Below are 144,179 nucleotides of genomic sequence, written 5' to 3' on the forward strand. Positions count from 1 at the left end.
TGGAGTTTACACTTGAGTCACTGCATATTTGGGCTGAATTATCAAAGAAATTAAATGATTCTCTGGCCTAATTTTTTATCCTTTTATGGATGTTTGGTACATACTCTAATGTTTATTTGAGACCCTCTGTCTTTTGGGAGAGCAATAAAATAATTCCTCTATGCAAGTTGGAGTTTTGTTGGGTGAGTTGTTGGATAGAGGATGGAGTGGGACAACAGTTAGAGAGGCCCTTCTCCAGGGTCACATCCTTAGAGATAGTCTAGGAGGAAAGGGCTGGTCTTTTGCAATCTTTAAGAGTGATTAGTTAATTTATCTGTACAATCATTCCCGATATTATCTTTCATGTGGAGCAACACTTGGGTTGCCCCATCACTCCCAGGTTCTCAGGAAGCTAACCACCCCCCCCCCCCCAGATGAAGGTACTTTGAGGGTTGGCATCATCTCAAAACTAAGTTCAGGACCTTCCATATTGGATTTTATTTTTACAAGATGAGAGGACACGTTAGTGTACAGAAGAAGATATTTTTTCAAGTAGCCTAGAAAAGATTAAAAATTAAAGAGAATAAAGGATTACCACATATATGCCTGGTGTGCCTTCTCATTAACATTATAATGTCACCAGTTGGGGAGAGGATGCCTATAGAGAACCTGTGTGATTAGAGACTACACTTAGAGGGAACAAAACATAGGGCACAGAGAAGGCTAGTCTCCATGTATGACGAGACTCCCCCCCTTCCCTCTAAATACTTTGACAAGGTATATTAATGGAAGCCACACATGTAGGGAGGGAGACCTATGTCTATGCTGTGTGTGTGTCCAGGATGTAACCAATGTATCTGGGTCTGCTGAGTTTCTCATGTCCTTTGGTGATGTTGAAGGATTGCTCTCTTCTGGACATCATGTCTTCTGGGTGTAATAGTTTTTGCAGCGTTTGCTTAACTTCTTTCATCTACAAGGTTTCCCAGACTTAGACTCTTCAGGACCATTTGTTGGTCTCTGCTTCCATCTCTGGGAGTTTAGTGTTAGCTTTTTCCTGACAATTGAGGGCTAAGGCCCTGTTGGTACTGACAGCCCCCATCTCTCCACAGCAGATTCTTCAGGTGAAGTTAAACATATTCTTTCTACTGTTCTTCTGACTCACACTCAAAATCCCTGGTGTTAGTCAATTTCTCTGACTGTAGAAAATAACTTTTAATTCTTGTCAAATCCTTAATTCTCAGTTTGTCTCCTCAAAACCATTTCAGACACACCCTCTACCCAACAAAAACAAACAGGTGCTTTCTGGTATCTTGGGCAATGAGACTTCCCTCAATACCCATGATGCTCCATGATTGACATGAAGATTTAACAAAGTAGAAAGAAAAGGGCTAAGTGAAGCTAGGAGCTCCTGGATCTCCTATATTGTCTATAAGAAACACAATGTCTCTCCTTTATGCGTTTTCCCATCCAGCTCTATTGTCATTGGTCTCTTTATACCACTCACCTCACAGAGCTGGTAGAGATCCATTTAGAGAATAAATAAAATTTCTGGACAAACTGTCGAAATGTCAGTCTTTATTGTAATTGAATGAAAGTTGTTTTAAAAATGAGTATATCCATGAATTGTCCAACTGTATGAATGCTTGTCTCTCAAGGAGGAATGACTAGATTTGATCTGATGTCTGGGCCAAAGCCTGAGGAGTGGAAAGGAGGCAACCCAATAGCTGAGGGGAGGGTTAGGTAAGCACTAGAGCCCCTGGAGAGGATGGGCTGTTAGTGCTCTTTTCTTGAAGCTCTATGTGGGGTGCGAGACTAGTATTACATCTATCCACCTTACATGATATTTCTGGCACAGGGGGACAATAGGTGCAGAACCAAAAGCTGCTTCCTTTGTCAATATTCATTATTGGAGGCAGATTTTCCCAAGCGTATACCTCTAGGCTTAGCTTTCCTCATTGTATGGTAGACATAAAAAAGACCTTCAGATACCAAATAGTGAGGAAACCCACTTATTCAAGTGAAGCACACAGGAATCGGAGAAGTTATATAGATCAGAATATCCAAGAAAAATCCACAGAATTCCGTAGATGCAAGTGAGCTGTATATTTGCTTAACCCAAGTGAGGCCCTAATCTTTCTATCAGGAACATTTTTTGAGTTGTTTAATAAGGTAAAATGTTAATTATGTATACGTTGAGGATTTGGCTTCCTCTCTGCGACTGCAGTTCTAAAGTCTGTCTCTCTCTTTTCATATGGCTGGAGTTGGAGCTGAAGAGCATTTAAAAGTTCATGCTTAGAAAAATAAGCATGCCTCTCAAGTTCTCATACGAAGAACTCTTCTCATTCAGCATTCTAAAAATATTCTCTCTACTAATACTCTCTACTAAGGAGAACTCTATGCTAAATGCTCTCAGCTTGGCCAGAGTCCAATTTGCAGAAATGTGCTGATTATGAAGTAATTGGAAGCCTCCCTTTATTTCTGATGCTTTCTCCTTTTCTTTGGATTGGTAGAAAGGATGTTTTCTTAACTGAATGATTTTACAGTGATAGAAGTGGAGTTCCAGAAACCCTCTGGCAATGCCTCATTGTGGCCCAGATGTGACCTTGACTTCTGGAATGCTCTGCCAAGGGCAGCAGGAACACATACAGATTTTCCCTCTCAAGAAAGACTTTCAGTGTGTTTTTGGTTGAGTTTCCTTTCAGAGAACTAGTCTGTCTCTCTATAGAGAGGCTTCTCACCAGTGGCTGGTCCCTTGGTCATGAATTATTTGATCCTGCCTCAGAAAATGGTCCTTTGTTCCTTTTGCTTCTGCAGTGGTGATGGTACAAAGATGGAAGAGGATGTATGTGCAGAATGCTATGACTCACATAGATGAAAAGACTGCCTATAAAATTTAACTGTGCTGTTGTTACTTACACTTTCAAATCCTTGTCTTATTCTCACGTTCCTGGCAGCTTCTTGTGAAATGGAATCATCCATTTCATGTGGTCAAATGGAAAGGCGTGGATTTCCATTCAGAAGACTTGGCATAGGATCTCGCCTCTCTAATGAGTTACTTCATGACTTTGGGCAAATCGCTTAGCTTCTCTTGGCTTACTAATTTATCTATACAATAACAGTGTTGTTCTAGGTGTTCTCTCAGTGACCTTCCAACCTGAAATCTAAGATCTGTGGCATTCTTTGTATAAATCAAAGCATAAGGAAAGAGGAAGTTTCATTTAAATGGAAGGATTTCCCATGGATTTTCCTTACAAATGAAATAGTTGGCAAAGTTCATCAAGGCTGGAAGCTTTTCCTCCTAGAACAGATGCTGTTCTTTGAGGTTGGTTATCTTGGGGACAGACATTAGTATTCCTTGGAAATGACTGTGTTTGACTTGGGGGGACAGATCTCTAGGATAATTTACCATTCTAAAGGAGATTCTAGGGTAAGAACTGCTACTCCACTTAATAGAGGAGAATACAGTGGCTCAAGGAAAGAAAGACTCTGTCATGACAGTGAATTTGTAAGAGAATCCAGATTCCTAGTTAAGGAGTTCTGACTCCTAAACCTGCACCTACCCTACCCGTAGGGTTTTTTTTGACCCTTTATTTTTTTTAATTTTTAATTTTTTAGTTTCTAAACATTATTTCATTTGGTAATTTTCATACATTATTCATTGGAAACAAAGATCATTTTTTTCCCTCCCTGATGGTTTTAGATATATACTGTTTATTATTTTTAGGAAAGGCCCTTCTATTCCTATACTTTCTAGTGTTTTAAATAGGAATGGGTGTTGTATTTTATCAAAGGCTTTTTCTGCATCTATTGAGATAATCATGTGATTTTGTTGGTTTGCTTGTTAATATCATCAATTATGTGGATGGTTTTTCTAATATTGAACCATCCTTGCATTACTGGTATGAATCCTACCTGATCATAGTAGATAACCCTTGTAATGACTTGCTGGAGTCTTTTTGCTAGTATCCTTAAGATTTTTTGCATCTATATTCATTAGGGAGATTGGCCTATAGTTTTCTTTCTCTGTTTTTAACCTGCCTGGCTTTGGAATCAGTACCATGTTTGTGTCGTAAAAAGAATTTGGTAGAACCCCTTCTTGGCTTATTCTGTCAAATAGTTTGTATAATATTGGGATTAGTTGTTCTTTGAATGTTTGATAGAATTCATTTGTGAATCCATCAGGTCCTGTGGTTTTTTCTTAGGGAATTCTTTGGTGATTTGTTCAATTTCTTTTTCTGATATGGGGTTGTTTAGGTAATTTATTTCTTCTTCTTTTAGTCTAGGCAATTTATATTTTTGCAAGTATTCATCCATATCACCTAGATTGCCATATTTGTTGCCATATAATTGGGCATAGTAGTTTTTCATGATTGCCTTAATTTCCTCTTCATTAGAGGTGAGGTCCCCCTTTTCATCTTGGATACTGTCAATTTGGTTTTTTCTTTCCTTTTTTAAAATTAAACTGACTAGTCCTTTGTTTATTTTATTTGTTTTTTCAAAGTACCAGCTTCTAGTCTTATTTATTAAATCAATAGTTCTTTGACTTTCAATTTTATTGATTTCTCCTTTGATTTTTAGGATCTCTAATTTAGTCTTCATCTGAGGATTTTTAATTTGTTCAGTTTCTAGGTTTTTAATTTGCATGCCCAATTCACTGACCTCTGCCCTTCTTAATTCGTTTATATATGAACTCAAGAATATAAATTTCCCCCTGAGGACTGCTTTGGTTGCATCCCATAGGTTTTGAAAGGATGTCTCACCATTGTCATTTTCTTCAATGAAGTTATTAATTGTTTCTACTATTTGTTCTTTAACCGGTTTTGGAGAATCATATTGTTTAATTTCCATTTAATTTTTGATTTATCTCTCCATGTACCCTTACTAATCATTATTTTCATTGCATTGTGGTCTGAGAAGGTTGCATTTATAATTTCTGCCCTTTTGCACTTGTTTGCAATGTTTTTGTGCCCTAATACATTGTCAATTTTTGTGAAGGTACTATGTGCTGCTGAAAAGAAGGTGTATTCCTTTTTGTCTCTATTTATTTTTCTCCACATGTCTACTAACTCTAATTTTTCTAAGATTTCATTCACTTCTCTCACCTCTTTCTTATTTATTTTTTGGTTTGATTTATCTAGTTTGGATAGAGGAAGGCTCATATCTCCCACTAGTATAGTTTTTCTATCTAGTTCATCCTTGAGCTCCTCTAGTTTCTCTTTTAGAAATTTGGATGCTCTGACATTTGGTGCATACATGTTGAGTACAGATATTTCCTCGTTGTCTATACTGCCTTTTATCAGGATGTAATTACCTTCCCTATCTCTTTTAACTAGATTTATTTTTACTTTGGCTTTGTCAGATATCATGATTGCTATTCCTGCCTTCTTTTTATCAGTCGATGCCCAATAGATTTGGCTCTATCCTCATACTTTCACCCTATGCATATCTACCTTCCTCATGTGTGTTTCTTGCAGACAGCATATGGTAGGGTTTTGGATCCTAATACACTCTGTTATTCGCTTGCATTTTATGGGTGAGTTCATTCCATTCACATTCAGAGTTATGATTACTAGCTGTGTATTTCCCAGTATTTTGATTTCTACTCCTGGTCCTGGCTTTTCTTCTTTTGCTATTTCCTTCTACACCAATGTTTGTTTACAATCAGTCCCCCTATTACCACCCTTATTTTACTTCCCTTTCAACCCCCCTCCTTTCTTATCCCCCCCCCTTGTTTCTCCTGTAGTCTTTTTAAAATCCCCCCCTTCCCTATACCTCCATTGTACTGCTTCCCTCCCCACCAGTCTGTTTTTTACCCTTCTACTCCCCTATAGGGTGCAAATATATTCTCTTCCCCAATGGATTGGATTGTTCTTCCCTCTTTGGGTCAGTTTCAAAACACATTAAGAGTTGAGTATTTTCTATCTCCAACCTCTTTACCCTTCTAGTGTATTGATGTTCTCCCCCCTTGAACCATGAGCTTCTTTGTGACATATAAATTTACCCCCATTTGTTTCTTTTCCCATTTCTTTTAGGATTAACCTCTTTTTTTTTAGCTCTGGTTGTATATGTATATATATACACATATATACATATATATACATATGTATATATATATACACACACACGCATATGTATTTATGCATGTATATATCTATATACCTATTTATGTCTTATCCTTTCATCCTATACAGTTTGTCACTGTTCCCTCTAAGTGTAATTCTTCTAGCTGCCCAGGTGATAGCAACAGTTTTTAGGAGTTACCAATGACCTCTTTTCTTATAGAGATACATATCATTTTAACTTATTGAGTCTCTTAAAAAATTATTTTGTTGTTGTTTTGTTTTGTTTTTCTTTTTCCCCTCTTTTTAAATTACCTTTTGATGATTCTCTTGAGTTCTGTGCTTGAACATCACATTTTCTGTTCAGGTCCGGTCTTTTCTTTACGAATGCTTGGAATTCTTCTATTGTGTTGAATGACCATACTTTCCCCTGTAAAAATGTAGTCAGTTTTGATGGGTATTTGATTTTTGGTTGTAGACCTAGTTCCCTTACTTTCTGGAATATCATATTCCATGCCTTTTGGTCCTTCAGTGTGGATGCAGCCAGATCCTGTGTTATCCTCACTGTGTTTCTGTGGTATTTGACTGGCTTCTTCTTGGCAGCTTGTAATATCTTTTCTTTGGTCTGATAGTTTTACAAATCTTCCCCCCTCTTGATCTCAGCCACATTGCACAGCCCATCAAAGAAATGAGGGATTGGCTTAGGTGATTTCAATGTTCCCTTGGAATTCTAGGGTCTGTGGTCCTCTGGGCTCCAGCAGGGCTAGAGCAATGGTGTTTGTGTCCTGGGCTCTGGGGGAGCTCGAGATGAGGAGACCCAGCTGGGAGCAGAGCTTCGGGGGGGAGGGTTTGGGGGGACTCACATCACAGAAGCTCTTACGCCCTTGGCCTTGGCCGGCGCACAGCATCGCATCTCCGATGGGCTCCGGATCGTAGAGGACGCGGCATGTCTGTGTGTCCACGATGCGCACGTCTACCTCTTGCAGCGGGTAGGACCGAGGCAGGGGCACTGTGGGCAAGGGCAGGAGATGGGGCGCTCGGCCTCCTGCTGCAAAGGGCCTCCGTGGGCACCATGGAGGAGCGGGTGGCTGCGGCTCATGCTGGCGTGGGCGGCAGAGCCAGATCACGAGCGGGGAGGGATACCTTGAGCTTCCCCAGACCTTAGTTCTCTTCTGGCTCTTGATCCCAGAGCACCCAAGTTTCACTGCTATCCCTCACCCTTTCCCTCTGGTGTTGCTGGGGGGCTGATGAGCCCATGCCAGGGTACCGATGATGGATGCTGTTAGACCAAGTCCTTCTTCTCAGGAAGTTTATACTTAAAGAGAAGAGCTTGGAGAGGGGATGCTTAGCCTAAAGTACAGAAGTTAGTGATGGAGTTTTAGCCAGATCTAGAAGGAAGAGATCTTCTTTGGGGGATGCAAAGGGGTCCCCTGAACCTGTGTGGTTCAAGGAAACCTTTTCTGGTGCTGCTCCCATCAAATGCCATGTGCCTGTATATGGGGTGGGGTAGGGTGCCCAGGGCAAAAATGGGTCACCCCAATCCCACTTCCCTCTATCTCACCATTTTTCCTGATATCCCCCCAGCCAGTCACCCAGCATAGGGTCTTCTGGGGGACCTGAGTCCCAGGTGGAGCCAGAGTGATGGGCTGGATGAAGTTGGAGAAAGGTACAGGTCTTGTGATCTTCAGCAATGCCATGTCTTTTCCATGAAGGGCATCCCCGTCATAATGGGGGTGCAACACTATGTGACGCACAGGAATTAAGATGGAGTAACGGGGCTTGGTATAGAGGATCTGTTCCCCCAGTTGGATCTGCAGGTCCCGGGGATTCAGGGAGCTGTCAAAGGCAGAAACAGGGGTCGGGAGGCCAACAAACCCAACAAACCCAAACTGGTTTGCAATCACAAGCTCTGAGGTCGTCCTGATATCTCCTTGCTATGTGACTGAAGGCAAGTAAGTCCTTTGTCCCTTCTGAACCTTAAATTCTATAACCTGTAAAACAGGGATAAATAACACTTGGGTTACCCTCCAGGTTGCCAAGGAGACACTTTGAGTGCCTTCAAAGGCTCTGGACAATGCGAGCGATTATAATTATAATGATGGTCTAAGGAACAGAGCATAGACTTAACCTCCTAAAGGAGGAGTGACCCCTTGCCAGGAGGCACCATGGGAAGCTACAATACTGCTCACTCCGGATAAAAAACCCAAAGCTCTTACTTTCTGTCCTAGCAACAACTCTAGGACAGAAGGACAAGGGCTAGGCAAACAGAGGTAAGTGACTTGCTTGGGGTCCCACAGCTAGGAAAGGTCTGAGCCAGATTTGAACCCAAGTTCTCCTGACCCCAGGCCTGGCACCTAGCTGCCCCTCACTTGGGACATTTTCAAGGAAAAGAGAATCTCAAGGCCAGAAGGCACTTAAGAGATCATTAGATCCCACCCACCCACTTTACAGACGAGGAGACTGAGACCCAGCTAGGGACAACGACTTGCTCAAGGATGTGCAGTGGGTCACTGGCAGAACCGGGTCAAGAATCCAGATGTCCTGACTCCTAGGCCAGAACTCCATCTGGTACGACCCAGAACTTCATGCCCAAAGGGACCTCTTGGATTTGTAAGTTTTGCTGTGCTTGTGAGCCTGTTCCAGTAATGGGAAGAGTATTGGACTTGGAGTCAGATTCCAGCTGGGATTCTTGCTACTTGTATGGCCTTGGGCAAGTCACTTCCCTTTTCTGGTTCTCCGTTTTTGTTGCGATATATAAACGAGAGTGCGAGCCGAGGTGATGGCGAGGGAGCCCTTTTAGTTCTGACCTTGACTGTGCCTGGCTCCTGGTAACTCTAGTAGACGATGTTTATGTCTATAACGGAGAACAGAATGTGCTCTTTTCTGTTTTTGTTAAGGCAAGAAAAGATGTATTAGAATGCTGATAGGGATGTGTGATCTTGAGGAAGTCACTGACCTTTGGTGGTCCTCAAGTTCCCCTGATGTTTAAAATAGAGGAATTGGATTTGATGATCCCCAAAGTCCATTTCAGGCCCGACATGTCATCTTTCTCCAATGCCATCCCCACCTTCCTGTTCAGTGGTAACTTCCTCAGGGGAGGGGTCATTCCTGTGTCCCCCTCCCCCTCCCTTGCCCACTCTGCCCGGTACAGAGGTGACTCACCTGGGCACACAGTGGGCCGCAGTCAGTACCCATTGACGGCTGATGAGGGAGCCCCCACACACATGCTGGCCACGCTCCCGGAGGCTCACCTGCCACGGCCACTGCCCCCTCTGGGCAGCCCCGCCCCCCACAATTCGAGATTCCCAGGAAGTGCCCTTTGCTGCCAACAGACGGGAACAGCCATGAGAGCAGCTCCTGGAGAGGCCAGCTACGCCCCCAGTCGGTCTCCCGTCCTGGCTGCCCTTTGCACCGGAGGCCCCACCCACAGGAACCCGACAGGGTTCTAGACTGACTCTGCCATTGATGCCCAGCCAGGTCCCCGCTCTGTAACTCAAGTTTTAGTCTCCGAATAGGCCGGGCCTAGTTCACAGACGAGGCAGTGGAAGGGCACTATTCGAGTCCCCCGTTTTACTCAAGGACGCTGAGCCCACAGAGGGAAGGACTGGGTTCGGGGTCACACAGCCAGCTGGCGGCGAATCCAGGACCCAAACCGAGTCTTCCTATTAGGCAGGCAGAACTCGGAGGGGCAGAAAAGCGGTGCGAGTGAGAATCACGTGCTCTCTCCGCGTTCTCCCTCTCTCCTCCCTCCCTTCCTGGATTCTGGGCTCTCCCTGGGGCTGCCTCTCCCTTTCCACTCCCCGCAGCCCCCAGCGTCCCGGGGAAATGCAGGCTCCGGAGAAGGAGAGTATCTGGGACATTTCCTGGGGCTGGGCCGGGCTCAGATGGGAGCTGGGGGCAGGCAGAGCTAGGTGAGATGGGGACGGATGAGGGAGGCTGCCTTGGTTCCAGACGTTCCACTCCTAGGAACAGGAGAGCTCCAGCCCATCCCCCTTCTCTGCCCTCCGCACAGAGCCCTGGGACGTCCTACGTACCCTTTTCCCCCAGGAGCAGAAGGCCCGAGAGCAGTAAAGACAGCAGCGCCTGGAGGCGGAGAGAGCAGAGGAGAACGGGTCAGCCTCTGCTGAGGCACCCTCTGAGGCAGACAGGTGGTCGGGGAAGTGCCCCTCTCGGTGCTGCGGGGTGTTCAGAAGCCCAGGCCTGCAGAGAGGGCACCCCCGGCTTGTTCCTACTAGCAAGCCGCTGGACAGCACCCCGAGGCCCCTTCTCCAAAGCCCCCACCAACTCATGCAGGTTCCTCAGAGTTTCTGGGGAAGAGGCAGGAGAAGACTGGTTGAAAGCGGCTGGTTCGGGTTTGAGGCTCCTTCCCGTATAGAGAACAGCAGGCAGACGCCACATTGAACACCATTGGGACCCAGTCTGACTGGAGCCTTTGGAAAGCCCTGGGAATCCAGCCATTGGGACCCAGTCCGACTGGAGCCTTTGGAAAGCCCTGGGGATCCAGCCTTTGGTACCCAGTCCGACTGGAGCCTTTGGAAAGCCCTGGGAATCCAGCCTTTGGTATCCAGTCTTACTGGAGCCTTTGGAAAGCCCTGGGAATCCAGCCTTTGGTATCCAGTCCGACTGGAGCCTTTGGAAAGCCCTGGGAATCCAGCTGGCTTCTTCAGCCACCCTCCCCTGGCCTCGCCATCAGAACCTCCCCTCGTTCAACTCCCTTTACCTGTCCTGGGAAAAGCCCTTTTCTAGTAGTCATGTCCAAGAGCAGCTGTGGCCACCAGATCTCTCAGGTCCTATTCGGCATTCACTGTTAACAGTCCAGGTTCATTTGGCAAGCCTGGGATCTTAACTTCCCCTTCCCATTCCAGCTCTGTTATTGTTGGAAGCTGTCACCCCTCCTTCCTCTGCCTATTCCCTACAACCTCTTCCCTGCCTTGAGCAAAGGAGACCCAAAGAGGAAGAGTCACAGTTCCGAGGGGGACTGGAGGGTTGAGGCTGGATTGGGATGTGCTAAGTTCTGAGGGTCCTTAGGGAAGTGGGGAGGATTTTGAGTGAGCCTTCCCTGCCCTGGAGTTCTAAGGACACAGAAGATGAAGGCTAGACTGGAAGCTACCTGAGGGCAGGAACAGGTCCCTTGTTCATTGCCCAACTTGGTAGTGCTTCTCACAGATGGGGTGATTAATGAAAGTTTATAGAATCGAACTGGCCCCATTTTTTTGTTCAAGGTTTTGCCTCTAGGCTCAAAGCCAAGATAGATTCTGCAGTGTTTCATGCTTGCCACCAGTCACAACTATTGCCCTTATCTCCCAATTGGTTGCCACAAAAGGTGGGGACCCAAGTTAGTGGCTTGGAGAAGCTAACCCTGACAAAGTTGAGGGATCCATAGTCAGGAGTGTGCCAGGGCCAGCCTGAACTGGCTCACTAGCATGTTTAGTGTGAGCTTTTACACTGGAAATCAGCAAATGCTGCAAATCAAAGCATGATTCATTGTTGTGTGGATTGGTTAAACTTAAGAAAGCAGGTTAAACTTAAATAAGATGCTGTTTCTCCTTTTTTTTTCAGAAGCTAGTTGTTAAAAATATTCTTTGGGGTAGCTAGACAGCACAGTGGGTAGACCTGGTGTCAGGAGGAATTGGATTCAAAACTGTTCTTAGACACTTCCTAGCTGAGTGGTCCTGGGCAAGTCACTTAACCTTGTTTGCCTACTCTTTGCCCTTCAGTCTTAGAGTTGTTACTAAGACAGAAAGTAAAGATTAAACAAACAAACAAACAACAACCTGTCTGTTATCCAGATAGTACAATGTGTAAGAGAACCCAATTGAGGCATAATGAAATCTCTTTCCCTATCCTTACCTTCTCCTCTAGGACTTGGTCCCTAGACTCAATCCAGTCACTACCCCAAGTTATCCCACCTATCTACCTCTGTGAGCAGACCCCATACTCAGTGTCATCAGGATCCAGCCAGATTGGAGCTTCAGGGAGGCTATGGGAATCTGACATTGTCATGGGCAAAGTCCACCCTTGCCTGAGACTCCAGGGTATCCTGACTGGTGGCTAACAATCAGTCAACAAAAATAACAAATGGAAGACAGCTTACTCATAACAGCCATGGGATTGCTTTGCATCTGACAGCTGCTTCACTTTCCCAATGTCTGATCTTTATTTTTATACCAATTCTCTTGGCACACATATACACAAAATCAAAGAGAGATAATTGGAAGAGTGATACATAAACGTTTAGCAAATCACTTGATTAACATTCTATATTTTTGTATTGTTATTACAGACAATAAAGGTTGCACACAAGATAAATGATTTTTGTTGCAGGTGGCTTAATTTTCTCATTACCCTGTGAGAAGTTTTGAGCTTATCAACAATCAAGGGAAATTATGTATTGCTTTTAATAAAATGGAATAATTAATCAGCAGTTCTTAGAAGACAGTTCAACAATCATATCATGGAGGCTGAGGGGTCTGGGAACACAATTCAAATTTAGACTGGTGGCTTGTAGGGAGTTACTGATTTGTGTGATCGAGTCACTGAGGCATACTGATGTACTTGTACTTATCGCTTGGGTCTCTATGATTGATTTGTGTGCTGACTTCATGAGAATAGACTTCTGTATGTGGGAAAGTATTTGGCTTGGCCTGTAGCTGTGGTTTTGCTGGGAATTATGTACCTAAGTAAAAGTTAACCCATGATAGTCTTTTTGGGATTGGGTTTGAGGGTCTGGTCTTTTGGTGGTGTTTTGGAGAATTAGGGTTCAGGTGCTTTGCTCTTGCATTATTTCTTTTGAGACTAGGGGGAATAATAATCATGTCAATTCATAGGTAAAGGGCATTGATGAAAGAAGTCATGCAAGGAGAGAGGCGGAGCCAAGATGGCAGCCTAGAAGGAGCAGAAGTTCAGACCTCTGAAAACCCTTCCTTACCGATCACAAAGTGCATGCTCCTAGGGGACTGAAAACCAAACTTAAGACAGAGCCAAGGAACCCTCCTGCTGGACTTAATTCAAAAGGTACGCCCCCCAAAAAGCTGGAATTGGAGGACATTTGGGTTTAAGGGGAAGATAGAAGGAAGGTCGCAGGACCCATCCTCCCTCCCACCCAGAGCGCTGAGATTCCAGCAGCAGTGGGAACTTCTGGGTGGGTAAAGGTGCTGGTCTGAAGGGCAAAGCTTGAGAGCAGGACTGGACAAATTCAGAGCGTCCAACACATGGTGGGGAAGGAGCTAGAGAGGGAGCATAGACCTGGCAGCCTGGCCAGAGCTTTAGAGACCCTCCATATTTGTTCCAGCCTTCCAGGAAGTTAGGACTCATAGCACACCCAGCCCAACTAAGTTGACCTTAATCCCATCAAAAGTCTCCAGAACTCAGGGAAGCCCAGGTTCCCCACCCATCCTCATTGACTGCTGGACTTTAAGCCAATCAAAAGCCTCCAGAGGATAGGGAAGCTCAAACCCCAACAAACCTCCACCAGAGACTACACCATGAGATCTTCTCTTAAAGCTCCAAGAGGGGAGACTGATAGAAGCTCCCCCAAAACAAAAAAAATGAGAGGAACAAGAGCACAGAAAAATATGGGGAGTAAAGAAGGGGTGAATTTGAGCAAACAACAGAAAAAGAAGAAAGAAACTACAATAGACAGCTTCTACTCAGCAAATGGAATGGAGAGGGAGAGATCAGCAAACAATATATTAGAAACCCCAGAGAATTGGATACAGGCTGTGGAAGAACTCAAAACACAACTGAGAGGCTGAAGACAATTGGGAAAAGAACTTAAAAATTAAGATAAGTCACCTGGAAACACAGGCACTTGAACACAGGCACTTGAACTAAAATGAGAAAATAGTGTCTTGAAAGTAAAAATCAACCAGCTGGAAAATGAGGCAAAGGAGATGAAAGATGAGACAAAGGAGATAAAAGATGAGGTAAAGAGGATGAAAGATGATCTTCAAAGAAAATCAGACCAGATGGAAAAGGATGACCAAAAAGACAGAGATGAAATCCAATCTTTAAGAACCAGAATACAACAACTGGAATTAAGTGACCTCACAAGGCAGCAGGACACTATAAAACAAAACAAAAAGAATGAAAAAGTTGAGGAAAATGTGAAGCATCTCATTCATAAAACAGGCAATTTAGAAAATTGTTCAAGAAGAGACAATTTAAGAATAATTGGACTACCAGAAGACCATGACAAAAGAAAAATCCTGGACATAACACTACAGGAAATTATTCAGGAAAACTGTCCTGATATCCTAGAACAATAGGGGAAAGTGGAGATCAAAAGAATCCACAGATCATCCCCTGTATTTAATCCCCAACTGACAACACCAAGAAATGTTATAGCCAAATTCAAAAACTATCAGACCAAAGAAAAGATATTACAAGCTGCCAAGAAGAAGCCATTCAGATATCAGGGAAACATGGTGAGGATAACATAGGATCTGGCTGCATCCACACTGAAGAACAAAAAGGCATGGAATATAATATTCCAGAAAGCAAGGGAACTAGGTCTACAACCAAGAATCAAATACCCATCAAAACTGACTATATTCTTACACAATAGAAGAATTCCAAGCATTCATAAAGAAAAGACCAGACCTGAACAGAAAATTTGATGTCCAAACACAGAACTCAAGAGAATCATCAAAAGGTAATTAAAAAAGAGGTAAAAACAAAAATTTTTAAAGAGACTCAATAAGTTAAAATGATATGTATCCCTATAAGAAAAGAGGTCATTGGTAACTCTTAAAAACTGTTGCTATCACCTGGGCAGCTAGAAGAATTACACTTAGAGGGAACAGTGACAAACTGTATAGGATGAAAGGACAAGACATAAATAGGTATATAGATATATGCATGCATAAATACATATACATATGTGTGTGTGTGTATATATACACAACCAGAGCTAAAAAAAAGAGGTTAAAAAAGAAATGGGAAAAGAAACAAATGGGGGTAAATTTATATGCCACAAAGAAGCTCATGGCAGGAGGGGGGAGAACATCGATACACTGGAAGGGTAAAGAGGTTGGAGATAGGAAATACTCAACTCTTACATGCTTTGAAACTGAAAGAGGGAAGAACAATCCAATCCATTGGGGCAGAGAATAGATTTGCACCCTATAGGGGAGTAGAAGGGTAAAAAATGGACTGGTGGGGAGGGAAGCAGTACAAGGGAGAGAGAGGGTGGGGGGGAATTTTAAAAAGACTACAGGGGAAAATTAGGGAGGGAATAAGAAGGGAGGGGGTAGAAAGGGAAGTAAAATAAGGGGGGGGAACTAGAGGGACTGACTATAAACAAACATTGGTGTAGAAGGAAATAGCAAAAGAAAAGCCAGGACCAGGAGTAGAAATCAAAATACTGGGTAATACACAGCTGGTAATCATAACTCTGAATGTGAATGGAATGAACTCACCCATAAAACACAAGCAAATAGCAGAGTGGATTAGGATCCAAAACCCTACCATATGCTGTCTGCAAGAAACACACATGAGGAAGGTAGATATGCATAGGGTGAAAGTAAGAGGATAGAGCCAAATATATTGGGCATCAACTGATAAAAAGAAGGCAGGAGTAGCAATCATGATATCTGACAAAACCAAAGTAAAAATAAATCTAGCTAAAAGAGATAGGGAAGGTAATTACATCTTGATAAAAGGCAGTATAGACAACGAGGAAATATCTGTACTCAATATGCATGCACCAAATGGCATAGCATCCAAATTTCTAAAGGAGAAACTAGAGGAACTGAAGGATGAAATAGAAAAACTATACTAGTGGGAGATCTGAACCTTCCTCTATCTGAACTAGATAAATCAAACCAAAAAATAAATAAGAAAGAGGTGAGAGAAGCAAATGAAATCTTAGAAAAATTAGAGTTAGTAGACATGTGGAGAAAAATAAATAGGGACAAAAAGGAATACACCTTCTTTTCAGCAGCACATGGTACATTCACAAAAATTGACCATGTATTAGGGCACAAAAACATTGCAAACAAGTGCAAAAGGGCAGAAATTATAAATGCAACCTTCTCAGACCACAATGCAATAAAAATAATAATTAGTAAGGGTACATGGTGAGGTAAATCAAAAATTAATTGGAAATTAAACAATATGATTCTCCAAAACCGGCTAGTCAAAGAACAAATCATAGAAACAATTAACAACTTCATTGAAGAAAATTACAATGGTGATTTCAAAACCTATGGGATGCAGCCAAAGCAGTACTGGGGAGGGGGGGAAATTTATATCCTTGAATTCATATAAAAACAAATTAAGAAGGGCAGAGGTCAATGAAATGGGCATGCAAATGAAAAAACTAGAAAGTGAACAAATTAAAAATCCTCAGATGAAGACTAAATTAGAAATCCTAAAAATCAAAGGAGAAATTAATAATATTGAAAGTCAAAGAACTATTGATTTAATAAATAAGACTAGAAGCTGGTACTTTGAAAAAACAAATAAAATAGACAAAGTACTAGTCAGTGTAATTAAAAAAAGGAAAGAAAAAAACCAAATTGACAGTATCCAAGATGAAAAGGGAGACCTCACCTCTAATGAAGAGGAAATCAAGGCAATCATTAAAAACTACTATGCTCAATTATATGGCAACAGATATGGCAATCTAAGTGATATGGATGAATACTTACAAAAATATAAATTGCCAACTCCATATCAGAAAAAAGAATTGAACAAGCCATCAAAGAACTCCCTAAGAAAAAATCCCCAGGTCCAGATGGATTCACAAGTGAATTCTATCAAACATTCAAAGAATAGTTAATCCCAATATTATACAAACTATTTGACAGAATAAGCCAAGAAGGGGTTCTACCAAATTCTTTTTACGACACAAACATGGTACTGATCCCAAAGCCAGGCAGGTTAAAAACAGAGAAAGAAAACTATAGGCCAATCTCCCTAATGAATATAGGTGCAAAAATCTTAAATAGGATACTAGCAAAAAGGCTCCAGCAAGTCATCACAAGGGTTATCCACTATGATCAGGTAGGATTCATACCAGGAATGCAAGGATGGTTCAATATTAGGAAAACCATTCACATAATTGACCATATAAACAAGCAAACTGACAAAAATCACACGATTATCTCAATAGATGCTGAAAAAGCCTTTGACAAAATACAACACCCATTTCTATTGAAAACACTAGAAAGTATAGGAATAGAAGGGCCTTTCCTAAAAATAATAAACAGTATATATCTAAAACCATCAGCAAACATCATCTGCAATGGGGATAAACTCGAAGCCTTCCAAATAAGATCAGGAGTCAAAGATGCCCATTATCACCTTTATTATTTAATATTGTACTAGAAACACTAGCAGTAGCAATTAGAGAAGAAAAAGAAATTAAAGGTATTAAAATTGGCAATGAGGAGACCAAGCTGTCACTCTTTGCAGATGATATGATGATTTACTTAAAGAATCCTAGGGAATCAAAGAAAAAGCTAATTGAAATAATCAACAACTTTAGCAAAGTTGCAGGATACAAATAAACCCACATAAGTCATCAGAATTTCTATATATCTCCAACCCAGTTCAGCAGCAAGAATTAGAAAGAGAAATTCCATTGTCACCCTAGACAATATAAAATACTTAGGAATCTATCTGCCAAGACAAACACAGGAACTATATGAACACAACTACAAAACACTCTCCACATAATTAAAACTAGATCTAAACAATTGGAAAAACATTGATTGCTCATGGGTGGAATGAGCTAACATAATAAAAATGACCATCCTACCCAAACTTATCTATCCATTTAGTGCCATACCCATTGAACTACCAAAAACCTTTTTTACTGAATTAGAGAAAACCATAACAAAGCTCATTTGGAAGAACAAAGGATCAAGGGTATCCAGGGAAATAATGAAAAAAAGTACAAAGGAAGGTGGCCTTGCAGTCCCAGATCTCAAACTATATTACAAAGCAGTGGTCATCAAAACAATTTGGTACTGGCTAAGAGACAGAAAGGAGGATCAGTGGAATAGACTTGGGGTAAATGACCTTAGCAAGACAGTCTATGACAAACCCAAAGACCCCAGCTTTTGGGACAAAAATGGACTATTTGATAAAAACTGTTGGGAAAATTGGAATACAGTGTGGGAGAGATTAGGTTTGGATCAACACCTCACACCCTACACCAAGATAAACTCAGAATGGGTGAATGACTTGAATATAAGGAAGGAAACTATAAGTAAATTAGGTGAACACAGAATAGTATACATGTCAGACCTTTGGGAAGGGAAAGACTTTAAAACCAAGCAAGACTTAGAAAGAGTCACAAAATGTAAAATAAATAATTTCGACTACATCAAATTAAAAAGGTTTTGTACAAACAAAACCAATGTAACTAAAATTAGAAGGGAAACAACAAAAATTGGGAAACAATCTTCATAACAAAAACCTCTGACAAAGGTCTAATTACTCAAATTTATAAAGAGCTAAACCAGTTGTACAAAAAATCAAGCCATTTGAGTTTCCAATTGAAAAATGGGCAAGGGAAATGAATAGGCAATTTTCAGTTAAAGAAATCAAAACTATTAATAAGCACATGAAAAAGTGTTCTAAATCTTTCATAATCAGAGAGATGCAAATCAAAACAACTCTGAGGTATCACCTCACACCTAGCAGATTGGCCAACATGACAGCTAAGGAAAGTAATGAATACTGGAGGGGATGTGGCAAAGTAGGGACATTAATTCATTGCTGGTGGCCTTGTGAATTGATCCAACCATTCTGGAAGGCAATTTGGAACTATGCCCAAAGGGCCCTTTGATCCAGCCATAGCACTGCTGGGTTTATACCCCAAAGAGATAATAAGGAAAAAGACTTGCACAAGAATATTCATAACTGAGCTCTTTGTGGTGGCCAAAAATTGGAAAATGAGGGGATGCCCTTCAATTGGGGAATGGCTGAACAAATTGTGGTATATGTTGGTGATGGAATACTATTTTGCTAAAAAGAATAATAAAGTGGAGGAATTCCATGGAGACTGGAACAACCTCCAGGAAGTGATACAGAGTGAGAGGAGCAGAACCATGAGAACATTGTACACAGAGACTGATACAGTGTGGTTCAATCAATTGTAATGGACTTCTCCATTAATGGCATTACTATTTCCCTGAACAATCTGCAGGGATCTATGAGAAAAAAAAAAAAACCATCCTCAAGCAGAGGACAATCTGAGACAGTAAAAACACCGAGGAAAAGCAACTGCTTGACTACAGAGGTTGAGGGGACATGATCAAGGAGAGATGCTAAATGAGCACCCTAATGCAAATACCAACAACAAGGAAATGGGTTCAGAACAAGGACGCATGTGATAGCCAGTGGAATTGCACATTGGCTAGGGAAGGGGTGGCGGGGGAGGGGGTAAGGAAAAGAAAATGATCTCTGTTTCCAATGAATAATGTATGAAAATGACCAAATAAAATAATGTTTTAAAAACTTAAAAAAAAAAAGTCATGCAAGGGGGATAGAGTGGGCAGTCACATCTCGCCAAGGACCACTCTGTGGTCTCCCCAGCTACCACGCATGACTCTGTCAAGGTGTGGTGGACTGATGGCCCCTAACACATCCCCCTTTCTTATTATTTTTGATCTGAAGAGACTTCAGTTCAATTTGAACTTGCAGAATGGTGGACCTTAGGTATTGGATGAGGACTGAAAAGCAAAGAAGAATGAGAAAAAATAAGAGAAGAGCAAATCCACAAGCAATAAAGGTGTGGGTCAAATCACTGTTGGAGATAAGGGAAGAGATGGTATCATAAAATGAATTAGAAATGGATGAGGCTGAATAAAGAGAAGTACCAGAGTGACTGATATCCATGATTTGTCTATGTAATGTTTTGAGATTAACTGAAAACTCTGAATGGTTCCAAATGCCAAAAATATGTTGTTTTATGTTTTTCCAAGGAACATCTGATTGATTATAAGGGAGGGGGGAGACGCAGCTCCATTTGAATTCTGCATGACATTTTGATTTGAATCTCACTTTTATGTTTTGTAGCTGATTTCCAATGTATAGAATAGCTTCTTTTCTAAGCCTTTATGTGTTCCTGTGTTAAGAGGGCAAGGGAAACATTCTTGGAAAGACTATCTACATGTTGTTCAATGTGGACTGTCTGAATGACAGCTGTGGTTGATGCTGTTAATGATACTATAATAGATATTAAAGCAGTGATACTTAGGATGAGGGATGCAACAAAGGGTTTGGGGCGGGTTAGGTGATTGGATATTAATTGTAAGGCATAGATGTCTGGGTCTTCATACCATGTGGTCATGTTGACGGGGATCATGATAAATGGTGGCTGTTTTACAATATACAGACTAGAAGCGGGGATGACAGGGTTAAGACAATTTGTTAAAATACATCCTGAACAAGTAATTTTATAAGTTGTGGGGGATACATGCTGTATAGAAGAGGAGCCTTTATGTAGCTATGATTAATGCAAAAGGTGCACTAACGCAGGCTTGGATAGGTCTGAATTCTTTCTTGCCATTGGGGCGTAACAACATTTCTGTATGGAGAGAGGCAATCAGTTTCCATAGTGAGAAGTGAATAGTGGGGACTGAAGGGTTTTCAAAAAAGACTAAGAGGGGGTGATGGCCAGCCAGGGTTGAACCATTGATAAATTGGTTTGTCAGTTGGGAAAATTTTGTTGATATAGGTCCAATTAAGGTCTGGAAGGGCCATTGAGAACCCTTGGAGTTCTCTGGAATCATAACCTGGGCTATAGAGGAACCAATCAAAAACAAAGGATGAATCATTAATAATAGGGTATCAGACTCCCCTTCTAGGGAACCCACAGTCCCTCCAGGGAGGGAATCCATGATCTTCATCAATTTGATTCCAAAGTTTACCAGATAGATATTTACATTCTGGAATCTCTTTTGGTAGGAGGATGGGAGTGTTTTAAACAGGAAACTTGTTTAAGGAGAATGCAGGTGACATCGTTTGAAGTGATCATATATTTCTCATGTTGCCTTTTCCTGGAGAGTCAGTAAGGTATGAGCGAATGTCTGTCAGAAGACAACCTGGAGAGGGATTTGGGCCTACCATGAACCATAAAGGGGGCAAGTTGGACAAGCCAAAATAAGTAAAATTAGGAACAGATGTGTAAGATATAAGCATTTGTTGGGCCTCCCAGAAAACCAGAATCATTGGTATAAACCTGAAAATCATTAACCCAAGTAGCAGGATGAAGCTCTGGGAAGTATGCCCAGTGGGCAGTTGCTGAGATTGATGTTACCTGACAAGCGAGTACAACAAGCATAGCGACAAAAAGTAGATCTGGGGTTATTTCTTTGCCCTGATGTCTCACTATATCACAGGCCTGTTGTGAGAGAGCCTTGAGTTGACCCCAGGTTGGTGGACTCGCAGTAGGAGTTGAAGCCGTCAGGTGGGTTGGGGTCAATATCTGATGCCGATGGAGCGGGGGTGCGGAGGGTTGATGGAGAGAGAGACGTTGAACGGGTTCCACCAGATTGTGCACAGGATCAAGAGGAGGTGGCGGCCTTGTAGAGGAGGATGAAGCGCTACTGGGGAGGGGTGCAGGGTGGGGGGACAGTTGCCTCTGCTGGTGCCTGGACATATGGACGGAGGTGGCAGTCGGGGATCCAGATGGGTTAGTCCGAATCCTGTGGGAAAATACAAGCAACACCTCGTCCCGATGTTAGTAGTGGGTCGGGACCTTTCCAGATGCCGGATAACACATCTTTCCATCTTACGAGGGGTTTAGGGAAAGCGTTATCCGGGTTCCAGTGTCTTTCCATTGGTGAATGGTCATTGCTGTTAAGATTCAAATGGTTAAGTACAAACATAGCCTGAGTTAAGATGTGATGGGGGGAAGAGTGGGAGAAATCACCATCCTGTAGTTTTTTGATTTGTGCTTTGAAGGTCTGGTGGGCTCCCTCGATAATTGCTTGCCCCTGAGGGTTATGGGGGATTCCCGTGCTATGGGAGATTTGAAAGGTGGCACAGAGTTTTGCAAAAGCTTTAGAAGTATATGCTGGTCCATGACCTGTTTTTAGTGCTTTTGGCATTCCTATATAAGAGAAGCATGTGAACAGGGGTTGTGAGACATCTTTGAAGGCCTCCCCTGTGTGTGCTGTGGCCACGATGACATGGGAGAAAGTATCCATGGAGACGTGCACATAAGAGAGACGGCCCAATGAGGGGACGTGGTCAGGCCTGAGGGGGCTGGGAATGCGAGGGGCAGTGTGGGCAGTGACGGACAATGTAGCCGCCTCACGGGGATGCGATATTGCTGTCTAAGTGAAGAGGGACTTTGGTGGTGAATTTTGTGGCTTTCCTCAGCGTTTTGGACTGCTGTGAGGAACGCCCCGGTTAAGCTGTCTGCGAGCTGATTCCCTTCGGGGATTGGGCCTGGCAGTGATGAGTGGGCCCTGACATATCCTATGTGGGACGGAGTGTCACGGGCCTGAATGGGTTTTTGGAGTTCTAGTAGGAGGGAGAGGATGGAACTTTTAGAGGAGGGCAGGCTGGCAGTTTCAATATGAGGAAAAAGTCTGACTACATATTGGGAATCCGAGAACAAATTGAAGGGCACATCAACCAATTTGTTAAAGGCATAAATGACTGCAAGAATTCCTCTACGCTGTGTGGAACATTCTCACGTTTCTTGTATAAATGGCTCATTATTGATCACTGTCACTGCTTTCCCATTCGATGACCCGTCTGTAAAAACCATGGCGGCGAGCGGGGGTGGGGAAGGGTCTGGGTAAACCGGGAGGGAAAAATGACTGCCTGTGTCTTTAAGAACTGCAGCAAAGGACTTTGAGGAAGGATGGTAGAGGATTTCTCCAGAGTAGTTGCCAATCAGTCGAATGGCAGTACCGATTGTCAACTTGCATTGCGTTTAGAGGGGTGATAATGAAAGGGGGGTCCTCGCCAAGGAGTTCCCTACTTCTCCTAGGACCTTTGACGATCAATTCTGTGATTAACATGACATTTGAGGAGATAACCTTCCGAGTAGAGTTGGGCAGGTGTAGCCATTCAAGCGGCAAATCTTGCCACAGGCACCCAGTTGGATTGGACTCAGTGGGAGTATTATAAAGGACCAAGGCTGACTAGAGTCTAAGCGGGACAATTTCTGATTGTTAATTGATCGATTTACGAGAGTCCAGGCCTTGCTCCCTCCCTCTGTAAGAGTAGGGGGTGAGGTAGGGGAAGGGTCTCCTCTTAGGGTCTCAAATAGAGGCTTAAGTTCTGCAGTGGTGATTTCTAAGAATGGGCGGATCCAATGGACAGTTTTTGAAAATCATTTAGAGTATTAAGATGATCCACTCTCAGTGGTAAGTTCTGATGGGAGATCAGATTTTCAGTCCCAATGGTATGTCCTAAGTACCGGATAGGGAGTTCAGTCTGGATTTTATCGGGTGTGATTTTTAACCCGTTTTCTGCCAGAGCCTGAACAGTGCTGGACATAATCTCTTGCAATTTGGCTGGGTCAGGGTGGGCCAGCAGGATAGCATCCATATAGTGGGCATCTGGGAATTGTATTCTTATAGGATTTAGGGCAAGATCAGCACATTTCTGACAAAGGGCGGGGCCTGTCTTGCTGCCCCGGGGCAGACTTTTCCAGTGGAAGCCTCCAGAGGGTCTTTTCAAATTTACTGAGGGCCCGCTAAAGTCTTAGCGAACCTGGCTCTATCTTGGGGGGATAAAGGGATGGTAAAGAAACAATCTTGTAGATCAATTGCTATTATCTCATACCCCTTGGGAATGGCTACTGGGGAGGGAAGTCCTGGTTGCAAGCTCCCCATAGCTTCCATGATATTATTTATTGCTCTTAAATCTTGTAAGAACCTCCACTTGCCTGATTTTTTCTTTATGACAAATACAGGCGTGTTCCATGGGCTGTTACTTGGCTCTATGTGTCCCAAATGTAATTGCTCCTGTACTGGTTCTTGTAAAGCCTGTAATTTCTCATCTGTTAGGGGCCATTGCTCGATCCAGATTGGTTTATTGGACTTCCACGTTATCGGATCAGCTGTTATCTCAGCAATGGCCCCCCAAATCGGGGATTCATCATTGGGGGGCGTTTGGGCATCTTCCTCTGGTGTAACAAAAGTGACCTTCATTTGTGATAGTATATCTCGTCCCCATATAGTGACAGGGAGAGAAGGGACCATGTGTGGACAGAACTGTCCTGACAGGTTCCCGTCTGACCATGTTAAAATGTGAGAACTTTGGGCTGCATTAGTGATCTTTCCAATACCTATGAGGTTAGAGGGGCTGATTTTGGTGGGCCACGTAGGCGGCCAGTGTTTCCCTGCTATACAACTACTGTCTGCACCCGTATCCAGTAATCCTTCTATATTCTTTCCACTTATATTAAGAGTTTTCATGGGTCTTGAATTTTTTATTTCTTGGACCCACAATGCCCAATTAGAGGATCCAAATCCTCCTTGACCTCGATATGTTTTGAGGATTGGATTATCTGTTTGTACATAAGGGAGAATGAGCAGTTGGGCGATTCTCTGTCCCTTCATTATTGTCACAGCTTTAGTTGGAGGTTGTACTATTATTTGTAATTCCCCTGTGAAATCTGAGTCTCTTACTCCTGGGGTTACAACTATTCCCGGAGGGAGACAGAGCTCCTTCCTATAATGAGGCCCATTGTCCCCTCGGGCAGGGGACCCTTCTCCCCTGTAGGGATGAGTGCAGGGGGAGAATCAGGGGTCAATATGAGACCAGAGGCTGCACAGAGGTCCAATCCTGCGCTTCCTGGGGTTGCTCAATGCAAGGAGCGGATTGTTGGGGAAGGAATGGGATTTTCTGACTGAGCCGTACAGTTGTTGCCCCATTGTTTTGAGGGGCCCCGTTTGAAGTTTCCCTGCTGCATGTTTTGAGGAGGCCTAGCAGGTTATAAGTGCCCATTAAGGTGGTATCTTGATTGACAGTATTTGGGCAAATGGTAACCTTTTCCACATCTGTTACAGGGACCCGGTCCATAGTTGAATGTGGGTGGTGGGGTTTTGGTGGGTCTAATGGCACCCTGTGGGCATTCTCTCGGATAGTGCCCTATTCCCCCACATCTGAAGCACTCTTTTCTAGCTTCTGGATTTCTAATCACCTGAGGATAAGTCTTTCCCTGGAGGGCTGCTGCTATGGCCACTCCTTGGACAAAGGAGGGAGTGAAATCCTCACAAGCCTTTACAAAGTCACTGATGTTTCCTGTCCTTTTTACCTTTTGGAGCCTCCCCTGGCAGCTCTTATGGGCATTTTCGTACACAAGGTGACGGATTACAATGTCAGCCGCATCCTCATGGGGGATGGTTCTCTTGATTTGCTGGATCAATCTATCCAAAAAGTCTGCCTACTTTTCCTCGGTTGGCCAGCCCTGAAGTTAGCCCTTTTGTTACTGGGATCTTTTTCCGGGCTTCTAAAGCACAGGTGGTACATTGGCACAGAGCTTTCGTGGGCAGGTTAATTTGCTCTGCACAGTTTGGCCAATCATCCTCACCCAGCAACATGTCTTTAGTGATCCTATTTCCCTTTCTTTTGTTGTTAGCTGCTTCTCTCTTAGCGGCTTCTTCGCATCCCGCTTTCCAAAGGAGGAAATCTCCTCCTGTCAGACATGCTTTGGCAGTCTGATGCCAATCATAAGGGGTCATCCAGTTCCCCGTGAGGGTCTCTACTAAGGTTAAAGTGAACGGCCAAGTGGGGCCATATGAGGCACGTGCTGTTTTGGTTTCTTTAATCATTTTGTAGGGGAGAGGTTCCCACCTGGGCTCCTCTTCATCATCGGAGTCTCCTCCCAATCTCCATCTCTTTGTGCATTCTGTATTGTCCCCTGAAAACCTACAGTGCGGGGGTGGGGGGGTGGGGGCGGAGTTTGACTCTGCTCTCCTTTCTCCTTCCTTTCCCCCTAGGTATGTAGGGGGGCTGGGGGGCGGAGCCTAACCGGAAAGTCCCAGCCGGTGTTATATTTTGCTGCCTCTCTGGAGGGGAGTTTCTCGTCATTGTCCTCCTCCTCTTCAGACTCCTGGTCAGAGACTGAGACCCTGAAGCTTTCAGCCCTGGAATTTTGCCTAGATAATAGGGGTGTATTTTCAGTTGCAGACAAGTTTGAGGAAGTCTGCGCAAGGCGAGGGGCCTCCTGAGTTGGATCTAGTGCTTCCCCAAAGAGGGACCAGAATGACAATGCTTCTGTGGGGCCATGCTCTGGGCCATGCTCGGCATAATAAGATGTTAGATCAAAGCCAATCTTTTCCCAAGTGTTTAAATCTATTGTCCCTTCCTCAGGGAACCAAGGGCTGCAAATCTGGATAAAATCCAAGAATTTGGTTAATTGAGTCTTGCTGACTTTGACTCCTCTTTTCTGTAAAGTATGCTTAATAATTCCAGTGAATAGCTTTCTTTCTTTACATTGACTGTGTCCCATGGCAGCCCCTTTCTTTTCTTGACTCAACCTGTTCTGAAACCGCTCCTCTTATATTGGGAGCCATGGATTACTCCCCCCCAAACCCTACTCTATCCACAGGGGGGCCCAGGACCTCTTGGGGGGGGGAGAATCTGATCCGTTCGAAACTTTTAGGGCTAGGGGAAGGGGACTTACCTAGCCGGGAATGGTCCTGTTCTGGTGCCAGATAATGTCATGGGCAAAGTCCACCCTTGCCCGAGACTCCAGGGTATTCCAACTGGTGGCGAATGATCAGTCAACAAAAATAACAAACGGAAGACAGCTTACTCATAACAGCCATGGGATTGCTTTTCATCTGACAGCTGCTCCACTTTCCCGATGTCTGATCTTTATTTTTATACCCATTCTCTTGGCACGCATATACACAAAATCAAAGAGAGATAATTGGAAGAGTGATACATAAACGTTTAGCAAATCACTTGATTAACATTCTATATTCTTGTATTGTGATTACAGACAGAATAAAGGTTGCACACAAGATAAATGATTTTTGTCACAGGTGGCTTAATTTTCTCATTACCCTGTGAGAAGTTTTGAGCTTATCAACAATCAAGGGAAATTATGTATTGCTTTTAATAAAATGGAATAATTAATCAGCAGTTCTTAGAAGACAGTTCAACAATCATATCATGAAGGCTGAGGGGTCTGGGAACACAATTCAAATTTAGACTGGTGGCTTGTAGGGAGTTACTGATTTGTGTGATTGAGTCACTGAGGCATACTGAAGCTTGATGTACTTGTACTTATCGCTTGGGTCTCTATGATTGATTTGTGTGCTGACTTCATGAGAATAGACTTCTGTATGTGGGAAAGTATTTGGCTTGGCCTGTAGCTGTGGTTTTGCTGGGAATTATGTACCTAAGTAAAAGTTAACCCATGATAGTCTTTTTGGGATTGGGTTTGAGGGTCTGATCTTTTGGTAATGTTTTGAAGAATTAGGGTTCAGGTGTTTTGCTCTTGCATTATTTCTTTTGAGACTAGGGGGAATAATAATCATGTCAATTCATAGGTAAGGGGCATTGATGAAAGAAGTCATGCAAGGGGGATAAAGTGGGCAGTCACATCTTGCCAAGGACCACTCTGTGCTCTCCTCAGCTACCACGAATGACTCTGTCAAGGCATTGTTGACTGATGGCCCCCAGCATAACATGATAGCCTACCCCTCCACCAGCCTCAGTTGACCTGGCTCCATGTCCTTTCCTGACCCCAAGTCGAACCGCTCATCCAAGCCCCAATGTTTTGGGCAGTCATGGCTTGAGACCAATCTATACTCCTCTCACTCCATCTAAGATCTGAAAAGATCTTGGAAAAGAAGCTTCTGAGGACCCTGCTTTGGGGACTAAGCATTGGAAAGCATTCATTCTAAAGCATAGTCCCAGTCTGGGAGTGAGCGGAGCCGGGTTCACATCCCAACTCCATCCTCCATTTTCTGTGTGATTTGAGCTAGGATATGGCATTTGTCTGGGCCCAGATCACAAGTAATTGAGGAGGATTAAAGAAAATCTGGGAGTTTCTGAACAGAATCCAAACCATTTTTTCATTAATTCTGGCAAGCTCTGAGAGTTGGAGGGAAGCCAGGAGTTGAAAAGATTTGCTGGCCTGTTGGGAGAAGGAGAAAAGAGAGGAGAGGGCAAGAGAGGACAGAAACGGAGAGGAGAAAAGAAGAGAAGAGAGGAGAAACAGAGAAGAGAAGGTATGGAGAGGAGAGGAAAGAGAAGATGAGAGAAGAGATGAGGAAAAAGAAGAGGAAAGGTTGATATAGAGATACACCCTGGACAGATTGCATCAGAGAAGCTTACACAGAGGATATCACACAGGAACTAGGAGATCTGGTCTGCTAAGTCCTCCCCTATCTGACTTAAGAGATAAAGTTAGAGACCACCTGGGCTTCTATCTAACAGTTAGAGCATTGAGTAAGTCAGAAGTGAAAACATTTCAACCCAAGAAAAATTGAAGTTCGTATAAACAGGAAAGGCAGGATATATGCAGTGTACCAAGTTTGGGGTCCCTTACCCTCTTGTATATTCCCCTTCCTCTCCTTTTCCATTTACCCCCACCCGGATCCAAATTGTCACTCATTTATGCCTGGACTATTGCAATTGGCTTCTGGTTGGTCTTCCTGACTCAGATCTTTCTCCATTCCTATCCATTCCCCAAACAGCTGTCAAATTCTTCCTAAAGTGTAAGTCTGACCATGTCACCTTCCCTTCCCCTCTTCTTTCCCCATTCAACAAATTATAATGAAACATCAAGGACACCAGTGTCAGAGGATCATAGACTAAGTGGAGAGGAGGAAGGTATGGACAGATTGGAGAGGTAGGAAAAGGTTGGGTTGTGAAGGGCTTTAAAAGCCTAACAAAGGATTTTAAATTTGATTTTGGCAGCAATAGTTACTCGAATTTAGTGACATTTGGTCACTGAGCTCCAAAGGGCAGAAACGTGCTCCAACACAGACCCCGGTGTCTGGGCAAATAGTCACCAATATCAGAGACACTATGCTGTGGGCCTTTGCTAGCTCCTGAAAGAGCCTGGTGTCACTTCCCCAACCTTAGAGCCAGTTGCAGGGCTACACTATCTCATCCATCCTTCCCAAACGAGCCTACCCTTTCTCTTGTAGCTGCCAGGAGGCAGCTACAAGATCCATGCTAGATCAGAATCACTTCAAAAGGACCTATTCCCCCACATGCATGGGAATCATGCTGGCCGACTCTGATTAGACTCTCATTGGGTAACTAGCCCAGCAAAGCAGAAGACCCATGAACCTCTCACGTCCCTTCCAACTCTTTATTATTCAGTCATCTCAGTTGTGCCCAACTCTTCATGACCCCATTTAGGGTTTTCTTGGCAAGGATACTGGAGTGGTTTGCCATTTCCTTCTCCAACTCAATTTATAGATGAGGAAACTGAGGCAAATAGAGTTAAGTGACTTGCCCAGGGTCACATAGCCAGCCATGCATTCAGTCCTTATTAAGTCCCTATTGTGAGTAGGGCACTGTACTGGGCACTAGAGAATACAAAATGCTTAGATAAGACACGGGCCTTGCCCTTTAGGAGCTCAAAGTAGAAGTAAGGGGCGAACACAAACACATACATCTTTTTTTGATTTTTGGAAGGGAGGAAGATTGAATCTGTGACTTCATGGATGTAGAACTGTGTATAGAGTGTGCCAACTCCTTCCACTGATACAGACTGGCACCTGCTCTACAATGTGTGGACTTGGGAAGTTTCCTGGAGCGTTGCATTGAGAAGCTGCCTGGGGTCACACAGTGATATTGGCCAAAGGTTGGTTTTGAACATTAGTCTTTCTGATTTAAGGCCAGTTCTCTAACCACTATGCTATACATCTCATGGATAAATATATCACACAAAATAGAAGAATGCAAAACAAGATGCTTGATGAGATCTGAGCAGGACTTAGAGGATTCCCTAAATACCTTTGACCCTATCCTCGTGGGTCCCAGAGATTGGGTCTTGAAATTCCCAGGGAAATGGGGGTGAGGGTCAAGGGAGCAGGAGGGGGATGGGGATTGAATAGGAGAGGAAGGAAACAGAGATCTGGGTAGACAGTAACTTGGCCTCTCAGCAGGTATACCAGATCCACTTGCTTGTCTTCTCTCATGCCTCTGACTTGGAGGAGGGTTCAGCATTCCTTGCACTCACCTCTATTCCTCCCTTCTGGTCCTGGGTGTTTAAATAGGGTACTATTGAGGGGAAGGACTAAACTGGAGAATCTGGTCATGGTAAGGATCTTGCTCCCCTTCTAAACCTTGACAATCAGGTCAAAAGAGCCCAGGATTCAGCTCCTTACAGCAGAGGGAGTGCTTTGGCTGCTCTGTCCCAGGTCCTGGAACCCAGGGTACCCCTGCTGTTGATTTGATCCCTCTCTTCTTTCTGTCCCTCCAGATGTTTTGCCTGTTGCTTTTGACCCTTCCCCTCCTGGGAAACTCAGACCTGTTTTTAAGGTGAGTTATGCCTGTGTTCAACCCCCAGGGTTCCCAGTGTCCTACCCTGGGGTGGCTCCATGGGAATTATCTTCTAGGATCCAGGGGAGAAGGGTTCAGCTCTTCCCTAAGGATGAGGTAGTTGGCTTAGGGTAGAGCTAGTTGGGAGGGGACCCAAGGTTTCTTCCTGTGAACTCAATGAATGTTGTGAGAATTTCATTCTTTTTTTCCTAAAAAAATCAAACAAACCCTTGCCTTCTGTCTTAGAATCAATACTGTCTCTTGGTTCCAAGGTAGAAGAGTGGTAAGAGCTAGGCACTGGGGATTAAGTGACTTGACCAGGGCCACACAGCTAGGAAGTGGCAGAGGCCAAATTTGAACTCAGGACCTCTTGCCTCTTGGCTTGGCTCTCAGTCCACCGAGTCATCTAGCTGCCCTCAGGATAGTGCCTATCACATAATAGGTGTTTAATAAATACTCCTTGATTGGTTGACAGAAAAATATAATGGAAAGAATGTTGAATTTGGGGTCAAGAAAGATCTAACTTTAAATCCTATCTCTGATACTGAGTGGTCCTATCCTTGAGTCTCAATCTGTAAAATAATGACATCTGTATTGCTTATGTAGTACTGTAGTACCTCTCTCTATAGGGTTGTTTCAAGTATCAAATGAGATAGTTATGGACATAATTTATAAAAATGGATTTGCAAGGCTCAAAGTGCTCAAGGAATGCCAGCTGGCACCATTTTGATTACCTCAGCTACCAATCAGCCTATGGCAGAGAATCTCAGGGCCAGGAATGATCACTAGAGACATGAAGTCCTGACAGGAGAGCTTGATGCCAGGATTCACAACAATGCTGAGTCTTTTTTCAAAACTACCCATTTTTCTAACCAGACAGGGTTGTGGCTACCATTGTTGGGGATGATGAAGCTCAGGAAGGGGAATAGCCATGGCAGGTCAGTCTGAGGAGGAGAGCTTGGGATAATTCTTGGGAACACCTCTGTGGGGGCTCTCTCATCCACCCCAGCTGGATTCTGACTGCTGGACACTGTTTTTTTTTGGGTGAGCTACCTTTCTTCATCTCCAGAATATTGGGGTGAATTAATTGGGGGCGGGATAGAGAGCCTAAAGGCTCAGAGCAAGGAGAACTGGATTTTAGTTTAGACTGTGCCATATACTAACTCACTCTATGCCCCTGGACAAGCTTCTTCCTCTCCCTAGACCTCAGTTTCTTCCTCCATAAAATGGGGATACTTTTTCCAACTTTGACTTCTTCATTTGACTGTTGGAAGTAAAAATTCTTTCTCATCTGCAAAGTGCCTAATATGTGTAGGATGCTTACCATTTTAGATGGGAAGTCCAAAGGCAAGAAAAGGAGAGTTGGCATGAAAACTAGAGAACTTCCTTTTATTGTGGTGGTGGAAGGCTATGGGAGTTCTAGGACATTTCAAACTCTGAGTTCCATGGTTGGGAGCTAGAGGGGACAGGAGGGAACTGTTGAGTCTCCAGACTTTGGACCGGGCCATGTGGCCAAGATCCAGTCTACCCTAAGGAACATTATTCTTTCTCTTCCTCCAGGGCTTAAAATACCTCAAATTTCATGGTCCAATTGAGGCAACAGAATCTATATGAAAAGGACAACCTGCTTCCCCTGGCTCAGGTCATTGTTCATTCCAACAATAGTGATGTTCACCTGCTAAAGCTGCAGTCTCCTGTACAGCTGACTGAGCATCCAACCCATTATATTCCCTTCATCTTCACAGACCTTCACCTCAGACATGGAATGCTGGGTGACTGGCTGGAGGAACACTGATTCTGGAGGTGAGCACTGAGGGGCTCGGGGTGGAGGATGAGGCTCTGGGATTTTCCCAGGGCTGGCATAGGTCTAGGGACAAGGTTAAGATCAGACGTTCTTGGATTGTGATGAGAACTGCAGAAAAGATTGTAGAGATAACATTTCCCTTTCTTTATTAATGAAATATATTTTGACTATTCTGGGTTCTCTACATGGAGCAAAGATGCCATTGTCCTAGATTCCTTGCCTCCTGCTCCCAGATTCCTGTGGCATGATGTTCAGACCTATGGGCAGAGGCAGTAGGTTTGGTTTGTTGTTGTTTTGACAGAGATTCATAATCTTGTGGAAAGAGCACTGGATTTGGAATCAGAAGCTCTAATCCAAACTTGGCTGCTTATTACTTGGGTGACCATAGTAAAATCATTTCTCCTCTTTGAACCTCAGTTTCCCCCTCTGTCAAGTGAAAGGTGATTGCTAAAACATCTCTCAGCTCTAAATGACTATTTTATTCTAAGTAACAGTCTGACTATACTCCCCTGTGGATTTGGTATCCAGGCATGAGACTCCTCCAGAGAACAAAGGTTAGCCATAGACCACTATTCCTAAATCCTGGTTTATCGGTCCCTCGTCCCTCAGGTTAGAGATACTCGCTGTGCCCACATCCATTCTGCTCTCTTCTTTCAGCCAATTGAAACCATCTCATCCCTCTACAGTGCCCCTGCCCCGCCCCCCCTTATACCTTGAGGAAGGTGAAGGTGCCCATGATGGATGCCTTAACCTGTGACCAGGAATACCACATAATTCTACCACTTCCCCATCTGAAAGGAGAATCTTTGATAAAATGATATGTGCTGGTGCAACTGGCAAGGATTCCTCCTCTATGTATCTTCTACTTGTGGTCTCTTCTCTGACTTCTAGATTGAATATAGGAGTCTTGTGCAATCTCTGTCTGTTGGGTCATGCTAACAGACTTTGTTCTCTTCTAGGGTGGCTCTGGGGGACCCTTGGCCTATACAGGGCTCCTGACTCCAGGCTGGAATGGTAAGTCGGGGAGAAGGCTGTAGTGCTTCCCATAGGCCTGAAATCTACATTCGTGTCTCAGCCTTTGTGGATTGGATCAATCAATACATCTATTGATCTCCTTTTCTTCCTTCATCACATCATCACCTCCAGCCATAATTCCAGCTTCCATATCTGCTGGGAAACCAATCAAACTCTTTTCCTTATTCCTCCCCATCACAGTGGACTTATATTGTCTTTTCCTCCAAATACCTCTTTCCCTTAGGTATCTTTCCTTCTCTGCCATCCTCAGTGCCCTGGATTTTGTTGCAAAGAAGTTGCAAAGTTGCAAAGAGCCCTGGACTAGGCATTAGGGCCCTTAGCTTCTCTCTTCTGCCTCTGATTGACTGTGTGATCTTGGCAAGTCCCGTCCTCTCTGTGAGTTTGTTTCCCCTTCTATAGAATGCATAATGAGGATGTAATTCTTCTGACTCACACTATTCCATGGTTCCGTTTGGATTATTTCAAGGAATGATGAGTGGGGCAAAGAAGAAAAGAGGGAAAGAGGCTGGTTTACATTGCTTGTATCTTATTAAACTGTTTATATTTTCTAGTCTGGAATGAGAGTGTTTTCTTTGGGTTTTCTCTGTTCAAGGTAGTGAATATTACATGGAATGAGTACAAAGTGATGAGGACTTTTGGAAGGAAGATAGGAATTTAGGTTCATTTGGAAAAAATATTTTCTAATATTTGGAGCTTTCCATCAGTGGCATGGATTACTTCATGAGGTGATGATTTCTGTTCCCCCCTCCGATCGCGGGGGTACCTTCCAGCAGAGACTGAATGATCACTTTTCCTGGGTGCCATAGAAGCGATCATTGCTCCAAGTAGAGGTTGGACTAGATATCTTGTGGGGTTCCTTCTACCTTTGGAATTTTATGATTCTAAGGTTTCTTTTTCTTTTTAAAAGTTTCACAGAAATTTATTAGAATATGAAAAAAATATTTCACTTTGTACACAGGAAGGTAGAGGTATGTGGGGATATGCTCATTTAGCCAATTCATTGCTAAGATATTTCTGCTAGGCACAGCGTGCTTACCCAGGGAAGGGATGGTGCTATTAAGGGACATCCTCACCCAAGGAGGGTATGTACAGAGGGATATTCAGTCATGGTTGTGGGGGATGATGTATGTGTACTATGGGGGATAGAAGGGAGACCTCACAACATCCTTTCCTTGGGGCTTAGTGAGTAGCCCCTGACCTCCTGATTGCTTCCGAGATCACAGACAGTGAGCGAGAAAGCAGGTCCAGTCTATGGTGTCTTTTTCTTAATATGAAAAATGGCCTCAGGAGAGAAGGCATGCTACATGGTAGCAGGAACTCCTATCTGGCTGCCCAAGGCTTTGAACTAATGAAAAGAGCTCCAAAGAGGAGGTCAGAAGTCTTGGATTCTAGTCTTGGCTTTGCTGGTTGGTTGTTCTGTTGGTTTTTGTCCTTCATCCTCAAAGAGGACCAAAATGGCATCACTAGTGATGTCTTTTGAGTTGTGCAAAAATTAGATTTAAGTTAGATAGAATTGCACAAAGTCACCAGTCTCATTCTTTCAGAGCCATCAAAGTACAGTGACAAGACAAAAGTCAGGGTGACTGGTGATGGTTCTGCTACTAGCTACATGTCCCCCTGGTCATTACCTCTCCTCCTCTGAGTTCTAGTTTCTTATTTGTACAGTGAAATATTAGTAATACGGGGTCTCTAGGTGACTTTTTGCCTTTAACCATCGGAGACCATGACTTTAGGTAGAACTTGCCAGAAGCCAACCCAGAGAATTCAGAAAGGTAGAAATTTGGTTCCATTTTCTTACCTTAGCTTAGTGGATGGTCAAAGAGTGATCTCAAGTTAAAGTGAGGAGATTTAAGGCAGAGTCCTGACTATGAGCCTTACTTGTTATACAACTTCTTAAATTCATTCCTGTCTCCACGGTGCTGCCTTTTTACTCACAGTTGTGTTGCATGCAGTAGCTTCTGATTCTTTATTCAGCTCTTTCTAGGGATGGTCATTGACTGAGCTGTTACAGAACTCTCCCTTCTCCAGAGTCCTCTTTTCAGCTTGTAATGGCTAGTGAAGAATGGCAAGGTACTCAAGGACAGCCAAATGCAAATTGAGATTGTTTTTGATCCATCATCATCTTGCCCTCTCCATTCCTCGTGTTCTTCAACTTCCCTATCTTGTCATCTCCAGTTCAAAATGGTTTTTGGTGCCTTCTAATTAGCAACAATATTTTAAGATACTGAAAGTGTTTTCTTCACCTCCCTGTAAGGTTGATGATACAAATATTATTATGGATCTTGATTTTATATATGAAGAAACCAAGGTTCAAGGAAGTCAGCATGATTTTCTTTCTTTTTAAACCCTTAAATTCCATCTTAGAATCAATAGCGTGTATTGGTTCGTTCCATGGCAGAAGAGTGGTAAGGGCTAGGCAATGGAGGTTAAGTGAGTTTCCCAGAGTCACACAATTGGGAAGTATCTGAGGCCAGATTTGAAAACCAGGACCTCCCGTCTCTGGCTCTGGCTCTTAATCCACTGAGCCACCTACCTGCTCCCTAATGATTTTCCTAGGATTGCATAACTAGTAAGAGAACAGAGACTTGACTCCAGTTTTTTTTTTTACACTAAGGCTACTTTTCCCCCTAGGCATGTGAACTGCCTTGCTTATTCTCCTGTCTTTCCTGTCTTTCCACATTCACTCCAACATTTACCATTTTTATTTTTTGCCATCTTTGTCAACGTGATGGATATGAGGTGCTACTTCAGACATGTTTTAATTTTTATTTCTCTCACCATTAGTTATTTGGTGCAGTCTTAGGTTGCGTTCATTTCTTCTTTTGAAAACTGCCTGTACATATTGTCTGACCACTTACCCATTGGTCAATAGCTCTTGTTTATAGGGAATTTATGTAAAGCCTTTATGTAGCTTGGATATTAGACTTTTCTCAGACACAACAAAACTATTTTTTCTTAATTATCTACTCTTCACTGCATTGTCATTTTTCATGAAAAAACTTTTCAAATTTGCATAATTAAAATGTTCATTTTATCTTTTATGGTGATCTTTCTTCTTTATTTACTGAATATCTTTCTCTCCACCCATAGGTGTTTAAGGTACTTTCTTCTATTCTCTTCTAATTGTTTTTAGGTTGTCTGCACTGGAAGTAGAAAAGAACAAAGAGATGTCAGAAATTTTGAGAAGATAACTTTGGTGGGAGTTGGCAGTTGAATGTGTTCATGAGGTGGTAAGGAGGGAAATGTCAAAGATAACTACTAGTCCTTTTTGTGGAAGAGTTCTCAAATAAGAAAACAAGAAAGAAAATGAAATATAGTATGTTTTAGTTTGCATTCAGTCTCCACATTTTTCCCTCAGAGAGAAGATGGCATTTTTCATCATGAGTCTCTGGGATTGCCTTAGATCACTGAATTTCTGAGAATAATTAGATCATGCATAGTTGTTCATCAAGAAATATTGCCATCACTGTGTTCAGTGTTTTTCTGGTTCTGCTTATGTTACTTTGCAGCATCTTATTTAAGTCTTTTCGGTTTTCCAAAACCATCCTGCTTGTCATTTCTTATAGCATAATAATATTCCATTACTATCATATACCACAATTTGATCAGTCATTCCTGAAATGATGGACAACCCTTCAATTTCCAATTCTTTGCTACCACAAAAAGCTGTAATAAATATTTTTGTACAAATAGGTCCCCCCTCACCCTTTTTTAACCTCTTTGGGATACAGATATAGTAACGGTATTGATGGATCAAAGGGTATGCACAGAGTCCTTTGAACATAGTTCCAAACTACTCTTCAGAATGGTTGTATCTGATTACAACTTCATTAATAGTGTATTGGTGTCCCAATTTTCTTTTACCCCCCCCCAACATTTATCATTTTCATTTTCTGTCATATTAATCAATCTAACAGGTGTGAGGCGGAACCTCAGAATTGTTTTAATTTGCATTTCTCTGACAGAAATATTGGAAATTTTTTCATATGGCTGTCAGTGGCTTTGATTTCTTCATGTGAAAATTTTTTGTTCATATTTTCCTCCAGAGATCTGCCAGGTAAACTATTCTGTGTTCCTCTAATTTACTTATGGTATCACTCTTTATATCTAAGTCATATACCCATTATGACCTTATCTTGGTATGCGGAGTGAGATATTGATCAATACCTAGTTTCTGTCATACTGCTTTCCAATTTTCCCTACCATTTTGGTTAAATATGGAGTTCTTATCCCAAAAGTTGGGGTCTTTGGGTTTATCAAACACTAGTTTGCTAAGGTCATTTACCCTTATATATCGTCTAACCCAGTATATCTAGACAACTTCAGACCATGCTTCCTATCCTTTTCCTACCAGAATATCTTGCTATTTGCCTTGCTACCATGTAGGTATCCCTTTCCATATCTCATCCTGCCTATTTCTTATCTTTTATTGTCAGAACATTGATCAAATAATATTTCTGGAATAAATAATATATAATTCAAATAAATTCTGGAAAGGACCTCTAACCAATTGCCTTCTGGCTTATGATCTCTGTGACTCCCCAGAAAAAAATCCTTTCCTTGCTCACCACTTCCATATGTGTATTGCTCCCCTCACTGGAATGTAAAATTATTTAATTTCTGGATTTATATCCTTAGAGCCTAGCTTTTTTATTCAGTCATTTATTCATTTGCTCATTTGTTCATTCACTCACTCATTCATAATGGGAAATAGAATAAAGGTGAGAAGTACACACCTTTCTGAGAAATTTTCATGAAGATATCCAACTTATTCCCTTATGAAGAGAATCTCCTCTTCCTCTGTGTCTCCTCCCCTCTGCTCTTGAGCAACTTCTTCTTTGGACCTTTGTCCTGCTGCCCTAAGGCTCTCTAGGCAAGTTCTCTAAGCTCTAGGTGAAGGAGTGAAGGCACCAGGCAGTCAATTGGTGTGAGGAACCAATCAGTTGTATCTAATTCCTTGGGCATAAATAAGTGCCTAGATCTCCAATGAGAAATCTCTGCCCTTCCATTGACCTGGCCTTTTGACATTAACCATTTAGTTCTCTTTCAAGAAGCTCTAAAGCTGGAAAAGGGCAAAAATTACCCAAGGAATTCTGCCCTAAAGAGGAAGGTAGTTACAGGTAATAGGATGGATCCCAGGGCAAATGATTTGGGGTCAGAAGGTCATTGTTCACATCATACCATCCTGGCATCTATATGTTCCTCACATGAGTAAAGCTGGCCCAGGAGGCAGAGCCAAGATGGTGGAGTAGAGGGACAAAAGTCCAAGTCTCTCTGAAAATCCTCTCCAATCAATCTTAAAACTTCAAAAGGAATACTAGAGTGGTAGAACCAACAAAGGAGGGAGTGAGGCAATTTTCCTGCAGAAGACAATTTGGAAGGTAGGGAGAGGAGGCTTTTTTCACTGGGGTGATTAGAGAGTAAGTCCCACAGCTGGGCTTTACCAGTGCTGGCCAACAGTAAGGGATTCCCCTTCCCTACTGCTTGAGGTTTTCACCTGGGCCCAGGCCAGCAGCCAGACCTTGAGACCCTGCCTAAACCAGCAGCAGAGCACCTCTAGGCCCACCCCACAAAGTATTCCAAGAAAATATCTGAACTGTAGCATAAACCCTCAGTGAGATCTGAACCCACAGTGCAAGCCTAGGGTGAGGCCTTGAGCTCTAACAGAGCACCTGGTTGTGCAAGGCAATAGTAGGCCCCCAGGGAAACTAAATGAGCTATTGGAGACAACTTCCAGAGCTCTCAGCTCACAGGTCATCATACCACTTTGGAAGAACTGAAACTTGCAGTCACCCAGAACCAGAATGTGGCAATCAGAAAATACTAAAGTTTAAGAGAATGCCCTGTCTTTTACAGAAACAGAGCTCACCTTTAAGATAAAAATGAACATATGTATAAAAGTATAAAAATAACATGGAGCTAAATTACACAGGACTTAGCAGCTTCTAAATTGAAGTATTGGAGGCCTTGGAATATAATATTACAGAGGGCAAAGGGTTAGGTTTACATTCAAGCATCACCTACCTAGAAAAATTCTTTCAAAGAGGAAAATAGTCATTTAATGAAATAGGGGATTTCCAAGCATTCTTGGTAAAAAACCAGACTTGAACACCTTATGTTCAAATATAAGAATACAGAATATAGAAATACAAAAAATCTGATGTTCAAATACAAGACTCAATAGAAGCATAAAAAGGTAAACAGGAAAGAGAAAACTTTTAAGGAACTCAATGAAGTCAAACTATTTACATAGCCTTAAGGGAAGATGATACAAGATGACTCAAGAATTTTATTATTAGAGCACTAAGAAGTATACATAGAAATAGGGTGCAGTAATAAGTTGACTATGATATATTCCCTCCCTCCCCACCCCCCAAAAATCAAGGGGGTAACGAAGAGGATTGCACTGAGAGAAGAGGAGAAGGAGAGGAAGAAAAGGGCAAATCATCTCATCTTAAAAGGTAGGAAAAAAATATTACAGTGGAGAGGAGGTTGAGGATGAGGACAAGAAGGACTTAAATATTACTGTCATTGGAATTGGTTTAGAGGGGGAATAACATCCATACTCAGTTGAGTATAGAAATATATCTTAGCTGGGGGAAACTGGATGGCTCAGGGGATAAAGAATCAGGTCTAGGTACATGAAGTTCTTGGTTCAAATCCGGTCTCAAATATTTCCTAGTGTGTGATCCTGGACAAGTCACTTAACCCCCATTACTTAGCTCTTGCCACTCTTCTGCCTTAGAACTAACACATTGTATTGATTCTAAGAGAGAAGATACGGGTTTTAAATGAAAAAAAAAAAGGAATCTATCTTACCCTATAGAGAAATAGGAAGAAAATAAGAAAAGTGGGAGACTAATAGAAGGGAAGATATTTTGGTGAGGTAATGTTAGAAGCAAAACACTTGTTTTTTTTTTTTTATAGTATTTTATTTGATCATTTCCATGCATTTTTCATTAAAGACAAAGATCATTTTCTTTTCCTCCCTCCCACCCCCCGTGGCCGACGTGTGATTCCACTGGTATCATATGTGTTCTTGACTTGAACCCATTGCCATGTTGTTAGTATTTGCATCAGAGTGTTCGCTCCGAGTCTTTCCTCTGTCATGTCCCCTCAACCATTGTAGTCAGGCAGTTGCTTTTCCTTGGTGTTTCTATTCCCTCAGTTTGTCCTCTGCTTTTGGATAGTGTTTTTTTCTCCTTGATCCCTGCAGATTGTGCAGGGACATTACACCACCACTAATGGAGAAGTCCATTATGTTCGATGATACCACAGTGTGTTTGTCTCTGTGTACAATGTTCTCCTGGTTCTGCTCCTCTCGCTCTGCATCACTTCCTGGAGGTTGTTCCAGTTCACATGGAAATCCTCCACTTTATTATTCCTTTGGGCACAATAGTATTCCATCACCAACATATACCACAATTTGTTCAGCCATTCCCCAATTGATGGGCATCCCTTCATTTTCCAATTTTTGGCCACCACAAAGAGCGCAGCTATGAATATTTTTGTACAAGTCTTTTTGTCCATTATCTCTTTGGGGTACAAACCCAGCAGTGCTAGAAGCAAAACACTTGTGAGAAGGAATAGAATAAAAGAAGAGAAAAAGAGCAGGATCAAAAAGGAAAGATAGGATGGTGGGGAATGTGCAGTTAGGAATCATAACTATGAATGTGAATGGGACGAATTCACTCATAAAATGGAAGCAGATAGCAGAGTGGATTAAAAGCCAGAATACTACTATATGTTGTTTACAAGGAACACATTTGAAGCAGGGAGACACACATAATAAAGGTAAGGGTCTAGAACAGAGGGAATTAATGAAAAAAATGTGAAGGATGATGGCCTACTGATACCAGACCTCAAATTGTAGTATAAGATAGTAGTCATCTAAACAATCTGGGATTGGTTAAGATATAGAATGGCAGATCAATGGAATAGATTAGATATCCAATATTCAATTCTAAAAGACCATATCCATGTAATGTTTGAGAAGCCCAAAGATCTCAATTTCAGAACAAGAACTTACTATTTGACAAAGACTGCTGAGAAAACTGAAAAACAATATAAGGCAGTAACTAGGTACAGAACAACATCTCACACCCTATTCCAAGATAAGGTCAAAATGGAATTTATGAGTAAACAAGAGATAGAGAGCATTATGAGGTATAAACTGAATAATTTTGATTACACTAAATAAATAAAAAAAAACCCTTTACCTTCCCTCTTGGAATCAATACCATATATTGGTTCTAAGGTGGAAGAATGGGAAGGGCTAGGCATTTGAGGTTAAGTGAGTCACCTGTAGTCACACAGCTGGGAAGTGTCTGAGACCAGACTTGAACCCAGGACCTCCTTGTCTCTAGGCTTGGATCTCAATTCACTGAGCCATCTAGCTGCTCCCTTGATTATATAAATTAAAAAAGCATTCGTAAATACAAAACCAAATGAAACCAAGATTAAGAAGGAAGCAACAAAGTGGGAAAATTTTTTGTAGAAAATTTCTTTGACAAAGGTCCTATTTTTCTAATATACCGAGAATGGAATTAAATTTATAAAAATTCAAGTCATTCCTTAATTCACAATGGTCAAAGAATGTGAACAGACAGTTTTCAGATGAAGAAATCAAAGCTATCTATAATATGAACAAATATTCTAAATCACTATTGATGAGAGAAATTAAACTCAAAACAGCTCTTTCTGTATAACAGTGGCAAGTGTCTTCCTTTTTATTCTATAAACTGAGGGCATCAGATTAGATGATTTCACGTGTTTCTCCCTCTCCCTTGTTCTGTCTCCAGTGATCTTGTTTACACTAAGGAGAGATCATAATCTATTGCAAAATCCTTCCATCGGTATTCACTGAGGAACCCAGAGTTTCAATAAATACTTTGACTTCTTCGCTCTTAAGGGCAAGCTGAAATGTGTCTGGGCTGATTTTGGACATTGGGCTACTCTCTATCTCTTCTCTGGGGCTAGATAGCCCTGGAGGATAGGGACCCAATCTACACTAGATGTAGTATACTACTCTCTAAACTCTGCTACTGAGGAGACCAAGTCTGGGGAAATCACTTAAGTTTGGCAGTTCAGTTTAAAGTAAATATAATCCATTTTTCACTTTTCTTTAGATTCCCTGAAAACTACTGGTTTCAATGTGGGCTGTGTGTGTGTGTGTGTGTGTGTGTGTGTGTGTGTGTGTGTGTGTAATAAGTCAAGAATGTCCTAACCTCCATGAGTCTATCAATTGGGGAATGACTAAACAAATTGTGGTATGTGATTGTGATAGGATACTACTATGTTGTAAGAAGTGATGAGTATCCTGAGTAGAAAAACAAACTTGTTAAGAACTACATGAGAGAATGAAGAGGGAAAAGAGTAGAACAAAGAGAACATTATATTCAGTTACAGATTTTATATTTGAAGAATAACTTGTGAATGAAAGAATACCTCTAGAGAATGAACTAAGAAATGGAAACACTAAAGATATAATTACATATTTTGCCTGATGTTACCTGGTTATAGTGAGGAAAAGGAGGAACTGAATGAAAAAAATTAAATACATTAAAAAAAGAAGAATGCCCTGACCTTCAATATGAAACTAGAATCCTCTAGCTAGTTATTACCACACAAACAAAAACCTAGCAAATCACAACATAAAATCAGTGATAGCATTTAATTGAAATAGATATGGAAGGAAAACAAATAATACTAATACTAATAAAGAAATCAGATTCTGGGGCCAAGAAAGTTGAAAAAAATTCATGAGAGGCAAATACAGTTGGACTTCAGGACTCAGAAGCATTCTCCCCCTTGCCATAAATTATACTCCTAACCAGATCCACTGACTTCTACCTCAGAGCTTTCTTTTTCCATATGGAGACTATTTAGAACCCAGACCTGTGCCAGTGAAACATTTCAGTGGGTTGTTATCACAGCTCTCTGCTGTTTGGAAAATTAGCACTGGAACCTAGGGTCTAACAATTTCTCTGGCAAGCTACACAGCCAAAGTGGCTCTTGCCTTTTCCTGCCCCTTTCCTGCCTTTATACCTTATGGCCCACTTCCTTTCTCTGGACACAAAATCAACTACCTGGGTCAGCTGCCACACATCTTTCCTTTTCCTCCTCCTGAATTTCAAGAGTCCTCCCTCAAGCATCCTTCTATAACTGATGTCACCAGGGAGTCAAGAACGGCTTTGTCTTTTTCTTTCTCAGATTTGTTTTTCCTAAATACATTTTGTTTATTATATTTTATTTTAGATGTTTTCATTTCCTTACACCTCTCTGATGCCATCCCTTGAAACACAGACTAAAAAAAGGGGGAAAATAGTTCATGAAAACTAACCAAACCATCAAAAAAGGCATATGATGTCTCTGTTTGATGTTTTGCCAAACATCTGTCTCTAGCCAAGAGAAAGTGTTAAGGATCTTCTGTACTCTTAAAAAACAAAACAGAACTGGAGGAAGTAATTAACAATTGTGGATAGCTGCATACTTTCTTTGTCTTCCCCACCCTAGTTTCTACCTTGCCTGTGGTTTTTTACCATCTTCCTTTTCAATTGGGAGCCCTCAACGTCTTACAAATATGTGTGTTGGGAGAAGGCAGGTATAGCTGGGCACGGTGACTTACATCTCTAATCCTTGCTACTAAGGAAGCTGAGCTTGGGGAAACCACTTGAGTCTGGCGGTTCTGAGCTTCAGTATGGTTAAAGCTGATTGAGTGTTGCACTGCGTGGCAATGATATGGTGAGCCCTCAGGAAGAGGGGATCATTAGACTTCCCATGAAAGAGTGAACTGGGTCAGGTGGGAAACAGAACAAGTTAAGGCTTCTGTGCAGAACAGAAATAGTATTCGACCTATGAGCCCTCCACAACTCCCAACTTCTCTCCTGGGAGAGATGGAGAGGCAATCTGAAGAGCAAAGAAAAGGAAAAAAAAGAAAAGAAAAAAGGAAGACAAAAGAATGCAGGTTCTGGCTTCAGAATGACTGTTCCCCTCCTCTACTTAAGGACCTACAGATCCCTCTTTGGCTTTTGCTAACTTTTTGCTCAACTTTGTCTCAGTGCCTTCTCTCTGCCCATTCATCTACGTAAGAGCGTGGAAGAGTGTTTTAGCATTGAGAATCTGGGAGAATCCATGGAACTCAGGCTCATTGACAGGAATATGGAATTGGCAGTATATGGAATGTAGAGCCTCAACCCAGGTCGAAGAGTTTGAGTCTGCTGATTTTCCCAAGAAGCTTTAGTTTTCCTTTGTCCAAATTGCTTTAATTTGGGAGACGTTTCTCTGGAAATCTCAAGAGAGACAGGTATCTCAGGACAGGTTTTGGACAGAAGTCAGAGGCAAGTGGTAGGGAGACTGGAGGGAATGTGGAAACCATGGATGGCTCATTTCCCAAGGTATAGCCCTGTTTTTCTCTCCCCTCCCAGATTTAAGGGCATTAATCAGACACGTGGTGGTACAGGGTACTTAAGCATTCTAATGGTGCCATGGACCTGGAATCATAAAGACCTGAGTTCAATACAGCCTCAGACATTTACTAGCTTTGAAAACTTGAGCAAGACACTGCTCAGTCTGCCTCAGTTTTGTCATCTGTAAAATGGGGATAATAATAGTATTACCTTCCTGGGTTATTGTGGGAATCAAATGAGATAACATTTTCCCAATGTTATCTAAATGTTAGGAATTAATTATTATTAAGACAGAATCCAAAGGCTGGCTAGAGTCATGTGACTTGAATTTTGAGGCCAGATTCTGTTACTAGCTCACGTAGATGCATATTTTTCCTTCTTTGGATCTCAGTTTTCATATGAGGGGGAAGTGCAGAACCTGTTCAGGCTTTGTTGGCTATAGACACATTTGAAAGTCCAAGAATGTGGTTATGGGTTGGGAAGAAAACAACCTTGGTCCCTGTATGTTAACTTCCATTCACCTACTAAGATTGTGGAAGAGATTTTAGAATTGAGGATCTAGGCCCTAGGTTCTTAGGGGAATCCATGGAATTCAGACCCATTGGCATGAATATGGAATTGAGAGTATACAGAATGTTCACCATGATTGAACAAATCACCCCTCAGAGACCTAAAGATTAATCCTTAGGTCACAAGTTAGTTCAGAAGTCTCTCCTTTATGTCCAAAGAGTTTGAAACTCCCGCAGGAGATGAAAGAGTCTTTTAGAGGACGCAGTGCAGATTAACCCTTATTAAAGAAAGAAGAAAGAACGCTTTCCCCTCACCTTGGCAGGGTTTCTGCTAGATTCATAGTTTCTATGCATTTTTTTCCAAAATTTTCTTTCCAAAAGAGCCAAAGGGTCATTGAATTTGGTGCAGGAAGGTATATAGATAAGCTACCAGATTCTGGTTTGGATTTGAATAGGTGACAATATCTTCTTACAAAAGAAAAAATTTGATTTTTAGGTCCTGTCAGCCTTTTGGGGATGTGTTGTATTTTAGTACCGTCTTGACCCTGCTCACCTCAATCCCACACAAAGACCTTCCGCATTCATTCCATGAGCAAATGTGAGCATGTAAATGAGCCCTGCATTTAGGGGGAAGCTTGAAGTGTCTGTGGTCTGATGGAGGATGGATAAGGACAGCAGTTAAAGAGGCCCTTCTCCAGAGTCATATCCTTAGAGATAGCCTGGGAGGAAAGGACTGCTCTTTTGTAATCTTTAAGAGTGATTAGTTAATTTATCTGTACCATCATTCTTGATATCATCAGGCATGTGGAGCAACACTTGGGCTCCCCCATCACTCACAGGTTCTTAGAAAGCTACTTCAGATGGAGGTCCTTTGGCCATTGCCATCAATTCAAAACTGTAGTTCAGGAACTTCCATATTTGAATTTACTTTTACAAGGTGAGAGGGTGTATTAGTCTATAGAAGAAGACATCTGTTCAAGCAGCCTAGAAAATAAAAGATTAAAAATTAAAGAGAAGAAAAGATTCCTCTATCTATATAAGAGGTGCCTTCACATTAACATGCCACCAGCTGGGAAGAGTATGCATGGAGAGAACATGAGAGACTATACTTAGAGGGCATACACTTAGGGAACACAGGAGGCTAGACTCCATGCGTGAAGAGGCTGCCACTCCAGGAACACTTGGACTGTGGAATTTCTCAGGTCCTCTGGTGATATTGACATATCTTTTGGTCATGTCAGCTTTTTCCATGTTTGTTTACCTTCCATCATCTGCCAGGTTTCATATACTCAGCCTCTTCAGGATCATTCGATGATTTCTGCTTCCATTTCTGAGGGTGTAGTGCTAGCTTTTTCCTGACAATAGCTGAGGGGAGACATAGGTAAACTGCAGAGCTCTAGGAGGGGTTAGGCTCTTAGTGCTCTTCTTCAAACTCTAAGTGGGATACAGGATGAGGATTACATTTATCTACCTTATACAATATTTCTGGTATAGAGGTATGATAGGTTCAGAGCAAAAAGCTGCTTCTTGGCCACTACTCCTTATTGGGGGCTGATTTCTCTAAATTTATATCTCTAGGATTAACTCTTCCCAATAAATGATAGACATGAAAAAGACCTTTCACATAGTGAATAGCAAGTAAACCCACTTTTCCAAACAAATAGCACATAAAAATCTGAGAAGTGATACAGATTAGGATATTCTAGAAAAAACATCCAGAATTCTTTAGAAGCAAGTGAGTTGAGATTTTAACTTATCCTAGGGTGAGGTCCTAATCTTATCTTGGGGAATATTTTCTGAGTTGTCTAGGGAGGCAAGATAAAAATTAGAGAAATGTTGAAGAGCTGGCTTCCTCTCCATTTCTGCAGTTTCTAAAGTCTGTCTTTCTTTTCACGTTGAGTTGGTCCTAAAAAAGAATCTGGAACTACTCTGAGGAAAAATAAGCATGTCTCCCATTTCGAAAGTTCTCATATTAACTTCTCTAGTATTCAGTGTCCTAAAAATATTCTCTCCACTAATTGGAAGAGTTTCATGCTAAGTGCCTTCAGCTTGACTAGAGACTGTGTTACAGAAATATGAAGTAATTGGAATTATACCTTTGACATGGACATTGTACCCCCAAAACTATAGAAGTGTTTCAGGCAAACTATAAGCAGGGAAATTCCTTTGCTCCCTTCTACCCTTGTGACTCCTAACCCAAAAACATCTCATAACTCTGATAAGACCCTGAGAGAATTATCCTCCTTGAATTGTCCTTTAGATGGACAGAGAGATACACCTCCTTGATACCATCAGGTTGTATCTAAAACATCTACCTGTCATGTCCTCTAAACTATGAGGATTACCCTCTATGTCTTCAGGCAAATCTCACCCCTGCCCATGCCTCAGTGCATACCACTGTAGAGTCACATTTTCACCATGGCACAAAGTCACGTCTCCATAAACACCCCAGAAATCATGTCATCTGGGAGAACAACTTTCCCTCCATGCTATTCCCCCTGGGAGGCAGTTTTCCACCTGTGCTGGTCTCCTGGTCATTCTTAACATTACTTTCTAAATCAATAAATTTCTCTTTTTTATTTTTAAGCTAAGTTTTGGAGTCTTTCATACTTGCAAAAGGTTTCCTTCCCAAACTCTAGGGGTTCACCTCAAGCCCCTCACAACATCTTAACCTTTCTGATGCCTTCCAATTTTCCTGGAATTTGGAGAAGAGATATATTTTATTAGCTGAATGATGATATAGTGATACAATTGGATTTTCTTGACTGGACCTCATAAGATGAGTCTTCCTCACTTCAGCCTGAGCACTCTTTCCTCTGTGCCATCCAGGTGCTCTTTTTAGAAAATATTGCACTAAGAGAAGGGTGTCAAAACCAGTACCATATATGTGAGGTCTAAACAGAATATAGCGGATTGATTTCCTAATTCCCCTTGACTATCTTTGTTTTGGTTGTAGGGGCCTCTCATTTATTTATTTTAATAACAAATTCCCACATAAGTTTTCAAAAGTTATATGATCCATATTGTCTCCCTTCCTTCTCCCCTCCCCTCTCCTGGAGCTGACTAACAATCCAGTCTGGGTTGTACATGCATCATCTTGCAAAATATATTTCCATATTATTCATTTTTGTAAGTGAATAGGTCTTATAAAACCAAAACTCCCAAACATATGCTCAAATAAACAAATAATAAATCATGTCTTCATCTGCATTCCTACTGGAACATTTCTTTCTCTGTAGGTAGATAGCATTCCGTTTGATAAGTCCTTCAGAATTGCCCTGGATCATTGTATGCTGTTAGTAGCAAAATCTATCATCACATTTGACTGTCCCACAAAATTTCAGTTACTGTGTATAATGTTCTTCTGGTCTCACTTATTTCACTCTGCATCAGTTCATTTAGGTCTTTCCAGCTTTTTTAAAACACTTACCTACCATCTTAGAATCAATACTGGGTATTGGTTCCAAGGCAGAAGAGTGGTAAGGGCTAGGCAATGGGGGTTAAGTGACTTGCCCAGGATCACATAGCTAGGAAGTATCTGAGGCCAGATTTGAACCCAGGACCTCCCATCTCTGAGCCTGATTCTCAATTCACTGAGCTACCCTGCTTCCCCCTCCAGCTTTTTCTGAAACCATCCATTTCATCATTCCTTATAGCACAATAGTATTCCAGCACCATCATATGCCACAATTAGTTCAGCCATTCCTCAATTGATGGACATTCCTTTAGTTTCCAGTTCTTTGCCACCACAAAAAAAGAGCAGTGATAATATTTTTGTACAAACAGGGCTTTCCCCATTTTAAAAAATCTCTTTGGGAAACAGACCAAGTAGTGGTATTACTGGATCAAAAGATATACATTCTTCTATAGCTCTTTTGGCATAATTTCAGTTGCTCTCCAGAATGGTTGGATCAGTTCCCAACTCCATCAACAATACATTAGTGTCCCAGTTTTGTAGGGGTCTCTCAATTAGAGACACTCGGAGTGCAAAGAGAATCAGTAGGAGGACAAAGATGGGAGAAGAAAAGATAGGAACACAGAGAGACTATCTGGAGCAATCTGACCTCTCAATGTGAGTTCTACTTTCATTTCCTTCCCCTCCATCACCTCTCTACCCCCAGAGGAGAGTTGGAACCTCTTTGGCTTCCTCTCCCTTTCCCACTTCCTGCCCTTAGGCTTTAAGTAGGATGCTGACTGAAGGGGAGGACAGAGCTGGAGAACCTGGTCATGGTAAAGATCCTACCTCCATCTTAGACTTTGGCAACTAGACCCTTGCACCCCAAACCTCAGCCCTGTATATAGCAGAGATGTTGGCTTGGCGGTGTCTTCTCTATCCCCAACTCTGGTCCCCAGGCCTCTTCTCTGCTGACTTTAGTCTCTGACCTTCTCTCTCTCTCCCTCCAGATGTTTACTCTGCTGCTCCTGTCCCTTCCCCTCTTGGGGAACTCAATTCCAATGATTCAAGGTGAGTTATGACCCCTTATAGCCCTTTCTTTACAATTTCCCACTGTAAAGCCCTGTGGGACTCCCAAGGGGAATAGCCCCTGGCAATCGGAGGAGAATGGTTCAAGTCTCCCTTGGGCTATCTGTTATAGACAGAGCAGGTTAGTGGGGGGAAGACACCTGATTTTATCCTGGATTGCAGCCTAATATAATAATAAGAATGGTGACTCTGGAGTTAAGAAAGATGGCAAGTGTTATTTACTGGCTAATTGACCATTCTCATTTAATCTTTATGAGCCTTAATTTCAGCATCTCTAAAATGGGAACAATGTTACCTGTAGTACTTTTGAGAGGGTCGTTGTCAGCAAATATGAGGTAATATTTGTTGTTCAGTTGTGTCTGACTCTTTGTGACCCCATTTGAGGTCTTCTTGGCAAAGATACTGGAGAGGTTTACCATTTCTTCTCCAGCTCATTCCACAGAAGAGGAAACTGAAGATGAACAGATGACATGACTTGTCCCACATCACACAGCTAGTAAGTGTGTGAGGCCTGATTTAAGCTCAGGTCTATGAGTCTTCCTGACTTCAGGTAGGGCACTATATCCACTCAGTCACCATGGTGTAATATACCTTAATACATAAGTAAAAATGAGGATTTTATATATAATATGTACACACATCATTTTATAAATATTTAAGTGATATTGAAATCTCAGTCATCATCAACAATGTTATTGCTTTTGTCTGATTCTTGTAATCTCTTTTTGATGAAATTCAGATAGAAATGGTTCAAAGTCAAGTCTCTATTTTGGAGTATTCCATGTCAGACTCTTACTGGCAGTATGACTCTGGATAAGTCACTGCGCATCTCAGTTTCCTCATCTATTAAATGGAAATAATGACAGCACCCAGATCACATGGTTGTTGTGAACATCAAATGAGATAACATATGTACAATGTTTTGTAAACATCATATGACTAAGTACAAGCTATTATTAGTCATTATTATTATTCTGTTAAATTTTCTATGGGCTACTGTAAAGTGGATAAAATGATTCTTGCAATTGAATTAGAATCCTGGTGTGTAAGCTCAGTATCTTTGTGATAAAATCAGTAGCAGACAAAATGACAAGGATCACCTATATCTCATTGTGTTGTCGCAAGGTGTTATTTTTTTTCCTGGCAGATCTCTACATTTCGAAGACTTCATTCTTTAAGGGTTGTAGATGATAAGTAATTGGTATTGGTATATTTCATGTCAAAATGATATCATTGTGTTGATGATAATGAGAGGTGATGATGATGACAGCCATGGCATAGTGGATAGAGAACTGGCCTCAGAGCCAGAAAGACCTGGGATTCAAGTCCTGCCTCTGTCGTATACTGGCAGTATAACCCTGGGCGAGTCACTTGACCACTCAGACCCCTGGGCAACTCTCTGTTGCAGAGAAGATGCTTACTTGCTCTTGAAGATGGAATTTCTATACAAAGAAAACCACTAGTCACTATTAGTACTGTTTTTAGAGGGGGTGTCTTTCTGACCATGGTAGTGAACCTGAGGGAATGGAGATTGTCATTGAAATCTTGCAAGATCTGAATGCCTGGGACCATTGGTGTGGGTCTCTTTGCATAGTCACCTTCCTCTCTGCCCAGACAGGGAACAGGTTGGCATTGTTGGGGGTGTGGAGACCAGAGAATGGGAGTTTCCATGGCAGGTCTCCATGAGACTGTTTAACACCACAAACAAATCCTGGATGCATCGTTGTGGTGGTTCCCTCATTGGACTCCGGTGGGTCCTGACTGCTGCCCACTGCATTAAGAAGTGAGTTCCCTCCTTCCTCCTCGGCTCGGTGGGCATGGACAATCCTCAGGGTGGGAAAGGTGGAAGTGGGCAGAGGCATTGACCTGGGAGTCATTTTTGAGTCTAGACTGGTGCCCATTTATGGTGTGATTGAATCATTTTCTTTCCTTTGTTGGCCTTTGGCTTCCTAGTCTATAAAGTGAAGTATTAGTCCCTACCTTAGCTTTTTCACTTGGCTCTATTGAATGCCCAGGCACATGTAGGATTATTACTATAATTAAGAGAAAAGCCCAAGGGAAAGAGGCAATGAGTGGGAGAGATTTCCTCCCATTGTGGTTATGGGTGAATATGGGAGGCCCAGGGAAGATCCATCCCCAGATCCAGGGTGGTGGGTTATAGGGGATCAGTATGGAAGCCTGAGCCTACTCAATTTAGCATAGCATCCCAGACTCCCAGGGCCTCTCAGACTCAGCTGCCTCTAAGGAATACTTGTTTCCCTCTTCTCCAGAACGCGACCAGAGCCCACAAACTATATGATAAATTTGAGACAACAGTATCTGTACAAAGGAGACAGGCTTTGGCCTGTGGAGAAGATTATCATCCATCCAAACTACGTTAAATTTAATGTAGGGGCAGATATTGCCCTGTTAAAGCTGAAGTTCCCAGTAACTATCTCCCAAAATGTCAAAATCATCCGCCTCCCTGCTGCCTCACAAAAGTTCACCCCAGAAATGGAGTGCTGGGTGACTGGCTGGGGGAATATCAAATTTAAAGGTAAGCAATGGGAATGGCACTGAATCCTGTGGGCATCTTGGATTTCCCAGTGTCAGTTAAGGGGTAAGGGCTAGAGCTGGGGAATCCCAAAGCTTGGTAGATGCTTTCTTTACCAAGAAAAACTAAAAATAAATTTCGCCCTCATTCTTATGTAGGAGAGATTCTTTGGATCGATGTTCCATCCCAACTCCCTTGGCCTGGCTGCTCAGTGTGACTGAGTTTAGAAACCTTTTGGCCTAGCCTGGTGGGTCTGCCTCATCAGTGGTAGTAAGAGCACTAGATTGACAATCAAGGCCCAATCCCAGCCTTTCTCCTTTCTAACTTTATATCCTTAGAAGAGCCATTGTCCTTTTCTGGAGTTTCCTTCCTTTGTAAAATGAAGGGGCTGGACTAGGTGATTTTCATCTCTTTTAGCTCTTAATCTTATGACTTTGATCATTAAAAACTTGACTCCTGGGTACCAATTCCCTTGCTCAGTTTCAGTGTAATCTCTTTGATTTCTACTTGTTCACCTTTACTCATCCTATCCAGTTAGAGACTGATGATCCAATGGCTCCATCTGTGTCTTTGACACAGTGGGACTGCTGCCTCCTCCATCTAACCCTGAGCAAGTCTCAACTCTCCCCCTGAGCCTAGGCACCCAGCTATGCAGGACTGAGAAGTGGCTCCCAGAATCTCTGATTTCTTTTTTAGCATCTAGTTCTTAACACACTACACTGTTTTCCAGAACTAGCTGAAATGCTGCAGTCTTTTCCCTCTACAGTGCCTCTGCCACGTCCCTACAGCTTGAGAAAGGTGCAGGTCCCTGTGATGAATAGCACTGCCTGTGACAAGCTATACCATAAAGGATCCAACGTTAGTCCTTCCGTTAAGATAATTTTTGACGACATGCTATGTGCTGGTGAAACTAACAAGGGCTCATGCCAGGTGAGCATTTCTCTGATTCCTCCTTTCTTCCTCAGAGTTCAGATTTGATCCAAGGGTTCTTCCTCATACCTGGGTACCCTCTATCACTTGGACCACACTAACAGACTCTCCTTTATTTTTCTAGGGTGACTCTGGTGGAGCCCTGGTCTGTAATGTGATGGGCGAGTGGCTTCAGGCTGGGGTTGTGAGCTGGGCAATAGGCTGTGGCTTAGTCAACAGGCCTTCAGTTTATGCTCGAGTCAGTGCTTATGTGAAATGGATTAATGATCAAATGAAATGATTCTGTGACCTAATTTTTAAAAATCTTCTTACCTCACATCTATTCCACTCACAATCTGAGGCCCCATGCTCTATATTGGAAAAGGAATCAAACCCTGCTTGTTATTTTCTTCCTCCACATCCTCACTGGACCCACGACTACTTTGAGGCCAGGCTTCTCCAAATTCCTCCTTGAGAGACCCATCTTATTTTGCCTTTCTCAGTGACCTAGAAGCAGCATGATGGGGGTCAGAGCTCTGGACTGGGATTAAGAATCCTGGGTCCCAGTAGGACTGCTTGAATTATCTAGCCTTGTCCTTTTACCTGTTGGGGCTTCATTTTTTCCCTCTGTAAAGTATACAACATGGAGGTAGAGCTCTTCTTGCTCTGTTATTCTGTGGTTCTCAATTTCCCCATTTTTTGACATCTAAGGCATTGAGAGGGTGATAGAGAAGGTGGGGAAAGGAAAGAGAGAGGAAGGGAGATTTTTATGTAGAACAGTTCTCATATCTCATTAAACTGTGCAAATTTCTCTTGGTGTGAATACAGTGATTTAAAAAAATCTTTGTCTGTGGTCAAGGGATTTGGTATCATATGGAAAGGTTTGGAAGTTACTAAGAGTATTTGGGGAATGCTATTGGGAGTAGTTTTCAACTTCATATGAAGACATTTTTTTTTGAAAGAAAATTTGAAGGAAAATTTCCCAACAGTCACAGCTGTTCAAAACTGGAAAAGGGCTGTTTTATCCTAGGTAGCATTTTCTGGCACTGAAAGTCTGCAATGAGAGACTGGATGACCACTTGGAGACTGTAGAGAGATTCCTGCTCCAAGCAGGAGGGGACTAGATGCCACTTAATACCTGGGAGACCTTGGGAAAGTCACTTTGCTTCTCTGAGTATCCTCACTTACCTTGTTTGTAAAACGGGGTTCGTAGACTTGATGCTATCCAACGTTCCTACTAGTTCAAACTCTGTTCCAGTTCTGAGTACTAGAGTTCCAAAGGTTAAAGTGGTGTCTCTAGTCTACAGAATACCTTCCACCAATTGGGAATGGCTCACTCATATGCTTCACATTTGAGGCTCCATTTGACAGCCCTATCCATTCAGGAAGAAAATTGGTTCCAAATGTTCTATTCCTGTTAATGACACAATTGAGTAGGAAGGGACCAAAGAAGTTACCTAGTCTAACTCATACCTGAAAGGAATTCCCCTTGTGACATACTTCACAAGTCTGTCTTTGCTTGGACCTCTTGAATGGCTCCAATTATTAGGAAGTTTTTCCTGACTGTATGTTGTTTATTGTTATTCAGTCCTTTTTCAGTCTTGTCCAACACTTCATGCTTCCTTTTGGGATTTTCTTGACAAAGATATTGGAATGGTTTGCTATTTTCTTCCCCAGCTCACTTTACAGAAGAGAAAATGAGGCAAATAGGGTTAAGTGCCTTGTCCAGAGTCACCTAACTAGTAAGTGTATGAAGTCAGATTTGAACTCAGGAAGATGAGTAATGGTGCTCTATCCACTGAGTCACAGAGTGGGCCCTGGCATCAAGCCTAAACTTCCTTCTGTGTAATTTCTCCAAATCAGGTCTTCTTTTCCTTTTGATTGATTCTCATATTACAGAATCCAGGCCCATAACCGTTCTTGTTATTCTTCTTTAAATACTCTCCAACTTATTTATGTACTGTAGTGTCCAGAATTAGAAAATATTCTCCAAATATGGTTTGATTGGGACAGAGCTCAGAGGAATAAGCCAAGACCACAAACATTTCTTAAGTGCTTACTATGCCCCAGAGATTTCCAGAGATAAAAATAGAAGCAAAAAGAAAGTCAGTGTGTGTTCTTGAGAAATGTATATTATAATAGTGGAAGACAAGAGAGAAAAGAAAATTGGAGGAATTAGAGAGGTCCCAGTATGCCGGCATGGTAGAGAAAAAAGTCTGAAGCATCAAGAGTGGGGCTCAGAAAAATGCAAGAATGAACATGACTGTCCTGAGCTCTCTTTCTTTTCTTACCCCCACCCCCCAAACCCTCATCTTCTGTCTTGGAATCAATATCGTGTATTGGTTCCAAGGCAGAAGAGTGGTAAGGGCTAGGCAATGGGGGTCAAGTGACTTGTCCAGAGTCACACAGCTCAACAAGAAGACAGACAAGAAGATGCCCACCTTCTGCAATTCTGACTGGGGTTTACATTTGAAGAGGGCTCCCTGTCTCATCACACACAAACACAATTTAACTATCAAACTTTATGGCAGGCCTTCAAGGTAGGACTGAGAGAGCTTCATTGGCAGTACAATATCTTCTTGGCATTCCTCACCTTACATTGAATAATAGGTGGTCTTCCTGCTTCCCCCAACTGTGTCTTTCTACAAAAGGGACTTTGATCCTCAGAGAAAGAGGAAGCCAGATTGCTCTTGATTAGACTTAGGTGCAATCTTTCTCTGCTTAAAAATCCCATCCTTGAGCTTCACCAAGAAAGGCTGGGGTTTCAGTAAGTTTTTTGACTTCTTTTCCCATAAGGCCAGGTTCAGGTGCGTCTGGGCCAGTTTTGGATACCGGGCTACTCTTATGAAAAATTTAACACTAGCCTGTATCCCTTTCTTTGGCAGATCAAGACAAAGATTGAATTTTAAAAAGGGAGAGTTTTGATGTTAAGTCTGAAGTTACAACTCAGGCCACTCCACTCTGAATTAAGAATGCAGACAAACTTGTTTAACTGTAAACAACCTCTAAGAGAGTGAGTAGAGGAAAGATTGTGGGGTAGAAAGGAGGGGACGTGTGCTATCCTCAGCCATGGGAAGGGTCTCCCGACTCCTGGGGTCTAGAAGGCCCTTCCTTGTCTCTTGGCTCTCACCCAGAGTGAGGTTGGAGTCCTCCAATCTAAGGGGATTTGGAAAGGGACCTTCTGAAGGGAAAGTGAGGCCTTTTTGCCTGGGAATCCAGAGTGAGAATGTGTACTTAGGCCTGGTTATCAGCTCTCCACTTTTTTGGCCTAACTCTTGGAGGAGACTTGTGAAGGGAAGTGGCTAGAGGCCTTTTCTTTTTTGGGCTGCTTTTTATTATTTAATAAATAATTATAAATCAAGATACAGTTTCCAGAACTTTTAATCTTAACACTAACTATATTTGCTGAGGCTAGATAGCCCTGGGGAATATGGATCCAGTTTATACTAGAATGAACTCAGTTTTAACTAAATATAATCCATGCTTTTGCTTTACTCTGGAGTCTCTGAGAACTTCTGCATTCAATGTGGGTTCCTTTTTTAAAAAATCCTTTATTTTTTAAAGTAAGGGTAACTCAAGAATATCTTAACCTTCAATGAAAAACCAGGAACCTTTAGCTGTTGTCATTGTTAAAGCTCTCCATGGGGTTTTCTTTGCAAGGATACCAGAATGATCTGCCATTTCCTTCTCATGTGGATCTTTTTGTTAGGCAATCAGAGGTTAAGTGACTTGCCCAGGGTCACACATTTAGAAAGTATCTGGGGCTGGATTTTAACCCAGATCTATCTAACTCCAGGCACAGTGCTCTTAACTATGGAAACACACATGGCTCCTTCTGCAGCTACTTGGTTATTAAAATAATAACAAAAATATCTAGGCAAATCACAGCAAACAATATGTGAAAGCATTTAATTGGAACAGAAATAGAAGGAGATGAACAATAATAAAAAGGAGAGAATATATGGCCAAGAAAAATCATGAAAGGCAATTGTTGATGAGCATAATTATAGAAGGTAAAACATGGACATTTTATGAGGTAAAGGAGTTTCAACTATTCCTGGATAAAAATCCATAAGTCAGCAGAAATTTTGTTCTATAAGAAACATATGAAGGTAACAAAACATGAATCATAAGTAATTCAAAAGATCAAATTGATTCCTGCATGGGAAAATGTCATTGATTGCCTCCTGGGAATAGCATCATTGCCATTTTTGAAGGGGCATGTATGGATAGAAGACTTGAGGTTGAATTGAATGTGATGTAATGAGCTGAAAGAGTAGTGGAATAGACTAAGTGGAGGTAGGGTAGAATGGCTATCTCATTTGGATGAGGAATGAGTGGAGGAACTGCCATGGTGAAGGGGAGGAGAAAGTGGAAGGATGGTAGTACTTGAACTATATTCTCATCAGACCTGGGATAAAGAGAGAAAAACATATCCATTTAGAAGGGTAAAAATCTTCTTAACTGTACAGAAAAACAGGAGAAAAGGGAGATGGCATAAAGGAGGGCCTGGGATTCCCCTTGGGGGACTGAGGGAATAAAAGAAGGAAGGCTGTGTAAAGAGAAAGGAAGGTAAGGGGATAAAACAAGGGAGGGAAGGGAAGGATATTTAGAGGGGAGTACATATCAAGAGGTAGGGGGGATTAAGAGGCAGTCCTAGAGATGGGAGGTCCTAGGTTCAAATTTGGCTTCAGACACTTCCTAGCTGTGTGACCCTGGGTAAGTCACTTGACCCCCATTGCCTAGCCCTTACTACTCTTTTGCCTTGGAACCAATACATATTAGGCTCCAAGACAGAAGGTAAGGCCATATATATAAAAAAGAGGTAGGGAGTTAAGGTGAGGGGAATAAGGGAAAGACTCTTAGGGCAAGATGGGGGAGGGATTTTTAGAATCAAAGCCATATCAAGAAGTAGGAGGACATGGTTGGGGTGATAAAGAAGGGATTTTTGGAAAGATAGATAGAATAAGAATTAAAAGGTAAGAGGAAAAGGAGAAAGGAAGCATCTTTGGAAAGGTAGGCCAATTTGGAATGAGGAAGGTGAAGAACTAGGAGAGGATAAGGAAGGATTTTGGGAAAGGGGTATGAATTGGAGAGAAATGGGTCAAAGGCAATTGGACATTAGAGGAGAGATAAAGTGGAAAGAAAAGAAGGGACACACTGAAGAGGAATGGAGTAGATGGAAATGCAGTTAGTAGCTATGATATTGAATGTAAATATGCTGAATTCACCCATGGGAACTAAACAAATAACAGAAAGGATTAAAACCCGGGCCCTGACAATGTGTTAAATATTTACAAAAACACATTGAAAATGGGAGACACACATAGAATGAAGGTGAGGGGCTGGAGCAGAATATATTATGCCTCAGTTGATCTAGAGAATGTGGAGGTAGCATTCATGATCTCTGACAGAGTTAGGTGTAAAATGGATATAATTGGAAAGGATGAATAGAGTGAGTATATTATGTTGTGTGTGTGGGCAAAGACTATAGATAATGAAACATTATTAATATTGGACCTGTAATGACTAAGTGTCACAGTATCCAGATTTTTAAAGGAAAAACTAAATAAGATATATATGGGAATAGATACCACAATAATAATAGTGAGATATTTTAATTCCCCCCCTTCACAATAGAAAAATATAACCAAAAATAAATAAGAAAGAATTTTAGGAGATGAATAGAACTTTTGATAAGTTAATTATTATAGATATCTGGGTAGTCCCCACATACCTGCATGACTAGTAGATCTAAACCTGAGCACACACATAATCCAGATATACTTTCTGGTGGGACAACAATGGTTTAGAGAGCCTAAATATTCTGCAAAAATCTTAGTTTAACACTCATCATACTACAGAGGTAATCCTGCATTCCTGAGGGATTGTAGCATTGGAACAAATGTTCCGCGAAGCATGACCAAGTTGGAAAGACATGGTTTTGGAAAGATTATGGTAATGGCAACAGATTGTGCTGGCTGTCTGAGGACCAGATTTAGTTAAATATGGTCCTGATAATATGTTAACTGAGAACTAGACTGGTGGTTAAGTTGATCAAATTAAATGCTGATAGGAACATGCAGAAGTACACCTAATATTACTTTGCTACAACAACTAAGAATTGTTTTTTTTAGAAAGCAAGATGGAAATATATATTAGGAGTTGTAAAGCTTCTGATTCTTATTGACCTTGGAATTCCACTACTAGGATTGAGAAGGTAAAAGAAGCTGTGTATGTATGAAAACATTAATGGAAGCTTTGTTTGTAATGATAAAATAATTGGAAATAACACAAATGCAATAATTGGGAGGAATAGCTGAAGAGATTGTGATATTTGAATGTAATGGACTGTATTATGGTATTAGAAATGACAAATATTACAAATATGAAGAAAGGCAATTGTCACTTGACTTCACAACTCAGAAGCATTCTACTCTTTGGTATAAATTTTACTTCTAGCCAGATCCGATGGTTTCTCCTTCAGTACATTTTTTTTCCCCCTACAGATACTCTAGAGTTCAGATCTCTGCCATTGAGGCATTTCATTTGGCTCTGTCATCACAGTTCCCTGATACATTGGGAACTTAGTACTAGGACCCTGAATCTAACCATTTCTCTGTCTAGTTACACAACCAAGGTGACTTTCGGCTTTGCCTGCATTCCTCATGTCTAACTATCTTAAGACTCACTTCCTTTCTCTGGACACAGAATTAGCTCCCTGGGTCAGCTCTTTCACATTTTCAGGTTCCTTCCCCTGAACTTCAATTGTCCTCCCTTAAATATCCTTTAATAACTGATGTCATCATGGAATCAAGAACTGCTCTGTCTTTCTCTTTTTCCAATTCTTTTTTCCTAAATTATTTTATTTTGTTATAAACTATTTTCACTTTTCTCTCCCTCTCTGTGAGTCATCCTTTATAATAAAGACTAAAAAGGAGGGGGAAAATGGTTCATGAAAACCAACCAAAATATAAAAAATGATATAATTGATATCTTGCCAAACATTTGTCTTTAGCTAAGAGAACATCTTGCTCCTCCTCTATAGTTTTAAAAAACCCAACCCTAGAACTCTAGGGAGTAATTAACATTTGTGAATAACCAGGCATTTTCCTTGTCTTTTCCACACCATCTTTTACCTGGCCTGTGGCTCTGTATCGTCTTTCTTTGAATTTTGGAGCCCCCAGAGTGTAACAAATACATGTGATGGAGGAATGCAGGTCTGGCTGGGCATGGTGACTTACATCTCTAATCTCTGCTGCTGAGGAAGCTAAGCCTGGGGAAATCACTTGAGTTTGGCAGTTCTGAGCTTCAGTAGGTTTAAAGCTGACTGAATGTGTTGCACTGTGTGGCAATGATATGGTGAGCTCTCAGGAAGAGGGGATTATTAGACTTCCCAAGCAGGAATGAATTGGGTCAGGCTGGAAACAGAACAAGACAGGACTCTTGAATAGATCAGTAGTAGTGTCAGACCTATGAGTCTCCCACGTTTCTGCCTGAGAGATGAACAGATCCAAGAGAGAGAGAGAGAGAGAGAGAGAGAGAGAGAGAGAGAGAGAGAGAGAGAGAGAGAGAGAGAGAGAGAGAGAGAGAGAGAGAGACAGAGACAGAGACAGAGACAGAGACACAGAGACAGAGACAGAGACAGAGACACAGACAGACAGACAGACCCAGATAGATAGAGGGAGAGAGAGACAAAGGGAGAGGGGGAGGCAGAGAGAGAGGGAGAGACAGAGAGAGACAGAGACAGAGAGACAGAGAGCACACAGAGTATTAAAAAGAAAGAATCCATGGTCAGAATGATGGAGTGGGCCATAGTCCTCTTCCAATGAAAGAACCATAAATCCTGCCCTGCCTTTTACTCTTACAAGCTAAAGTCATAGGTTGAATTGAATCAGTTCTAATTAGAGCCTCAGTTCAGATAGAAGAGGTTCATTCTGTTGATTTTCCCAAGAAGCTTTAGTTTTCTATTGTCCAAACTGCTGTAAATTAGAAGGTTGTCTGGGAACATGATGAGAGATAGACATCTGAGGACTGGGTTTGGACAGAAGTCTGAAGTGACTGGGAGGGAGCCTGGAGGAGATGTGGAAACAATGGATGGTTTGCTCTCCAAGGGAGTGGCCTGGGTATCTCCTGGGTGCCACTCCATTCTCAGGTTTAAGGGCATTAATGAAATCTGAGGTAGGATGGCAGCACAGTGTACATCAATCTCTTAGTGGAGCAGTGAATAGAACAATGCACCTGTAATCAGGAATGCCCGAATTCAAATAGGATCACACATATTGACTAGCTTTGTAATCCTGAGCAAGCTTCAGTTTCTTTATTTGTAAAATGGGAATAATAATAGCACTACCTCCCTTGATTACTGCAGGGATTAAAGGAGAAAACACTTTCTCTAAATGCTATTAATATAATTAATATAATATTAATATAATAAATGCTATAATATTAATATTATTAAGGCATAGTCCATAGTTTGGAGATCTGTTACTGGATCATTTGGATGCATTTCTTTTCTTCTTTAGATCTCAATTTTCAGGGCCCAAAGTCTGTTTAAGCTTTGGTAGCTCCACATGTATTTGAAAGTTGAAGAACGTGGCTCTGAGTTACCCATTCATCTACATTGGAGAGTAGAAGAGTTTTTAGAGTTGAGAATCTGGGAGATTCATGGAACTCAGCCTTATTGGAAGGGAGTTACATTAAATATTCACCATGAGCAAGATCAAATCACTCCCCAGAGATCCAAGTTAAAAGAAAAGATTAACCCAGAAGGCATAAACTAGTTCAGAAGTCTCTACTTTGTGTCCAAGTAGTCTGACACTTCTGCTGGAGAAGGATAGTCTTTTAACCAAGGCAGTGGAAAGTAAGTCTTATAAAAGAAAAAAATGAAAACTTCCCCACTCTCTGCCTTGGCAGGATCTTTGCTAGACTCAGTTTCTATTTTCTAAAAGAGTCAGAGGGTCATTGAATTTAAGGCAGATAGTCATATAGACAGACATTCCTTTTCTTCCCCCTAAGTCTGGGTTGGATTTGAATAGGCAACAATATCTTGCTATAAATGAACAATTTTGAATTTTAGACCCTGTTAGCCTTTTATGCTGGTATTATGGGACCTTTTTGGCCTTTCTCACCTCTCTCACACAAAGAACCACTTCACTGGTTCCAGGAGCAAATGTGAGCTAATAAATAAGTCCTCTATGCAAGTTGGAATTTTGTTGGGTGAGTTGTTGGATAGAGGATGGAGTGGGACAACAGTTAGAGAGGCCCTTCTCTAGGGTCACATCCTTAGAGATAGTCTAGGAGGAAAGGGCTGGTCTTTTGCAATCTTTAAGAGTGATTAGTTAATTTATCTGTACAATCATTCCCGATATTATCTTTCATGTGGAGCAACACTTGGGTTGCCCCATCACTCCCAGGTTCTCAGGAAGCTACCCCCCCTCCAGATGAATGTACTTTGAGGGTTGGCATCATCTCAAAACTGTAAGTTCAGGACCTTCCATATTGGATTTTATTTTTACAAGATGAGAGGACACAATAGTGTACAGAAGATATCAGTTCAAGTAGCCTAGAAAAGATAAAAAATTAAAGAGAATAAAGGATTACCACATATATGCCTGGTGTGCCTTCTCATTAACATTATAATGTCACCAGTTGGGGAGAGGATGCCTATAGAGAACCTGTGTGATTAGAGACTACACTTAGAGGGAACAAAACATAGGGCACAGAGAAGGCTAGTCTCCATGTATGATGAGACTCTCCCCCCCTCCCCCCAGTAATACTTTGATGAGGTATATTAATGGAAGCCACACATGTAGGGAGGGAGCCCTATGTCTATGCTGTGTGTGTGTCCAGGATGTAACCAATGTATCTGGGTCTGCTGAGTTTCTCATGTCCTTTGGTGATGTTGAAGGATTGCTCTCTTCTGGACATCATGTCTTCTGGGTGTAATAGTTTTTGCAGCATTTGCTTAACTTCTTTCATCTACAAGGTTTCCCAGACTTAGACTCTTCAGGACCATTTTGTTGGTCTCTGCTTTCTTCTCTGGGGGTTTAGTGTTAGTTTTTCCTGACAATTGAGGGCTAAGGCCCTATTGGTACTGACAGCCCCCATCTCTCCCCAGCAGATTCTTCAGGCAAAGTTAAATGCATTCTTTCTATCACCTTTCTGACTGCTATTATGGGATTGTTAAAGGGGAAAAGACAAGAAGGAAACATCTAAATATTTTAGGTTTATTGATGGGAGGAGAGGAAGGAGAGTAACAAGAGAGAAGGAAAAGTACTTAATTTTATCCCCAAACCTAAATTCCCTTAATAATATCCTAATGGTTAACTTATCTAGGCTAAATAAATTAAGTTCCTCCAAACAGAACCTCACAAAAGAGAGTGCAGTAAATGAGTCAAGATCCCAGAGGAAATGTCCAAAGCAGAGAAGTTCTTCTTTGGTCTTCCTTCTAGCTGCCTGCAGCCATTTCAAACAGGTTTTCTCCTCTCAAGCAAGTATATCACAAAGGACCAGATATCTTGTAGAAAGATGGAAATCACAGCTACCTCCAAACTTTACCCAGAAGTCTGTTTTTTTTTTTCTCCAGTTGGGACCTTAGAATCTTGACCCAGGCTCCCATGTGATTGTCTATCACATGTCCCTGTCAATCAAATGTAGTTCATTTTGCAGAATCATTTTTCAGTCTTCCTTTGCTTACTACATGACTCACACATGACTGTAGAAAATAACTTAATTCTTGTCAAATCCTTAATTCTCAGTTTGTCTCTTCAACCCCATTTCAGACTCTACCCAACAAATACAAACAGGTGCTTTCTGGTATCTTAGGCAATGAGACTTCCCTCAATACCCATGATGCTCCATGATTGACATGAAGATTTAACAAAGTAGAATAAAAAGGGCTAAGTGAAGCTAGGAGCTCCTGGATCTCATATTGTCTATAAGAAACACAATGTCTGTCCTTTTTTGCATTTTCCCATCCAGCTCTATTGTCGCTGGTCTCTTTATATCACTCACCTCACAGAGCTGGTAGAGATCCATTTAGAGAACAAATAAATTTTCTGGACAAACTGTCGAAATGTCAGTCTTTATTATAATTGAATGAAAGTTGTTTTAAAAATGAGTATATCCATGAATTGTCCAACTGTATGAATGCTTGTCTCTCAAGGAGGAATGACTAGATTTGATCTGATGTCTGGGCCAAAGTCTGAGGAGTGGAAGGGAGCCAATGCAATAGCTGAGGGGAGGGTTAGATAAGCACTAGAGCCCCTTGAGAGGTTGGGCTGTTAGTGCTCTTTTCTTCAAACTCTATGTGTGGTACTAGACTAGTATTACATCTACAAGGATATATCTTATTAATTGAATGATTATACAATGATACAAGTGGAGTCTCCAGAAACCCTATGCTGATGGCATCATTGTGTCCTAGAGGTGACCATAAGTTTTTGAATGCTATGCAGTGGCAGCAAGAGCACAGGTAGATTCTTGCCCTCTAGAAAGGATTTTATTGTGTTCTTGCCTAAGTATCCTCTCAAGGAAGTAGTCTAACTCTCTGTAGAGAGACTGATCATCAGTGGCCCATCCCTTGGTGATGAATTCTTTGGCTTGCTTCACAAAACAAAGATGGGATATGAAATGACCATCTGACCTGTAGTGAGGTCCTCTTGGTGCCATAGTAGGGATGGCAGAAAAATGGAATAAGATATATGTGTAAAATGCTATGATACACATAGATTTAAAGACTACCTATAAAATTTAAGTTTTCTGTTGTTACTAATACTTTTAAATCCTTGTCTGATTTTCACATTCTTTCCAACTTCTAGAGAAATGGAATCATCCATTTCATGTGGTCAAATGGAAAGAAGGATGGATTTCTATTCAGAAGACATGGTATAGAATTTCATCTCTTTCATGAGTTGTAAGCTGGGGAGATTTCTATGGCTCTGTCAAGAGGCCTGGAGTTTACACTTGAGTCACTGCATATTTGGGCTGAATTATCAAAGAAATTAAATGATTCTCTGGCCTAATTTTTTATCCTTTTATGGATGTTTGGTACATACTCTAATGTTTATTTGAGACCCTCTGTCTTTTGGGAGAGCAATAAAATAATTCCTCTATGCAAGTTGGAGTTTTGTTGGGTGAGTTGTTGGATAGAGGATGGAGTGGGACAACAGTTAGAGAGGCCCTTCTCCAGGGTCACATCCTTAGAGATAGTCTAGGAGGAAAGGGCTGGTCTTTTGCAATCTTTAAGAGTGATTAGTTAATTTATCTGTACAATCATTCCCGATATTATCTTTCATGTGGAGCAACACTTGGGTTGCCCCATCACTCCCAGGTTCTCAGGAAGCTAACCACCCCCCCCCCCAGATGAAGGTACTTTGAGGGTTGGCATCATCTCAAAACTAAGTTCAGGACCTTCCATATTGGATTTTATTTTTACAAGATGAGAGGACACGTTAGTGTACAGAAGAAGATATTTTTTCAAGTAGCCTAGAAAAGATTAAAAATTAAAGAGAATAAAGGATTACCACATATATGCCTGGTGTGCCTTCTCATTAACATTATAATGTCACCAGTTGGGGAGAGGATGCCTATAGAGAACCTGTGTGATTAGAGACTACACTTAGAGGGAACAAAACATAGGGCACAGAGAAGGCTAGTCTCCATGTATGACGAGACTCCCCCCCTTCCCTCTAAATACTTTGACAAGGTATATTAATGGAAGCCACACATGTAGGGAGGGAGACCTATGTCTATGCTGTGTGTGTGTCCAGGATGTAACCAATGTATCTGGGTCTGCTGAGTTTCTCATGTCCTTTGGTGATGTTGAAGGATTGCTCTCTTCTGGACATCATGTCTTCTGGGTGTAATAGTTTTTGCAGCGTTTGCTTAACTTCTTTCATCTACAAGGTTTCCCAGACTTAGACTCTTCAGGACCATTTGTTGGTCTCTGCTTCCATCTCTGGGAGTTTAGTGTTAGCTTTTTCCTGACAATTGAGGGCTAAGGCCCTGTTGGTACTGACAGCCCCCATCTCTCCACAGCAGATTCTTCAGGTGAAGTTAAACATATTCTTTCTACTGTTCTTCTGACTCACACTCAAAATCCCTGGTGTTAGTCAATTTCTCTGACTGTAGAAAATAACTTTTAATTCTTGTCAAATCCTTAATTCTCAGTTTGTCTCCTCAAAACCATTTCAGACACACCCTCTACCCAACAAAAACAAACAGGTGCTTTCTGGTATCTTGGGCAATGAGACTTCCCTCAATACCCATGATGCTCCATGATTGACATGAAGATTTAACAAAGTAGAAAGAAAAGGGCTAAGTGAAGCTAGGAGCTCCTGGATCTCCTATATTGTCTATAAGAAACACAATGTCTCTCCTTTATGCGTTTTCCCATCCAGCTCTATTGTCATTGGTCTCTTTATACCACTCACCTCACAGAGCTGGTAGAGATCCATTTAGAGAATAAATAAAATTTCTGGACAAACTGTCGAAATGTCAGTCTTTATTGTAATTGAATGAAAGTTGTTTTAAAAATGAGTATATCCATGAATTGTCCAACTGTATGAATGCTTGTCTCTCAAGGAGGAATGACTAGATTTGATCTGATGTCTGGGCCAAAGCCTGAGGAGTGGAAAGGAGGCAACCCAATAGCTGAGGGGAGGGTTAGGTAAGCACTAGAGCCCCTGGAGAGGATGGGCTGTTAGTGCTCTTTTCTTGAAGCTCTATGTGGGGTGCGAGACTAGTATTACATCTATCCACCTTACATGATATTTCTGGCACAGGGGGACAATAGGTGCAGAACCAAAAGCTGCTTCCTTTGTCAATATTCATTATTGGAGGCAGATTTTCCCAAGCGTATACCTCTAGGCTTAGCTTTCCTCATTGTATGGTAGACATAAAAAAGACCTTCAGATACCAAATAGTGAGGAAACCCACTTATTCAAGTGAAGCACACAGGAATCGGAGAAGTTATATAGATCAGAATATCCAAGAAAAATCCACAGAATTCCGTAGATGCAAGTGAGCTGTATATTTGCTTAACCCAAGTGAGGCCCTAATCTTTCTATCAGGAACATTTTTTGAGTTGTTTAATAAGGTAAAATGTTAATTATGTATACGTTGAGGATTTGGCTTCCTCTCTGCGACTGCAGTTCTAAAGTCTGTCTCTCTCTTTTCATATGGCTGGAGTTGGAGCTGAAGAGCATTTAAAAGTTCATGCTTAGAAAAATAAGCATGCCTCTCAAGTTCTCATACGAAGAACTCTTCTCATTCAGCATTCTAAAAATATTCTCTCTACTAATACTCTCTACTAAGGAGAACTCTATGCTAAATGCTCTCAGCTTGGCCAGAGTCCAATTTGCAGAAATATGCTGATTATGAAGTAATTGGAAGCCTCCCTTTATTTCTGATGCTTTCTCCTTTTCTTTGGATTGGTAGAAAGGATGTTTTCTTAACTGAATGATTTTACAGTGATAGAAGTGGAGTTCCAGAAACCCTCTGGCAATGCCTCATTGTGGCCCAGATGTGACCTTGACTTCTGGAATGCTCTGCCAAGGGCAGCAGGAACACATACAGATTTTCCCTCTCAAGAAAGACTTTCAGTGTGTTTTTGGTTGAGTTTCCTTTCAGAGAACTAGTCTGTCTCTCTATAGAGAGGCTTCTCACCAGTGGCTGGTCCCTTGGTCATGAATTATTTGATCCTGCCTCAGAAAATGGTCCTTTGTTCCTTTTGCTTCTGCAGTGGTGATGGTACAAAGATGGAAGAGGATGTATGTGCAGAATGCTATGACTCACATAGATGAAAAGACTGCCTATAAAATTTAACTGTGCTGTTGTTACTTACACTTTCAAATCCTTGTCTTATTCTCACGTTCCTGGCAGCTTCTTGTGAAATGGAATCATCCATTTCATGTGGTCAAATGGAAAGGCGTGGATTTCCATTCAGAAGACTTGGCATAGGATCTCGCCTCTCTAATGAGTTACTTCATGACTTTGGGCAAATCGCTTAGCTTCTCTTGGCTTACTAATTTATCTATACAATAACAGTGTTGTTCTAGGTGTTCTCTCAGTGACCTTCCAACCTGAAATCTAAGATCTGTGGCATTCTTTGTATAAATCAAAGCATAAGGAAAGAGGAAGTTTCATTTAAATGGAAGGATTTCCCATGGATTTTCCTTACAAATGAAATAGTTGGCAAAGTTCATCAAGGCTGGAAGCTTTTCCTCCTAGAACAGATGCTGTTCTTTGAGGTTGGTTATCTTGGGGACAGACATTAGTATTCCTTGGAAATGACTGTGTTTGACTTGGGGGGACAGATCTCTAGGATAATTTACCATTCTAAAGGAGATTCTAGGGTAAGAACTGCTACTCCACTTAATAGAGGAGAATACAGTGGCTCAAGGAAAGAAAGACTCTGTCATGACAGTGAATTTGTAAGAGAATCCAGATTCCTAGTTAAGGAGTTCTGACTCCTAAACCTGCACCTACCCTACCCGTAGGGTTTTTTTTGACCCTTTATTTTTTTTAATTTTTAATTTTTTAGTTTCTAAACATTATTTCATTTGGTAATTTTCATACATTATTCATTGGAAACAAAGATCATTTTTTTCCCTCCCTGATGGTTTTAGATATATACTGTTTATTATTTTTAGGAAAGGCCCTTCTATTCCTATACTTTCTAGTGTTTTAAATAGGAATGGGTGTTGTATTTTATCAAAGGCTTTTTCTGCATCTATTGAGATAATCATGTGATTTTGTTGGTTTGCTTGTTAATATCATCAATTATGTGGATGGTTTTTCTAATATTGAACCATCCTTGCATTACTGGTATGAATCCTACCTGATCATAGTAGATAACCCTTGTAATGACTTGCTGGAGTCTTTTTGCTAGTATCCTTAAGATTTTTTGCATCTATATTCATTAGGGAGATTGGCCTATAGTTTTCTTTCTCTGTTTTTAACCTGCCTGGCTTTGGAATCAGTACCATGTTTGTGTCGTAAAAAGAATTTGGTAGAACCCCTTCTTGGCTTATTCTGTCAAATAGTTTGTATAATATTGGGATTAGTTGTTCTTTGAATGTTTGATAGAATTCATTTGTGAATCCATCAGGTCCTGGGGTTTTTTCTTAGGGAATTCTTTGGTGATTTGTTCAATTTCTTTTTCTGATATGGGGTTGTTTAGGTAATTTATTTCTTCTTCTTTTAGTCTAGGCAATTTATATTTTTGCAAGTATTCATCCATATCACCTAGATTGCCATATTTGTTGCCATATAATTGGGCATAGTAGTTTTTCATGATTGCCTTAATTTCCTCTTCATTAGAGGTGAGGTCCCCCTTTTCATCTTGGATACTGTCAATTTGGTTTTTTCTTTCCTTTTTTAAAATTAAACTGACTAGTCCTTTGTTTATTTTATTTGTTTTTTCAAAGTACCAGCTTCTAGTCTTATTTATTAAATCAATAGTTCTTTGACTTTCAATTTTATTGATTTCTCCTTTGATTTTTAGGATCTCTAATTTAGTCTTCATCTGAGGATTTTTAATTTGTTCAGTTTCTAGGTTTTTAATTTGCATGCCCAATTCACTGACCTCTGCCCTTCTTAATTCGTTTATATATGAACTCAAGAATATAAATTTCCCCCTGAGGACTGCTTTGGTTGCATCCCATAGGTTTTGAAAGGATGTCTCACCATTGTCATTTTCTTCAATGAAGTTATTAATTGTTTCTACTATTTGTTCTTTAACCGGTTTTGGAGAATCATATTGTTTAATTTCCATTTAATTTTTGATTTATCTCTCCATGTACCCTTACTAATCATTATTTTCATTGCATTGTGGTCTGAGAAGGTTGCATTTATAATTTCTGCCCTTTTGCACTTGTTTGCAATGTTTTTGTGCCCTAATACATTGTCAATTTTTGTGAAGGTACTATGTGCTGCTGAAAAGAAGGTGTATTCCTTTTTGTCTCTATTTATTTTTCTCCACATGTCTACTAACTCTAATTTTTCTAAGATTTCATTCACTTCTCTCACCTCTTTCTTATTTATTTTTTGGTTTGATTTATCTAGTTTGGATAGAGGAAGGCTCATATCTCCCACTAGTATAGTTTTTCTATCTAGTTCATCCTTGAGCTCCTCTAGTTTCTCTTTTAGAAATTTGGATGCTCTGACATTTGGTGCATACATGTTGAGTACAGATATTTCCTCGTTGTCTATACTGCCTTTTATCAGGATGTAATTACCTTCCCTATCTCTTTTAACTAGATTTATTTTTACTTTGGCTTTGTCAGATATCATGATTGCTATTCCTGCCTTCTTTTTATCAGTCGATGCCCAATAGATTTGGCTCTATCCTCATACTTTCACCCTATGCATATCTACCTTCCTCATGTGTGTTTCTTGCAGACAGCATATGGTAGGGTTTTGGATCCTAATACACTCTGTTATTCGCTTGCATTTTATGGGTGAGTTCATTCCATTCACATTCAGAGTTATGATTACTAGCTGTGTATTTCCCAGTATTTTGATTTCTACTCCTGGTCCTGGCTTTTCTTCTTTTGCTATTTCCTTCTACACCAATGTTTGTTTACAATCAGTCCCCCTATTACCACCCTTATTTTACTTCCCTTTCAACCCCCCTCCTTTCTTATCCCCCCCCCCTTGTTTCTCCTGTAGTCTTTTTAAAATCCCCCCCTTCCCTATACCTCCATTGTACTGCTTCCCTCCCCACCAGTCTGTTTTTTACCCTTCTACTCCCCTATAGGGTGCAAATATATTCTCTTCCCCAATGGATTGGATTGTTCTTCCCTCTTTGGGTCAGTTTCAAAACACATTAAGAGTTGAGTATTTTCTATCTCCAACCTCTTTACCCTTCTAGTGTATTGATGTTCTCCCCCCTTGAACCATGAGCTTCTTTGTGACATATAAATTTACCCCCATTTGTTTCTTTTCCCATTTCTTTTAGGATTAACCTCTTTTTTTTTAGCTCTGGTTGTATATGTATATATATACACATATATACATATATATACATATGTATATATATATATACACACACACGCATATGTATTTATGCATGTATATATCTATATACCTATTTATGTCTTATCCTTTCATCCTATACAGTTTGTCACTGTTCCCTCTAAGTGTAATTCTTCTAGCTGCCCAGGTGATAGCAACAGTTTTTAGGAGTTACCAATGACCTCTTTTCTTATAGAGATACATATCATTTTAACTTATTGAGTCTCTTAAAAAATTATTTTGTTGTTGTTTTGTTTTGTTTTTCTTTTTCCCCTCTTTTTAAATTACCTTTTGATGATTCTCTTGAGTTCTGTGCTTGAACATCACATTTTCTGTTCAGGTCCGGTCTTTTCTTTACGAATGCTTGGAATTCTTCTATTGTGTTGAATGACCATACTTTCCCCTGTAAAAATGTAGTCAGTTTTGATGGGTATTTGATTTTTGGTTGTAGACCTAGTTCCCTTACTTTCTGGAATATCATATTCCATGCCTTTTGGTCCTTCAGTGTGGATGCAGCCAGATCCTGTGTTATCCTCACTGTGTTTCTGTGGTATTTGACTGGCTTCTTCTTGGCAGCTTGTAATATCTTTTCTTTGGTCTGATAGTTTTTGAATTTGGCTATAACATTCCTGGGTGTTGTCAGTTGGGCATTAAATACAGGAGGTGAACCGTGGATTCTTTCAATTTCCACTTTCCCCTCTTGTTCTAGGATATCGGGATAGTTTTCCTGAATAATTTCCTGTAGTATTATGTCCAGGCTTTTTCTTTTGTCATGGTCTTCTGGTAGACCAATGATTCTTAAATTGTCTCTTCTTGAATGATTTTCTAAATCGTCTGTTTTGTGAATGAGATGCTTCATATTTTCCTCAATTTGTTCATTCTTTTGTTTTGTTTTATAGTGTCCTGCTGCCTTGAGAGGTAACTTAATTCCAGTTGTTGTATTCTGGTTCTTAAAGACTGGATTTCATCCCTGGATTTTTGGTCATCCTTTTCCTTCTGGTCTGATTTTCTTTGAAGGTCGTCTTTCATCCTTTTTGCCTCAACTTTCATCTCCTTTGCCTCATTTTCCAGCTGGTTGATTTTGACTTTTAAGACACTATTTTCTCATTTTAGTTCAAGTGCCTGTGTTTCCAGATGACTTATCTTAATTTTTAAGTTCTTTTCCCAATTGTCTTCAGCCTCTCTTAATTGTGTTTTGAGTTCTTCCACAGCCTGTATCCAATTCGCTGGGATTTCTGATTTATCATTTGCTGATCTCTTCCCCTCTGTTCCATTTGCTGAGTAGAAGCTGTCTATTGTTTCTTTTTTTTCTGTTGTTTGCTCAAATTCACCCCTTCTTTACTCCCCGTATTTGCCTGAGCTCTTGTTCCTCTCATTTTTTTGGTTTTGGGGGCTTCTGTCAGTCTCCCCTCTTGGAGATTTAACAGGAGATCTCTCTGTGTAGTCTCTGGTGGAGGTTTGTTGGGATTTGAGCTTCCCTACCTCTGGAGGCTTTTGATTGGATTAAAGTCCAGCAGTCAATGAGGATGGGTGTGGAGCCTGGGCTTCCCTGAGTTCTGGAGACATTTGATGGGATTAAGTTCAGTTTAGTTGGGCTGGGTACCCAACTACTCTGAGTCCTAAACTTCCTGGAACTCTGGAGCAAATATGGAGGATCTCCACAGCTCTGGCCAGGCTGCCAGGTCTATGGTCCCTCTCTAGCTTCCTCCCTGCTGTCTGCGTTGGAAGCTCTGAACTTGGCACAGCCCTGCTCACAAGGTACACCCTCCAGACCAGCACCTTTGCCCGCCCAGAAGTTCTCGCTGCTGTTGGAATCTCAGTGCTCTGGGTGGGAGGGGGGAATGGGTCCTGGGAACTTCCTTCTGTCTTCCCCTTAAACCAGAGAGTTTAAGGGGAATTCTCTTTTTTCCGGCTTTTCAGGGGGCGTACCTTTTGAATTAATTCCGGCAGGAGGGTTCCTTGGCTCTGTTTTGTTGTTAAGTTTGTTTTTTCAGTCCCCTAGGGGCATTCAGTTTGTGATCGGTTAGGAAGGGTATTCAGAGGTCTGAACTTCTACTCCTTCTAGGCCACCATCTTGACCTATTTTGACCCTTTATGAGTCTATATGTTGTCAAGACTTGGAAGCCAACTGCTTCTGAAGAACTTAAGATGGGTATCTTACTGAAAGCAATGGAGAACTGTTCAATGAGGGTGAGAAGTTTGCAGCATGTGATCAGTGAGGGACAAAGAAGGCAGGAAATTATTTAGATTAGAATGTCTAAGAAAAACACAGAATTCCTTAGAAGACAGGAAACAAGGATGTCATTAGGGAATTGTATGACAAGAAGTTGGTCAGCTAGAATGCTTTACTGAAAACCTTGGGAGAAAGGATGAGGTCTGCCAGCATGTCAGGGAGAACTTATGTAGCAAATTTTTTTTTGGAGAAGGAGGACAGGAGTCATATAGGATGGGCAGGTGCAGATGGACTGCAATCTTCAACTTTTGAAGGATATGCTGTAACACTGGAATCTTGGATCCACTTGAATGTTTGTAAGAGAGCACTGAGCTAGGTGCTGGGGAAGACATCAAGTTTAGGTAAGGCACAGCCTTGGGCCTCTTGGTGTTTACTGTCTAAGTAAGGAGTTAAGACTCCAAACCAGGCAGATATATTAAAAATTGTTGTTGTTGAGTCTTTTCAGTCATTTCTCACTCTTTGTGACCCATTTGTTACCTCCTTGACAAATATTGGAACAATCTGACATTTCCAGCTCATTTTCCAAGTGAGAAAATGAGGTAAAAATGCTGAAATGACTTTTCCAGGGTTAACCAGCTTATAAATGTCTAAAGTCAGATATGATCTCAGGAAAATGAGTATTCCTAACTGTATTAGGGAATTACTCTGAGAGGGAGATGATGAATTAAAGATCATATCTGTCAACCTCCTCCCATTCTTCCCTCCTCCCTCTTCTTCCTCCACCCTCCCTCTCTTTGCTTCTTCCTCCCTTCTCCTGTCAAATTAGTTCTACAGTTGATATCACTGGAAATCTGCTTTGAGTGAGTATCTTGATATAACAGACAGATGACTCTCTCTTTGGTAACTTTAAACAAGGGGTTTATTTAGGAGAAGGGGAAAAGTAGGGGAGTTGAAGGGAGAGAGGATTTGAGGTTTTCCTAATCCTAAAATAATTCCTACATTCTAGGACAGTGAAATATAGTCTAAATTTTGGGAAATTGGCCAACAGGTTAGAAGAGTATTGTAGGGAGAAACCAGAGAGTAGGACGTTTCTCTCCTTCCTCTTTTCTGTCCCAAGGACAAGAGACCAAAGTTTTCAGTTTGTTGATCCTTCCTTCAACTGTCCTTCCCTGGTCACCAATTTAGATTGTCTCCTTGATTGACAGTTCTGCAGTTCTTGTTCCTTCAGCTCTTCTGCAGACGTTTCCCCATTTTCTCTCATCCAAAACATAATAATAAATGTCTAAAGTCAGATTTGAACTCAGGAAAATGGGTATTCTTAACTCCTGACTGAGAACTTCATCCACTGTGCTCTTCAGCTCCTCATCCTAGAAAATGTTACTCAATGGGCACTTATAAGGTAGGCATGAAAACTAGTACCATGTATGTGAGGTCTAAACATAATATATTGGTTTGATTCCCTAAATTCCCTCGACCATTTCACTGATGGCTCCAGGAGTCTCGCATTTAGGGACACTCAGGGAGTGAGGACATTGTCGGTGGGACAATGGATGGGGAAGAAAAGACGGGAACACAGATAGACTACCTGGATAGCAATCAGATTTCTCAATGTGAGTTCTAATTTCACTTCCTCCACCTCCATCACCTCTCTACCCCCAGAGGAGGGTTAAGTCCACAATGACTTCCCCTCCCTTTTCTACTTCCTGTCCTCCAGGTTTAAGTAGGTTGCTGACTGAAGAGGATGACAGGACTGAAGGAGAGTCTGATCATGGTAAAGATTCTACCTCCATTTTGGACCTTGGCAGCCGGGCCCTGGGGCCCCAAGCCTTAGTCTTCCATAGTAGAGAGGTTTGCCTGAAAGGGTCCCCTCTGTCCTCAACCCTGGTCCCCAGGCTTCTACTCTGCTGACCTCAGTCCACTATTCTCTCTCTCCCTCCCTCTAGGTGTTTTTCCTGCTGTTCCTGACCCTTCCCCTCCTGGGGAACTCAGTCCCAGTGGCTCAAGGTGAGTTATGATCCCTTCCAACCCTTTCCTGAACTCTGGGGTTCTTCTCTCTAGCATATAGCCCTGTGAGGTTTCCAAGGGGGAATGGCCCCTGGCAGTCAGGGGACAATTGTCCAACCCTTCCCTGGGCTGTCCCTGGCATAGGCAGAGGTTGCTCTTGGTGGGTAAGACATCTTTTTTATCTGGGTGACAGCATAGTATAATAAGAATGGTGGCCCTCTCCCTCTATTCTAGAAAGACTGCGAGTGTTCCTGCCAAGGTGACCATCTTCACTTAATCTCTCTGACCCTCAGTTTCTCCATCTCTAACATGGGGATGATATGGTCTATATAGTACCTATGGGAGGGTTGTCATCAGGCAGTGTGGCAGTATTTGTTGTTTTTCAGGTGTTTCAGTGACCCCATTTGAGATTTTCTCAGCAGAGATACTGGAATAGTTTGCCTTTCTTCTCTGGCTCATTTTGAATATCAGGAAGGGAGACAAACAAGGTGAAGTGACTTACCCAGGGTCACCTAGCTTGTAAGTGTCTGAACTGAAATTTGAACTTATGAGTGTTTATCATTTCAGACCTGGCACTCTATCCACTTTACCACCATTCGGAACACCTCTTTTGGAAGAAATTCAGATAAAGCCTCAATCCTGTTGTTAGATAGTTCCTGGAAGTGTTCCTCTGGATGAGTTATTGCTCATCTCAGCTTTCTGATCCATAAAATGGGAATAATGGTAGCACCTAGCTCACAAGGCTATTGTGAAGAGATAAAATGAGATAATATATTTAGAGTGTTTTATTAACTTTAAGTAAGTGGGTGTCAGCTGGGTTGCTCAGTGGATTGAGAGCCAGGCCTAGAGATAGAAAGTCCTGGATTCAAATCTGACTCCAGGTACATCCTAGCTCTGTGAACCTGTGTAAGTCACTTAACCCCCAGTGTTTAATTCTTACCACTTTTTTGCTTTGTAACCAAAACACAGTAGGGTTTAATAGAAACCTTCAACTAATTCTATACATGCTATCCTATATTATTATTATATTTAATATCCTCTGGACTGTCGTGAAATGGATCAAATTATTTTTGCAATTGAATGAAAGTAATGGGATGTAAGCTAACCTTCTGTAGACCTGTGCAAAGGATGTTTGTGATATCAATAACAGACAGGATGTGAAGAGAGGAATTTAACTTCTTACAAGGATGCCACGAATCATGTATTGTTAATTGTGTTTTTACAAGGTTTTAATTTTTCTAGTAGTTCTCTGTATTTAGAAGATTTCATTTCTTATTGTTTAGAGATTATAAGAAGGTTTCATCTATGAAAGCTGTTATTATTCTGATGTTGATGATGATTATGGTCACAGCCATGGCTTAGTGGTTTGAGAGTTGGCCTCAGGGCCAGGATGACCTAGTCTCAAGTGTTGCCTTAGCCACATATTGGCTGAATAACTGGACAAGTCACTTAACCACTCAGACCTCTAGGCAACTCTGTTGCAGAGAAGATGCTTAGTTGCTTTGGGAGAGAATTTCCTGTACAAAAGACATCACTAGTCTCATTCCTATGATCAATACTGTTATAAGAATGGTGATCCTTCAGTTGAGAACCAATCCATGGCAGAGAAACTGTAGAAATGGGCACTCAAGGTCTGCAAGGTTTGCATGCCTAAGGTCAGAGGCAGATGTCTTTTTGCAGTCACCTGATTCTCTATCCAGACAGGGACCAGGTTGGCATTGTTGGAGATGAGGAGACCAAAGTTGGAGAGTTTCCATGGCAAGTCAGTCTGAGAGAATATAGGAAAAGCTACTGGAAGCACATGTGTGGTGGTTCCCTCATCAGACCCCAGTGGGTCTTGACTGCTGCCCACTGCATTGGCAGGTGAGTCCCCATTTCTCCTCACCTGGTGGGCATGAATGATCCCTATGGATGCGAGAAATGGAAGTGGGCAGAGGCCAGAGCCTGGGAGTCAGTTCTGAGCCTGTACTGTCACTGATTTATTACTCGGTAAGACGAGTTGCTTTCCTTTGTGGCTTTTGGATTTCTATTCTACAAAATGAGATAATAGTCCTTGCTTTGCCTTTTTCACTTGAATGCCCAAACTTATCTTGGGTATAAGGTCCCATAAAGATTACTGATGCTATTACTATTATTAAATGGGAAGTACAAGAGAAAGAGGCATTAAGTGGGAGAATTTTCATCCCACTGTGGTTATGGGTGAATCTGGGAGGCCCTGGGGAGATCCACCCCCAGATCCAGGGTGGTGAGATGTAGAGGACTAGTATGGAGGACTGTGGAAATTCTATTTATCAGAGCATCCCAGACTCCCACGACCTCCTAGACTCAGCTGCCTCTAAAGAATGGTACTTATATCTTTCTCAGATGGCTAACAAAACCCTCAGATTTTATGATAAATCTGAGAGAGCAATATCTGTACTATGAGGACATGCTTAGGAGAGTGGACAAGATCATTGTCCATCCAAACTATGTGGATATAATACGTGGTGCAGATATTGCCCTGCTAAAGTTGAAAACCCCAGTGCAACCATCCAAATATGTCAACTTCATTGACCTTCCTCCTGCCTCACAGAACTTCACTGCAGACATGGAGTGCTGGGTGACCGGCTGGGGGGATACCAAATCAGGAGGTAAGCAATGGGCACTGCATCTTGTGGGCCTCTTGGAGTTCCTCAAGAACAGGAAGGCTTCAGGACCAGGGCTGGGAATTCCACAGTTTGGGAAGAGGGAAATAGAAAATTAAAAGGCAGCCTATTTACCTTCTTTCTTTACCAACATATTTCTTTTTTCTTTTCAAAATTATTGGTCTTTGCTCCCATATGGCTGAGATACCTTAAATCAATGTTTCATTCCAACCTGCCCTGACTGGATGCTCAGCCTGCTGGCAGAGACACTTTGGTCTAGCATGCTGCGTCTGCCCCATCAGTCTTAATAAGAACAATGAACTAAGAATCAGAATCTAATCCCAGTCCTGCTTTTGTCTAACTTTTTAAAAAATTTTATAATATTTTATTTGATTATTTCCAAGCATTATTCATTAAAGACAAAGATCATTTTCTTTTCCTCCCCCCTCCACCCCCCATAGCCGATGCGTGATTCCACTGGATATCACATGTGTTCTTGATTCGAACCCATTGCCATGTTGTTGATATTTGCATTAGAGTGTTTGTTTAGAGTCTCTCCTCTGTCATGTCCCCTCAACTGCTGTAGTCAGGCAGTTGCTTTTCCTCGGTGTTTCTACTCCCACAGTTTATCCTATGCTTATGAATAGTGTTTTTTCTCCTAGATCCCTGCAGATTGTTCAGGGACATTACACCACCACTAATGGAGGAGTCCATTACCTTCGATTGTACCACAATGTATCAGTCTCTGTGTACAATATTTTCCTGGTTCTGCTCCTCTCACTCTGCATCACTTCCTGGAGGTTGTTCCAGTTCTCATGGAATTCCTCCACTTTATTATTCCTTTTAGCATAATAGTATTCCATCACCAACATATTCCACAATTTGTTCAGCCATTCCCCAATTGATGGGCATCCCCTCGTTTTCCAGTTTTTGGCCACCACAAAGAGCGCAGCTATGAATATTTTTGTACAAGTCTTTTTGTCCATTATCTCTTTGGGGTACAAACCCAGCAGTGCTATGGCTGGATCAAAGGGTAGTTTGTCTAACTTTTTATCCTTAGAAACATCATTGCCCTTCTCTGGAGTTTCCTCCTTTATAAAAAATGAAGGCTTTGAACTAGGAGGTTTTAGTCTTAGCTCTAAATCTTATGACTTTGGTTTACTAAGAACTTGGCCCCTGGGCACTAGATCCACAGGACAGACTTCAGTGTAATCTCTTAGATCTCCACTTGCCCAAATTTACTTATTCTAGAGATCGATGATCTAAGATTCCATACCATGTCTGACCCAGTGGGACTGTCATCTTAGCCCTCTAAGTTCAAGCATGTCCCAATCCTACCTCTAAGTCAGGTTTCTGGGCCCCTTGCTCTACCAGGCAGAGAGATGGCTTCTAAGATCTAGGATTGCTTTTCAGGATCTGGTACTTAAGAACTCATTACTCTGCTTTCCAGAATTAGCTGCAATGCTCTAGTCTCTTCCCTCTACAGAGTCTCTGCCACCTCCCTACACCCTGAGAAAAGTGCGGGTCCCTGTGATGGATAATATTGCCTGTGACCAACAATACCACAAAAGGTCAATTACTGGTTTATCCACTAAGATAATTCTTGATGATATGCTATGTGCTGGTGCTCCTAAAAAGGACTCCTGCCAGGTGAGAGTTTCTGTGTGATTCATCCTCTTTGTGACCCTTCCCCAGAATCCAGATTGGACCCAAGTGATCCTACTTACATGTGGGCACCCTTGATGGCTTTGTCTATGCTAACAGACTTTTTTTTCCTAGGGTGATTCTGGTGGACCCCTAGTTTGCAAAGTGAAAGACAAGTGGCTTCAGGCTGGGATTGTGAGCTGGGGAGATGGCTGTGGCATTGTCAACAGGCCTGGAATTTACACTCGAGTCACTACGTATTTGGACTGGATTATCAAAAATATGAAATGATTTTCTGTCCCAATTTTTTATCCTCTTATTTTTGCCCAGCACCTATTCTAGTTTTCACTTGAGACCCAATGTCTTTTGGGAAAGCAGTAAAACCCTGCCCCATATTTTCTTTGTACCCATCCACTCTGGATCCATGACTTTCCTGAGTTCATTTACAAATTCCTCTTTTCCTCAGGGATCCATCCTATTTTGCCCTTCTCAATGATGTGGAAACAGCATGGTAGAGGTCAGAGTCCTAATGTAGGATTTGAGATGGTAATATTGCATTAGGACTACTTGAGTGTCGTAGGCCCTATCACATTCGTATTGGGGCTTCATTTTTTCCCCTCTGTAAATAGTCAACATGGAAGTAGTCCTTTTCTTGGTGTGTTGTTTTGTGCTTCCAAGTTTTCTACTTTTTCGACACCTGAGAGAACATGGAGAATGGGAAGAGAGATGAAAGGAGGCATTTTGTATACCACCATGTTCATAACTCATTAAATGTTGCTAATTCTTCTCGGTGTGGAATCGGTTTTTTCCCCCTTTTCCCTTGCTTCTGGTTAACTAGAAGGGGCTGCTTTGTCCTGAGTAGCATTCTTTGTTACTAGAAATCTTCAAGCAGAGATTTGACGACTATTTGTCAGAGAGGCTATAGAAAGATTCCCAATCCAAATAAGAGGGTACTATGTGCCATTTAATACTCGGTAACCTTGGGAAAATGACTGCCATTTTGGGTATCCTCAGTCCCCTTTCAGTAAAAAGTGGTACTTAGATTTTCTGTTCTCAATGGTCTCTACAAGTTCAAAATCTGATCCAGTTCTAAGTCATAGTGCAGTCCACCATGATTATACCTTACTCCTTATGTATCCATGACCAAAATAATGACTTGTCTACAGAATACCTTGCAATAATTTGGGAGTGATTCACTTGTGTGCTTCAAATTCATGGGTCCATTTGACATTCTCAGCTTCATTACCACCCAGTCAGGAACCTAACTGGTTCCTGATGTTCCACCTGTGTTAATGCCAAAATTTGAGTAGAAATGGACTAAAGAAGTCATCTTGTCCAACCCATACCTGAGAAGAATTTCCACTGTGATACATTTCCCATGTGTGACCTTTCAAACAGCTCTGATACTGAAGAAAATTCTCCTTGTTGTTTTTTTGTGTGTTGTTTTTCAGTAAATTTTCAGTCATGCCTGACATTTCATGTTCTTTTTTGGGGTTTCTTGGCAGATATTGGAGTGGGTTATGATTTCTTTCTCGAGCTTATTTTACAGATGAAGCAACTGAGACCAATAGGGAAAAAATAATTTGCCCAGGGTCATCTAGCTAATAAGTGTCTGAGAACAGATTTGAACTCATGAAGAATATTCCAGACTCCACTCTTGGTGGCTTGTCCACATAGATCCCTTGGCATCAATCCAAAATTTGTTTCTTTGTAATTTCTTTCAAATCAGTCTTCATTTCCTTGGATTGATCCCTGTCTTCCACAGAGTCCCAGTCCTTCACAATCCTTGTCATTCTGCTTTGTATACTGTCCAGCCTGTTGTAATGGTTAGTTGAGAAAGCTGTTACATTGACTAACAAGTGACCATCTCTACCCTAGTGAGAGAATGTAAATGAGAGGTCTGGGTGGTATATGACTGGTTGGATCTCTCCTCCTGCACCTCTCTAGAGCTGGGACAAGAGGATAATTCTCAGGGAAAGATGGGCTTCCTGAGAATGGTATCCTGAGGGGAGGTCTTCTTTATGGATGGGTGTTAAGGATACCCCAGGGTAGGTAAGTATGGATCCCCTGGAGGTACCTGCTTCCCCCTGAATCAGGCTGCATAGTAGGGTTCCAATAGAAACAGAATATGGCTTGGCTGTCCCTTGGTTCTGATTCCTTTATGTCCCCCTAAAATATTAGTCTTCCTTTATTTGATTGTGGTTTATGAAGTAATTTAATGTTGGTGGAGTATTAGGAATGAGGAAGAGGGTAAAGATTCAATGGAAGTCCCTCCCTCTAATTCATCAAGGTCCTTCTTTCTGGATAGCCCTAGAACCAAACCAGGGATTCACCTTCCTTTACCCCTTAATTCTTAATCTATCTATGGTATACAGGTATGATTGGGATTGGATTTTGGGAGCTTTGAGTGTACATTTGTGGGGATCAGCTCAGAGGTTGTCTGAGTCCTTGACCCCTCAGGTCAGAAGGGATGAGAGTGTTCCCTCCTTTAAGGTTGATAAGGGCTGACAGGAACACCAGGGTTCAAGATGAAGCCTATCAGGGTAATCTTTTCAGGCTGGCTTTGGTTGGTCCCAATCAGTTCAGAGAAAGTCCACCTCTCTATTTCAGGTCCCAAATGAAAAGCCCTTCCTCCTCCTGGGTTCTTTTGCAGGCTTCTTTGGTCCTTTCCCAGGCTGCTCTGCTCCCGGTTCTAATGGTCCACCTCTGTCCATCAAACTGCTCTGAACATTCCATACCTCCTCCTTTCATTCTACTCTTACATGTTCCTGTATTCCTTAAACTGTAGTAACCAGAACTAGATATAATTTTGTATATGTGGTCTGGCTAGGGCAGAATTCAGAGCAATAAGCCAAGATCACAAACATTTATTCAGTGCTTACTGTGCCCCAGAGATACAAATAGAAGCAATAAACAAGTGTAATATTTATTGGGAAAGGAAATAGGATTTTTGGAAAACAGGGGGATAAGGTAGGTTTGTATCAGAGTAAGAAGGAGTTAAGGGGAGAGAGGGAACACTGCTTGGTGAGGCAAGGGCGGGAGATGCCCCCTGCTGAGAGGAAACAGCAGGGGTCTGATATGGTCTATTTTGCCTTGATGACTGAACTGATTTTCAGCTCCCTCTATGACCAGAAAAGATAGTCCACTTATGTGACTGTGAATTCAAATAATATAAAGTTTAATAATTAGTTGGGATTGGAGTTTTTTCTCAGCTCCAGACCTGAGGCCAGGCCCCAGAGGCTGGCGGAGAGTTTGTCCCCCTCCCGTCAACTTTCGTCGTTCTAATTCAGAATCTTAGCAGTACACAGAAAGCAACAAGGTCTGGACTTCAGAGATGAATGGGTCTGAATCTTCAGGCTGAACCAAGAAGAGCATGCCACTCCAGACAGGCTGAACAAGCTCCTCTCTCCTCCAACACCAGGCAGCGAGTCCCACATGGCAGGAAGGAAGTACTAGTCACAAGACCCCACTGCCACTCCCAGCAGGAAGGAAGTGCTAGTCACAAGACCCAACTGCCACTCCCAGTTGGGTCCTTCCCCCACAAACTGTCAGTCTTGTTTCCTTTTCACACAAGCCAGTGTCTGCCCTAGAGAAGTGTATATTCTAATGATGGAAGATAAGAAAGCTGGAGGAAGTGGAGTTCTCACAGTATGCGGACATGATAGAGAAAGAAATTTGAAGTGTCAGGAGTGGGGCTCAGAGAGGAATGAGAATGAACATGACTGAGACATGGGCTCTTTCTCTTAGCATGAAGGAAATGACCAAGGTGAGGAAGGGATCACAGGGGCAGAGTCATCTTCCAGGGTGAGAAATCTATGTGATGGATAAACTGCCTAAAGAATCAGTAAGGATACACAGAGAGAAACTGAAAAGTGAACATGTATGACTTAGGTTTCCTTCCTTACATGGAAATAATAACTATTGAGAGGAAGTGGCTGTAGGGGTGGAGTGATCTAGGGTGAGAAGACCACAGGGAAGGGGTGGCTTTCCAGGAAAAGTGGCTGCCGTGGTATGCTGGGCAAGAGCAACAACAACAACAACAACAAATATGGATAGTCCAAAGATCTGTGATGAGAAGGCTATTGGACCCCAGTGGTGAATGTAGCGTCCAGAGTAAGAGTTTCTGGAACATGGTGAAGAAAGGTGTTTAGAGAGTCAGGAATGGGGCCCAGAGATGAAAGAAGGAATGGGACTATTACCTCCTTATTCCTGGATGCTACACCTTTAGATCAGAATTGCTTATTTGGCTTCTATATATCACACTGCTAATTTATTTTGACTTAAAAGTCTGCTGAAGCCTTCTAGATCCTTTTATTATTCTTCTTGTGAACATTAAAAAAATGACATTTAAGTTCCTAGGTGTTGTTCTTCCCTATTTTGATAGAGGCTGGCACTAGAGAAAAAGTGCCAGACTAAAGAGTATATGAAATTGATTGCCTTGATGGGGGAGGGGGCCCAGGAGGGGAATCCTGAGGAGAGACTCTGGCTGGAGAACAGTGAGAGTCTCTCTGTCTTGAGAAACCGAAGAGAGAAGGTGGATAAAGACTTTCTCCTGAGGGTTACCTATTTTTCCTGCTGGTGACTAGAAATCCTTCCCCCCAAAACACTTCCCAATTGAAGGGACTTCTGAAGAGAAACCTGAGCAGACTTTACCTCACCATCTCTTGCCCAGGGGTGAGTCAACATGACTTTCTCTCAGGGGGCTCAGGCTGCCAAGGCCCAAGTTCCCTCCAAACTCCAGGAGGGAGGGGAATGGGTTTAGATAGAGACAGGGACCCCCTTTTCCCACTTACTTTTCCCATTCTTCCCTGCCTGTTATTTCCTTTTGTATTACCTGATTGAGTTAATATTAAAAGTTATCTGTTCCCCAAGCTGAGTGTGAGTGAATGGATCAAGGGGAGACCTTTTGGTCTTAGTAGTGGAGGGGGGACAAGAGGGACAAGAGTGAATCTGGGAGAGCAGCTTTAGCTAAGGAGAGAAGGCAGAAGGGGAAAATCTTCGAACCTCCTCTCCTCTCTCTGAGCCAAACTATTACATCAGCTGTCTCCTCTGAACCCTGCTTTGTGGAAGGGGGTTCTACTCTCTTTCCCCCCTCTCCATATTGAAAGTACAAGCTTCCAATTGGGGCACAAAACTTCCTTCTTTTATTTTTTTAAGGCATAATAGAAGGCAGTAGAGAAGGTACCATTCGACATATATACATATATATATATATATGTATATATATTTAAAACTATATCTTGCTTGCTTCTACTTATCAGTTCTTTTTCATGGAGTGTACATACATACACAACTTATTCTTCAAATAATATTTCTGTTGCTGTATATAAATGACCTCTTAGCTCTGTTTCTTTCTCTCTTCTAAAAATTACCCCACTTGTCCCTTGTTACTCTGAAGTTGTATTCCATCACATTCAATGTCACAACTTGTTTGGCCATTCCCCAATTAAAGTTATTTCAGAAAAAAACCCAATTCCAATCCATTTACCCTCACTGGGAGCAAAGCTAATAATCTGACTTTTTGATTCTAAATACACGATTTAAAATTTTCCCTAAGCTATTTCACCCTATCAGATTCAGCCCCCAATACTCTAACCTCTTAGGAACTTTGCCATCATAACTAATTAGAGAAATACAAATCTTGTTCATTTATCCTTTTTTTGATAGACTTTCTCTTTTGTTATTAATCTTGTAATTAAATATAAAGGACTGAGTATTATCAGTAACAGATTTTAAATTTTGTTATAAAGTAGTAATTATCAAATTATCTGGTACTGGCTAAGAAATAGAAAGGTCGATCAGTGCAACAGAGCAGATATATAACAAACAACAATAAAAGATTATAGTATTTGACAAAAGCATAAATTCATGGACAGCTAGGTGGCTTAGTGGATTGAGATTCAGACCCAGAGAAGGGAGGTCCTGGGCTCAAAACTGACCTCAGATACTCCCTAGCTGTGTGATGTTGGGCAAGTCACTTAACCCTTCTTGCTAAGCCCTTCCCACTTTTCTGCCTTAGAAGCAATACCCAGTATTTATTCTAAGATGGAAGGGAAAGGTTTTTAAAAAAATAGCATAAGTTCATGTTTTTGGTAGAAGCAATCAATATTTGGCAAAAATTGTCAGGACAAATGAAAAGTAGTTTGGCATTCACTAAGATAAGATCAAATGGATACATGATCCAGACACAAAACAAAATATCATAAGTAAATCAACAGAACAAGGAACATATTACCTGTCAGATTTATGACTATGAGAGGGATTTATGACTAAAGAAAAGATGGAGAGTATTATGAAATGTAAAATGGATGATTTTGTGTATATTGAAAAGTTTTTGTATAAATAAATAAATGTTGCCAGGATTAGAGGAAAGGTAGAAAACTGGGAAAAATTTTTATGGATAGCCTCTCAAATAGAGACCATATCTAAAATATAAAGAGAACATTGTTTAATTTATAAGAATAAGTGCCACCCCCAATTGATAAATGGGTAAAAATAGACAATTTTGGGTGAAGAAACTAAAGCAATATATAGGCATATAGAAATATAATCTAAATCACTATTGATTAGAGAAGTGAAAAGTAAAACAATTCTGAGATATCATTTCATACCCATCAGATTGGCTAAAATGAAAGAAGGACAAAATGACAATTGTTGGAGGGACTGTGGAAAAATGCGGACACGTACCCTGTTGGGGAGCTGTGAACCGATCCAACCATTTTGTAGAAAATTTGGAATTACACCCAGAGAATTGCAATACTTTATACCCCTACACCCCTTTATACCCTGCAATATCATTGCTTAGTCTGTTTCCAAATGAGATAAGGGAAAAAGGAAAAGAAGCTATATGTTTTAAAATATTTTTGCAGCTCTTTACATGGAGACAAAGAACTAGAAATTGAGGAGACACACATAAGTTGGGGAATGATTCAACAATTTGTGATATATGATTGGGATAGAATACTACTGTGCTATAAGAAATGATAAGCAATCTAATTTAAAAAAAGGAAAGGACTATAAAGAATAATTATAATGAAATTAATAGAACCAAGAGAATATCATATACTGCTACAGATTTAATACTTGAATTGTCAATGTTACCTCCTGAGAATGAACTGAAAAATGGAAACATGAAATTTATACTGTGTAAAAAATAAAGATGAGGAAACTGAGACAAACAAGATTCAGTGACTTACATTGGCCCACCCAGTTAACAAATGTCTGGGGCCACATTTGAACTCATGAAGATTAGTCTTCCTGGCACTTAATCCATTGCATTTTTTCACTGTGTATTCTTGAAAATATTACATAATAAATTATTAAGAGGAGGGTGTTGAAACCAGTATGTGAAGTCTAAACTTCATATAGTAGATTAATTTTCTAAATCCCCTTGATCATTTCAGATTTGGTTCCAGGGGCCTCTCATTTAGGGGCACTCAGGGACATGTCTTGACTTTTTCATTTGGGTATTGAATGCCCAAGTACATCTAAAGTAAAAAGCATTGCAGACATTTAGCACTATTACTATAAGTAAGTGGGAAGCCTTGGAGAAAAAGGCAGTAAGTAGGAGAGATTTCCTTCCATTGTGATTATGGGTGGATTTTGGAGGCCTAGGGCAGATCCATCCCCAGATCTCGGATGGTGAGTTGTAGGGGACCAGTATGAGGGCCCAAGGCTTCACAATTTAGCAGAGAATCCCAGAATCCTATATTCCCAGGGCCTCCCAGACTCAGCTGCATCTAAGGAACACTTGTTTCCCTCTTCCCCACATGTCAACAAGAGCCCTCAAATTGTAGGGCAAATCTGAGAAAACAGCATCTGAACTGTGAAAACAAAATGCTGAGTGTGGACAAGATCACTAACCACCCAAATTATCTTCATGAAATTGAGGTACAGCTATTGCTCTGTTAAAGCTGAAATCCCCAGGAAATGTGCCTAAAAATATAAAAATCATCTATCTTCATGCTGCCTTATAGAATTAATCCCAGACATGGATTCTGGTGACTGGCTGGGAGGATACAGAATATGCAGGTTAATAATGGGAGTGGCCTGTGGGCATATTGGATTTCCCAGCACCAGTAAGGGATAAGAGCCAGATCTGGGGAATGTCAAAGCCTAGGAGAGAGAAATAGAAAGGTTAAAAAGAAAGAAATTAATTTCCTTTCTTTACCAACAAAAGTTTTCCCCCTTAAAATTCTTGGTCCTCAGTCCTATGCGGCAGAGATATATTGGACTGATGTTCCGTTCCAGGCTAAATGGCCAGAGGAACTTTTGTCTATTACATTAGTGTGCCACATATGTAGTAATAAGAAGATTATTGAGAATCAGAGTTGTTAGGGTTAAATTAGAAGTTTTGACAAAATAAGAGAGTAATATTATCCATTTAAGCTGGAGAAAAGAAAACTTCCAGAAGCTTTTAACAATTAATAATTTAGTTTTTAATAGAACTAAGAGATTGTAAAAGAATATAGTAAAGGAGGGAAATATAGGAAAGATGTAGAGAAAGAAGTTTTCCTAATGTCTATACTGGTTATCCTATGACTGCCTATAATGGCTATAAGAATGATATTAGAAAATAAGTATTGTTTTATTAGTTTAGAGATAAGAAATAAAGTGACTGTCTTGAGAAAAGAAGTGGAGTTTGAAGCAGAGCTGAGAGCATGTTAATTTCAACTGCTGACAATTATAACTGTTTTTCTATGTCAATTACTCTCTCTGGCCATTGGGAGTTGGTCTCTGGCAGTTGGAAGAGACACTCTCAGAGACTCTCTCTCAGGGCTGGATGAGGTAACATCTTTGCCTCTCTCTCTGTCTGAGGGAAAGACCTGAAGGAGCTCAGTGTTTTCCTTCCCCAACTTGGGAAACACTATTGAATATCTATTGTGGTTTCTATAAATTGTTTAACTCTGAGAAGACCAAAGAAAAATCTGGTCTTTGGTTTGGACTCTGTACTCAGAGTCCTAACTGGATTCTTGTTGAAACTCCACCAGCTAACCTTTGCCATTTTATAATTTGAAGGTGAAGTTAAGATTTATGAGGATAATAGTGGTAGTTTTTATTTAGATTGTATAAATTTGGCTTAGTCATGTCAGGGAGGAGTAGTGCAGCCTGTGAAACACAGGGGAAACGGTTACTTGTGGAACCAGGGAGTTTGTTTGGGTGGATTTAGAATCCCTTAGAATTAGAAATCCTTTATTTATCCTTACATATTTCAATAAATATTTTATGTTTATAATAAGAGTCTCTTTAGCATCCTTATGCCTGCCCCTGAAGGGAAGTTCACATTTGAGCTTCACTTCATCTCTGAGGATTCTTTTGATTACCTCTATCAAAAGTATCTAAAAGTATCTGAACAGTTTGAACCTGATTGATGAGTTAAACAGTTTTGAAAAGTTTTGAACCTATATTGGATCAATTTTTCCACCTTAATATTTTATTTACACTGCCTAGAACTAGTATTTAAAAATGTCTATTTCTACCTATAACTGCCTATAACTACTGCTAGTATGAACCACCCCACAAAGTTCCAACTGAATCGAGCTCAATCAAAACCAACCCTATCAGTGTTTAAACCAATCCCAATTGGGTTGGTCAATAAAGACCAGTCACCTTCCAAAAAGTTCAAGAAAGGGAAAATACTCAACAGCCCAAACAAAAAGCCAAAAAGCCCAAAACCCCAAAGGCAAAAACCCCTCCCTAGGCTAAAGCCAAAAGCCCTCTCAGTTAGCTCAGGTATGTCTTTATATTTCAGCAACTAAACACCAACCACCAACTTAATCACCAACCCATACCACCACTAACCCATCCCCAATGACCAACTCTTGCCCAGCAGCCAACTTTCCTCAACTGCCAGTCCTGTCAGCAGCTGACAGACCAAACAACTCATTCTGTCCTCTTTTATAATCTTTTCGTACCTCACTTCCTGTCTCTGTGGTTTCTCCTTACAGTTTCCATGGGCTGGTTAATCCCTACATATCTCTATGGTAAGAGGACCTCCAGATCCCCCATTAAATTAAAAAAGGAATAAAGAACTCATTTTTTTAGAGTTCATTCCTAGTCTTGCTCCTTTCCAACATTGTATTGTTAGAAAAGTCCTTGCCTTTTTTGGAGTTTCCTCTTTTATTAAATGAAGGCTTTGGACTAGGTGATTTTAGTCTCAACTCATTATCTCATGACTCTGGTTCACTAAGAACTTGACTCCTGTGCACCAGTTTCCCTGCTCAGACTTCAGTGTAATCTTGCTGATCTCCACTTACCCACCTTTACTTGCCCAAACTATACAGAGCCTGATGATCCAATGATTCCATAGTGTGTCTTTGACACAGTGGGATTGTCACCCCTCCATCTAATCTCCAGGAGATATGAATTCTCCTCCTGAGCCTATTTTTAGGAAACCAGCTATGCAGGGCATAGTGATGGCTCCCAGGGTCTCTGATTCCTTGTTGGCATCTGGTACTTAAGAGCACAGTACCCTGCTCTCCAGAGCTATCTGCATTACTCTACAGTCTCTTCCTTCTGCAGTATCTCTGGTATGTTACTATTAGAATTATGTTGAGAGACTGCTTTTGGGTAAGGATATCAATCAGTTTATCGATAGACCAGCATTATAACCAATGAAGTGATAGGTTAGTGGCCCCGTGATGTCCAAAGACCCTAAAGGGTCTCAAAGCAGATAATTAAATTTCAGTTCATTTTTCAGTCCTTCCTTTGAACATCCCAAAACATCTGTAACTGGTAAATAGCTAATTAGGAGGTGACTCATCAAATCCCCCACCTCTGGTGATGAATGTCACACAAGCAGGAAGAGAATCCTTATCTTACTTTTCTATTAGCCAAAATGTGTTAAAAGGGAAGACACTCATTGGGATTCCTAAAGACAAAGAAATTGCTAAAAAACAGTAGACAGGGTGGAATCTCTGACCCAGAATTCAGACACAAGAATACACAGAAATTCTCACTGACCCTTATCTGGAAATTAATATAGTATATAAAAATAAGTTCTCATAATCCCCCCTTTGCTTCCTGGGGAGACCAAGCTGTTTCCCCAAAGAAGCACCCCAAATATGATGATATCCATTACATGGAGGGCCTGATTATGATGCTTGAGTATTTCTTATATATAGGTTTTCCGGTACAAGGGTTTTACAAACAAATAAAATAGTGCTGCATGGGAGAATCGAAGTGTATGGGTGGTGACCCAACACCCTATGCTTCAGTCCATCATGTCAAAGAGCTTACAGTCCTATGGAGATTTCTGATTTCTGGGGACATTTTCTTAGAGCCCTGGGACCCAAGCTAGTCTCCAGAGCCATTTATCATTGGTAGCATCTTTCCCTAAAATTACTTGAAAAATAGATCTTAATACAGTTTAATACAGTAACTAAAATTTGCATTTCAACTAGTTAGGTCAAACCTTAGCATTATATTTTTATTAATATAAATTATATTAAATTTAAATAAAACAATATAATATAAATGCTATCTAATTATGAACCTTTGTACTAAAGAATGTACATTTTTTATACTTTTTGTTGTTCTTTACTTCTAGTTGCACTAGGAACTTACTTTGAAAAACTGCCAATAACAGATTGAAAGGAAATATAAAAGAATCGATGAACCTTTAGAGCTTGCTTTTCTAATTAAGAATTCATATATTCCTAATTTCTGCAATTTAGTATTTGAACATGCTCAATGATTCAGAAACAATTAGAAATGTTCATATCTTATATACATTTGCATATAATCTTATCTTTCTACATTCTTCAAAAACCTTTTAGTTTAATGATTGCAATTCCATTACTTATTATTATTATTATTATTATTATTATTATTATTTGTTCACTTTAATGTTATCAAACCTTAATTTTTAAAAAACCCTTACCTCCTGTCATGGAATCAATATTGTGTATTGGTTCCAAGGCAGAAGAGTGGTAAGGGCTAGGCAATGGGGGTTAAGTGACTTGCCTAGGGTCACACAGCTAGGAAATGTCTGAGGCCAGATTTGAACCTAGAATCTCCCATCTCTATTCCTGGCTCTTAGTCCACTGAGCCACTTAGCTGCACCCACCCCAACTTTAATTTTCTTTATCCTTTCTTAGGAGGATGAAATTATGCTGAGGACCACAAAAATACTCTTTAAAAACATCTGGCTTTTATGCCTAAGCTCGATGACTACATAAGTGAATTTACCAAAAAGACATTTCACCCTTTTATTCTACAATAGACTTGAGATTCTATGTTATTTTATAAAGATAGATTTGGATTCTTAAAAAGCTAGGTAAATTATTCTATACTGTATCAAATAAATTATCTATAATCAAATATAATCAGCTTCTAACCATGCTCAAATAAATATTGCACTCACAAAAGATAGAACATAAAACATTTTTCTGTAAGATAATTATTTACACAAAATTCTTTTAACCAAAATCGAAAAATGTTTCTGATGTAACCTTATTAAACTGTGGAATTATTTTCTGGTTTAAATGATCTCAGATCATTAACTAATTGTATAATCCTTTCTATATTACTCTGAAATATTTAAAAGATTTTAAACAATGAGAAACAAAAGGCTAAACGTATCTATTTTATTATTTCAAGAAGTATCAAAGAATTATAATTTAAGCTGAATAAACTTGATATTACAAATTAACAGCTTGTGATATTTCAACTTTATACTAATAAAGATTTAATATAGTGTTCATATATTTCACAATTGCTCTGATTAAAAGGAATTTGTTATGGGGGGAAGAAGCAGGGACGTAATGAAAACATTCTCAAAATGGATCCTTCAGACTAGTTTGAATTCAGGTATGAATCATAAAAACTTAATATAAAGCCAAAGGGAATCATAGACAGATTCATTTGGGCACCTTATTTTTTAAGATGGGGAAACCAAGTCAAGATAATCCTACTTGTGCCTTTCCAAGGTTATTTTCTCAACTGTTCCAGAGGCAGTTCACAAAATGCAGGAGCACATGGGTATTCCCTTAAATGAAGATCACAAACTGATACCTGAAATCACAATTTAGAATAATGGCAAATTATAATCCAGAACAAAAATCTTTTCCTCTGAAGGAAAATCTTTATCAATTACAGATTTCGGTAAGAGTATTGCCATTTTCCTCATGTCTCAATATTATTCAAGCTATACTATTGATCTCTCATAAGAATAATTAAAGTATAAACGATCAGAGTGAACAGTAGTTTCAAAAATGTGGAATTACTAATTGCAACAGTTAAACCCCCACCTTTCCAAAAAGTCACTGTTTTTTAGTTAATTAAATGATAAAAAAAATAAGACTGTAGTCCTTTGAAGACAATGTAACCTCAGTGAATATTCAGTAATTCACCTTAAACAAACTTTAGTGGTCTAATACATAAGATTTTAGTTACTTTGGCTGAATGAATGTGTTTCAAAGTAACTTTATTCAAGCCTAGCTACAAAATCAAATCACAACTCATTAAATATTTCTACTGACAAAAAAGATTTCATAATTCACACTTAAGTAGTTCTATAAGATACATAAATTCTTAATGACCTTTCTCCCCTGTTTTAAAATTGTTTTAAACATATTTTAAAAATTGATGTTATGATCAGCCTCTCCCAAGTGATCCAGCCCTGAATTCTTCCTCTCTGTATTGGATTAAAACCTGTCTCCAACTCTTGTTAAATGTTATAATCCCTTCAGAGAGGTTTGATTGTATCAGGATTTTCCTATAAATAAGGGATTTTTCTGTAAAATTTTGGGCATTTGTCTTGGTCGATGACTTGAGGCAGTACCCCACATTTCTCTCTCTCTCTCTCTCTCTCTCTCTCTCTCTCTCTCTCTCTCTCTCTCTCTCTCTCTCTCAATAAAACATTGCATTTTAAAGAAAAAATTATGTTTTGAATTTTAAGCAAAAAAGGAAATTAAAATAGATTTTTCAATTTTCTCTTTTAAAATGCCCAATTGAACACTGATTTTTAAGGTTATCATTATACAACAACTTTAACAAATTAATTCATCATTTCCAAAAATAGCTATAAACCAAATAAATTGAGAACAAAACCTAATGCTTCAAAATGCGAATTATGAATAAAAATGTTATATTATTATAATTGAGTAGATAAAATAACATCACAACTTTTCCAAACACATATACATATATATACCTTATGTAAATACAATTTCACTTAAAAGTTTAATTCATAGTCAAACACACCCAAATTTAAGAGGAATAACTTTTTAATGTTATCTTTTACCTTATCATAAAGAATATTTAAGGATTGAAAATATGAAGCAAAATTATTACCAAATTTTTAAATGCCATTTCCACAGAATTGCTTATATTTTAGTTTTATATTTTAATTCAGGCCTTTTTTTTAAACCATGCATTTCCTGGTTTAAATTTTTAGAAACCATTACAAATAGTTTTTGAGTTCCCCAAAATCTGTCTGGCTCAGGACAAAGGAAATGACGACACAAATGAAGAGACAATTAATTGAAATTTTAATCCAGGTTAAATTTTGAATTCCTAAAGGGAACAAAAACATCCATGTAGACCACATTTCCTAGGAGAAGATGGCCACCTCTTTTTGTCAAATATTCAATGTAGCTCTTCTTCGGACTCCAGATTGGAATCAAGAATTCTTCTGTACACTTGAGTACTCTCTTTCACTTTGACTGTGCTAACAGATTCTTTTTACTTTTTTAGGGTGACTTTCTTGGATCTTTGGCCTATAAAATCAAGGGCAAGTGGTTTCAGATTGGGTTGGTGAGCTATGGAGATGAACTAGGATGAGTCACTACTATAGCATTGTGAACCAAAAAATTATGTCTAGTCTAGAGATCTAGGATGAGAAAGTTGCCTTATGGTGAAGTTCGTTTCCAGAAATTCTGGAGTGTGGTGGAAAAAGAAGTATAGAGAGTCAGACATGGGGCAAAGAGATGAAAGAAGGAATGGGAATATCATCTCATTCCTGGAGTTTATCCTTCTCTTAATGTGACCTAAATTCACAATAATTTCTTTGGCTACTCTAATCTGTCAAGAAAGTTTTTAAATCTGATGCTTCATTGATATATCATTCCTATTCCTTCCAGCTTTGTGTCATATGAGAATCTAATGAGCATGCCATATCTGCCTTTATTCAGACTGGGGATAAAAAAGGCTAAAGGAAACAGATGAAAAAACCAAATTTATCCATGTGACCTTTCAGCCATACCAATGGTGAACAGTTAAATGGTCAAGAATGAAGAAATAGAGCTAAGGGTAGCAGCAAAGAAAAACTAAAGTTTAAGAGAGTGTCCTCTTTATCCTGAGAACAGAGACTAATAAAAGTAAAAGTAAAAAAAAGGCTGGGGAACTGAGCAAACCTAAAAAACCTACCTAATTATATAGAAAATTTATGGGGGCAAAGAAGAGCAAGGTGCAAACTCAGAATGAGACAATAAAAGAAAAGCAACTACATGCAAATTTTTAAAGAAAAATATGAAATGTTCTTAGGCTCTGAAAGATCTCAAAAAGGATTTTAAAAATCAATTAAGAGAAGCAGAGGAAAATGGAGAATAAAAATGAAAGAAATTCAAGGAGATTTGACCAAAAGGGAAAAGAGGTACAATGATCTAATGAAAAAAGAGTTCCTTAAAAAGTGCAATTGACCAAATTGGAAAAGGAGATTTATAAGCTCATAGAAGAAAATAATTTCTTAAGAATTAGAATTGGCACCTTACACCTAGACAACCAGTCAGTATGGCAGGAAAAGAAAGTAATAAGTGTTGGAGGGGATGTAGCAAAATTGGGACATTAATACACTGCTGGTGGAGTTCTGCATGGGGACAACCATTCTGGAGGACAATTTGGAACTATGTACAGATGTCTTTTAAAAGAATGCCTACCTTAGACCCAGCCAAATCATTGTTGGGTTTATATCCCAAAGAGATAATAAGGAAAAATACATGTCCAAAAATATTTATAGCCATGCTTTTTGTGATAGCAAAAAATTGAAAAATGAAGTGTTGTCCATTGATTGGGGAATGGCTGAACAAGTTGTGCTATCTGTTGATAATGGAAAACTATTGTGCCCAAAGGAATTATCAATTGGAGGAATTCCATGTGAACTGGAATGAACTCCAGGAATTGATGCAGAGTGAAAGTAGCAGAAACATGAGAACACAGAGATTGGTACATTATGGCATAATTGAATGTGCTGGAGACCATCATACCCTGACTGGCTGACAAGATCACAGTCTGGGGAAGTGGGGGCTGATTTTCAGTAATTGAGGCTCCCACTGATCCCCCTCTGTGACCTCTCTCTCCAACTTCCCCCACTAATGGACTTGCTATGATTACTAATCTCTCCCCAATACAGGAGAAATAATATGAGAACAAATACTTATAGGATCAGTAAATATATATCCCACTTTAATCCCTCTAGTTTAGTACCTCCAAAAGATTGCAATTACAGAATTAAAGCCAAAAGATTATTGCACATAACCCCTCCTTTCTCAAGCACAAGATACACTTCAAGGCTTTACAATAAACACTGGCCAAATGCTTGAGCACCATAATCAATCTTTCTCTACAGTTATCAAGCACCAATGAATTTGTTGATGTACAAAAACCAAGCAGCATTGCTAGGCACTTCAAAGTAACACAAGAAAAACAGAACTTGTAAATTGAGGAAACCCCGAAACTGGTCTGCTTTAGGTCCTTATACCTAGATAGGAAGTTGTTTTGTTATTCATTTCCCAATAAATTGTGATTGATAGTGAAAGCTGACCAAAAGCACAATGATCCTCTCAGTAGGTCAAGGGGTACTAACCTACAAATGGCTTCATTCACATTAATCATATCTATCACAGAGTGCTGTAGAAATGTAGTAAATGATCACAGAACTCTTTGTTGTAGTAACATCATAAGAGTGTTGTTTAGGTGATTTGATAATATCCAATCAGAATGTAGAATGTCACATACATAGAAGACTGATTATGTGTCAAAGAAGCATGTATCTGAAAACCTATATAATAAACAAACCATGGCACTATGGCAGATCACTGTGTGTGTTGCCTGCATACATGGGTTGAATAAACAGTGTTTCTCTACTCATTTATCAGACCCGGTCATCACATCTGATCAGAGAGACCTTGGATTCTCAGAGAGGCTGCTGGACGGACCTCTCTATGAATTTAATGGACTTTTCTACTAGCAGCATTGCAATGTCCCAGAACAATTTAGAGGAATTTGTGCAAGAATTCTGTACATATCCAGAGAAAGAACTGTGGAAATGGAAATGCATTATAAAAATATAAGAGAGATTACATAATGTGATAGGGATATGATTGAAGTTTTGATGTTAAAGGATCATACTACTATAGATACAAATAATACAGAAATAGGTTTTGAATAATGATACATGTATAATCCAGTGAAACTGCTTGTTGGCTTCTAGAGAGGGGAAGAAAGTGTTGGGGGGGGATCATGAATCATGTAACCATGGAAAAATATTCTAAATTTTAAAAATTAGAATTGGACAAGTAGAAGCTAATAACTTCATGAGGCATCAAGAAACAATAAAACAAAATCAAAATAATTTAAAAAAATAGAAGAAAACATAGACCAACTGATCTGGAAAACAGATCCAGAAGAGACAATTTAAGAATTATCGGACTACCTGAAAGCCATGTCTAAAAAAACAAAAAAGCCTTGATATCATATTACAACAAAGTATCGAAGTAAATTGCCCTGATAGTCTTAAACAAGAGGGTAAATAGAAATTTAAAGAATCCACAGATCACCTCTTGAAATAAATCCTCAAATGACAATCCCAGAAATATTTTAGTCAAATTTAAGGCCCAGAAGAAAATATTTTAAGCAGTCAGAAAGAAACAATTCAGATACCATGGAGCTACAGTTAGCATTACACAGGACTTCGTAGCCTCCACATTAAAGGTTCAGAAATCTTGGAATATGATATTTTGGAAGGCAAAAGAACTATGCTTACAACCCAGGACTGACCCAGAAAAACCAACTTCATTCTTTCAGAGGAAAATAAATGATTATGAAGTAAAATAGAAGATTCCCAAGCATTCCTGATGAAAAGACCAAACCTAAACAGAAAAGTTGATTTTCAAATATAAGACTCATGAGAAGCATAAAAAAGAAAATCAGAGAAAATTTAAGAGATTAAACAAGGTCAAACAGTTGGTATTCCTACATGGAAAGATGGTATTTGTAAATCTCATATATTTTTTTATCACTATGAGAGCAGTTAGAAGGAGTATTCACAGATGGAGGATTTGGAAGTAAGCTGATTACAATGACATGATATGCAAACCAATCAAGGGCTGAAAAAGAGAATTGTACTGAGAGAAAAGGGAAGGAAGAGATGGAATGGGGTAAATTATGCCAATTAACAAGAATCTTACAATATGTTGCTTATAAGAAGCACAATTGAGGCAAGGAGACAGGCACAGAGTAAAGGGAAGGGGCTGGAGCAGAATTTATCGTCCTTCATCTGAAGTAAAAACTTTGGAGTAGCAATCATAATATCAGACAAAGCTAAAAGAGATAAGGAAGAAAATGACATCTTGATAAAAGGTACTATAGACAATCAAGTAATATTAATACTTAATACATATACACCAAGTGATATAGCTTCTAGAGTTTTAAAGAAGATATTAAATGAACTTCAGGAGGAAATAGTAAAATTATACTTGTGGGGGACCTCAAATCCCCCTCACAGATCTAGATAAATTGAACCAAAAAATGACCAAGAAATAAATAAAGGAAGTGAATGAAATATTAGAAATGTTAGATTGAATAGATCTCTGGAGGAAAGTGAATGGAAATAGAAAGGAATATACTTTGCATCAGTACATGGTAGTTATAAAAAAACTGACCATATTTTAGGAATAAAAACTTCATAACCAAATGCAAAAAAGCAAAAATAATAAACACATATTTTCAGATCATAATGCAATAAAAATTGCTATTACTAAGGGTTCCTAGAAAGACAAATAAAATTAATCAGAAATGAAATAATCTCATTCTAAAAAAGGAATGGATCAAAGAACAAATTATAGAAACAATAACTTCATTAATTCAAGAGAATGACAATGAGGAGGTAATAGGTAAAAATGAATAGGATTCAGTCAAAACTGTTCTTAGGGGAAAAGTTTAAAAAATCTCTTAAATGCTTACATCCTTAAAAGAGAGAAAAGGCAGAATAGTGAATTGTATGTGCAACTAAAAATACTAGTAAAATAAAAATAAAAAATCCCCAAATTAGACTAAATTGGAAATCCTAAAAATCAAAAGAAAATTAAAAAAATCAAAAGTAAGAGAACTATTCAGCTAATAAATTTGACTAGAATTTGATTTTATAAAAAAAGAATAAAATAGATAGGACATTGATTAATTTGATAAAAAAGATATATATATTTATACATATATATGTATATAAAACCACTATTAAAAAATGGAAAAGGTGAATTCACCACCAATGAAGAGGAAAGTAAAGCAATCATCAGGAACTATTTTGCCCAAATATGTGCCAAAAAAATCTGACCATCTTACTTAAAATGGATGAATGTCTACAAAGATGTATATTGCTCAGATTAACAAAAGAGAAAATAGAATAAATAATTAAATCTCAAAAAAAAAAAGAAATTGAACATGTCATCAAAGAACTTCCTAAGAAAAAACCCCAAGGTCCAAATGGATTCAGAAGTGACTTCTAGCAAGCTTTTAAAGAACCATTAATTTCAATTCTCTCTCTATATATTATTTGGGAAAACAGGCAAAGAAGGAATCCTACCAAATTCTTTCAATGACATACATATTGTACTGTTACCTAAGCCACGAAGAGTAAAAACAGAGAAAGAAAATTATAGATCAATTTCACTAATGAATATAGATGCAAAATTTTCAAATAAAATACTAGGAAGGAGACTATAGCTATATATATATATCACAAAAATCATTCACTATTGATGAGGGTAGGTGGTGAAAAATGGCGCTTTAAAATTTTAGAAATGCTTTGAAATTTTTTTTTTAAATGAGGTTTTTAGATGCTTTTTTTTTACTAGTTAGTTGAAAAATGTCATCCAGTGCTTTTCCAGCTACTTCCAGTTGTTAAGAGGTTGCAATGTAAGGCCAAACCTGAAGGCTTTATTTATTTATTTCTTTGATAAGAGTTTGTAAAGCTGAGAAAAGACTTCCAAGTATTCAAAGAACTCTGAATGTCTGACATACAGGACATGGGAGGGAACATTATCCAGGTGCATTGGAGATCTTTGCACTCCTTTCCTGCCTTTTCCCCTGGAATGCCCTCTAGAACACCCATGGGGGGAATAATCTGAGAGAGGGTAGAGAATTCTTAGGTTGGGAGGAAGGCAATACTCCAGATCCACAAAAAAATTAGCAACCTGAAATTCCTGCCATGGATTTTTTCTTTGTCAAGCCTTTTCTGATTGCCTGGGCTACCCTATTTGTAACATTCTTACATAAACACTTTCATGCCTTAAGAGGATGGGGTTTGAGCTGTAATTCTTTGAGCAAGAACCAGTGTTTGCTTTCTCACAACAAAACTTGATCTTCTACAACATTATGACCAGGTGGGATTTATATCAGGAATCCAGGGCTGGTTTAATATTAGGAAAACTATTAGCATAACTGACCATATCAAAAACCAAACTAACAGAAATTACACTATTATTTTCATAGATTCAGAAAAAGCCTTTGACCAAATACACCTTCGATTCCTATGAAAAGCACTAGAAAGCATAGGAATAAATGGACCATCCCTTAAAATAAGTGTTATCTACCTAAAACCATCAGCAAGTACCATCTGCAGTGGGGATGAGTTAGTAAACCTTTTCCGTAAGATCAGAGGTGAAGCAAGGATGATCACTATCACCATTATAATTTACTATTGTACTAGAAATGTTAACGTTGGCAATAAGAGAAAAAAAAGAAATTGAAGAAATTAAAGTAGGTAATGAGGAAACTAAACTATCACTCTTTGCAGATAATAACATTGTATACTTAGAGAATCATCAAGAATCAACTAAAAACTAGTTGAAAAAATAAAGAACAATTTTAGCAAAGTTGCAAGACATACAATAAATGCACATAAGTCATCAGTGTTTCTAAATATTACCAACAAAGCTCAGCAACAAGAGAAAGTATTTAAAATAGGATATGAACAAGCAATTTTCAGATAAATAAATCAAAGCCATCAATAATGATATGAAAAATGTTCTAAATTACTCTTGATTAGAGATATGTAAGTTAAAACATATCTGAGGTACCACCTCCACACACCTATCTGATTGACCAATATGACAGTAAAGGAAAATTATAAATGTTGGAGGAGATATGGAAAATTGGGATACTAATGCATTGTTGATACAGTTGTAAACTGCTCCAAGTATGCTGGAGGACAATAGAGAGCTGTGCCCAAAGGACTATAAAACTACACATACTTTTTAATTCTGTAATACTACTATTGGGTCTGTATACCAAAGAGATTATGAAAAAGGGAAAAATTCTACCTGTAAAAATGGTTATGGAAGCTCTTTTTGTGGTGGCAAAGAATTGGAAATTGATGGGTTGTCCATCGATTGAGGAGTGACTGAACAAATTGTTACACATGTTGTGGATAGAATACTATTGTTCTATAAAAAATGGTGAGGAGGATGGAAAAATCTTCATGAATTGATGCAGGGCAAAATAAGCAGAACTGGAAGAACATTTTACATTATAATAGCGATATTGTATGGTGATAAACTGTGAAAGACTTAGCTACTCTCAGCAGTACAGTGATCCAGGACAATTCTGAAGGTCTTACAACAAAGAATACTGTACATCTCCAGAGAAAGAACTGTTGGAATTGCACATAGATAAAAGCGTACCATTTTTTACATGAGCTTTTATTTATGATTTTATTTTGGGGTTTTGGTTTTTTATGCATATTTTCTTATAACTTACTAATATGGAAGTATGTTTTGCATGATAATTACATATTTTGCATGATAATACTTATATAACCCAGATCAAAATACTTAACATCTCTGGTAGGGGAGAAGAGAAGGGAGGAAAGGAGGCACTGTGGATCTTTTAATTTTGGAAAATGTATGCTAAAATGTATTATTACATGTAATTGGGAAAATAAAATATTTTTGAATAAAAGAGGATCAAAGACATCATGAGCAGGATGTTTTGACTTGTGCATGAATTGGATTCAAATGAGCAAGTTACACAAAGTCATTTGCCTCATTTTCTCATCTAGAGTAATCAAAGTCCTGTGGCAGGATAAAAGACAAGATGACTTTAGATAGGTACTTAGATGATTATTGAATTGAATTGAAATCTGTGTGTAATAAATCTGTAATATCCTCTCACCTATTAATTTAATTAGCACTTAAATAAAGGACATCAGACTGATTAAAAAAAGAAGGATTTTCTCCTTTATTTCCTTTTTTTTTCAGGGTACACTCTTGGATAAATCATTTCTCTTTAAAATATTTTCCTCCACTTACATATAGCAATAATTTCCAATATTAAAAATATTTTTTGAGTTTTGAATTCTTTTCCTCCTTTTCCCCTGCCCCCTGAGATGGTTTAGCAACATGATACATATTTTACATATGTAATCATATAAAACATTTTCCTAAATTGATCTTTTTGTTGAAGGAAATTTGAACCACAACAAAAAATTAGAATGAAAATGAAAACAATTTTCTTTGGTCTGGGTTCAGATTCCATCAATTCTTTCTTTGGAAGTAGATGGCATGTTTTATTATGACTCCTTTGGGATTATTTTGAATCACCATATTTCTGAGAATAGCTAAATTATTGATAGTTGTTCATCATATTGCTGTCACTGTCTACATTGTTCTCCTGGTTCAGCTTACTTCACTCTGCATCAATTCATGTAAGTCTTTCCAGAGTTTTTCTGGTTTCTTCCTATTCCATTACTATCATATACTATAATCTACTCAACAATTCCCTAATTGATGGGTATGCCTTCTCTTTCCAACTTTTTTTCCCACAAAAAGAACTGCTATAAAAGTTTTTGTATATATAGGTCTTTTTCCTTTAAAAAAAACTCTATGGAATACAAGCCTAGTAATACTATTGCTATGTCAAAGAGAATGCACTGTTTTGTAACTCTTTAGGCATGTATCCAAATTGCTCTCTAGAATGTTTGAATCAGTTCACAACTCTCCCAACAATGTCTCAGTTTTCACACATTTCCTCCAGTTTTGTCATTTTCATACCTATGATTCCTTTTTTACAAATCTAATCTTCTTGTCCTTTTTGCTTTCCTCCTCTTCCTTCCTTCCTTCCTTCCTTCCTTCCTTCCTTCCTTCCTTCCTTCCTTCCTTCCTTCCTTCCTTCCTTCCTTCCTTCCTTCCTTCCTTCCTTCCTTCCTTCTTCCTCCCTCCCTCCCTCCCTCCCTTCCTCCCTTCTTCTTCTTCTTCTTCTTCTTCTTCTTCTTCTTCTTCTTCTTCTTCTTCTTCTTCTTCTTCTTCTTCTTCTTCTTCTTCTTCTTCTTCTTCTTCTTCTTCTTCTTCTTCTTCTTCTTCTTCTTCTTCTTCTTCTTCTTCTTCTTCTTCTTCTTCTTCTTCTTCTTCTTCTTCTTCTTCTTCTTCTTCTTCTTCTTCTTCTTCTTCTTCTTCTTCTTCTTCTTTCTTCTTCTTCTTCTTTCTTCTTCTTCTTCTTCTTCTTCTTCTTCTTCTTCTTCTTCTTCTTCTTCTTCTTCTTCTTTCTTCTTCTTCTTCTTCTTCTTCTTCTTCTTCTTCTTCTTCTTTCTTCTTCTTCTTCTTCCTTCTTCTTCTTCTTCTTCTTCTTCTTCTTCTTCTTCTTCTTCTTCTTCTTCTTCTTCTTCTTCTTCTTCTTCTTCTTCTTCTTCTTCCTCCTCTTCATCCTCCCCCTCCTCCTTCTCTTCCCTTTCTTCCCTTCCTCCTTCTCCTTCTCCTTCTCCTCCTTCCTTGTTATTTCCCCTCACTTCCTGATTGTTTATTGACCCTCAAGAGAAAGGGAGCTGGTAACAGGCTTTGGATTGTAAAACAAGGAGCAGAAATGAGGGCAGAGAAGGGATCTGAGAAGAGTTGGCTAAGAGGGAGATTTGAGCCTCATCTTTACATATTTAACTGTTTGAAATATGGAAGAGAGATTAGATTTAGTGTGCTTGTTCCTAGAGGTCAGACCTACCACCAAAGAGTGGGTTTTAGGAAGGAAGATTTCTGCTCAATACTAGATGTCACTACAGGATAGTGATTGTGATTCTATTGGGGTAGATATGGCCACGTTCACAGTACTTCTGCTCTTGGAAGTATAGTTCTGAACCATATCAGTGGTTCATGCTCATATTCTCAGTTAGAGAAAATTTCTACCTCAGATGTAGTTTTTAACAGAATAAAAGAACATGCCAGTCATACCTACTTAAAGTAAAGCAGAGAAAAGAGATAAGGATCACCAAATTCTTTGCCACATGACATGTCTGTTTGCTTCTTGCATCTGAGAATAATACATGCCTTCTTTTCCTTGTAGAGTTATGAGGAAAGTGAACTGTGAAGCTTAAATCATTGAAGAAATGTGAGTTACTTTATTAGGTCTCAATATTCAGGCCCAGCCCTGTCCCTGCCTGAAGCCTTCTTTCTTACCCTTGTGCACAATGCTGGCTCCTAAATACAATGTTGTATTGAAGATTATCTTTCTAACTGAGGAACAACTGTCCTGTGGCATTATTGGTGGTATATTCTGGACAACTAGGTGGCCAGAACCCTGGACCTGGAGTCAGGACGACTCATTTCCTGAGTTTAAATTTTGCTTGAGACATTTAATAGCTAGGTGACCCTGGACAAGTCACTACACCTGTTTGCTTTAGTTTTCCATCTGGGAAATGAAGTGGAGAAGGACATAGCAAATTCTCCAGTACTTTTGTCAAGAAAATCCCAAAGGGGTCACAAATAGTCAGTCTAGATTGAAATGACTCAAGAACAGCAATAAAAATATTCTCTTTTCTATTTTCTAGGTAACACTGGGTTCCACTTTCTTTGTAAAGTTGGGTAAATTGGGGAAAATAAACTGGAGAAATAGCTGAGTTTAGACCCACAGGGAATATAGAAATCAGAGCCTGTGTGCACAGGAATGTCAAGCATATCCAGAGACTTCACTGAGGGAGTTGAGTTCAGGAAAGGCCCAGTGTACAAGGTAGGATTTGAGTTGAGCCTTGAAGGAAGCTAATGAGGCTAGGGAGAGGTTAAGGAAAAGATCATTTCAGATTTGGGGTTTAGCCATCAACCTGCACCAGGGAGGCCAACTAACCAGCCGTGCATTACAATCCACGGCACGCAGCTTTCTAATGTCAACACTTTCAAGTACCTGGGCAGCACCATCTCCAACGACGGGTCCCTAGACCATGAGATTAATGCCAGGATCCAAAAGGCCAGCCAGGCACATGGGCGGCTGCGCTCCAAAGTCCTCCAACACAGAGGTGTAAGCACTGCGACGAAGCTCAAAGTGTACAACGCAGTGGTCCTCAGCTGGCTCCTGTACGGTTGTGAGACATGGACACTGTACCGGAAGCACATGAAGCAGTTGGAGCAATTCCACCAACTCTCCCTCCAGTCAATCATGAGGATCCGATGGCAGGACTGAATCACCAACCAGGAAGTCCTTGACAGAGCCAACTCCACCAGCATCGAAGTCATGGTCCTCAAAACCCAGCTAAGATGGTCTGGACACGTCATCCGCATGGACCCACAGCGAATACCAAGACAGGTATTCTATGGTGAACTGCCAGCTGGACTCAGGAAACAAGGTCGACCAAAGAAAAGATTCAAGGATCAGCTAAAGTCCAACTTGAAGTGGGCTGGCATGACACCAAAGCAACTAGAACTTGCTGCCTCTGTCAGAAGCAGCTGGTGAACCCACATTAACCATGCCGCCACCACCTTTGAAGATGATCGACGTCGACGTCTTGCCGCTGCTCGTGAACGCCGACACCAGGCCACAACCGCACCTCCTGTAACAACCGGCGTCCCATGCCCCGTGAGCCACAAACTCTTCGCCTCAGTCTTTGGACTCCAAAGCCACATGAGGGTACATCAATAGATGATAATGCACAAAGACAATAGTCATTCTCTATCACCGAGCGACTACCACTATATCCTGACACATGGGAGGCTCCCATGTAGGCCAGTATAACTGGATAGTATAGTCTGTGGAGAGGAAGAGTGTGGGATGACTGGAAAGGTAGGAAGGAAGCAGGTTATGAAGGGCTTTAAAAGCCAAGTAGAGGATTTCCCATTTATTCTGGAGTTAATAGAGAAAGGAGGAAAGAAGACCTGTTTTTCCTGTGCTTTATGAAGCTGAGTGTAGGATGGATTAGAAAGAGGAGGGACTTTGAGACATGGAGACCAATCAAAAAGCTATGGCAATTGTCATGAAGAAAGATGATGAGGGGCTGTCATAGGGTGGTAGCTATGTGAATGGAAAAAGGGAAGTATAAAAGAGATCAGGATAGAACTGATAATATCTGACAAAAGAGTGGATATAATGGGTATGCAAGTGAGGAATCAAGGTCATGAGTCTAGTTGACTGGGAGAATGATGGCCATGACTGTAATAGGAAAGGTGGGAAGACGGTCAGATTTTGGGCTAAGGGGTGAAGCGTTTGATGTGTTGAAAAGAACCACATCTTGTCTGAGATACAGAAAAGGCAATTGGTAACGTGGGACTTGCACTCCAGAGACAGATTAGACTGTATATAAAAATCTTCAAGTCAATCTTCTCTGAAGATGATAGGGCAACCCATGGGAACTGAGGAGCTCAGCAAGGAACACTGTATTTTGGGAAAAAGAGAAGTCCAAACACAGAGCCTCAGGGATATATTTCCCATTAGTAGGCTTGACTTAGAAGAAGATCCAGCAAAATGAACTGAGCAGGGCAAGAGTGAGTATTCAGACTTCCCATACATATTAGTTGTGGTCAGTTATTGTCTTGGGTAATTGTTTGCCCATTGATTGGTTTGATTAGCATTTAAGTTATCTTCTTAACAAGGTGCAAATTAAGTCTTGCCCTGGGTACCTGTCACTTAAAAAAAATCACATTGAAGATTGAGGTTTCACAATAAATTCTTACCGTCCAGCTGCACTCTAATGACTTGGTCTTTCAAGGTGAAGTTGGAGAGCTGAAGGGAGAGGAGACTGCTAGAGACGTTAGTGGGCTTCTGCTGGTCCACAGACTCAGCTCCCTTTGGGACATTCACTAGCTTCTCAATGCTCCAGTACATCACATGATTCCTTCAGTGAACTAGTAAGTCTCAGAATTAAGAATTAAAGTTAACAGTTAAAGAGCTGAGGGCAGCAAGGTGGCTCAATGGATTGAGAACCAAGTCTAGAGATGGGAGGTCCTGAGTTCCAAGCTGGCCTCAGATACTTCCTAGCTGTGTGACACTGGGCAATTTATTTAACCCCCATTGCCTAATCCATTCCACTCTTCTCTCTTGGAACCAAACTATAGTATTGATTCAAATATGGAAGGTAAGTGTTAAAAAAAGGTGAAGAACTTTGAGTCCAGCTGGGATGCAAGCAGACAGAAGGGACATTCTAGATCTCGTGAGAATGAATGAATGAATGAAATAAACCCAATATCAAGAACAGAAAGGCTAAGTGAAGCCGACTTTAGTGTGAAATCTGTCAGCAATGAAATAACTGAATTTTGTTCTGAGCTCTGGCAAGCCCAATCCCACTGTCGTTTCTCCACCTGTTAACACTTCTTTCACAAATTGTTGAAGATACTATGACATGAGATAATATTTGTTAACCTTCCCAGTAAAACATTTAGTACTATTGAAATGTCAGCTATCATGATTATTTTTTAATTATTTGGCTTTTTCTAGGTAATGAAGTTCTTTTGTCTTTGGCACTTCCCTATTGCTTTTTTTTTTATTGGGAGCAAGGAACATATCTCATAATATGAATGGAGTTTCAAGATTCCTTGAAAGCTATAACAACAGAGATAACCTGAGTCAACCTTCTCTTCTGATCATTGATATCCAGTGAAATATCCAACTGGAGCATGCGAGGTAGTCCAATGTGTTCCCCACTGTTGTGAAGGAGATCTAATCTAGAAGTCTTTATTAAGGAGGATCTCCATCTTGATCGTGAGAGCTTCCAGATACAGTTATTTATGAATGACATTGTATTGATATAAGCAAGACCTGGAATATTTCCAAGCCTCTGAAATGAGAGACAGCATCATTTCAGAATCTGGCTTAATGATTCACATGGGCATGGTCAAATGGATGAAGAATTGGCCCACTGCCTAGATAAGGACATGAAGTTGAAAGAACAACCTATAGAGTTCCTTCACCCTTTGGATAGATTTCTTAGTGAATTTGGCTGAGAACTGACCAGGAGGACAAGACTGGGCTGAATTGACTTTGGAAATGGCAAAGTTCTTTTAATTACCTTAATCTTCTCTCTGAAGTAAATGCCTATCCTTTTCATGCTAATAGCCATGGTACATAGTAGTCTCTGAGAAATGTAAATTGAGCATCACTCAAAGGGGAAGAGAGATACTCAGGTCGGGCCTGAGAAAACTGTCAGACACAAAGAAAGAAATATGAAGGTGAGTAGTATAAAGACTGCCATGAAAGAAATCTAGTTATCTTTAGTGGTTGGGTAATTTTGGTCAGTTTTCTCAACTGCAAGATAATGGTATTGCGTCAGTTAGTTTCTGAGGTCCCTTTCTTCTGGAACCAGAGGACCTGGGTTCAAATGTCAGCTTAATCCTGGTGGGACTACAGACAAGTCATCTTCTCTCTGTTAGTCCCAGGTTCCTCCTTTGTAAAATGAGGAAGCTGGAATAAATGGTCTCTCCAGTGCCTTTCAACCCTTGGTTCTGAAATTGTATGATCCAGTTACCTCATTTGCTCACTTATTCAATCATTCACTTCAATACTTACTTTACTGGTGTTTATTATGGGCAGAGTACAAAATATGTGATGGTAACTGGGGAATGTACAAAACCTAAGTAAGAGAGGACTGCTGTCTTCATGGAGTTCATAGCCTAGGTAGGGATCCAAGACACAAATACAGATATCTACTAAAAAACACAACAAACCAACCCTGAATTGGTGAATTGGCCCATTTAGGAAGTTGCAAGTGAGGCATCTTCCTGCATCAGTAGAGACTGATCCTAGCTCTGTAACTTGTGGTTTTTGCCTAGGGCATTGCACTGAGATAAAGTGACTCCTGGAGGGTTCTACATTCAATATGAGTCAAAGGTCCATCTTGAAACCAGGTCTCCTAGATTCCAAAGGTGTCTGTTCAATATGCCATACTTCTCACAGATAACTGTACTAATTATACATATCTATAATAAGCACTTTGATACAAGAATGCAACAAAGAGCAGAAAACTTAGGAGGTCCAAAATCCCTTTGATCTAGTCCTGATTGGCACTAGAGGCTGAGACTTTGGAGCATTTAGGGAAAAGGGGAAAGAGTCAGAAGAAAAGGAGGGGTGTGTGAATGGAATAGGGAGAATGGGACCACAAATATCTGACTGGGCATCAGTTTTCTTGTTTCCCACACCCAAGCTAGCTCCGCCTCTTTACCTTCCCCTTCCATCTCCTGAGAAGGGCTCAGTGCCCCAGAACATATATTTTTTTTAAACTTCTATTCCTGGGTGTTTAAATAGGGTGCTGAGTTGAGCTAGAGAATCTGGTCATGGTAAGGATTCTGCTGATTTCTCAGATTCCAGACTCCAGCATCCAAGGTCCTTCTCTGATGACTTGAGCCCTCTCTCATTTCTCTCCATCCAGATGATTTTCCTACTCCTTCTGACCCTTCCCCTCCTGGGAAGCTCAGTGCCTGTGATTCAAGGTGAGTTCTAGCTGGATTCCACCACTGCCTGTGCCCTGTGGGGTGAAATCCTCTTTCTAGTGCCAGCCCACTGGGGACTCATGATGAGTATCTCCTGGGAGCCAGAGAAAAATGGTTATACTCTTCTCCAGGGATGGAGTGATTTCCTTTGGGCAGAGCTAATTACTAGGCAAGTTTCCTTCCTGTCTGAATGGGAGCTCAATTGAAGTTGTTTCATTCTTTGCCCCTGCATGTTCCTCATACAGAACCTGGTACATAGCAGGCTTTTAATAAGAGCTTCTTAAAAGATTGGCAGAAAGTTGTAGTGGAGAGTGCTGAACTTTTGGGAGGGAAAAACCTAACTTCAACCTTGTTTCTGATACTGTGTGACTCTAGACACTTAACCATGCTGATCCGCAGTTTCCTTATGTGTAAAATGATAATACCTGTAGTATATCTATTCCCAAAGAATTGTTATAAGGACCAGATGATATCATTAATGGATAGAGCTGATGTAAAGGGCAATTTCAAGGATCAATATATTGTAGGAATGTTAGCTATCATTATTTGGATTTCTTGGGGATGAGTGACACCTCAATTGGCAACCAGCCCATGAAAGAAAATCTCAGCATCCATGATGATCTTTGGAAACATATGAGGTACTGGCAGGAGAGCTGGATGGCAGCATTCACTACACTACTGGATCTTCTTGCTCAGTTACCCATTTCTCTACCCAGATAGGAGTAAAGTTAACATTGTTGGAGGTGATGAAGCTCAGGAAGGGGAATGGCCATGGCAGATTAGTTTGAGGTTGAATTTGAATGGTTCTTGGATACACCTCTGTTGGGGCTCTCTCATCCATCCCAGTTGGATCCTGACTACTGCCCCCTGCTTTGCCAGGTGAGTCACTTTTCTTCCTCTCAGGCATGCAGGGGTGAATGAATTGGGGGTGGGACAAAGAACCTTAGGGCTCAGAATAAAGAGAGCTGTATTTTAGTTTGGACTCTGTCACATGCCAATTCATTATATGACTCTGGTCAAGTCACTTCCCCTTGCTTGTAAGTTTCCCCCTTCATTAAATGGGGATGCCAATCCCCAAACTGACTTCTTCTATTGGATATTGAATGCAAAATCCCTTTCTCATCTGCAAAGTGCCTCAGATGTGTGGGACTCTTACTATCATGAGATGGAAAATCCAGGAACAAGAGGAGAGTTGGCAAGAGGAAAGATAGAGAACTTCCCTTTATTGTGCTGGTAGGAGGCTATGGGAATTCTAGGAAGGTTCTGGTTTTCTGTCCCATGGTTGGGAGGTAGAGGGCACAGATGGGTACAATTGAAACTCAGTACTATTGGACTGGGCCATGAAGTTCCTCTAAGGAATATTTTCCTCTCTTTTCCTTCAGTGGTCAAACTGATCCCTCACAATACATGATCCAAGTAAGGCAACAGAATCTATATGATGAGGACAACTTGCTGCCTGTGGACCAGATCATCATTCATCCCCACTGTATAGGTTTATGGACAGGCTCTGACCTCACCCTGGTAAAGCTCCATTCTCCTGTACAGCTGACTGCAATATCCAACCCATCACTCTCCCTTCATCCTCAGAAACTTTCACTTCAGACCTGGAATGCTGGGTGACTGGTTGGGGGGACATTGAACCTGGTGGAGGTGAGCCCTGCAGGGGGAAGGAGGGCCTTGGAATTTCTTGTGGTTGGTACAGGGTCAGAGTCAAGGTTAATTCCTGGGACTGTGACAAAGATAACAGTAAAGGCTGTAGAAATATTTCTTTTATTTCTTTGCTAATCAAAAATAATGTGAAGTCTTGGTTCTTCAGTACACAGAGCAGTGATAATGTGTTTCAGACACTCCTATGTCTGGGTGTTTAACTTCACAGCTTGAGGCAGTGAGTCTAAAGTCTTTGCAAAAGGCTGTGGTGGAATGAGCAGAGGGATTTGCAATCAGAGGAACACTGGTTCTTACTACCTGTGTGTCCATAGCAGTTATTTTCCCTTTTTGAATCTCAGTTTCCTTCTTGGTCATATGATAGTTTGAACTACATCATCTTTAAAATAACTCTTAAGTTCGATGAATTGTTCTGCCCTTGCTGACAATCTACCTCTGACTATACTCCCTATGGATCTTGGTGTCCAGGCATCAGTCCTTCAAGAGCACAAATGTTAACCTTCAAAACTCTTCTGTACCTTCATCTTGGTGGATAGATCTCCCAGGCTAAACAATGTGTCTAGACCTATTCTTCCCTTTGTTCTAAGTTAGCAGTAATTCTTCATTGTCTCTTCCTTCCTTAGTACATATGCCTCCTCCCTACACTCTGAGGAAGGTACAAGTACCTGTGATGGATGCCCAAACCTGTGACAAGGAATACCATGTGAATTCTACCATTTCCCCATCTGAGAGGATCATCCTTGATAACATGATATGTTCTGGTGAAGCTGGCAGGAACCCCTGCAAGGTGAGAGGCTCTGTTTTTTTTCTTTCCTGAGTCTAGATTGACTTTAGGAATCCTATTTTCCTTTGCATCCTTTGGGTCCCTTGAGTCATGCTAACAGACTTTATCTTCTCTTCCAGGGTGATTCTGGGGGAGCCGTGGTCTGTAAGGCACAGGGCTCTTGGCATCAGGCTGGGATAGTGAGTTGGGGAGAGTGTTGTGGTGCTCATAGACCTGGGGTGTATACTCTCTTTCCACTCTTTGTGGATTTGATCAATGAGCACATCCAGGGATCTTGTGGCCCAGTTTTTCCATCTCTTCTTTAATCACTCATCATCTTCAGTTATAATTCCAGCTTCCATGTGTGCTAAGGATGCACTCAAACTCTATTCTTTATTCCACCCATCGTAGTGTACTCATGTTGCCTTCTCTTTCAATACCTTTTTTCCTGAGGCATCTCGCCTTCTCTGCCACCTTAAGTGTCTTAGAAGCTGCAGGTGCCAAAGCAAATATTCTTGGAGTAGGAGTGAGGACACCTGGCTTCTTTTTTTCTCCTCTGCCATTGACTGATTTTGTGATTTTGGACAAGTTCCTTCTTCTCTGTGAGTTTCAGGTTCCACCTCTAAGATGTGGGGGATGGAACTCTTCTAACTCATAACATTCCATGGTTCTCCTCTGCTTGAACACTTAAAAAGATGAGTGGGACAAAGAAGGAGAGAAGAAAAGAGGCTGGTATACATAGAATTTCTTGTTTTTTATTAAACTACTCATCTCCTACTTTGGTATGAGTGTGTTTTCTTTGGGTTTGCTCTTACCATGGGAGTGGGTATTACATAGAAAAAGGAAGTTCACAGGACCACATGAAAATAAGACATTTTCTAATATTTAGAACTTTCCATCAATGGAGTAGATTGCTTCATGAGACAATGATTTCCTCTACCCACCCACACATGGGTGACAGAGGATTTTCTAGCAGAGATTGAATGACCTCTTTTCCTGGGTGTCATGAAAGGGATTATTGCTCCAAGTAGTTGTTGGTCTAGATGACATGTAGGATTCCACCTACCTTTAAGATTTTATGATTCTATGTTGTTGGCTTTTACTTAACATGGATAATAGGTTCAGTAGAGATGGCATAGTTCATGGCAGCAGGAGCTACTTTATATCTGGTTTCCCATGGCTTTGAGACTTAATGAAAAGATCCCTGAACAGGATGCCAGAAGCCTTAGATTTAAGTCTTGACTTTACTGGTTAGTTGTTGGTTGTTGTCCTTCATTCTCAAAGAGGATCAAAATGGCACCTCAGGTGATATATTTTGACCCATGTATATATTGTATTTAAGCGCTACAGAGATGCACAAAGCTGTTGCCCCCACTCTTTTTTCCCCCAAAGTCATTGAAGATCAATGGCAAGACCAAAATCAAAATGTTAAAAAAGCAGCCTTTATCATTAAATAATCTCTGAGACTCAATTCTGACAGCAGGTTCTGGAGTGCAGAAACTTTCCATTACTGGGGGAAAGAACTGTTCAAAGTTGTACAACTAGAAAAGGTCATAGCTTGGAAAGAAGATGCAATGACCAAAGGAAGATGGAGTTAGTAGGAGAGTGATGTTCACCTTCTAACCACCCCCCTGATTTGGGATTGGGTCACTTTCATATTCATCCAATCCATCCATTCTATAGCCTCAGTTTCACTCTTTGCCCACCTCTTTGCTTTTCTTTTTGCAGGAGGGGTTTGGGTTCACTACTATTACTATAACTCTGTAATGTTTGAGTAAAATAGACATCTTCTCTCCTTCAAAGGGAAAATAAGATCATAGAAAAGCCTTTCATCCACAATGAAAAAAAATTATTACTTCAAAAGGAAAAAACAAAACATCCTTCTGAAGGTAACTAAAGCCATTCCATTCCTTTTCCCTATGTGAGATTACCACATGATTCTTTTTAAAAAAAATTCTTTCCTTAGTGTTCTAAGGCAGGAGGGCATAAGTCTAGGCAACCAGGGTTCATTGACTTGCTCTGAGTCACATAGCTAGGAAGTGTATGAAGCCAAATTTGAAGCCCAATCCTCCCTTCTCCTGGTTTGGCACTCTTTCCATCATACTACCTAGCTGCTCTTACTCATAGGAATCTTGTAAAAACCCCTGATGAAGTTACTGCAGCAACAGAGCCCATATTTAGAATTGACAGAGAAGGTGTGGATGGAGGTAGATGCTGGCCCTCTCTCGGGCTCTAGTGACTCACCAGTGTCGTTTGAGATCTCAGAGACTGAGCACTGGTATGGACAGGCAGCCCTCATTGGAACAAAGCTCCAGAACTCAAGTTCACCTGCAGCCCAGCCATTCATAATTAGGTCCTCCAAACATAGCACCCTCTGCAACTAAAACCCTTGACCTCATGTCTTCTATAGCAAGACCTTTAAAGACCAATTTCACTTGCATTAAAGTCCTTTTAAGGTACTTCCTGCAGCAAAATACCCTGAGCATAGCACCTACTGCAGGGATATTTTGACTGTTTTATTATTGTTGCCTAGTGGCTTAACATCAGTCCTGAAGCCAGTCTATTCTTTTAGAAGACCCTACAGACTGGGGGTCAGAGCCATCCATAGTAGGAATTTTGGCCTCTATGAGGGACTTTCCTCTGACATGACCTTTGAAAACAAGTTTGAATTCCAGGATTCCGTGTTGATTGGTCACCATGCTTCTCTTTATCCTTACCCTTCCACAATAACCGTGCCATCAATCTGTTCTTGTAAGTTCTTCCAGGAAACCCTCTGATGGTCAGTTTCCCCAGGACCCTGTGTGAGGTTGTTGTAAAACAGGTGGTGATTGTGGGGCTTAAATAGTATGTGGTAAGATCCAGGAAGGATGACCCTCCCTTTTACCTTCTACCTATCCTCTCCTATCTTGTCTACCTTTATGAGAGGCTTGCATAAGGAAGAGGAGGTGTGTGTGTGTGTGTGTGTGTGTGTGTGTGTGTGTGTGTGTGAGTGTGTGAGTGTGTGTGTGTGTGTGTGTGTGTGAGTGTGTGTGTGTGTATGTGTAAGATGTTTGTGGTTCTGGACCTGATTGAGTATTGATGATGGATGATGGAAATGACTTGGAGAGATTTTGGAGCATCTATAAATATGGGGTAACTAGTTCCAGTCTACTGACCACATGATGCATTTCTCTGAAATCATTCAAAGAGCCTCCTATTCACCTTATTTCTAGCTAGAAGAATCTATGCATAGATTATATAGATGGGCTCCCTAGGAAGAAGGTGGCCTAGCCTGTCGCATTTGGATGGGTAGCATGAGAAGTTCTCTGTGCACATTCCAGATATCATTAAATTAGAAACTCTACCACTAGAGTCTCTCTATTTCTTGGGGAGGGAGAAATCAGAAAGAAGGTATTAGTCAATGATTGTTGGGCAGGCCAGTTTCTAATCCACGTCTGGGAGCTGGCATTGAGCAATGACAGGAGAGAAGTCATCCAGAAAAAGGTAAGAGTAATTAGGAACAAATTGGTTTTCACATCCCATGGCTCCTTTGGTTTTCTGCATAAGCTGGGTGGCCAGGGTAGTATTATGACTCAGTCCTTGTGTTTCAGCAGATGGTATCTGTGGGTTTCTATGCTGTTTTCTTTCAGAATAATTAGTTTGAATGTATGAGAAATTGGGCCACGACCTCTACCTCAGAGGTCCCAGGTCAACATTAGTTTGAGAAGGAGATGGGAATTCTGTTCCTCCCCAGATGCCCCAGCAAGACAAGGTGGGGTTTTCCCCATTTAATAGCCCTGAGTTAATTCCAACAGGTCTCTTTAATTGTTTTTTTTTTTGCCTTCATGCCTGCTCACTGGCTCTTGCATGTGTTTTTGCCTCTGATTCTTTTAGATTCTGTCTGTCTGTCTGCCTAACAAATCCTAAAACCCCGTATACCTTTTGATCCGTATCATTATTAGGTTGATTTCCTCAGGTGATCAGAGGAAAAAAGAAAAGAACCTATATGTCCTTGCTAATATAATATTATATAATGTCCTCTGTAATGTGAATATCATTATCAGAGAGAGGGGAAAAGTCTTAGTGGAGTTTACAAAGGACTTTTTTATTCCATATATTATGTAAATATTTTTGTATAATAATATTCTTGCAAGGTTTTTTTCCATAGTATTGTAAGGTGGAGTTTTCTGTTGTGAAAGGAAATTCTTGGTTCTCTTTGTCTATTTTGAGTTTGCACTTGTGAAAAGGGAATCCTTTGTTCTCTTTGCCTAGTTGGAGTTGAAGCTTTGGTTAACACAAACTTAAGTACCTCACTAGATTGTGAAGACAGGATTAACTCTCTTTTGTCTACCTTTTGATTGAATCAATACAAGCTTGAACTAGCAGAGGAGCTCACAAACCACTTAGTGAATTCACACCCTACCTAGTGCTAGGTGAGAAGCCAGAAAGATACTGGGAGAGCTCTTTTTTTTCTAACTCAAACAGCCAGAAACTTGTGAATTCTTTTAAGAGTTCACACACTCAGAAACGTGTGGTTCCAAAGGGGTAAATCCTAGGAGGATAGTTGCTACCTTCAGAGGATGGGAGGTATCACCCTTTTGGAAACTGTGATTGGCCCCTGTGGAGAGGGGCGGGGATAGGAAGCCACCATAAAAGCCACAAAATCCTTGGGCTGGGAAAGCAGTATAGTTGAGTCTGGTGGAGAGTGTCTCCTGGAGATAGTCTTTGAGGGATCCTCATTGAAGACTGCAGCATGGATCCTGACTTCAACTTAGACTCTGACTCCTGGACTACTTGGTTGGGTGAGTGAAAAGGCTGACTCCTTTCCTAGTTTACTAAGAGACTAGCTTCCATCTTGATGGAGGCCATGTGATTACTCACTACCCACCCTCCTGGCTGAGGACTAATAGCGGTATTTTCTCTAACCGCTTTCACATTTCTCTAATTTATTTCTTCTCTATTTTGGTAGATAAACTGTATCCAACCATTAAATTTGACCTTTATACTGTGCCTTGTTATTGAGTTGTATGGGCATTTTGGGCCCCTGGTAGTTTGATGGGGAGTTTATTTTTTGTAGAGAGGGGGAGTCAGGCTTCAGATCATATGAAATAGCAGCAGGGATCTTCCTTATATGGAATACCTGATTGTTTGAGCAACATTAGCAAGTTATCCTGGCTCTCTCCCAAGTCCTATTTTGCTTCTTAATATAATGTCTCAGGAAAGGGTCTAGGAAGGAAGCAGGCATGAGAGGACAGTTATTATTTTCTTTTTTTTAAAACAATATTTTATTTGCTCATTTCAAAACATTATTCATTGGAGACAAAGATCATTTTCTTTTCCTCCCCCCCATAACTGACCTGCGATTCCACTGGGTTTCACATGTGTTCTTGATTCGAACCCATTTCCATGTTGTTGGTATTTGCATTAGAGTGTTCATTTAAAGTCTCTCCTCAGACATGTCCCCTCAACCCCTGTAGTCAAGTAGTTGCCTTTTCTCGGTGTTTTTACTCCCACAGTTTGTCCTCTGCTTATGGATAGTGTTTTATTTCCTAGATCCCTGCAGATTGTTCAGGGACATTGCATTGACACTAATGGAGAATTCCATTATGTTCCATACAGTTATTATTTTCATAGTCTGCTGTCATGGTTTCTCTCAGGTCTGGCTCCTGGGAGAGGAAAAGATTAAAACCTGAGTTTGGATCCTGACTCAGTTGTTTACTAGTTGTTTGGCCCTTGGCATGTCACTTAAAGCTTTTAAGCTTCAGTTTCCTTATTTATAAAATGACCCGGAGAAGGAAATGGCAAACTTCTCCAGTATCTGCCAAGAAAATCTCAAATAGGGTCACAAAGAACGACAACTGAAATGACTCAAAAACAATAGATTTTTTGGTTTATATTTTTATATGTTCTTGTCTCTCTCACTGAATGCAAACCAGTCAAATTTGTGGAGTAGAAGAAAGCAGTATAGTCAAGCTCCCTTGACAGATATTCTATTTGAAAAAAAGGTTTCAGCTAGATGCTAGGCTGAGTAGTGATCAGAAATTTAAGGAGAAAGCACAAAGATAATCTTTCCAGCACAAACTCACAGAATCAATTAATTGATTAAGGAAGGAATTGAGGAATAGTTGTGGACTGGGATGGTGAAGCTAGGCTTCAGGAGCAAAAGAATGTCATCACACTGAGACTCTGACCCCAGTAACATGATATCAGATGAGACAGGCCATTATCAGACAAGCTCACTACAATCCTGCCAGAAGGGTTCAGAGGCAAGTCCTAACACAAAATCTTAATCTTGTAGGTGATGCTAGAAAAGTGAGTAAATAAAAAAGGGAAGAAAATGAAAGAAAGGAAAACAGCAACTATGATGTCAAGGATGACCAAGATACTAACCCATAAAAAATAATTCCAGAACACATATAACTAAAACCTCAGAGAACAACACAACTTGACCATGAAATCAATTAGAATTCCTGGAAGAAATGAAGCAAGAGTTTTAAAATGATATTATAATTAAATGAGAATCCTAAAGGAAAGAATTGGGACAGAAATGAGAGTTATGGAGAAAAATACTTGGAAAGAAGAACTTAGCGGTTACAAAAAAATACCTTGAAAATCAGAATAGATCAAATAGAAATGAATGACTCCATGATAATGTTAGCTAATTGTGAAGAGGGATTTTTTTCATTCTTTTTATTTGTACTTTTACAAGCCTCTCAATGTGCCTGATACATAGGGATTTTATTAATTTTTCTTGATTAATTAATTGAAGTGAAATAATATGTAACTATTACCTGAAAAAAGATTGTAACTATTAGGGAAATGTAAACTAAAACAACTTTGAGGTACCACCTTATAACTATCAGCCTAACTCGTATGATAAAAAGGAAAAATGATAAATGTTGGAGGGGTTGTGGGGAAACTGGAATTCTAATATACTGTTGGAGGAGTTGTAAGTTAATACAACTATTTTGGAGAGCAAGCTGGAACCATGCCTGGAGGGTCATAAAACTGAATATTCTTTAACCCTGAAACACTACTACTAGATATATATTCTACAGAAATCAAAATAAGGGTAAAGGACCTATTTATACAAAAATACCTAAAGCAGCTCTTTTAATGGTGGCAAAGAATTAGAAACTGAAAGCATGTCAATCAATTGGGGAATGACTGAACAAATTGTACTATATGATTATAATGGAATATTTTTGAGCTATAAGAAATGAGAAACAGGATGATCAGAGAAAACTCTGGAAGGACTTATATGAAGTGGTACAAAGAAAGTGAGTAGAGTCAGAAGAATGTTGTACACAATAACAGCAATAATGAATAATGACCAAGTGTGAATGACAACTATTATTAGTAACACAAGAATCCAGGACAGATCCAAGGGACTCGTACTGAAAAAGGCTATCTACTGCCATAGGAGGTAGATTTAAGCATTGCATTATTAACTTTATTTCCTCCATGAATTTTTCTCTAGTGGAAATAATATGCGTCTTCTTTAACAACATGATTATCATGGAAACATCATTAGCACATCTTAAGGAATTAAATTTAGGGGTTAACTAAATTTGGGAGGATTCTAAATTAATATTGTGGTTGCTGATTTAAAAATATTATAGCTCAAGTCAAAATGACTTTTAATAGCTTTTATTTACAAAAAGGGTGGAAAGAGTAGAGAAATACAAAAAGAAGGTAGAGAAGATGTCTACCCTATCACATTGAAATAAGAAACTGAAATAATTGTTTATTTAAGATAAGGGAAGGAAGGGAAGGGAATTGGGATGGTCTATCTAGACATAAAAACTAATTCCTCCCACCAAAATCCAATGGGATTGAATAGATATTATCTATACTGAATTTGCACCTAAAGATCTCAGCTACCTGTAATATCTTAACCAGAATCCTCCCCTCTTTGCTGGTAATTAGAGTAAAGGAAGACTGGAAGATACACAGGTTCAAGAGGGAGAGGTCTCAAAGAAAGTTGTCCTCTGGATTCTGGTAGGGGTCCTAGTAGAAATCACAGCAGCAGCAGAAACACACAGGAACAGATACAGATCCAATAAGAAAGGGAGTAATGATATAACTCACATAATCCACCTGTGGACTTTAAAACCAATCTCAACCACTTCCCATAAGGTGAAACTTGCTTAAAGGAAAGGTCACATTCACAGTATCTTACTCCAAAGAGTAAATCCCACCAGAGTCAGTCTCTCCAGGGTTCTGGAATGCTCTCTCTGCCTTTACTTTAGTACTTTCTGCTTTCCCTATAATTTCCCTATAACTGTTCCCTCCCTATGCACAAAGCCAAAATAGTGTTTTAAACAATATTTTGGTATTTGTGCACTAACAAAGTTGTATTCCCCTTAAAGTAAAATTCTTACCCAAAATATCAAACAACCTACACACATCTATATGATCCTATCTAATATTACCTTACTCTAGGGATTTAATCAAGGAAAGGAAAAGGGAAATTATACAATAAACAATTACAAAGTTCAAAATACGGATCAAACATATGAAAAAGCAAAATAAACAAATAACATCAAAATTGAAATACAAATACAAATTTCATGCACAACATTAAAATCACAAAATACTACTCTTATCAACTAATAAAAATTCTATTACTATTACAATGTATAAATAGCAAACTTAGACAAAAAATTTGAAAAAATACAATGAACACAACATTGCATAAGATTAAAAAAAATGAAAACCAATCCCTCAAACTTACTTATGCAAAATACATTTAAAAATAGAAGAAAAAATGTACATTATCTTATTCTATGTTAAGAACTTATCAAATATGAAGTATTTCTATAAGTTTTATACACATGTACATACAATACATACAAAAATACAACACATACACATACATACATGCACTTCACATTTACATATGTTACATATGTACATATACATACACTATAATACAATCCTATTCTAACTATAATACTCACTATTTACATATGTATTTAGATTTTTGTGTGATATGTGATCTGTTATATATCATATGTACTATGTAATATGTTTCTATGCATGTTGCAATGTATTTTGTAATGTTATTCAGTATCTTACCTTATCTTATCAACCTTAAACTTGAATCTATCAAACTATAGCCCTATCTTAATAAAATCTTCTAAAACTAATCCTATATATCTCTACTATTACTATTCTAAAGTAACTAAATCCTATACTAAAGTCTATACTAAGTAGCTAACTATTCCTTGTTAATAACTCACTACTTTATAATTAATTATAACATGGTTTCACTCATTCAACTAGTAAATCAATGTATCCTAACCATATTTATGAGTTTGTGTATATGTGTTTGTTATGTTGTTATTTATGCTATGTTATGTTGTGTTATGTTAGTGTTACTATTGCATGCAATATACTTACCAAAACTGAAGATTTTCCTTCTTCTTATCTTGCTTGAAGAATTCTTCCTCTCCAAAGTCCATGATAGTAATATGCTTATGAATATATGTTATGTTGCTATATTACATTACTGAAATCTCTTAGAACCATTAGTCCATCAATTACTTGATCCTCTTCATTGAAAATTCCCTTCAAAGTCTTTGACTGCTTAATAATTATAAGTCTTTCAGTCTTTGTATAATGTCCATCAATTTTCTGAATCCTCTTCATCTGCAATGTCATCTTCCATCTGAATGTCCTCTTCCCCTGGAATGGTCCTCTCTGTACTGATCTGTTTGACTGCAGACTCTATTTGACCGATGAATCTAAGCTTTGCATGAACTCTTCTTTTTCTTCTTCAACAATTTCTACATTTTCATTATCAATTCCATGAGCTAATTTAATATGTGAGCAATGATACCATGAATCTCTTCCTAATACTTTGACTGAAGATGGTGATACTAACACAATTGTATAAGGGCTTATCTAACTCTCTTGTGTTGCCAATGTTTTTGCAAAATTTTTCACATATACCATATAACCTGGTTGAAAATTATGACGGGAATAATCCAATGGACCAGATTGGATCAATACTGCCATATCATGCAGTTCTCTAAGTGTTTGTAGTAATGCACTTAAATATGAAGCAATTTGACATTCTCCTCCTAAGAGAGTTTTTGAACACAATGGAGTATGTCCAAAGAGCATTTCATAAGATGATATATGTAAATATGCTCTTGGTCTTATATGTAAGTAAAAAAAAGTGATGGGAAAAATATCTGGCCATTTTAGATGAATTTCAGCACAGATTTTCTCCACCATAGTCTTGAGCTCCCTATTCACATGCTCCACTTGACCTGAATTTTGTGAATTATAAGGAACATTATACATAGGCATTATTCCTAGATTCTCATAGGCTCTTTTCAGAATATCTTATGTAAAATGAGATCCTTTATCATAATCTATGGTAATTGGTACAGCAAACCTAGGAACAATTTCTTTAAATAACACTTTTACCACAAAGCTATCTGTATTAGTATTAGATGGAAAAGCTTCATCTATTTACAATTACAAGACAAAACTTGTATCTTCCAGCTTTTGGAAACCTTATGTAATCTATTTGCAAACTCTCAAATGAATAGTATGCCAGAGGTCTACCACCCAAACCTTTCTTTCTGAATGCACCTTGATTGAATTTTTGGCAAACAGAACAACTAGTACAGATCTTATTTGCAACAGTACTTATTCCTGGTGCTACCCATTGCCTTTTTACAGAATGTACTACAGCTTGAGTACCAAAATGTCCCTTTGTATGAATGGCTTGACACAAATAGGTATGTAAATCTTTTGGTAACAGCAGTTTTCCAGTGTCAGCAACCCATATTCCATGTTCTTTCCTTGCCCCAAAATTCTCCTTCCAATTCTGAATTTCTGAGTCCACATAAGACCTTTCTAAATCATCACACTCAATAGTTGACAAATTCATTACATACACTGGAGCATTCCAGGTTGAATACTTAATAGTTATATCAGCTCTATGAATTCCTTTAGAAACTGAATCTCTGCCATAAGTATGACTTCTGCAATGGATCACCGCAAACTGTTTAGGTTTCTGGATAGCATCCAACAACTCATTTATTATTTCTGCATGTGTAATTGGTTTTCCTGATGCAGTAACAAAACCTTGTTGTTTCCAGATCTTTCCTGTTGCCTGACATACTGAAAATGCATACTTTGAGTCTGTAAAAATATTAGTACTTTTACCATCAGCTAGAAGACAGGCTTGCTTCAATGCCACCAACTCTGCTCCTTGAGCACTAAGGTTACTAGGTAATGAGCCATACCACAGTGTTTCAAATTCTGTGACCACTGCAGCACCAGTACATCAAATTAATTCACACAAATATGAAGAACCATCTGTGAAAAATACCAAGTCTGGATTTTCAATAGGAGTGTTTTTCAAATCCATCCTAGGCATATCCACTAAATCTACTACTTCTACACAATCATGTAATGATTCACTGTTCTTTGGCAAATCGGGAAGAATTATAGCTGGATTTAATATACTATACCTCCTCAACTGGATGTTATCACTACCCAGGAGAATAATTTCATACTTAGAAATTCATTGACCTGAATAAGTTTGAGTATGAAATTTCCTCATTAGTGCTTCTATTTGATGTGAACAATGTACAGTCAATGGACATCCCTAAAATAATCTGCTGAATTCTGGACTAACACAGCAGCAGTAGCTACCCCCCTTAGACAAGGTATAGTCCCTGCAGCTATTGGCTCAAGTTGACAACTATAATATCCAATTGGATGATAACTTTGACCCAAAGTATGTGTCAGTACCCCAGAAGCAACACCTTTGGTCTCATTAACAAACAACTCAAATGGTTTTGTATAATATGTGATCCCTAAAGCTGGAGCAAATAAAATGACTTTTTAAGTATACTTAAGGCTTGCAGATGTTCAGGCTTTAGTTTCAGGGGTTCAGCTTATATAGCCTTGGTTAAATCTGTTGTACATTTTGTTAGTTTACTATATCCAGGTATCCATTGTCTACAGAATCCAGTTGTTCCAAGAACAGCTCTGAGCTCCTTTTTGGTCTTAGGAGCACCCAGTTTCTGGATATCAGCTATTCTTTTCTGTGTGATACTTCTTGAACCCTCTGATAATACAAAACATAGATATTGCAATCTGGGTAAAACCCATTGAATTTTGTCTTGGAGATTTTGTGCCCATGCTTATATAAGTCTAACAAAATGGACACAAGAAGAATATCATCCACAAAAAGCAGGAACTTACTTTCTTTGGATTTTACAGTTTTCAGATCTCTATTTAGAATTTGTGGAAATTGGCTAAGTGATTCTGTATACCCTTGGGATAAATGAGTCCAAGTCCCCCGTGTCTCTTCTCAAGTAAAACCAAAGATCTTTTGAGAATCCTCATGAATTAGAATTGAGAAAAAAACTGAGCATAAATCTACCACAGTGAAATATCTTGCCTGATTTGGAATGGAAGAAATTATAGTAGCTGGGTTTGGTACAATTGGTTGAGTTTTGATTATATAATCATTGACTGCTCTTAAATACTGGATAAAACAAAACACACGTTTGCCATTCTCATCCAATTTTGGCTTTTTAATTGGAAGAATGGGAGTATTAAATTCTGAGAAGCAAGGGATCATAATCCTTTGTTGGATTAGGGATTTGATGATTGGTCTTATACCCTTAATTGTTTCTTTAATCAAGGGATATTGAGCACACAAGAACTGGTCCTTCCTTAGTCCTCACCCTGACTGGAGTAGATGATTTCAATAAACCCACATCTGTGGAAGACTTTGACCAAAGATCCTTAGGCATATCCTCAGGTATTGGATAGACTGAACCTAAGTCACCCTCTGTACTGACTGAATCTAAGAACAGCAATGGAAATGCTTTCAGAGATTCTTCTGGTAGATGTAATGAGATATCACCAGTTTCAGCACAGTGGATTGTCACCCCCAGTTTACATAATAAATCTCTACCCAGGATATTCATTCGGCATTCTGGCATATAAAGGAATGCTGGCTTCACAGATAGTGGACCTAAAGTAATCATTTTTGATTGTAATTTTGCTACTCTCTGTGGTTTACCAGTAGTACCTATTATTTCCATTGTACCAACAGCTTGGCAATTCTCAGGAAAACTTTGCAAAACTGATTTACTGGATCCAGTATCAACCAGAAGGTCATAAATCTGGTCTCCAATAGTTTACAGACACGTGTGGTTCTGTACTATTTGGTGGTTGACATGTTTCCAACACTGTAACTCACACAGTAACATCAGTATAAAGCTCAGTCATTTCCTGTCCATTCAAACTTATATCTACTTGAATTGAATGATATTCCCAGCATTTCAGATCTTTAACACCTTCATCAGATTTTTCACTACTCTCATTGGTCTTTATAACTTCTACCTTGGTATCATTGTTCTCATTTACAATCACATTATCTTTATCCAATTTACATTCTTCAGTATTTTCCATTATTTCACAATCATCAGAATTGTCAACTATTTTTAAATCACAATTGTCTTTTTCCTCACAATTATTAACACTAATTACATTATCCTTTGTTTCAATCACATTATTTATAAGTTCATTAACTTTATCTTCATTACATTCAATTCCATTTATTTCCAATCTATTTTCCTTTGATTCTTCAAATACTTGAGAACTCTGGGTACACCTTTATAATGTAAATGTCCCTTTGTTCTGATCACCTTTTTGACCACTGGCTACCTGGCTATATTTTGACCTTGTTCCTGATCTCATCCTCTACTGCATTGTATTAAAATCCAGTTCTTGGGCTCCCTCACAACATGTATTTGGACATCTGTTAACATTATCATTTCTCTGGTAACTATTTCCATTATTCCAACCATTATTCTGTCTATAGCCATTATTGTTATACCTATTCTGTTAATTTCTATGGAAAACTGTCCTCTAAGTCTACAATATTTTACAAAATGCCCAATTTTATTATAAAAATAGCACTCTGGAGACCTGATCTTCTTTCTCTTGGAACATATGGCTCCCTTGGTTGTACTGATCTAAGAACTGCAAAAGCTTTGACTTCTTTTATTTCCCTATCATTAGTCCTATTGTTTGCTTCTTTCAGTTGTTTACTTAGATTTTCAATCATTGCATCTTTATCATATCACTAACTTTGTCTCTATCAGCCGCATAAGCATATGTTGCCTTCCTCTCAAGTTCCTCTAGGGACATCAATTCCTAGTCTGGACAATATTTCTTGAAAAACTTTTTCAGTGCTGAGCACACATTATTGAAAAACATCCGCTTGATGTGGGCAATGGTCTTATCAGCCACCACATCTAAGACTAGCTGTAACTCAGAAGCTTCAGTAATTATTTCCAGAAATACCTGCAGGTGTTTCATCAGGATTCTCTCTAAGTTTCTCAAATTTTGACTAGGCATTTGGACCACGAGACTGTCTCTTCATAACCTTTATGATAGACTTTCTGAGCTGTTTCATCATTCTATAATTGTGTATTGATTTCACATCAAGTTCTTCAAAATTTTCCAGCCATGAGGTTAATGGAGGACTATTTCTTGTTTCCTCAATGAATTTGTTCCTCTCTAGTTTTGTAAGCAATTCTTCCATAAGAAGGAAAAATGTCTGTATAATCAGGATCATAGATTTTAATTGCCCTTTGAAATTCTTTGATTATTTTGTTTGGTTCATCAAAGAAATGAGGGGTTATACTTTTGATAGCTTCCAGTTCTGCAGGGATGAATTGCTTATGAGACTTTATATTAACATTTCATTGTGAGAACTAATCGGAACTCCCCTAAGAGGAAAGAAATTCACTGGAATCTTCTTCAATTCTGCAGCCCCTCCTTCCAATCTCATTTGTTCCTTAACCTTTCCTTCTTTCACATCCTTAACCATGATATCTTCCCTTAAGCCATAGCCAGCATAATTATTTGGTACCATGCCTTCTTTAAAACACTGCCCCATAACAGTAATCTTAGCTTGTATTATTATTAACATATGCTTAAGTTCAGAATCCCTGCACATCCATTGATACATAGCCTTTAGTTTAGAGCCAATTCCAAAAACCATACATCAACACTTGTACAAAACCAGAAAACATAAACCCCAAAGAGACAAATAGGCACAAATAGTTTGAATTGTTATCCCCATTATCAGTTTAATACTGTGGAAAGGAAAACTGAATCAAGCTCTGGACTTTCTGCCACTGAGGTGGAGCAAACAGCAGTTGGAAGGTTAGAGTGAAATTGATGGACAGCAAGGACAGTTGGTGAGGGGAGGGGTGACTTGGGGAGTGACAGTTACTCTTGAGGACTCTCTTTCCTGGCCCTTGGACTAGAAGGAGTGCTCTCTCCCTGTCTCTGGATAGAAGTACCTCTATTCCTGGATTTTCCCGACTGTGTGCTCTACCTGGATTCCTGTGATTATGTCATTGAACAAAAGGATTTAAGGGGAGCTGTTTGAACTGTAAGGCCAGTCTTTAGGGGAGTCATCCCAAAGAGACAGGCTCAACCAGCTCTGAAAGTCAGAACCTTTTCTTCCTCTTGCTGTCTACTGCTAAAGACTTTGAACTTAAGAAAACTAGTACAGATTAGCATAGACAGGAATAAAAGAAATCCTCCACCAGCCTGTGGTCACTCAGCTCAAAAGCTGAGAGAGACTCAAACCCAATATAGGGAAATCCCAATTCCTTCTACCATGACATCTTCCCAATCCAAAGGCGTTATTAAATTCATCTTGACTTAAATAACCCACAGTCAGATAAGAGGACTATCATTTCACGGGGACATAGACAGAGCTGAACCTAAGGACAACTATTCAAACATAAACGGTCCTTATTGGACCTCTTGTTGGGTGATGTTGGTCTGGGGAAAGACTTGTCCCTCAGGGGGGTCTGTACTTACCTACTCTGGGGTATCTTCAACATCAATCAATAGAAAAGATATTCCCTCAGGCTATAATAGTTGGCCCATTTCTCAGGAACCCCATTGCTGGAGGCCATCATACCCCAACTGATTGACAAGGTCACAGTCCAAGGAAGGAAGGTTAGCAAAGCAGACCTCAGAATGAGGGCCCCCCACTGATCCCCCTTTGTGACTTCTCTCCCCAAATTTTCCCCACTAATGGACTTGTTATGATTATTATTCTCTCCCCAATACAGGAGAAATAATATGAGAGCAAATACTTATAGGATCAATAAACATATACCCTACTTTAAGCCCCCTAGGTTATTACCCCCCAAAAGATTGCAGTTACAGAATTAAAGTCCAAAGATTACTGCTCATAGCCCCTCCTTTCTTAAGCACAAGACACACTCCAAGGCCCTACAATAAACACCGGCCAAAAGCTTGAGTACTATAATGAATCTTTTCCTATAGTTATCACACTCTAATGAATTTGTTGGAACAGAAGCCAAGCAGCATTGCTAGGCACTTCAATGTAACATAAGAAAAACAGAACTTGTAGATTGAGGAAAACCCCAAACTGATATGCTTTAAGTCCTCACACCTAGATATGAATATGTTTTGTTGTTCATGTCAAAAGCAATTATGATGAATAGTGAAAGCTGACCAAAAGCACAATGATCCTTTCAGCAGGTCAAGGGGGTACTAACCTACAAATGGTTTTATTCACATTAATCATATCTATCACAGAGTGTTATAGAAATGTAGTAAATGATCACAGAATTCTTTGCTGTAGTAACATCACATGAATCTTGTTTAGGTGATTTAATAATATCCAATCAAATTGTAGAATGTCACATATATAGAAGATTGATTGTGTGTCAAAGAAACATGTACCAAAAAACCTATATAATAAATGAACCACAATACTATGGCAGAGCTGTGTGTGATGCCTGCATACATGGGTTGAATGCACAGTACATCTCATCTCCTTATTCCGACTGGGCTGTCACATCTGGGAAGAGGGACCTTGGATCCTTAGAGGGGCCACTGGATAGACCCCCATACCCTATTTTTCAAAGATAGTCTCCCAGCAGGGGTTTTCTCTCTCCTTTTACCTCACTAGTATCCATATTCCTTCCATCTCTTCAACTCCTCCATTCCTTGTTACAAAACCTTCCTTATCCTCTGTACCTCTTCTGTCCTTTACAATTCCTTTAACTATTATAATACAGGCATAGCTTAATAACAGATAACAGAAATCAGGAAACAATTTAAAAATACAATATGGAATATATAGCAAACAATTATACATAAACATCAAAACTGCATTTATCATATCCCCTGCCATGATGTTATATCTGTTCAGAATCATATTATATAATATTGGATAGGTAGTATTAGCCTCCACTTTGATTAAAAAAAAGAATCACCAAGAGAACAAAAAAAAATTTCCCCTTAGCACATGTGCTACTTGTCCTTTTAAATTGTCCTTTTAATTGTCTCTTTAAATGATGTTAAATCCCAGTGTCAATCACCCTTCACTCCCAAGGGAAATGGAATTTTGCAGTCTGCTCCAACTGTCATTCCTATAAAATCCTACAACCTAACCCAAATCCTCTAGGTTTGACCTACTTTAGCTTGCCAACTGAAATAATAAACTGAAATAATTGTTTATTTAAGATAAGGGAAGGAAGGGAAGGGAATTGGGATGGTCTATCTAGACATAAAAACTAATTCCTCCCACCAAAATCCAATGGGATTGAATAGATATTATCTACACTGAATTTGCACCTACAGATCTCAGCTACCTGTAATATCCTAACCATAATCCTCCCCTCTTTGCTGGTAATTAGAGTAAGGGAAGACTGGAAGATACACAGGTTCAAGAGGGAGAGGTCTCAAAGAAAGTTGTCCTCTGGATTCTGGTAGGGGTCCTAGTAGAAATCACAGCAGTAGCAGGAACACACAGGAACAGATACAAATCCAATAAGAAAGGGAGTAATGATATAACTCATATAGTCCACCTGTGGACTTTAAAACTAATCTCAACCACTTCCCAGAAGGTGAGACTTGCTTGAAGGAAAAGTCACATTCACAGTGTCCCACTCCAGAGAGTAAGTTCCACCAGAGTCAGTCTCTCCAGGGTTCTGGAATTCTCTCTCTGCCTCTACTTTAGTACTTCCTGCTTTCCCTATGATTTCCCTATAACTGTCACATTAAATATTGCTCCAGGGATTGACTCAGCCTGGCAGGGCATATTAACCCTCCACCAGAGGACCCACAGGGCCTCCTTCAAGAAGGGAAGGCCTCTCTGAAACTAATCTCTCTCTAGAAATCAGGAAAGGAAGGCCAGCTACTCACTCATCCAAGAAACAATTCAAGTCCCAAGTTACCTACAAGAGGCAGGTCACCAGTCAAAGAGAACTACTGAAGATGACCTCCAGAAGACTGCTTGCAGAAGACTCCCTCTGGCTGAAGAAGTTCAGGGCTTTTATAGTGACTTCTTGTTCCTTCCCCTCTTCACAGGGGACAACCACAGCTTCCAAATTGCCTAGCACTGCCCCGGGGGGAGGGAGGGGAGGTAGAGGGCAGTGTCTGTGGGATCTACTTATCACCTCTGAAGGTGTTAACTCTTATCATAGGCCTCTGAAGGTGTCAACCTTTTTTTATAGGTTTCTGAAGGTATTCACAAGTTCTGACTGATTGAATTATTACCCACTTTAGCAAATTACTTGCAAACACTCTTACTTATTGTTAAGTAGGGGTCCTTTGAGTTCTGGAGTTATCACTCATTTAACAAGTGAACTTGCGAATTCTCTTACTTCTTCAAGTAATGACTTGTGAATTCTCTTACTTGATGGCTAACAACGTGTTAACTAAAAATAGACAAAGGGAATAAAGAGTTCCTTTTCACAACATGTACAACCTATATCATATTACTTTCCATCTTGGGGATGGAGGAGGAATGAGAGGGAGAGAGAGACCATGGATGACAAAATGTCTAGAAATTATTAAAACTGTATTGATGTGTAATCTGGAAAAAATAAAGTGTTTAAAAAATACAAAGGAAAAAAATACATTTGATTCCTTCCCTCCCAGATATTTGAGTTTTTCTGACTTCCAGATTCAGCTGAGGGAAAAAAAATTATACCTAAACTTCTGTGCTGTGGGAAAGTATCCTATATGTTGGCTGCCCAGGGTCACCTGTAATCACTGGGGTTGTGACCTCAAACAAGTTAGGAGGTCACATAGACTTCAGCAACATGATCCTGAACATCTACTTCCCAATTGCCTTTGACAAGATCCTCTCATGGTGCAGAATTTGGTGAAGGGTTGGAGCAACAATATAGATATGAATGCGATAGAGGACCAGTCTATTAAAGCCCTGAGCCAGGTTCATGTTTCGACATTCCATTCTAAAGTCAGCTACATTTTATAGTGATTATAATAGATAGGGTGGCTCAGGAGAAAGTGGTCCACCTGAGGCAGAGAGATATGAAGGAGGAAAATTTATTCTTTGGTGTTCTTATACTTTACTACTATTTCTCAGAGGCCTACTTCTTTGCCAATACTTCCCAAGGATCATATCTTGAGACTCTACTTCTCTCTCACTTCCTTGTATCATAATATATCTTTAGCAATTTTTATTGGACATAATTTGACACACTATTTTACCCTGAGGTTTGAATAACTAATGTATCTCCGATGGTGATTTGCATAAACTTTACACTAAAGTAATGATATTTCTTTTTTTTCCCTTTAGAATATTTTTCCATGGTTACATGATTCATGATTCCCCCTGCATTTCCCACCCCCCTCCTAAAGCTGACAAGCAGTTCCACTGGGTTATATATGTATCATTGTTCAAAACCTATTTTCATGTTATTCATATTTGTAGTAGAATGATCCCTTAACATCAAAACCCTAATCATATCCATATTGAGCTACATGATTGATCATATGATTTTATTCTGTCTTTCTACTTCCATAGTTCTTTCTCTGGTTGTGGATAGCATTCTTTCTCATAAGTTTCTCTGAATTGTCCTAGGTCATTGCATTACTGCTAGTAGAAAAGTCTATTATATGCGATTGTACCATAATGTATCAGTCTCTGTGTACAATGTTCTCCTGGTTCTGCTCCTTTCACTGCATCAAGTCCTTGAGGTCTTTCCAGTTCACATGGAATTCCTCTAGTTCATTATTCTTTTCAGCACAATAATATTCCATCACCATCATATACCACAATTTATTCAGCCATTCCTCAATCTATGGACACCACCTCATTTTACAATTTTTTTTTGCCACCACAAGGAGTCCATCTATAAATATTTTTGTACATCTTTTCCATTTTTATCCATTTGGGGTACAGACCAAACAGTGGTATGGCTGGATCAAAGGGTAGGCATTCTTTTAAAGTCCTTTTGGTCAATTATGTGGATGGTTTTCCTAGTATTAAACCATCCTTGAATTCCTGGTATAAATACCACCTAATCATAGTGAATAATCCTTGTGATAACTTGCTGGAGTCTTTTTGTTAGTATTTTATTTAAGATTTTTTGCATCTATATTCATTAATGAGATTGGTCTATAGTTTCCTTTCTCTGGTTTTGGTCTGCCTGGCTTTGGAATCAGTATCATATTTGTGTCATAAAAAGAATTTTGTAAAACTTCTTTGTTTATTTTGTCAAATACTTTATATAATATTTGGATTAGTTGTTCTTTAAATGTTTGATAGAATTCACTTGTCAATTCATCTGGTCCTGGGGATTTTTTCTTAGAAAGTTCCTTGATGGCTTGTTCAATTTCTTTTTCTGAGATGGGATTATTTAAGTATTCTATTTTCTCTTTAATTAATCTAGGCAATTTATATTTTTGTAAATATTTACTCATTTCACCTAGATTGTCATATTTATTGTCATATAATTAAGCAAAATAGTTCTTAATAATTACCATAATTTTCTTTTCATTAGAAGTGAGATAATCCTTTTTGTCTTTGATAGTTAATTCATTCATCTCCTCCCTATTTTGTTGATATAGGCTCTCAGTGATATAATTTTTACCCTGAGTAATGCTTTGGCCGTGTCCCATGGGTTTTGATCTGATGTCTTCTCATTGTCATTCTCTTTAATGAAGTCTGTAATTGTTTATATGATTTCTTCTTTGATCCCCCAAATTTGAAGAATTATATTATTTTTAAAACATTTGTCTTTCCATGGACTCTTGTTAATTATAATTTTTACTGCATTATGATCTGAAAAAGTGGCATTTATTATTTCTGCTTTTCTACATTTGTTTGTAATATTTCTATGCCATAGTACATGGTTGATCTTTGTATATGTACCATGTAGTGCTGAGAAGAAGGTATATTCCTTTTATCCCTGTTCAGTTTTCTGCAGATATCTATCAACTCTAATTTTTCTAGCATTTCATTCACTTCCCTTACTTCTTTCTTACTTATTTTTGGTTTGATTTATCTAGTTCTGAAAGGGGAAGTTTGAGATCCCCCACTGGTATGGTCTTACTATCTATTTCTTCCTTAAGATCCTTTAATTTCTCCTTTAAGAATCTGGATGCTATGCCATTTAGTACATAAATGTTTAGTAATGATATTACTTTATTGTTTATAGTACTTTTTAGCAAAATGTAATTTCCTTCCTTATCTCTTTTAATCAGATCAATTTCTACTTTGGCTTTGCCTGGTATCATGATTGCCACTCCTGCCTTTTTTTACTTTAGATTATGTATAATAAATTCTGCTCCACCCTTTTACCTTGGATCTGCATGTAGATCCCTGTATCAAATGTGTTTCTTGTAAACAACATATGGTAGGGTTCTGGTTTTTAATCTACTCTGCTATCTGCTTCCATTTTATGGGTGATTTCATCCAATTCAAATTTAGTGTTATGATTACTAACTGTGTATTTTCAGTTCCTTTTTATGTTTACAGTTCAAACCTAACTTGTGGTTAGGAAGTATTTTTCATTTTTCCTTATATATGCACTCCCATATTTGCCTGGAATAGTATTGTTTTTCAGTCATTTCAGCCCTGACAGACTCTTTGAGGTTTTCTTGGCAAAGACACAGGCGTAATTTGCCATTTCCTTCTTCAGCTCATTTACAGATGGGGAAACTAAGACTCTAGTCCTCCACTGTGCAACCTTGCTGCATAGTAAGTAATTAATAAATGCTTACTCATTATCTGACTACTGATACAATCTATTTTGTTCCCATTTTCTGTGCTATGCTTTTATTTTCTTTTATTCTGGTATTATTGCAGGCCACCTCAACTGTACAAGGCTTTCTTCCAGGCTATAAAACATTGAAGTCAATTAAATGGCAATAGAAAGTGGCTGGGATTTTCTTTATAAACTCTTAGAACTCCCTTAATCCTACTCTCTTGTTTACTTATGTGCCACAACAGATTTTTTTGGTAACCTATTGATCTAGTTGCAGAGAGATGAGATATGTTTTGTTTCAAGTCATACAGGCAATATGATGCAGAGCTGGGCAGTGAACCTAGGCCACTTGACTTTAGGGACAAATATTTTAAGAACCAGCTCTCTGAAAGGTATTGCACATTTTAAAATTTAATTTCATTTATTAACATTTTTACCAGCACTTTCTTATGTCTAGGCAACCACAGACAATAAGCCAAGTCTTTATATATATATATATATATATATATATATATATATATATATATATATATATATATATATATATATAAAGTCTTTCCTCATTAGTGGAGATCAATGCCTTGTGTTGTGGGCATGATGGAGTTGGAGAAAGTCAGAATCTCAGATTAGTTGTAAAGATGTAGATAATCAATCAAAAGAACCACTCAACTCTTGTGGTAGGGGACACAGGACTCTTTGTTAGGCAATCTGGACATGTTCTAAAGAACCCTCCAAAGACACCTTTGTGTTAGGAGAACTGAGAATACTCAGACCAGTCCAGATTACACAAAGAAGAGAAAAAATACAAAAATACAAAACCAAACCCCCAAACTCTCTGCTCTTCAGGAACTCACAGTCTAATGGAAAAGACATAGCCAATGGCTATGTACAAAAAATTGTGGGGTTTTCCTTAATGGACTTCCCTGACCAGCAGGGTCCCACAAGGGAAGGGGCTCACCTTTGTGATGGGACCCGAGGAGAGGTAGGAACCGAGAACCAGGGTGGAAATGAAAGACACGGACAAATCAGTGATTGGATAGGGTAGGCAATCCCTATGATTTTCCTTAAGGCGGAAAATGAGGATAATGGAATACAAGGTGGTTGAGGAGATTAAGATAGAGAATGCAGGCCGAGATGGTTCCAGCCTCGGGGAAGGAGAAGGTCAAGAAGAGAGAGACATAGTCATAGAGGAGCCCAGTGGAGCTCCATGGAAGGGAGAAAGGCCAAGAGGAAGTTCATGGGATTGCCTCTGAATTTATTCATGTCCTGCTTGGGCGGTACTCCCAAGGACGTAGTAACCACATCACAAAGTATAGACAATTAAGATTGGGTGGCAAGGTAGAGGGAACACCTTTTGGGCGTGTAGGACGCAACCGCACTTTCCCGGGCAAGTCTCCGAACATGTTAATGGACTTGTGTTGGGCAATAGGTCTCGTGATCAGGTCAAGGTTACCTTCACAAAGCTTATCGGTAAAGCCTCATGCTTGGAGACACAGTAGTAATACAGTCATCTATATTTCATAGATGTGAATATGCTTGGGATGCTACATATCCCCCTTTTTTTTTTTAAATGAAAGGTGGTTGATATAGAAATGTGAACAAAATCAAAAATATAAAAATCATGTAGCATCACCAATTGATGCATCAAGTGATTAAAAATAGATATTCAATAAATATTGCCAAAACTTTGGCTGAAAAAGGTAATTGTGATTATCAATAATAAAATCTTCCTCTTTGCTCATAAAGATTATTGCAAAGATAAAATGTGTTCTTAATACTAAACAATCAAAATCAAAGATAAAAATTTTCATAAACGATTAAAAATAATGACAAAAGTAATGAGAAAATAGTTTTCACTCTGATTGTCCTGAATTATTGAGGTAGTAGTCCCATAGAACATAGGACGGGTGCATTAGATTATTGCCCACACACAGTTAGGATTACAAGAAGTTGCCAGTGCTTTTGTAGCAAGATAAAAGATGACTGTATCTGGATATGAAGGGGAATTTCCTTTTTCTCCCTTGTACTGATTATGCATTTTAGGGATACACCCGCCTAGATGCCTGCCACATGGCAATATGGTTGGATTTTGATACCCGAGCCACCTGTGAATGAGGGTGTCAAGCACCGTGTCCCAGGACCTCCAACCTCAGCAGCCCACATATATCCATCTTTTATGGAATATATGCCTGTGTGTGTGGCTTTGGCTATCCGGCCCATTGAGGTGTCCTTTGCATTCCCTTTTTATGCAATCAGTGATGGTTTCCCAGGATAGTCACCTGCAACTTTAACAATTGCTGTCACATTCTTGTAATCTGATGCTGTTGGGTACATTTCAAGAGAAATATTGGCACCTTCATTGCTCAGGATTAGAGTGTTAAAAGTACTTGAAATATTTTTCAAAATATAAGAGAAAAATGAAAACAACATAGTATAATCAAAATATTTAGAGAAAATAAAGTGAGAGCATCAAATCAAAATTGCTCAAAAGGATTAAAATGATATAAAAATGGTATGAAATGTTCTTAAAAATACTTTGTCTTATCCCCCTTTTTTTTTGAATAGCATACCAAAGATATTAGCATCTTTTACATTTTTCAAACAGTAGTGCAAACATTAATACAAATATCAATTTTGCCATAAACATAACATTTTGATTTGTTGAAGACATAACAAAAATGAAGCTAATGAAATGACTTTGTACATTCTGGCTGCATATTTCTTATATGAGCCTTATTTAAATCTCTGCTATAAATGAATTAATCAATATAATAACCAAGAATATAACATAACCAATGTTTGCAAAATTCATTCCACCAAACCAATGTTTGGAGTGATAGAAGCTTGAGTTGCTTTCTCTGTAGAAGCAATTTCTACAGTTACTTGATCATACAGAGTTTGATGTAACTTACTTTTCCTAGTTGTAAATGAATAATATTCAATGTGCTTTTTCTACAAGCTTATTAGTGCCAAAATTTTTCTTATTTTCAATACATACTCCAAAAAGGAGAAACTTAGTGTATACTTTGCCCTTGCTCCATGTATGTGTGTAATAACCTATTCCATCTAGGAGGTTCAAAAACTGCGCGTCCACAGAGATTGTCCAACCTAGGCTTTACTTTCATGTACCAGAACGTCTTCCAGTACCTGAAGTGGAAGTTAATATACCCCGAATCCAGCGGCCGTCTGAATTCTGGGACTGGTGTTAGAGAGCAAGAAAGAGTTTCCATAAAAATATTAATCCAAAAGATGGAGTTTTAGGAGTAGTGATCAACAATGATGTTAACATTTAACTACAGCAATGGCAGTTGGCACATAATGTCTACATAGATTTTGTCAGGAATATAACCTACACATAGATGTAGATGATCAATTTTCAATAACATTGGTTCCTAATTAAAAATTTCTAAAGTGCATTTTGCCTGATATCTCATCCCTTTTTTAAGAGTGACATCAGGACCATCTGTGCATTGAACATTCCTATTCTGCATCTCTTGCATTGAACATAATTCTTGTATTCATGAATGAAAAATTTCTATCTCCTGTCCTTTGGAGAGTCATACCAATGTCTATACCCTTGTTGATAGATCAATTTTTTTACAATACAAGGAGTTTTACAATGCGTACAAAATAGATTTCCTTTTGACATATAACAATTATAGCTGTTTCGATTTTGATCCCATGATAAAGTCTTTGGAGTGTGGGATCCATCTGACGTCATAAATATATGAGTGGGGTTTAGTCCATACAAGTTGACATGCTTGATATTGGTTTAGTTATAAAAGACCAATGGATGTCAGCATGATAATTGTCCTTCAGTGGAATAGTAAATGTCATTAAAAGTAGTGTAATGTCAGTGTTTGGTTTTTATAGTCACCAATAATGGTTTCTTGCCGCTTGCTTGGTATGCAATCAGCTGGCATCATAGATGGTACTCGTCTGCTTCTCTTCCTGGTCCTGTGCCTCATGGCATGAGGTGCTTGGTGGGTGACCAGGTGTTTTCATTCTCTGTAAACATACAAACAAAACCTCGACCCAAAATTATCATCCTGTTGGGTCCCTGACAGTCTTAATCTGGCAATATTCAGCCCAATCCATGTACAACATACAATGTAACATTTATCATTACATGAGAATTGTGATTTAATAATATTAGCTTATATTCCTTCTGGGGTGTAGGATAGATAGATGGTTAGTAATACCATTTCCACCCCGTTTTTCTTTTTAAAAGCTTCAATGCTTTTCCAAAAACTTATTGAATAAGATTGATTCTAATGAAGACCTAATTCGTTCTTACAAATTTAAAATGAACCCTATAAGATAAATATTATACATACATTTTGGATGATAGCAACAATTTGTGTTACAATTGGACAGTATTCACTGTACTGTTTCAATATTTCAATAGTATGATTTTCATTTGATCAAATTTGGGTAACATGGAACAATTCCACTAAAATAATTGCAGGTTACATATTGTACAAATACTTCAAAGGGTAAGTTTTCAGGTACATGATGAACTTAGATCTTACAACAAATACCCATATACTAGCATAATAGAATGCTAGTGAGTGACAATGATATTTTTCTCTAGGTATTGTCTTTCATAGAAGTACATTTGTGTGGATATTGCATTAGACCTGCCTATAGGGCAGTGATGGTTTTTCCCGCTCATTGGCTGCTTTTCCTGCTGTCTGGTATCGGTGCCATGTTGTGGATGGTGCCAGGCACATCTGCATTGACTTTCTGGGCAGACTGTCTTTCAGCTGGATCATTTCAATTTTCTTCCATGGACTTCTGGTATCTGAGAAAATAAACAGAAGATCTCGACCCCAAAAGAAAGCCTTATTGGGTCTTGTTAAATTAGAAAGTGGCTGAAAATATCTCCTTGTGTTTGGAGTTTGGGACTTATCAATTCCTTTGAGCCCTTTTGAAATTGCTTGCATTTAGGCCATGGATTATCCCATTCAGCCCATGTATTGCTGTTACAAGAACTATTACTCCACAATTGTTTTGGAATAGTTAGATATGCCCAATTATTTAAAAGATCTGTAAAAACTTTGCATACTTTATCATTTTGAGATTAATCCTATACATCAAGAGAGTGATTATCTCCCATCACATGTTAGCTTTTAGATTTTTATACCATAGGGGCATGTAGTAATGCCTCCCTTAGTCCACAATGTTTAGTTCGGACACATGTCTGAAGTGCATGAGTGACATGATAACATTCACAGGATTTTGCACTGGTAGCTAATTTCACTTGTGTGCATAAAATATTGAGGAATACTGGACTTGGCACTCTGATGTGTCAGAGAGTGCAAGTGATCTGTGTCTGCTCAAAGCAGTGTCCTCAAGGCCATTTGCCTTTGATAGTGATTTCACCTTGGCTTTGCAATAAGGTCTATGTAGATGTTTAATATTCACGTTTTGAACCAATACTCATAAAAGCCTTATACCATAAATCACATTTGATTTTACCAGCTTGTGCTGTGATCTTGAGCAGTAGCCTATCTGCATGTAGCTTTTGCTTTTGTATAAACTTATACTGTGCATTTAACAATATCTGCTGTACCCTAAATAGATGCAGTAAGTGTAAGCATAGCAATTGCAGTGATGTTTTTATTTTTAAACTGTCAAATTTAAATTCATGACTGAAAAGATTTTGATAATATAAATGGAATTATCAATTTTACCTAAGATGTTTACAAGATTCTGTTGCCAAAATGGACCACCTAGTGCAAGTAATATTTGAGCTTGTACACTAGTAATTGGTTTTATACTGCAGTAATGATTAGGATTGATATTTGCAATTTCAATAAGTGGTAGTGTTGCCCATTCTAAACCACACATAGGTCACTGTTACTGGTTAACCAATTAATTAATAGCCTTAATAATTTATTACTGATTAACAATTTGAATCCTACCAGCACTGTTTTTACTCTGATGCCTTGCAATGCTGAGAATGTGTCTCATATTTAGAATTGATGCTATATTATTTTGATATTGAGTAATTTTAATTAATTTGCTTTTTGGATAAAGTGGCAGTAATGTGCTTTACATACAATTTTTTAACTTTATACAGGTTTTTAAATAATGGCTGCTAATTATTATCCTTGTTGACCTTATGTCCTGTATAAAATTTTTAATGATTTCTACATATTTAAAATTGGAATATATTTGAAAGTTTTCTAAAGCATATGCCAATTGATGTTGGTCAATTAAAAATTTGCACTGATTATTAATTTTGCTTTTGATAATATTCAATACTTGACATAAAAACTTATAACCTGAGGTGTAGATGCATTGCCTTCTATATGGCAGGATCAATTTATGAAACTGCTGAATTAAGTTTTCTTTCCAGATCCAAATAGTTTTGGTAGTGAGTCACATGGTTGCAAGAGTCCATGAGGATTTACCTCTGAAAACCTTGATAAATTTGTGTTTATACCTTGTTTTTTAGCCTACAGTTATATAATGATTCTTTTTAAAATATTACAGATAAAATATCTCCTGTAGCATATGACAAAAGTCTTTCTCTGACTTTTTTTTTTTATTATTTTGTGATTTTATTGTCTATAGTAATATCAGGTTACAGACAATATATATTATTTTTTTTTAAATATATTTTATTTGATCATTTCCAAGCATTATTCGTTAAAGACATAGATCATTTTCTTTTCCTCCCCCCCACCCCCCATAGCCGACGCGTAAGTCCACTGGGCATTAGATGTTTTCTTGATTTGAACCCATTGCTTTGTTGATAGTATTTGCATTAGAGTGTTCATTTAAAGTCTATCCTCTGTCATGTCCCCTCAACCTCTGTATTCAGGCAGTTGCTTTTTCTCGGTGTTTCCACTCCCATAGTTTATCCTTTGCTTATGAATGGTGTTTTTTTTCTCCTGGATCCCTGAAAGTTGTTCAGGGACATTACACCGCCCCTAATGGAGAAGTCCATTACGTTCGATTATACCACAGTGTATTAGTCTCTGTATACAATGTTCTCCTGGTTCTGCTCCTCTCGCTCTGCATCACTTCCTGGAGGTTGTTCCAGTCTCCATGGAACTTCTCCACTTTATTATTCCTTTGAGCACAATAGTATTCCATCACCAACATATACCACAGTTTGTTCAGCCATTCCCCAATTGATGGGCATCCCCTCGTTTTCCAGTTTTGGGCCACCACAAAGAGCGCAGCTATGAATATTTTTGTACAAGTCTTTGTGTCCATTATCTCTTTGGGGTACAGACCCAGCAGTGCTATGGCTGGGTCAAAGGGTAGATATTCTTTTGTCGCCCTTTGGGCATAGTTCCAAATTGCCCTCCAGAATGGTTGGATCAGTTCACAACTCCACCAGCAATGAATTAATGTCCCTACTTTGCCACATCCCCTCCAGCATTCATTACTTTCCTTTGCTGTTATGTTAGCCAATCTGCTAGGTGTGAGGTGATACCTCAGAGTTGTTTTGATTTGCATCTCTCTGATTATAAGAGATATAGAACACTTCTTCATGTGCTTGTTAATAGTTTTGATTTCTTTATCTGAGAACTGCCTATCCATGTCCCTTGCCCATTTATCAATTGGAGAATGGCTTGATTTTTTGTACAATTGATTTAGCTCATTATAAATATGAGTAATTAAACCTTTGTCAGAGGTTTCTATGAAGATTTTTTCCCAATTTGTTGTTTCCCTTCTGATTTTAGTTATATTGGTTTTGTTTGTACAAAAGCTTTTTAGTTTGATGTAGTCAAAATTATTTATTTTACATTTTGTGATTCTTTCTATATCTTGCTTGGTTTTAAAGCCTTTCCCCTCCCAAAGGTCTGACATGTATACTATTCTGTGTTTACCCAATTTACTTATGGTTTCCTTCTTTATGTTTAAGTCACTCACCCATTTTGAATTTATCTTGGTGTAGGGTGTGAGGTGTTGATCTATTCCTAGTCTCTCCCACACTGTCTTCCAATTTTCCCAGCAGTTTTTATCGAATAGTGGATTTTTGTCCCAAAAGCTGGGATCTTTGGGTTTATCGTATACTGTCTTGCTGAGGTCGTTTTCCCCCAGTCTATTCCACTGATCTTCCTTTCTGTTTCTTAGCCAGTACCAAATTGTTTTGATGACTGCTGCTTTGTAATATAGTTTGAGGTCTGGGACTGCAAGGCCCCCATCATATGTGTTTTTTTTCATTATTTCCCTGGATATCCTTGATCTTTTGTTCTTCCAAATGAACTTTGTTATGGTTTTTTCTAAATCAGTGAAGAAGTATTTTGGTAGTTCAATGGGTATGGCACTAAATAGATAAATAAGTTTGGGTAGGATGGTCATTTTTATTATATTGGCTCATCCTATCCATGAGCAGTTAATGTTTTTCCAATTGTTCAAGTCTAGTTTTAGTTGTGTGGCGAGTGTTTTGTAGTTGTGTTCATATAGTTCCTGTGTTTGTCTTGGGAGATAGATTCCTAGGTATTTTATTTTGTCTAAGGTGATTTTGAATGGGATTTCTCTTTCTAGTTCTTGCTGCTGAGCTGTGTTGGAGATATATAGAAAAGCTGATGATTTATGTGGGTTTATTTTGTATCCTGCAACTTTGCTAAAGTTGTTGATTATTTCAATTAGCTTTTTGGTTGAATCTCTAGGATTCTTTAAGTAGACCATCATGTCATCCGCAAAGAGTGATAACTTGGTCTCCTCCTTGCCTATTCTGATGCCTTCAATTTCTTTATCTTCTCTAATTGCTACTGCTAGTGTTTCTAGTACAATGTCAAATAGTAGAGGTGATAATGGGCATCCTTGTTTCACTCCTGATCTTATTGGGAATGCATCTAGTTTATCCCCATTGCAGATGATATTAGCTGTTGGTTTTAGATATATACTGTTTATTATTTTTAGGAATGACCCTTCTATTCCTATGCTTTCTAGTGTTTTTAATAGGAATGGGTGTTGTATTTTATCAAAGGCTTTTTCTGCATCTATTGAGATAATCATGTGGTTCTTGCTAGTTTGCTTGTTGATGTGGTCAATTATGTGGATGGTTTTCCTAATGTTGAACCAGCCCTGCATCCCTGGTATGAATCCTACTTGATCATGGTGAATGATCCTTCTGATCACTTGCTGGAGTCTTTTTGCTAGTATCCTATTTAAAATTTTTGCATCTATATTCATTAGGGAGATTGGTCTATAGTTTTCTTTCTCTGTTTTTGACCTGCCTGGTTTTGGAATCAGTACCATGTTTGTGTCGTAAAAGGAGTTTGGTAGAACTCCCTCTTTGCTTATTATGTCAAATAGTTTGTATAGTATTGGGGTTAACTGTTCTCTGAATGTTTGATAGAATTCACAGGTGAATCCATCAGGCCCTGGGGATTTTTTCTTAGGAAGTTCTTTGATGGCTTGATGGATTTCAATTTCTGATATGGGATTATTTAAGAATTCTATTTCCTCTTCTGTTAGTCTAGGCAGTTTGTATTTTTGTATATATTCATCCATTTCTCCTAAATTGGTGTATTTATTGCCATATAATTGGGCAAAGTAATTTCTAATGATTGCCTTAATTTCCTCCTCATTGGAGGTGCTGTCCCCCTTTTCATCTTTAATGCTGTGAATTTGCTTTTCTTCCTTCCTTTTTTTAATTAGATTGACCAGTACTTTGTCTATTTTGTTTGTTTTTTCAAAGTACCAGCTTCTTGTCTTATTTATTAAATCAATAGTTCTATCACTTTCGATTTTATTAATTTCTCCCTTAATTTTTAGGATTTCTAATTTGGTTTTCTGCTGGGGGTTTTTAATTTGATCGCTTTCGAGTTTTTTCAATTGCATTTCCAATTGATTGATCTCTGCTCTCCCTTGTTTGTTAATATGAGCTTTCAGGGATATGAATTTGCCTCTGATTACCGCTTTGGCTGCATCCCAAAAGGTTTGAAAGGATGTTTCGCCATTGTCATTTTCCTTGATGAAATTATTAATTGTTTCTATGATTTCTTCTTTAGCTAAACGGTTTTGGAGTATCATATTGTTTAATTTCCAATTGGTTTTAGATTTGGTTTTCCATGTACCATTACTAATCATTATTTTTATTGCCTTGTGATCTGAGAAGGCTGCATTCATTATTTCTGCTTTTTTGCATTTGTGTGCTATGTTTCTGTGACCTAATGTATGGTCAATTTTTGTGAATGTGCCATGTGGTGCTGAGAAGAAGGTGTATTCCTT

The 144,179-nt window shown here is 39.6% G+C and overlaps 2 protein-coding genes across 3 annotated transcripts; one reads left to right on the plus strand and one right to left on the minus strand.

Moving 5' to 3' along the window:
- Window positions 1–1,538: 1,538 nt before the first annotated feature.
- On the minus strand, window positions 1,539–10,134 carry LOC130455521 (serine protease 33-like). Its single transcript, XM_056805694.1, has 4 exons — window positions 10,073–10,134; window positions 9,201–9,360; window positions 7,600–7,874; window positions 1,539–7,047 (listed from the first exon to the last, which is right to left on the minus strand). The coding sequence occupies exons 3-4, from the start codon at window positions 7,733–7,735 to the stop codon at window positions 6,740–6,742; spliced, it is 444 nt and encodes a 147-aa protein (XP_056661672.1). The 5' UTR covers window positions 7,736–7,874; window positions 9,201–9,360; window positions 10,073–10,134; the 3' UTR covers window positions 1,539–6,739.
- Window positions 10,135–30,272: 20,138 nt separating this feature from the next.
- LOC130455522 (tryptase beta-2-like) lies at window positions 30,273–80,429 on the plus strand. 2 transcript variants are annotated; one of them, XM_056805696.1, is made up of 13 exons: window positions 30,273–30,473; window positions 32,034–32,115; window positions 32,219–32,276; window positions 33,237–33,291; window positions 49,634–49,694; window positions 51,327–51,495; window positions 51,983–52,248; window positions 53,012–53,175; window positions 75,292–75,352; window positions 77,053–77,215; window positions 77,717–77,982; window positions 79,463–79,626; window positions 79,756–80,429. In XM_056805696.1, the coding sequence occupies exons 4-13, from the start codon at window positions 33,289–33,291 to the stop codon at window positions 79,909–79,911; spliced, it is 1,473 nt and encodes a 490-aa protein (XP_056661674.1). In that variant the 5' UTR covers window positions 30,273–30,473; window positions 32,034–32,115; window positions 32,219–32,276; window positions 33,237–33,288; the 3' UTR covers window positions 79,912–80,429. The 2 variants fall into 2 exon arrangements, with proteins under 2 accessions (XP_056661674.1, XP_056661673.1); XM_056805695.1 differs by lacking the exons at window positions 30,273–30,473; window positions 32,034–32,115; window positions 32,219–32,276; window positions 33,237–33,291 and adding an exon at window positions 49,422–49,459.
- The last annotated feature ends 63,750 nt before the right edge of the window (window positions 80,430–144,179 follow it).

Source organism: Monodelphis domestica, chromosome 7 (genome assembly GCF_027887165.1).
Source record: "Monodelphis domestica isolate mMonDom1 chromosome 7, mMonDom1.pri, whole genome shotgun sequence".
Taxonomy (NCBI): Eukaryota; Metazoa; Chordata; class Mammalia; order Didelphimorphia; family Didelphidae; genus Monodelphis; species Monodelphis domestica.

Coding starts and splice junctions, on each gene's coding strand:
- LOC130455521 (XM_056805694.1), bottom strand. CDS start 7,735: ATGGCATTGCTGAAGATCACAAGACCTGTACCTTTCTCCAACTTCATC. Junction 7,048..7,599: donor GGGGGATATCAGGAAAAATG/GTGAGATAGAGG, acceptor CCTTGCCCACAG/TGCCCCTGCCTCGGTCCTAC.
- LOC130455522 (XM_056805696.1), top strand. Junction 51,496..51,982: donor GCTGCCCACTGCATTAAGAA/GTGAGTTCCCTC, acceptor CCTCTTCTCCAG/AACGCGACCAGAGCCCACAA. Junction 77,216..77,716: donor GCTGCCCACTGCATTGGCAG/GTGAGTCCCCAT, acceptor TATCTTTCTCAG/ATGGCTAACAAAACCCTCAG.